Genomic DNA, 144,179 nt, shown 5'->3' on the forward strand with positions numbered 1-144,179 from the left:
GAATTAACAGAACACTAAGCAGTTTCTCAAGAAGCTTCTTTGCAGATTTCATCTGAGGATATTTCCTTTTTCACCATAGCCCTCTATGGACTTCCAAATATCACTTTGCCAATTCCACAAGAACTGTCTTAGCGAAAGGCTTCTTGAGTGGAAAGCTGTAACTCTGTGAGATCATTTCACGGAACACAAAGAAGTATCTCAGAAAGCTTCTTTCTCTTTGTTATCGGAGGATATTTCCTTTGGCCCTATAGTCTTCAAAGGGATCCGAAATATCTGTTCTCAGATTACACAGAAATAAGGCTAGCAAAGAGATGCACGAAATACAGATGTAACTCTGTCAGATGAATTAACAGAACACTAAGCAGTTTCTCAGAAAGCTTCTTTCCAGATTTCATCTGAGGATATTTCCTTTTTCACCATAGCCTTCTATGGGCTTCCAAATATCACTTTGCCTATTCCACAAGAACTGTCTTAGCGAAAGGCTTCTTGAGGGGAAAGCTGTAACTCTGTGAGATGATTTCACAGAACACAAAGAAGTTTCTCAGTAAGCTTCTTTCTCTTTGTTATCGGAGGATATTTCCTTTGGCCCTATAGTCTTCAAAGGGATCCGAAATATCTGTTCTCAGATTCCACAGAAATAAGGCTAGCAAAGAGATCCACGAAATACAGATGTAACTCTGTGAGATGAATTAACAGAACACTAAGCAGTTTCTCAGAAAGCTTCTTTCCAGATTTCATCTGAGGATATTTCCTTTTTCACCATAGCCCTCTATGGGCTTCAAATATCACTTTGCCAATTCCACAAGAACTGTCTTAGCGAAAAGCTTCTTGAGGGGAAAGCTGTAACTCTGTGAGATGATTTCAGAGAACACAAAGAAGTTTCTCAGAAAGCTTCTTTCTCTTTGTTATCGGAGGATATTTCCTTTGGCCCTATAGTCTTCAAAGGGATCAGAAATATCTGTTCTCAGATTCCACAGAAATAAGGCTAGCAAAGAGATCCACGAAATACAGATGTAACTCTGTGAGATGAATTAACAGAACACTAAGCAGTTTCTCAGAAAGCATCTTTCCAGATTTCATCTGAGGATATTTCCTTTTTCACAATAGCCCTCTATGGGCTTCCAAATATCACTTTGCCAATTCCACAAGAACTGTCTTAGCGAAAGGCTTCTTGAGGGGAAAGCTGTAACTCTGTGAGATGATTTCACAGAACACAAAGAAGTTTCTCAGAAAGCTTCTTTCTCTTTGTCATCGGAGGATATTTCCTTTGGCCCTATAGTCTTCAAAGGGATCCGAAATATCTGTTCTCAGATTCCAAAGAAATAAGGCTAGCAAAGAGATCTACGAAATACAGATGTAACTCTGTGAGATGAATTAACAGAACACTAAGCAGTTTCTCAGAAAGCTTCTTTCCAGATTTCATCTGAGGATATTTCCTTTTTCACCATAGCCCTCTATGGGCTTCCAAATATCACTTTGCCAATTCCACAAGATCTGTCTTATCGAAAGGCTTCTTGTGGGGAAAGCTGTAACTCTGTGAGATGATTTCACAGAACACAAAGAAGTTTCTCAGAAACCTTCTTTCTGTTTGTTATCGGAGGATATTTCCTTTGGCCCTATAGTATTCAAAGGGATCCGAAATATCTGTTCTCAATTTCCACAGAAATAAGGCTAGCAAAGAGATCCACGAAATACAGATGTAACTCTGTGAGTGGAAGTCACACATCACAGAGCAGTTTCTCAGAAAGCTTCTTTCCAGATTTCATCTGAGGATATTTCCTTTTTCACCATAGCTCTCTATGGGCTTCCAAATATCACTTTGCCAATTCCACAAGAACTGTCTTAGCGAAAGGCTTCTTGAGGGAAAAGCTGTAACTCTGTGAGATGATTTCACAGATCACAAAGAAGTTTCTCAGAAAGCTTCTTTCTGTTTGTTATCGGAGGATATTTCCTTTGGCCCTATAGTCTTCAAAGGGATCCGAAATATCTCTTCTCAGATTCCACAGAAATAAGGCTAGCAAAGAGATGCACGAAATACAGATGTAACTCTGTGAGATGAATTAACAGAACACTAAGGAGTTTCTCAGAAAGCTTCTTTCCAGATTTCATCTGAGGATATTTCCTTTTTCACCATAGCCCTCTATGGGCTTCCAAATATCACTTTGCCAATTCCACAAGAACTGTCTTAGCCAAAGGCTTCTAGAGGGAAAAGCTGTAACTCTGTGACATGATTTCACAGAACACAAAGAAGTTTCTCAGAAAGCTTCTTTCTCTTTGTTATCGGAGGATATTTCCTTTGGCCCTATAGTCTTCAAAGGGATCAGAAATATCTCTTCTCAGATTCCTCAGAAATAAGTCTAGCAAAGAGATGCATGAAATACAGATGTAACTCTGTGAGATGAATTAACAGAACACTAAGCAGTTTCTCAGAAACCTTCTTTCCAGATTTCATCTGAGGATATTTCCTTTTTCATTATAGCCCTCTAAGGGCTTCCAAATATCACTTTGCCAATTCCACAAGAACTGTCTTAGCGAAAGGCTTCATGAGGGGAAAGCTGTAACTCCGTGAGATGATTTCACAGAACACAAAGAAGTTTCTCAGAAAGCTTCTTTCTCTTTGTTATCGGAGGATATTTCCTTTGGCGCTATAGTCTTCAAAGGGATCCGAAATATCTGTTCTCAGATTCCACAGAAATAAGGCTAGCAAAGAGATCCACGAAATACAGTTGTAACTCTGTGAGTGGAAGTCACACATCACAGAGAAGTTTCTCAGAAAGCTTCTTTCCAGATTTCATCTGAGGATATTTCCTTTTTCACCATAGCCCTCTATGGGCTTCCAAATATCACTTTCCCAATTCCACAAGAACTGTCTTAGCGAAAGGCTTCTTGAGGGGAAAGCTGTAACTCTGTGAGATGATTTCACAGAACACAAAGAAGTTTCTCAGAAAGCTTCTTTCTGTTTGTTATCGGAGGATATTTCCTTTGACCCTATAGTCTTCAAAGGGATCCGAAATATCTGTTCTCAGATTCCACAGAAATAAGGCTAGCAAAGAGATCCACGAAATACAGATGTAACTCTGTGAGATGAATTAACAGAACACTAAGCAGTTTCTCAGAAAGCTTCTTTCCAGATTTCATCTGAGGATATTTCCTTTTTCACAATAGCCCTCTATGGGCTTCCAAATATCACTTTGCCAATTCCACAAGAACTGTATTAGCGAAAGGCTTCTTCAGGGGAAAGCTGTAACTCTGTGAGATGATTTCACAGAACACAAAGAAGTTTCTCAGTAAGCTTCTTTCTCTTTGTTATCGGAGGATATTTCCTTTGGCCCTATAGACTTCAAAGGGATCCGAAATATCTGTTCTCAGATTCCAAAGAAATAAGGCTAGCAAAGAGATCCACGAAATACAGACGTAACTCTGTGAGATGAATTAACAGAACACTAAGCAGTTTCTCAGAAAGCTTCTTTCCAAATTTCATCTGAGGATATTTCCTTTTTCACCATAGCCCTCTATGGGCTTCCAAATATCACTTTGCCAATTCCACAAGAACTGTCTTAGAGAAAGGCTTCTTGAGGGGAAAGCTGTAACTCTGTGAGATGATTTCACAGAACACAAAGAGGTTTCTCAGTAAGCTTCTTTCTCTTTGTTATCGGAGGATATTTCCTTTGGACCTATAGTCTTAAAAGGGATCCGAAATATCTGTTCTCAGATTCCACAGAAATAAGGCTAGCAAAGAGATGCACGAAATACAGATGTAACTCTGTGAGATGAATTAACAGAACACTAAGCAGTTTCTCAGAAAGCTTCTTTCCAGATTTCATCTGAGGATATTTCCTTTTTCACCATAGCCCTCTATGGGCTTCCAAATATCACTTTGCCAATTCCACAAGAACTGTCTTAGTCAAAGGCTTCTTTAGTGGAAAGGTGCAACTCTGTGAGATGATTTCACTGAACACAAAGAAGTTTCTCAGAAAGCTTCTTTCTCTTTGTTATCGGAGGATATTTCCTTTGGCCCTATAGTCTTCAAAGGGATCAGAAGAATCTGTTCTCAGATTCCAAAGAAATAAGGCTAGCAAAGAGTTCCACGAAATACAGATATAACTCTGTGAGTGAAAGTCACACATCACAGAGCAGTTTCTCAGAAATCTTCTTTCCAGATTTCATCTGAGGATATTTCCTTTTTCACCATAGCCCTCTATGGGCTTCCAAATATCACTATGCCAATTCCACAAGAACTGTCTTAGTGAAAGGCTTCTTGAGGGGAAAGCTGTAACTCTGTGAGATGATTTCACAGAACACAAAGAAGTTTCTCAGTAAGCTTCTTTCTCTTTGTTATCGGAGGATATTTCCTTTGGCCCTATAGTCTTCAAAGGGATCCGAAATATCTGTTCTCAGATTCCACAGAAATAAGGCTAGCAAAGAGATGCACGAAATACAGATGTAACTCTGTGAGTGGAAGTCACACATCACAGAGCAGTTTCTCAGAAAGCTTCTTTCCAGATTTCATCTGAGGATATTTCCTTTTTCACCATAGCCATCTATGGGCTTCCAAATATCACTTTGCCAATTGCACAAGATCTGTCTTAGCGAAAGGCTTCTTGAGGGGAAAGCTGTAACTCTGTGAGATGATTTCACAGAACACAAAGAAGTTTCTCAGAAAGCTTCTTTCTGTTTGTTATCGGAGGATATTTCCTTTGGCCCTATAGTCTTCAAAGGGATCCGAAATATCTCTTCTCAGATTCCACAGAAATAAGGCTAGCAAAGAGATGCACGAAATACAGATGTAACTCTGTGAGATGAATTAACAGAACACTAAGCAGTTTCTCAGAAAGCTTCTTTCCAGATTTCATCTGAGGATATTTCCTTTTTCACCATAGCCCTCTAAGGGCTTCCAAATATCACTTTGCCAATTCCACAAGAACTGTCTTAGCGAAAGGCTTCTTGAGGGGAAAGCTGTAACTCTGTGAGATGATTTCACAGAATACAAAGAAGTTTCTCAGAAAGTTTCTTTCTCTTTGTTATCGGAGGATATTTCCTTTGGCCCTATAGTCTTCAAAGGGATCCGAAATATCTGTTCTCAGATTCCACAGAAATAAGGCTAGCAAAGAGATCCACGAAATACAGATGTAACTCTGTGAGATGAATTAACAGAACACTAAGCAGTTTCTCAGAAAGCTTCTTTCCAGATTTCATCTGTGGATATTTCCTTTTTCACCATAGCCCTCTATGGGCTTCCAAATATCACTTTGCCAATTCCACAAGAACTGTCTTAGCGAAAGGCTTCTTGAGGTGAAAGCTGTAACTCTGTGAGATGATTTCACAGAACACAAAGAAGTTTCTCACAAAGCATCTTTCTGTTTGTTATCGGAGGATATTTCCTTTGGCCCTGTAGTCTTCAAAGGGATCCGAAATATCTGTTCTCAGATTCCACAGAAATAAGGCTAGCAAAGAGATGCACGACATACAGATGTAACTCTGTGAGATGAATTAACAGAACACTAAGCAGTTTCTCAGAAAGCTTCTTTCCAGATTTCATCTGAGGATATTTCCTTTTTCACTATACCCCTCTATGGGCTTCCAAATATCACTTTGCCAATTCCACAAGAACTGTCTTAGCGAAAGGCTTCTTGAGGGAAAAGCTGTAACTCTGTGAGATGATTTCACAGATCACAAAGAAGTTTCTCTGAAAGCTTCTTTCTCTTTGTTATCGGAGGATATTTCCTTTGGCCCTATAGTCTTCAAAGGGATCCGAAATATCTGTTCTCAATTTCCACAGAAATAAGGCTAGCAAAGAGATCCACGAAATACAGATGTAACTCTGTGAGTGGAAGTCACACATCACAGAGCAGTTTCTCAGAAAGCTTCTTTCCAGATTTCATCTGAGGATATTTCCTTTTTCACCATAGCCATCTATGGGCTTCCAAATATCACTTTGCCAATTGCACAAGATCTGTCTTAGCGAAAGGCTTCTTGAGGGGAAAGCTGTAACTCTGTGAGATGATTTCACAGAACACAAAGAAGTTTCTCAGAAAGCTTCTTTCTGTTTGTTATCGGAGGATATTTCCTTTGGCCCTATAGTCTTCAAAGGGATCCGAAATATCTCTTCTCAGATTCCACAGAAATAAGGCTAGCAAAGAGATGCACGAAATACAGATGTAACTCTGTGAGATGAATTAACAGAACACTAAGCAGTTTCTCAGAAAGCTTCTTTCCAGATTTCATCTGAGGATATTTCCTTTTTCACCATAGCCCTCTATGGGCTTCCAAATATCACTTTGCCAATTCCACAAGAACTGTCTTAGCCAAAGGCTTCTAGAGGGAAAAGCTGTAACTCTGTGAGATGATTTCACAGAACACAAAGAAGTTTCTCAGAAAGCTTCTTTCTCTTTGTTATCGGAGGATATTTCCTTTGGCCCTATAGTCTTCAATGGGATCCGAAATATCTGTTCTCAGATTCCACAGAAATAAGGCTAGCAAAGAGTTCCACGAAATACAGATGTAACTCTGGGATTGGAAGTCACACATCACAGAGCAGTTTCTCAGAAATCTTCTTTCCAGATTTCATCTGAGGATATTTCCTTTTTCACCATAGCCCTCTATGGGCTTCCAAATATCACTATGCCAATTCCACAAGAACTGTCTTAGTGAAAGGCTTCTTGAGGGGAAAGCTGTAACTCTGTGAGATGATTTCACAGAACACAAAGAAGTTTCTCAGTAAGCTTCTTTCTGTTTGTTATCGGAGGATATTTCCTTTGGCCCTATAGTCTTCAAAGGGATCCGAAATATCTGTTCTCAGATTCCACAGAAATAAGGCTAGCAAAGAGATGCACGAAATACAGATGTAACTCTGTGAGATGAATTAACAGAACACTAAGCAGTTTCTCAGAAAGCTTCTTTCCAGATTTCATCTGAGGATATTTCCTTTTTCACCATAGCCCTCTATGGGCTTCCAAATATCACTTTGCCAATTCCACAAGAACTGTCTTAGCGAAAGGCTTCTTGAGGGGAAAGCTGTATCTCTGTGAGATGATTTCACAGAATACAAAGAAGTTTCTCAGAAAGTTTCTTTCTCTTTGTTATCGGAGGATATTTCCTTTGGCCCTATAGTCTTCAAAGGGATCCGAAATATCTGTTCTCAATTTCCACAGAAATAAGGCTAGCAAAGAGATCCACGAAATACAGATGTAACTCTGTGAGTGGAAGTCACACATCACAGAGCAGTTTCTCAGAAAGCTTCTTTCCAGATTTCATCTGAGGATATTTCCTTTTTCACCATAGCCATCTATGGGCTTCCAAATATCACTTTGCCAATTCCACAAGATCTGTCTTAGCGAAAGGCTTCTTGAGGGGAAAGCTGTAACTCTGTGAGATGATTTCACAGAACACAAAGAAGTTTCTCAGAAAGCTTCTTTCTGTTTGTTATCGGAGGATATTTCCTTTGGCCCTATAGTCTTCAAAGGGATTCGAAATATCTCTTCTCAGATTTCACAGAAATAAGGCTAGCAAAGAGATGCACGAAATACAAATGTAACTCTGTGAGATGAATTAACAGAACACTAAGCAGTTTCTCAGAAAGCTTCTTTCCAGATTTCATCTGAGGATATTTCCTTTTTCACCATAGCCCTCTATGGGCTTCCAAATATCACTTTGCCAATTCCACAAGAACTGTCTTAGCGAAAGGCTTCTTGAGGGGAAAGCTGTATCTCTGTGAGATGATTTCACAGAATACAAAGAAGTTTCTCAGAAAGTTTCTTTCTCTTTGTTATCGGAGGATATTTCCTTTGGCCCTATAGTCTTCAAAGGGATCCGAAATATCTGTTCTCAATTTCCACAGAAATAAGGCTAGCAAAGAGATCCACGAAATACAGATGTAACTCTGTGAGTGGAAGTCACACATCACAGAGCAGTTTCTCAGAAAGCTTCTTTCCAGATTTCATCTGAGGATATTTCCTTTTTCACCATAGCCATCTATGGGCTTCCAAATATCACTTTGCCAATTCCACAAGATCTGTCTTAGCGAAAGGCTTCTTGAGGGGAAAGCTGTAACTCTGTGAGATGATTTCACAGAACACAAAGAAGTTTCTCAGAAAGCTTCTTTCTGTTTGTTATCGGAGGATATTTCCTTTGGCCCTATAGTCTTCAAAGGGATTCGAAATATCTCTTCTCAGATTTCACAGAAATAAGGCTAGCAAAGAGATGCACGAAATACAAATGTAACTCTGTGAGATGAATTAACAGAACACTAAGCAGTTTCTCAGAAAGCTTCTTTCCAGATTTCATCTGAGGATATTTCCTTTTTCACCATAGCCCTCTATGGGCTTCCAAGTATCACTTTGCCAATTCCACAAGAACTGTCTTAGCCAAAGGCTTCTAGAGGGAAAAGCTGTAACTCTGTGAGATGATTTCACAGAACACAAAGAAGTTTCTCAGAAAGCTTCTTTCTCTTTGTTATCGGAGGATATTTCCTTTGGCCCTATAGTCTTCAAAGGGATCCGAAATATCTGTTCTCAGATTCCTCAGAAATAAGTCTAGCAAAGAGATGCACGAAACACAGATGTAACTCTGTGAGATGAATTAACAGAACACTAAGCAGTTTCTCAGAAACCTTCTTTCCAGATTTCATCTGAGGATATTTCCTTTTTCACAATAGCCCTCTATGGGCTTCCAAATATCACTTTGCCAATTCCACAAGAACTGTCTTAGCGAAAGGCTTCATGAGGGGAAAGCTGTAACTCTGTGAGATGATTTCACAGAACACAAAGCAGTTTCTTAGAAAGCTTCTTTCTCTTTGTTATCGGAGGATATTTCCTTTGGCGCTATAGCCTTCAAAGGGATCCGAAATAGCTGTTCTCAGATTCCACAGAAATAAGGCTAGCAAAGAGATCCACGAAATACAGATGTAACTCTGTGAGTGGAAGTCACACATCACAGAGAAGTGTCTCAGAAAGCTTCTTTCCAGATTTCATCTGAGGATATTTCCTTTTTCACCATAGCCCTCTATGGGCTTCCAAATATCACTTTCCCAATTCCACAAGAACTGTCTTAGCGAAAGGCTTCTTGAGGGGAAAGCAGTAACTCTGTGAGATGATTTAACAGAACACAAAGAAGTTTCTCAGAAAGCTTCTTTCTGTTTGTTATCGGAGGATATTTCCTTTGGCCCTATAGTCTTCAAAGGGATCCGAAATATCTGTTCTCAGATTCCACAGAAATAAGGCTAGCAAAGAGATCCACGAAATACAGATGTAACTCTGTGAGATGAATTAACAGAACACTAAGCAGTTTCTCAGAAAGCTTCTTTCCGGATTTCATCTGAGGATATTTCCTTTTTCACAATAGCCCTCTATGGGCTTCCAAATATCACTTTGCCAATTCCACAAGAACTGTCTTAGCGAAAGGCTTCTTGAGGGGAAAGCTGTAACTCTGTGAGATGATTTCACAGAACACAAAGAAGTTTCTCAGAAAGCTTCTTTCTCTTTGTTATCGGAGGATATTTCCTTTGGCCCTATAGTCTTCAAAGGGATCCGAAATATCTGTTCTCAGAATCCAAAGAAATAAGGCTAGCAGAGAGATCCACGAAATACAGATGTAACTCTGTGAGATGAATTAACAGAACACTAAGCAGTTTCTCAGAAAGCTTCTTTCCAGATTTCATCTGAGGATATTTCCTTTTTCACCATAGCCCTCTATGGGCTTCCAAATATCACTTTGCCAATTCCACAAGAACTGTCTTACCGAAAGGCTTCTTGAGGGGAAAGCTGTAACTCTGTGAGATGATTTCATGGAACACAAAGAAGTTTCTCAGAAAGCTTCTTTCTCTTTGTTATCGGAGGATATTTCCTTTGGCCCTATAGCCTTCAAAGGGATCAGAAGAATCTGTTCTCAGATTCCAAAGAAATAAGGCTAGCAAAGAGTTCCACGAAATACAGATGTAACTCTGGGATTGGAAGTCACACATCACAGAGCAGTTTCTCAGAAATCTTCTTTCCAGATTTCATCTGAGGATATTTCCTTTTTCACCATAGCCCTCTATGGGCTTCCAAATATCACTATGCCAATTCCACAAGAACTGTCTTAGTGAAAGGCTTCTTGAGGGGAAAGCTGTAACTCTGTGAGATGATTTCACAGAACACAAAGAAGTTTCTCAGTAAGCTTCTTTCTCTTTGTTATCGGAGGATATTTCCTTTGGCCCTATAGTCTTCAAAGGGATCCGAAATATCTGTTCTCAGATTCCACAGAAATAAGGCTAGCAAAGAGATGCACGAAATACAGATGTAACTCTGTGAGATGAACTAACAGAACACTAAGCAGTTTCTCAGAAAGCTTCTTTCCAGATTTCATCTGAGGATATTTCCTTTTTCACCATAGCCCTCTATGGGCTTCCAAATATCACTTTGCCAATTCCACAAGAACTGTCTTAGCGAAAGGCTTCTTGAGGGGAAAGCTGTAACTCTGTGAGATGATTTCACAGAACACAAAGAAGTTTCTCACAAAGCATCTTTCTGTTTGTTATCGGAGGATATTTCCTTTGGCCCTGTAGTCTTCAAAGGGATCCGAAATGTCTGTTCTCAGATTCCACAGAAATAAGGCTAGCAAAGAGATGCACGAAATACAGATGTAACTCTGTGAGATGAATTAACAGAACACTAAGCAGTTTCTCAGAAAGCTTCTTTCCAGATTTCATCTGAGGATATTTCCTTTTTCACCATAGCCATCTATGGCCTTCCAAATATCACTTTGCCAATTCCACAAGATCTGTCTTAGCGAAAGGCTTCTTGAGGGGAAAGCTGTAACTCTGTGAGATGATTTCACAGAACACAAAGAAGTTTCTCAGAAAGCTTCTTTCTGTTTGTTATCGGAGGGTATTTCCTTTGGCCCTATAGTCTTCAAAGGGATCCGAAATATCTCTTCTCAGATTCCACAGAAATAAGTCTAGCAAAGAGATCTACGAAATACAGATGTAACTCTGTGAGATGAATTAACAGAACACTAAGCAGTTTCTCAGAAAGCTTCTTTCCAGATTTCATCTGAGGATATTTCCTTTTTCACCATAGCCCTCTATGGGCTTCCAAATATCACTTTGCCAATTCCACAAGAACTGTCTTAGCCAAAGGCTTCTAGAGGGAAAAGCTGTAACTCTGTGACATGATTTCACAGAACCCAAAGAAGTTTCTCAGAAAGCTTCTTTCTCTTTGTTATCGGAGGATATTTCCTTTGGCCCTATAGTCTTCAAAGGGATCCGAAATATCTGTTCTCAGATTCCAAAGAAATAAGGCTAGCAAAGAGATCCACGAAATACAGATGTAACTCTGTGAGATGAATTAACAGAACACTAAGCAGTTTCTCAGAAAGCTTCTTTCCAGATTTCATCTGAGGATATTTCCTTTTTCACCATAGCCCTCTATGGGCTTCCAAATATCACTTTGCCAATTCCACAAGATCTGTCTTAGCGAAAGGCTTCTTGTGGGGAAAGCTGTAACTCTGTGAGATGATTTCACAGAACACAAAGAAGTTTCTCAGAAAGCGTCTTTCTGTTTGTTATCGGAGGATATTTCCTTTGGCCCTATAGTCTTCAAAGGGATCCGAAATATCTGTTCTCAATTTCCACAGAAATAAGGCTAGCAAAGAGATCCACGAAATACAGATGTAACTCTGTGAGTGAAAGTCACACATCACAGAGCAGTTTCTCAGAAAGCTTCTTTCCACATTTCATCTGTGGATATTTCCTTTTTCACCATAGCCATCTACGGGCTTCCAAATATCACTTTGCCAATTCCACAAGAACTGTCTTAGGGAAAGGCTTCTTGAGGGGAAAGCTGTAACTCTGTGAGATGGTTTCACAGAACACAAAGAAGTTTCTCACAAAGCATCTTTCTGTTTGTTATCGGAGGATATTTCCTTTGGCCCTGTAGTCTTCAAAGGGATCCGAAATATCTCTTCTCAGATTCCACAGAAATAAGGCTAGCAAAGAGATGCACGAAATACAGATGTAACTCTGTGAGATGAATTAACAGAACACTAAGCAGTTTCTCAGAAAGCTTCTTTCCAGATTTCACCTGAGGATATTTCCTTTTTCACCATAGCCCTCTATGGGCTTCCAAATATCACTTTGCCAATTCCACAAGAACTGTCTTAGCGAAAGGCTTCTTGAGGGAAAAGCTGTAACTCTGTGAGATGATTTCACAGATCACAAAGAAGTTTCTCTGAAAGCTTCTTTCTCTTTGTTATCGGAGGATATTTCCTTTGGCCCTATAGCCTTCAAAAGGATCAGAAGAATCTGTTCTCAGATTCCAAAGAAATAAGGCTAGCAAAGAGTTCCACGAAATACAGATGTAACTCTGGGATTGGAAGTCACACATCACAGAGCAGTTTCTCAGAAATCTTCTTTCCAGATTTCATCTGAGGATATTTCCTTTTTCACCATAGCCCTCTATGGGTTTCCAAATATCACTATGCCAATTCCACAAGAACTGTCTTAGTGAAAGGCTTCTTGAGGGGAAAGCTGTAACTCTGTGAGATGATTTCACAGAACACAAAGAAGTTTCTCAGTAAGCTTCTTTCTGTTTGTTATCGGAGGATATTTCCTTGGGCCCTATAGTCTTCAAAGGGATCCGAAATATCTGTTCTCAGATTCCACAGAAATAAGGCTAGCAAAGAGATGCACGAAATACAGATGTAACTCTGTGAGATGAATTAACAGAACACTAAGCAGTTTCTCAGAAAGCTTCTTTCCAGATTTCATCTGAGGATATTTCCTTTTTCACCATAGCCCTCTATGGGCTTCCAAATATCACTTTGCCAATTCCACAAGAACTGTCTTAGCGAAAGGCTTCTTGAGGGGAAAGCTGTAACTCTGTGAGATGATTTCACAGAATACAAAGAAGTTTCTCAGAAAGTTTCTTTCTCTTTGTTATCGGAGGATATTTCCTTTGGCCCTATAGTCTTCAAAGGGATCCGAAATATCTGTTCTCAGATTTCACAGAAATAAGGCTAGCAAAGAGATCCACGAAATACAGATGTAACTCTGTGAGATGAATTAACAGAACACTAAGCAGTTTCTCAGAAAGCTTCTTTCCAAATTTCATCTGAGGATATTTCCTTTTTCACCATAGCCCTCTATGGGCTTCCAAATATCACTTTGCCAATTCCACAAGAACTGTCTTAGAGAAAGGCTTCTTGAGGGGAAAGCTGTAACTCTGTGAGATGATTTCACAGAACACAAAGAGGTTTCTCAGTAAGCTTCTTTCTCTTTGTTATCGGAGGATATTTCCTTTGGACCTATAGTCTTAAAAGGGATCCGAAATATCTGTTCTCAGATTCCACAGAAATAAGGCTAGCAAAGAGATGCACGAAATACAGATGTAACTCTGTGAGATGAATTAACAGAACACTAAGCAGTTTATCAGAAATCTTCTTTCCAGATTTCATCTGAGGATATTTCCTTTTTCACCATAGCCCTCTATGGGCTTCCAAATATCACTTTGCCAATTCCACAAGAACTGTCTTAGTGAAAGGCTTCTTTAGTGGAAAGGTGCAACTCTGTGAGATGATTTCACGGAACACAAAGAAGTTTCTCAGAAAGCTTCTTTCTCTTTGTTATCGGAGGATATTTCCTTTGGCCCTATAGTCTTCAAAGGGATCCGAAATATCTGTTCTCAATTTCCACAGAAATAAGGCTAGGAAAGAGATCCACGAAATACAGATGTAACTCTGTGAGTGAAAGTCACACATCACAGAGCAGTTTCTCAGAAAGCTTCTTTCCAGATTTCATCTGTGGATATTTCCTTTTTCACCATAGCCATCTATGGGCTTCCAAATATCACTTTGCTAATTCCACAAGAACTGTCTTAGGGAAAGGCTTCTTGAGGGGAAAGCTGTAACTCTGTGAGATGATTTCACAGAACACAAAGAAGTTTCTCACAAAGCATCTTTCTGTTTGTTATCGGAGGATATTTCCTTTGGCCCTGTAGTCTTCAAAGGGATCCGAAATATCTCTTCTCAGATTCCACAGAAATAAGGCTAGCAAAGAGATCCACGAAATACAGATGTAACTCTGTGAGATGAATTAACAGAACACTAAGCAGTTTCTCAGAAAGCTTCTTTCCAGATTTCATCTGAGGATATTTCCTTTTTCACCATAGCCCTCTATGGGCTTCCAAATATCACTTTGCCAATTCCACAAGAACTGTCTTAGCGAAAGGCTTCTTGAGGGAAAAGCTGTAACTCTGTGAGATGATTTCACAGATCACAAAGAAGTTTCTCTGAAAGCTTCTTTCTCTTTGTTATCGGAGGATATTTCCTTTGGCCCTATAGCCTTCAAAGGGATCAGAAGAATCTGTTCTCAGATTCCAAAGAAATAAGGCTAGCAAAGAGTTCCACGAAATACAGATGTAACTCTGGGATTGGAAGTCACACATCACAGAGCAGTTTCTCAGAAATCTTCTTTCCAGATTTCATCTGAGGATATTTCCTTTTTCACCGTAGCCCTCTATGGGCTTCCAAATATCACTATGCCAATTCCACAAGAACTGTCTTAGTGAAAGGCTTCTTGAGGGGAAAGCTGTAACTCTGTGAGATGATTTCACAGAACACAAAGAAGTTTCTCAGTAAGCTTCTTTCTGTTTGTTATCGGAGGATATTTCCTTTGGCCCTATAGTCTTCAAAGGGATCCGAAATATCTGTTCTCAGATTCCACAGAAATAAGGCTAGCAAAGAGATGCACGAAATACAGATGTAACTCTGTGAGATGAACTAACAGAACACTAAGCAGTTTCTCAGAAAGCTTCTTTCCAGATTTCATCTGAGGATATTTCCTTTTTCACCATAGCCCTCTATGGGCTTCCAAATATCACTTTGCCAATTCCACAAGAACTGTCTTAGCGAAAGGCTTCTTGAGGGGAAAGCTGTAACTCTGTGAGATGATTTCACAGAACACAAAGAAGTTTCTCACAAAGCATCTTTCTGTTTGTTATCGGAGGATATTTCCTTTGGCCCTGTAGTCTTCAAAGGGATCCGAAATCTCTGTTCTCAGATTCCACAGAAATAAGGCTAGCAAAGAGATGCACGAAATACAGATGTAACTCTGTGAGATGAATTAACAGAACACTAAGCAGTTTCTCAGAAAGCTTCTTTCCAGATTTCATCTGAGGATATTTCCTTTTTCACCATAGCCATCTATGGCCTTCCAAATATCACTTTGCCAATTCCACAAGATCTGTCTTAGCGAAAGGCTTCTTGAGGGGAAAGCTGTAACTCTGTGAGATGATTTCACACAACACAAAGAAGTTTCTCAGAAAGCTTCTTTCTGTTTGTTATCGGAGGGTATTTCCTTTGGCCCTATAGTCTTCAAAGGGATCCGAAATATCTCTTCTCAGATTCCACAGAAATAAGGCTAGCAAAGAGATCTACGAAATACAGATGTAACTCTGTGAGATGAATTAAAAGAACACTAAGCAGTTTCTCAGAAAGCTTCTTTCCAGATTTCGTCTGAGGATATTTCCTTTTTCACCATAGCCCTCTATGGGCTTCCAAATATCACTTTGCCAATTCCACAAGAACTGTCTTAGCCAAAGGCTTCTAGAGGGAAAAGCTGTAACTCTGTGACATGATTTCACAGAACCCAAAGAAGTTTCTCAGAAAGCTTCTTTCTCTTTGTTATCGGAGGATATTTCCTTTGGCCCTATAGTCTTCAAAGGGATCCGAAATATCTGTTCTCAGATTCCAAAGAAATAAGGCTAGCAAAGAGATCCACGAAATACAGATGTAACTCTGTGAGATGAATTAACAGAACACTAAGCAGTTTCTCAGAAAGCTTCTTTCCAGATTTCATCTGAGGATATTTCCTTTTTCACCATAGCCCTCTATGGGCTTCCAAATATCACTTTGCCAATTCCACAAGATCTGTCTTAGCGAAAGGCTTCTTGTGGGGAAAGCTGTAACTCTGTGAGATGATTTCACAGAACACAAAGAAGTTTCTCAGAAAGCGTCTTTCTGTTTGTTATCGGAGGATATTTCCTTTGGCCCTATAGTCTTCAAAGGGATCCGAAATATCTGTTCTCAATTTCCACAGAAATAAGGCTAGCAAAGAGATCCACGAAATACAGATGTAACTCTGTGAGTGAAAGTCACACATCACAGAGCAGTTTCTCAGAAAGCTTCTTTCCACATTTCATCTGTGGATATTTCCTTTTTCACCATAGCCATCTACGGGCTTCCAAATATCACTTTGCCAATTCCACAAGAACTGTCTTAGGGAAAGGCTTCTTGAGGGGAAAGCTGTAACTCTGTGAGATGGTTTCACAGAACACAAAGAAGTTTCTCACAAAGCATCTTTCTGTTTGTTATCGGAGGATATTTCCTTTGGCCCTGTAGTCTTCAAAGGGATCCGAAATATCTCTTCTCAGATTCCACAGAAATAAGGCTAGCAAAGAGATGCACGAAATACAGATGTAACTCTGTGAGATGAATTAACAGAACACTAAGCAGTTTCTCAGAAAGCTTCTTTCCAGATTTCATCTGAGGATATTTCCTTTTTCACCATAGCCCTCTATGGGCTTCCAAATATCACTTTGCCAATTCCACAAGAACTGTCTTAGCGAAAGGCTTCTTGAGGGAAAAGCTGTAACTCTGTGAGATGATTTCACAGATCACAAAGAAGTTTCTCTGAAAGCTTCTTTCTCTTTGTTATCGGAGGATATTTCCTTTGGCCCTATAGTCGTCAAAGGGATCCGAAATATCTGTTCTCAGATTCCACATAAATAAGGCTAGCAAAGAGTTCCACGAAATACAGATGTAACTCTGGGATTGGAAGTCACACATCACAGAGCAGTTTCTCAGAAATCTTCTTTCCAGATTTCATCTGAGGATATTTCCTTTTTCACCATAGCCCTCTATGGGTTTCCAAATATCACTATGCCAATTCCACAAGAACTGTCTTAGTGAAAGGCTTCTTGAGGGGAAAGCTGTAACTCTGTGAGATGATTTCACAGAACACAAAGAAGTTTCTCAGTAAGCTTCTTTCTGTTTGTTATCAGAGGATATTTCCTTGGGCCCTATAGTCTTCAAAGGGATCCGAAATATCTGTTCTCAGATTCCACAGAAATAAGGCTAGCAAAGAGATGCACGAAATACATATGTAACTCTGTGAGGTGAATTAACAGAACACTAAGCAGTTTCTCAGAAAGCTTCTTTCCAGATTTCATCTGAGGATATTTCCTTTTTCACCATAGCCCTCTATGGGCTTCCAAATATCACTTTGCCAATTCCACAAGAACTGTCTTAGCGAAAGGCTTCTTGAGGGGAAAGCTGTAACTCTGTGAGATGATTTCACAGAATACAAAGAAGTTTCTCAGAAAGTTTCTTTCTCTTTGTTATCGGAGGATATTTCCTTTGGCCCTATAGTCTTCAAAGGGATCCGAAATATCTGTTCTCAGATTCCACAGAAATAAGGCTAGCAAAGAGATCCACGAAATACAGATGTAACTCTGTGAGATGAATTAACAGAACACTAAGCAGTTTCTCAGAAAGCTTCTTTCCAGATTTCATCTGTGGATATTTCCTTTTTCACCATAGCCCTCTATGGGCTTTCAAATATCACTTTGCCAATTCCACAAGAACTGTCTTAGCGAAAGGCTTCTTGAGGTGAAAGCTGTAACTCTGTGAGATGATTTCACAGAACACAAAGAAGTTTCTCACAAAGCATCTTTCTGTTTGTTATCGGAGGATATTTCCTTTGGCCCTGTAGTCTTCAAAGGGATCCGAAATATCTGTTCTCAGATTCCACAGAAATAAGGCTAGCAAAGAGATGCACGACATACAGATGTAACTCTGTGAGATGAATTAACAGAACACTAAGCAGTTTCTCAGAAAGCTTCTTTCCAGATTTCATCTGAGGATATTTCCTTTTTCACTATAGCCCTCTATGGGCTTCCAAATATCACTTTGCCAATTCCACAAGAACTGTCTTAGCGAAAGGCTTCTTGAGGGAAAAGCTGTAACTCTGTGAGATGATTTCACAGATCACAAAGAAGTTTCTCTGAAAGCTTCTTTCTCTTTGTTATCGGAGGATATTTCCTTTGGCCCTATAGTCTTCAAAGGGATCCGAAATATCTGTTCTCAGATTCCACAGAAATAAGGCTAGCAAAGAGTTCCACGAAATACAGATGTAACTCTGGGATTGGAAGTCACACATCACAGAGCAGTTTCTCAGAAATCTTCTTTCCAGATTTCATCTGAGGATATTTCCTTTTTCACCATAGCACTCTATGGGCTTCCAAATATCACTATGCCAATTCCACAAGAACTGTCTTAGTGAAAGGCTTCTTGAGGGGAAAGCTGTAACTCTGTGAGATGATTTCACAGAACACAAAGAAGTTTCTCAGTAAGCTTCTTTCTCTTTGTTATCGGAGGATATTTCCTTTGGCCCTATAGTCTTCAAAGGGATCCGAAATATCTGTTCTCAGATTCCACAGAAATAAGGCTAGCAAAGAGATGCACGAAATACAGATGTAACTCTGTGAGATGAACTAACAGAACACTAAGCAGTTTCTCAGAAAGCTTCTTTCCAGATTTCATCTGAGGATATTTCCTTTTTCACCATAGCCCTCTATGGGCTTCCAAATATCACTTTGCCAATTCCACAAGAACTGTCTTAGCGAAAGGCTTCTTGAGGGGAAAGCTGTAACTCTGTGAGATGATTTCACAGAACACAAAGAAGTTTCTCACAAAGCATCTTTCTGTTTGTTATCGGAGGATATTTCCTTTGGCCCTGTAGTCTTCAAAGGGATCCGAAATGTCTGTTCTCAGATTCCACAGAAATAAGGCTAGCAAAGAGATGCACGAAATACAGATGTAACTCTGTGAGATGAATTAACAGAACACTAAGCAGTTTCTCAGAAAGCTTCTTTCCAGATTTCATCTGAGGATATTTCCTTTTTCACCATAGCCATCTATGGCCTTCCAAATATCACTTTGCCAATTCCACAAGATCTGTCTTAGCGAAAGGCTTCTTGAGGGGAAAGCTGTAACTCTGTGAGATGATTTCACAGAACACAAAGAAGTTTCTCAGAAAGCTTCTTTCTGTTTGTTATCGGAGGGTATTTCCTTTGGCCCTATAGTCTTCAAAGGGATCCGAAATATCTCTTCTCAGATTCCACAGAAATAAGTCTAGCAAAGAGATCTACGAAATACAGATGTAACTCTGTGAGATGAATTAACAGAACACTAAGCAGTTTCTCAGAAAGCTTCTTTCCAGATTTCATCTGAGGATATTTCCTTTTTCACCATAGCCCTCTATGGGCTTCCAAATATCACTTTGCCAATTCCACAAGAACTGTCTTAGCCAAAGGCTTCTAGAGGGAAAAGCTGTAACTCTGTGACATGATTTCACAGAACCCAAAGAAGTTTCTCAGAAAGCTTCTTTCTCTTTGTTATCGGAGGATATTTCCTTTGGCCCTATAGTCTTCAAAGGGATCCGAAATATCTGTTCTCAGATTCCAAAGAAATAAGGCTAGCAAAGAGATCCACGAAATACAGATGTAACTCTGTGAGATGAATTAACAGAACACTAAGCAGTTTCTCAGAAAGCTTCTTTCCAGATTTCATCTGAGGATATTTCCTTTTTCACCATAGCCCTCTATGGGCTTCCAAATATCACTTTGCCAATTCCACAAGATCTGTCTTAGCGAAAGGCTTCTTGTGGGGAAAGCTGTAACTCTGTGAGATGATTTCACAGAACACAAAGAAGTTTCTCAGAAAGCGTCTTTCTGTTTGTTATCGGAGGATATTTCCTTTGGCCCTATAGTCTTCAAAGGGATCCGAAATATCTGTTCTCAATTTCCACAGAAATAAGGCTAGCAAAGAGATCCACGAAATACAGATGTAACTCTGTGAGTGAAAGTCACACATCACAGAGCAGTTTCTCAGAAAGCTTCTTTCCACATTTCATCTGTGGATATTTCCTTTTTCACCATAGCCATCTACGGGCTTCCAAATATCACTTTGCCAATTCCACAAGAACTGTCTTAGGGAAAGGCTTCTTGAGGGGAAAGCTGTAACTCTGTGAGATGGTTTCACAGAACACAAAGAAGTTTCTCACAAAGCATCTTTCTGTTTGTTATCGGAGGATATTTCCTTTGGCCCTGTAGTCTTCAAAGGGATCCGAAATATCTCTTCTCAGATTCCACAGAAATAAGGCTAGCAAAGAGATGCACGAAATACAGATGTAACTCTGTGAGATGAATTAACAGAACACTAAGCAGTTTCTCAGAAAGCTTCTTTCCAGATTTCACCTGAGGATATTTCCTTTTTCACCATAGCCCTCTATGGGCTTCCAAATATCACTTTGCCAATTCCACAAGAACTGTCTTAGCGAAAGGCTTCTTGAGGGAAAAGCTGTAACTCTGTGAGATGATTTCACAGATCACAAAGAAGTTTCTCTGAAAGCTTCTTTCTCTTTGTTATCGGAGGATATTTCCTTTGGCCCTATAGCCTTCAAAAGGATCAGAAGAATCTGTTCTCAGATTCCAAAGAAATAAGGCTAGCAAAGAGTTCCACGAAATACAGATGTAACTCTGGGATTGGAAGTCACACATCACAGAGCAGTTTCTCAGAAATCTTCTTTCCAGATTTCATCTGAGGATATTTCCTTTTTCACCATAGCCCTCTATGGGTTTCCAAATATCACTATGCCAATTCCACAAGAACTGTCTTAGTGAAAGGCTTCTTGAGGGGAAAGCTGTAACTCTGTGAGATGATTTCACAGAACACAAAGAAGTTTCTCAGTAAGCTTCTTTCTGTTTGTTATCGGAGGATATTTCCTTGGGCCCTATAGTCTTCAAAGGGATCCGAAATATCTGTTCTCAGATTCCACAGAAATAAGGCTAGCAAAGAGATGCACGAAATACAGATGTAACTCTGTGAGATGAATTAACAGAACACTAAGCAGTTTCTCAGAAAGCTTCTTTCCAGATTTCATCTGAGGATATTTCCTTTTTCACCATAGCCCTCTATGGGCTTCCAAATATCACTTTGCCAATTCCACAAGAACTGTCTTAGCGAAAGGCTTCTTGAGGGGAAAGCTGTAACTCTGTGAGATGATTTCACAGAATACAAAGAAGTTTCTCAGAAAGTTTCTTTCTCTTTGTTATCGGAGGATATTTCCTTTGGCCCTATAGTCTTCAAAGGGATCCGAAATATCTGTTCTCAGATTTCACAGAAATAAGGCTAGCAAAGAGATCCACGAAATACAGATGTAACTCTGTGAGATGAATTAACAGAACACTAAGCAGTTTCTCAGAAAGCTTCTTTCCAAATTTCATCTGAGGATATTTCCTTTTTCACCATAGCCCTCTATGGGCTTCCAAATATCACTTTGCCAATTCCACAAGAACTGTCTTAGAGAAAGGCTTCTTGAGGGGAAAGCTGTAACTCTGTGAGATGATTTCACAGAACACAAAGAGGTTTCTCAGTAAGCTTCTTTCTCTTTGTTATCGGAGGATATTTCCTTTGGACCTATAGTCTTAAAAGGGATCCGAAATATCTGTTCTCAGATTCCACAGAAATAAGGCTAGCAAAGAGATGCACGAAATACAGATGTAACTCTGTGAGATGAATTAACAGAACACTAAGCAGTTTATCAGAAATCTTCTTTCCAGATTTCATCTGAGGATATTTCCTTTTTCACCATAGCCCTCTATGGGCTTCCAAATATCACTTTGCCAATTCCACAAGAACTGTCTTAGTGAAAGGCTTCTTTAGTGGAAAGGTGCAACTCTGTGAGATGATTTCACGGAACACAAAGAAGTTTCTCAGAAAGCTTCTTTCTCTTTGTTATCGGAGGATATTTCCTTTGGCCCTATAGTCTTCAAAGGGATCCGAAATATCTGTTCTCAATTTCCACAGAAATAAGGCTAGGAAAGAGATCCACGAAATACAGATGTAACTCTGTGAGTGAAAGTCACACATCACAGAGCAGTTTCTCAGAAAGCTTCTTTCCAGATTTCATCTGTGGATATTTCCTTTTTCACCATAGCCATCTATGGGCTTCCAAATATCACTTTGCTAATTCCACAAGAACTGTCTTAGGGAAAGGCTTCTTGAGGGGAAAGCTGTAACTCTGTGAGATGATTTCACAGAACACAAAGAAGTTTCTCACAAAGCATCTTTCTGTTTGTTATCGGAGGATATTTCCTTTGGCCCTGTAGTCTTCAAAGGGATCCGAAATATCTCTTCTCAGATTCCACAGAAATAAGGCTAGCAAAGAGATCCACGAAATACAGATGTAACTCTGTGAGATGAATTAACAGAACACTAAGCAGTTTCTCAGAAAGCTTCTTTCCAGATTTCATCTGAGGATATTTCCTTTTTCACCATAGCCCTCTATGGGCTTCCAAATATCACTTTGCCAATTCCACAAGAACTGTCTTAGCGAAAGGCTTCTTGAGGGAAAAGCTGTAACTCTGTGAGATGATTTCACAGATCACAAAGAAGTTTCTCTGAAAGCTTCTTTCTCTTTGTTATCGGAGGATATTTCCTTTGGCCCTATAGCCTTCAAAGGGATCAGAAGAATCTGTTCTCAGATTCCAAAGAAATAAGGCTAGCAAAGAGTTCCACGAAATACAGATGTAACTCTGGGATTGGAAGTCACACATCACAGAGTAGTTTCTCAGAAATCTTCTTTCCAGATTTCATCTGAGGATATTTCCTTTTTCACCGTAGCCCTCTATGGGCTTCCAAATATCACTATGCCAATTCCACAAGAACTGTCTTAGTGAAAGGCTTCTTGAGGGGAAAGCTGTAACTCTGTGAGATGATTTCACAGAACACAAAGAAGTTTCTCAGTAAGCTTCTTTCTGTTTGTTATCGGAGGATATTTCCTTTGGCCCTATAGTCTTCAAAGGGATCCGAAATATCTGTTCTCAGATTCCACAGAAATAAGGCTAGCAAAGAGATGCACGAAATACAGATGTAACTCTGTGAGATGAACTAACAGAACACTAAGCAGTTTCTCAGAAAGCTTCTTTCCAGATTTCATCTGAGGATATTTCCTTTTTCACCATAGCCCTCTATGGGCTTCCAAATATCACTTTGCCAATTCCACAAGAACTGTCTTAGCGAAAGGCTTCTTGAGGGGAAAGCTGTAACTCTGTGAGATGATTTCACAGAACACAAAGAAGTTTCTCACAAAGCATCTTTCTGTTTGTTATCGGAGGATATTTCCTTTGGCCCTGTAGTCTTCAAAGGGATCCGAAATCTCTGTTCTCAGATTCCACAGAAATAAGGCTAGCAAAGAGATGCACGAAATACAGATGTAACTCTGTGAGATGAATTAACAGAACACTAAGCAGTTTCTCAGAAAGCTTCTTTCCAGATTTCATCTGAGGATATTTCCTTTTTCACCATAGCCATCTATGGCCTTCCAAATATCACTTTGCCAATTCCACAAGATCTGTCTTAGCGAAAGGCTTCTTGAGGGGAAAGCTGTAACTCTGTGAGATGATTTCACACAACACAAAGAAGTTTCTCAGAAAGCTTCTTTCTGTTTGTTATCGGAGGGTATTTCCTTTGGCCCTATAGTCTTCAAAGGGATCCGAAATATCTCTTCTCAGATTCCACAGAAATAAGGCTAGCAAAGAGATCTACGAAATACAGATGTAACTCTGTGAGATGAATTAAAAGAACACTAAGCAGTTTCTCAGAAAGCTTCTTTCCAGATTTCGTCTGAGGATATTTCCTTTTTCACCATAGCCCTCTATGGGCTTCCAAATATCACTTTGCCAATTCCACAAGAACTGTCTTAGCCAAAGGCTTCTAGAGGGAAAAGCTGTAACTCTGTGACATGATTTCACAGAACCCAAAGAAGTTTCTCAGAAAGCTTCTTTCTCTTTGTTATCGGAGGATATTTCCTTTGGCCCTATAGTCTTCAAAGGGATCCGAAATATCTGTTCTCAGATTCCAAAGAAATAAGGCTAGCAAAGAGATCCACGAAATACAGATGTAACTCTGTGAGATGAATTAACAGAACACTAAGCAGTTTCTCAGAAAGCTTCTTTCCAGATTTCATCTGAGGATATTTCCTTTTTCACCATAGCCCTCTATGGGCTTCCAAATATCACTTTGCCAATTCCACAAGATCTGTCTTAGCGAAAGGCTTCTTGTGGGGAAAGCTGTAACTCTGTGAGATGATTTCACAGAACACAAAGAAGTTTCTCAGAAAGCGTCTTTCTGTTTGTTATCGGAGGATATTTCCTTTGGCCCTATAGTCTTCAAAGGGATCCGAAATATCTGTTCTCAATTTCCACAGAAATAAGGCTAGCAAAGAGATCCACGAAATACAGATGTAACTCTGTGAGTGAAAGTCACACATCACAGAGCAGTTTCTCAGAAAGCTTCTTTCCACATTTCATCTGTGGATATTTCCTTTTTCACCATAGCCATCTACGGGCTTCCAAATATCACTTTGCCAATTCCACAAGAACTGTCTTAGGGAAAGGCTTCTTGAGGGGAAAGCTGTAACTCTGTGAGATGGTTTCACAGAACACAAAGAAGTTTCTCACAAAGCATCTTTCTGTTTGTTATCGGAGGATATTTCCTTTGGCCCTGTAGTCTTCAAAGGGATCCGAAATATCTCTTCTCAGATTCCACAGAAATAAGGCTAGCAAAGAGATGCACGAAATACAGATGTAACTCTGTGAGATGAATTAACAGAACACTAAGCAGTTTCTCAGAAAGCTTCTTTCCAGATTTCATCTGAGGATATTTCCTTTTTCACCATAGCCCTCTATGGGCTTCCAAATATCACTTTGCCAATTCCACAAGAACTGTCTTAGCGAAAGGCTTCTTGAGGGAAAAGCTGTAACTCTGTGAGATGATTTCACAGATCACAAAGAAGTTTCTCTGAAAGCTTCTTTCTCTTTGTTATCGGAGGATATTTCCTTTGGCCCTATAGTCGTCAAAGGGATCCGAAATATCTGTTCTCAGATTCCACATAAATAAGGCTAGCAAAGAGTTCCACGAAATACAGATGTAACTCTGGGATTGGAAGTCACACATCACAGAGCAGTTTCTCAGAAATCTTCTTTCCAGATTTCATCTGAGGATATTTCCTTTTTCACCATAGCCCTCTATGGGTTTCCAAATATCACTATGCCAATTCCACAAGAACTGTCTTAGTGAAAGGCTTCTTGAGGGGAAAGCTGTAACTCTGTGAGATGATTTCACAGAACACAAAGAAGTTTCTCAGTAAGCTTCTTTCTGTTTGTTATCAGAGGATATTTCCTTGGGCCCTATAGTCTTCAAAGGGATCCGAAATATCTGTTCTCAGATTCCACAGAAATAAGGCTAGCAAAGAGATGCACGAAATACATATGTAACTCTGTGAGGTGAATTAACAGAACACTAAGCAGTTTCTCAGAAAGCTTCTTTCCAGATTTCATCTGAGGATATTTCCTTTTTCACCATAGCCCTCTATGGGCTTCCAAATATCACTTTGCCAATTCCACAAGAACTGTCTTAGCGAAAGGCTTCTTGAGGGGAAAGCTGTAACTCTGTGAGATGATTTCACAGAATACAAAGAAGTTTCTCAGAAAGTTTCTTTCTCTTTGTTATCGGAGGATATTTCCTTTGGCCCTATAGTCTTCAAAGGGATCCGAAATATCTGTTCTCAGATTCCACAGAAATAAGGCTAGCAAAGAGATCCACGAAATACAGATGTAACTCTGTGAGATGAATTAACAGAACACTAAGCAGTTTCTCAGAAAGCTTCTTTCCAGATTTCATCTGTGGATATTTCCTTTTTCACCATAGCCCTCTATGGGCTTTCAAATATCACTTTGCCAATTCCACAAGAACTGTCTTAGCGAAAGGCTTCTTGAGGTGAAAGCTGTAACTCTGTGAGATGATTTCACAGAACACAAAGAAGTTTCTCACAAAGCATCTTTCTGTTTGTTATCGGAGGATATTTCCTTTGGCCCTGTAGTCTTCAAAGGGATCCGAAATATCTGTTCTCAGATTCCACAGAAATAAGGCTAGCAAAGAGATGCACGACATACAGATGTAACTCTGTGAGATGAATTAACAGAACACTAAGCAGTTTCTCAGAAAGCTTCTTTCCAGATTTCATCTGAGGATATTTCCTTTTTCACTATAGCCCTCTATGGGCTTCCAAATATCACTTTGCCAATTCCACAAGAACTGTCTTAGCGAAAGGCTTCTTGAGGGAAAAGCTGTAACTCTGTGAGATGATTTCACAGATCACAAAGAAGTTTCTCTGAAAGCTTCTTTCTCTTTGTTATCGGAGGATATTTCCTTTGGCCCTATAGTCTTCAAAGGGATCCGAAATATCTGTTCTCAGATTCCACAGAAATAAGGCTAGCAAAGAGTTCCACGAAATACAGATGTAACTCTGGGATTGGAAGTCACACATCACAGAGCAGTTTCTCAGAAATCTTCTTTCCAGATTTCATCTGAGGATATTTCCTTTTTCACCATAGCACTCTATGGGCTTCCAAATATCACTATGCCAATTCCACAAGAACTGTCTTAGTGAAAGGCTTCTTGAGGGGAAAGCTGTAACTCTGTGAGATGATTTCACAGAACACAAAGAAGTTTCTCAGTAAGCTTCTTTCTGTTTGTTATCAGAGGATATTTCCTTGGGCCCTATAGTCTTCAAAGGGATCCGAAATATCTGTTCTCAGATTCCACAGAAATAAGGCTAGCAAAGAGATGCACGAAATACAGATGTAACTCTGTGAGATGAATTAACAGAACACTAAGCAGTTTCTCAGAAAGCTTCTTTCCAGATTTCATCTGAGGATATTTCCTTTTTCACCATAGCCCTCTATGGGCTTCCAAATATCACTTTGCCAATTCCACAAGAACTGTCTTAGCGAAAGGCTTCTTGAGGGGAAAGCTGTAACTCTGTGAGATGATTTCACAGAATACAAAGAAGTTTCTCAGAAAGTTTCTTTCTCTTTGTTATCGGAGGATATTTCCTTTGGCCCTATAGTCTTCAAAGGGATCCGAAATATCTGTTCTCAGATTCCACAGAAATAAGGCTAGCAAAGAGATCCACGAAATACAGATGTAACTCTGTGAGATGAATTAACAGAACACTAAGCAGTTTCTCAGAAAGCTTCTTTCCAGATTTCATCTGTGGATATTTCCTTTTTCACCATAGCCCTCTATGGGCTTTCAAATATCACTTTGCCAATTCCACAAGAACTGTCTTAGCGAAAGGCTTCTTGAGGTGAAAGCTGTAACTCTGTGAGATGATTTCACAGAACACAAAGAAGTTTCTCACAAAGCATCTTTCTGTTTGTTATCGGAGGATATTTCCTTTGGCCCTGTAGTCTTCAAAGGGATCCGAAATATCTGTTCTCAGATTCCACAGAAATAAGGCTAGCAAAGAGATGCACGACATACAGATGTAACTCTGTGAGATGAATTAACAGAACACTAAGCAGTTTCTCAGAAAGCTTCTTTCCAGATTTCATCTGAGGATATTTCCTTTTTCACTATAGCCCTCTATGGGCTTCCAAATATCACTTTGCCAATTCCACAAGAACTGTCTTAGCGAAAGGCTTCTTGAGGGAAAAGCTGTAACTCTGTGAGATGATTTCACAGATCACAAAGAAGTTTCTCTGAAAGCTTCTTTCTCTTTGTTATCGGAGGATATTTCCTTTGGCCCTATAGTCTTCAAAGGGATCCGAAATATCTGTTCTCAATTTCCACAGAAATAAGGCTAGCAAAGAGATCCACGAAATACAGATGTAACTCTGTGAGTGGAAGTCACACATCAAAGAGCAGTTTCTCAGAAAGCTTCTTTCCAGATTTCATCTGAGGATATTTCCTTTTTCACCATAGCCATCTATGGGCTTCCAAATATCACTTTGCCAATTGCACAAGATCTGTCTTAGCGAAAGGCTTCTTGAGGGGAAAGCTGTAACTCTGTGAGATGATTTCACAGAACACAAAGAAGTTTCTCAGAAAGCTTCTTTCTGTTTGTTATCGGAGGATATTTCCTTTGGCCCTATAGTCTTCAAAGGGATCCGAAATATCTCTTCTCAGATTCCACAGAAATAAGGCTAGCAAAGAGATGCACGAAATACAGATGTAACTCTGTGAGATGAATTAACAGAACACTAAGCAGTTTCTCAGAAAGCTTCTTTCCAGATTTCATCTGAGGATATTTCCTTTTTCACCATAGCCCTCTATGGGCTTCCAAATATCACTTTGCCAATTCCACAAGAACTGTCTTAGCCAAAGGCTTCTAGAGGGAAAAGCTGTAACTCTGTGAGATGATTTCACAGAACACAAAGAAGTTTCTCAGAAAGCTTCTTTCTCTTTGTTATCGGAGGATATTTCCTTTGGCCCTATAGTCTTCAAAGGGATCCGAAATATCTGTTCTCAGATTCCACAGAAATAAGGCTAGCAAAGAGTTCCACGAAATACAGATGTAACTCTGGGATTGGAAGTCACACATCACAGAGCAGTTTCTCAGAAATCTTCTTTCCAGATTTCATCTGAGGATATTTCCTTTTTCACCATAGCCCTCTATGGGCTTCCAAATATCACTATGCCAATTCCACAAGAACTGTCTTAGTGAAAGGCTTCTTGAGGGGAAAGCTGTAACTCTGTGAGATGATTTCACAGAACACAAAGAAGTTTCTCAGTAAGCTTCTTTCTGTTTGTTATCGGAGGATATTTCCTTTGGCCCTATAGTCTTCAAAGGGATCCGAAATATCTGTTCTCAGATTCCACAGAAATAAGGCTAGCAAAGAGATGCACGAAATACAGATGTAACTCTGTGAGATGAATTAACAGAACACTAAGCAGTTTCTCAGAAAGCTTCTTTCCAGATTTCATCTGAGGATATTTCCTTTTTCACCATAGCCCTCTATGGGCTTCCAAATATCACTTTGCCAATTCCACAAGAACTGTCTTAGCGAAAGGCTTCTTGAGGGAAAAGCTGTAACTCTGTGAGATGATTTCACAGATCACAAAGAAGTTTCTCTGAAAGCTTCTTTCTCTTTGTTATCGGAGGATATTTCCTTTGGCCCTATAGCCTTCAAAGGGATCAGAAGAATCTGTTCTCAGATTCCAAAGAAATAAGGCTAGCAAAGAGTTCCACGAAATACAGATGTAACTCTGGGATTGGAAGTCACACATCACAGAGCAGTTTCTCAGAAATCTTCTTTCCAGATTTCATCTGAGGATATTTCCTTTTTCACCGTAGCCCTCTATGGGCTTCCAAATATCACTATGCCAATTCCACAAGAACTGTCTTAGTGAAAGGCTTCTTGAGGGGAAAGCTGTAACTCTGTGAGATGATTTCACAGAACACAAAGAAGTTTCTCAGTAAGCTTCTTTCTCTTTGTTATCGGAGGATATTTCCTTTGGCCCTATAGTCTTCAAAGGGATCCGAAATATCTGTTCTCAGATTCCACAGAAATAAGGCTAGCAAAGAGATGCACGAAATACAGATGTAACTCTGTGAGATGAACTAACAGAACACTAAGCAGTTTCTCAGAAAGCTTCTTTCCAGATTTCATCTGAGGATATTTCCTTTTTCACCATAGCCCTCTATGGGCTTCCAAATATCACTTTGCCAATTCCACAAGAACTGTCTTAGCGAAAGGCTTCTTGAGGGGAAAGCTGTAACTCTGTGAGATGATTTCACAGAACACAAAGAAGTTTCTCACAAAGCATCTTTCTGTTTGTTATCGGAGGATATTTCCTTTGGCCCTGTAGTCTTCAAAGGGATCCGAAATCTCTGTTCTCAGATTCCACAGAAATAAGGCTAGCAAAGAGATGCACGAAATACAGATGTAACTCTGTGAGATGAATTAACAGAACACTAAGCAGTTTCTCAGAAAGCTTCTTTCCAGATTTCATCTGAGGATATTTCCTTTTTCACCATAGCCATCTATGGCCTTCCAAATATCACTTTGCCAATTCCACAAGATCTGTCTTAGCGAAAGGCTTCTTGAGGGGAAAGCTGTAACTCTGTGAGATGATTTCACACAACACAAAGAAGTTTCTCAGAAAGCTTCTTTCTGTTTGTTATCGGAGGGTATTTCCTTTGGCCCTATAGTCTTCAAAGGGATCCGAAATATCTCTTCTCAGATTCCACAGAAATAAGGCTAGCAAAGAGATCTACGAAATACAGATGTAACTCTGTGAGATGAATTAAAAGAACACTAAGCAGTTTCTCAGAAAGCTTCTTTCCAGATTTCGTCTGAGGATATTTCCTTTTTCACCATAGCCCTCTATGGGCTTCCAAATATCACTTTGCCAATTCCACAAGAACTGTCTTAGCCAAAGGCTTCTAGAGGGAAAAGCTGTAACTCTGTGACATGATTTCACAGAACCCAAAGAAGTTTCTCAGAAAGCTTCTTTCTCTTTGTTATCGGAGGATATTTCCTTTGGCCCTATAGTCTTCAAAGGGATCCGAAATATCTGTTCTCAGATTCCAAAGAAATAAGGCTAGCAAAGAGATCCACGAAATACAGATGTAACTCTGTGAGATGAATTAACAGAACACTAAGCAGTTTCTCAGAAAGCTTCTTTCCAGATTTCATCTGAGGATATTTCCTTTTTCACCATAGCCCTCTATGGGCTTCCAAATATCACTTTGCCAATTCCACAAGATCTGTCTTAGCGAAAGGCTTCTTGTGGGGAAAGCTGTAACTCTGTGAGATGATTTCACAGAACACAAAGAAGTTTCTCAGAAAGCGTCTTTCTGTTTGTTATCGGAGGATATTTCCTTTGGCCCTATAGTCTTCAAAGGGATCCGAAATATCTGTTCTCAATTTCCACAGAAATAAGGCTAGCAAAGAGATCCACGAAATACAGATGTAACTCTGTGAGTGAAAGTCACACATCACAGAGCAGTTTCTCAGAAAGCTTCTTTCCACATTTCATCTGTGGATATTTCCTTTTTCACCATAGCCATCTACGGGCTTCCAAATATCACTTTGCCAATTCCACAAGAACTGTCTTAGGGAAAGGCTTCTTGAGGGGAAAGCTGTAACTCTGTGAGATGGTTTCACAGAACACAAAGAAGTTTCTCACAAAGCATCTTTCTGTTTGTTATCGGAGGATATTTCCTTTGGCCCTGTAGTCTTCAAAGGGATCCGAAATATCTCTTCTCAGATTCCACAGAAATAAGGCTAGCAAAGAGATGCACGAAATACAGATGTAACTCTGTGAGATGAATTAACAGAACACTAAGCAGTTTCTCAGAAAGCTTCTTTCCAGATTTCATCTGAGGATATTTCCTTTTTCACCATAGCCCTCTATGGGCTTCCAAATATCACTTTGCCAATTCCACAAGAACTGTCTTAGCGAAAGGCTTCTTGAGGGAAAAGCTGTAACTCTGTGAGATGATTTCACAGATCACAAAGAAGTTTCTCTGAAAGCTTCTTTCTCTTTGTTATCGGAGGATATTTCCTTTGGCCCTATAGTCGTCAAAGGGATCCGAAATATCTGTTCTCAGATTCCACATAAATAAGGCTAGCAAAGAGTTCCACGAAATACAGATGTAACTCTGGGATTGGAAGTCACACATCACAGAGCAGTTTCTCAGAAATCTTCTTTCCAGATTTCATCTGAGGATATTTCCTTTTTCACCATAGCCCTCTATGGGTTTCCAAATATCACTATGCCAATTCCACAAGAACTGTCTTAGTGAAAGGCTTCTTGAGGGGAAAGCTGTAACTCTGTGAGATGATTTCACAGAACACAAAGAAGTTTCTCAGTAAGCTTCTTTCTGTTTGTTATCAGAGGATATTTCCTTGGGCCCTATAGTCTTCAAAGGGATCCGAAATATCTGTTCTCAGATTCCACAGAAATAAGGCTAGCAAAGAGATGCACGAAATACATATGTAACTCTGTGAGGTGAATTAACAGAACACTAAGCAGTTTCTCAGAAAGCTTCTTTCCAGATTTCATCTGAGGATATTTCCTTTTTCACCATAGCCCTCTATGGGCTTCCAAATATCACTTTGCCAATTCCACAAGAACTGTCTTAGCGAAAGGCTTCTTGAGGGGAAAGCTGTAACTCTGTGAGATGATTTCACAGAATACAAAGAAGTTTCTCAGAAAGTTTCTTTCTCTTTGTTATCGGAGGATATTTCCTTTGGCCCTATAGTCTTCAAAGGGATCCGAAATATCTGTTCTCAGATTCCACAGAAATAAGGCTAGCAAAGAGATCCACGAAATACAGATGTAACTCTGTGAGATGAATTAACAGAACACTAAGCAGTTTCTCAGAAAGCTTCTTTCCAGATTTCATCTGTGGATATTTCCTTTTTCACCATAGCCCTCTATGGGCTTTCAAATATCACTTTGCCAATTCCACAAGAACTGTCTTAGCGAAAGGCTTCTTGAGGTGAAAGCTGTAACTCTGTGAGATGATTTCACAGAACACAAAGAAGTTTCTCACAAAGCATCTTTCTGTTTGTTATCGGAGGATATTTCCTTTGGCCCTGTAGTCTTCAAAGGGATCCGAAATATCTGTTCTCAGATTCCACAGAAATAAGGCTAGCAAAGAGATGCACGACATACAGATGTAACTCTGTGAGATGAATTAACAGAACACTAAGCAGTTTCTCAGAAAGCTTCTTTCCAGATTTCATCTGAGGATATTTCCTTTTTCACTATAGCCCTCTATGGGCTTCCAAATATCACTTTGCCAATTCCACAAGAACTGTCTTAGCGAAAGGCTTCTTGAGGGAAAAGCTGTAACTCTGTGAGATGATTTCACAGATCACAAAGAAGTTTCTCTGAAAGCTTCTTTCTCTTTGTTATCGGAGGATATTTCCTTTGGCCCTATAGTCTTCAAAGGGATCCGAAATATCTGTTCTCAGATTCCACAGAAATAAGGCTAGCAAAGAGTTCCACGAAATACAGATGTAACTCTGGGATTGGAAGTCACACATCACAGAGCAGTTTCTCAGAAATCTTCTTTCCAGATTTCATCTGAGGATATTTCCTTTTTCACCATAGCCCTCTATGGGCTTCCAAATATCACTATGCCAATTCCACAAGAACTGTCTTAGTGAAAGGCTTCTTGAGGGGAAAGCTGTAACTCTGTGAGATGATTTCACAGAACACAAAGAAGTTTCTCAGTAAGCTTCTTTCTGTTTGTTATCAGAGGATATTTCCTTGGGCCCTATAGTCTTCAAAGGGATCCGAAATATCTGTTCTCAGATTCCACAGAAATAAGGCTAGCAAAGAGATGCACGAAATACATATGTAACTCTGTGAGATGAATTAACAGAACACTAAGCAGTTTCTCAGAAAGCTTCTTTCCAGATTTCATCTGAGGATATTTCCTTTTTCACCATAGCCCTCTATGGGCTTCCAAATATCACTTTGCCAATTCCACAAGAACTGTCTTAGCGAAAGGCTTCTTGAGGGGAAAGCTGTAACTCTGTGAGATGATTTCACAGAATACAAAGAAGTTTCTCAGAAAGTTTCTTTCTCTTTGTTATCGGAGGATATTTCCTTTGGCCCTATAGTCTTCAAAGGGATCCGAAATATCTGTTCTCAGATTCCACAGAAATAAGGCTAGCAAAGAGATCCACGAAATACAGATGTAACTCTGTGAGATGAATTAACAGAACACTAAGCAGTTTCTCAGAAAGCTTCTTTCCAGATTTCATCTGTGGATATTTCCTTTTTCACCATAGCCCTCTATGGGCTTTCAAATATCACTTTGCCAATTCCACAAGAACTGTCTTAGCGAAAGGCTTCTTGAGGTGAAAGCTGTAACTCTGTGAGATGATTTCACAGAACACAAAGAAGTTTCTCACAAAGCATCTTTCTGTTTGTTATCGGAGGATATTTCCTTTGGCCCTGTAGTCTTCAAAGGGATCCGAAATATCTGTTCTCAGATTCCACAGAAATAAGGCTAGCAAAGAGATGCACGACATACAGATGTAACTCTGTGAGATGAATTAACAGAACACTAAGCAGTTTCTCAGAAAGCTTCTTTCCAGATTTCATCTGAGGATATTTCCTTTTTCACTATAGCCCTCTATGGGCTTCCAAATATCACTTTGCCAATTCCACAAGAACTGTCTTAGCGAAAGGCTTCTTGAGGGAAAAGCTGTAACTCTGTGAGATGATTTCACAGATCACAAAGAAGTTTCTCTGAAAGCTTCTTTCTCTTTGTTATCGGAGGATATTTCCTTTGGCCCTATAGTCTTCAAAGGGATCCGAAATATCTGTTCTCAATTTCCACAGAAATAAGGCTAGCAAAGAGATCCACGAAATACAGATGTAACTCTGTGAGTGGAAGTCACACATCAAAGAGCAGTTTCTCAGAAAGCTTCTTTCCAGATTTCATCTGAGGATATTTCCTTTTTCACCATAGCCATCTATGGGCTTCCAAATATCACTTTGCCAATTGCACAAGATCTGTCTTAGCGAAAGGCTTCTTGAGGGGAAAGCTGTAACTCTGTGAGATGATTTCACAGAACACAAAGAAGTTTCTCAGAAAGCTTCTTTCTGTTTGTTATCGGAGGATATTTCCTTTGGCCCTATAGTCTTCAAAGGGATCCGAAATATCTCTTCTCAGATTCCACAGAAATAAGGCTAGCAAAGAGATGCACGAAATACAGATGTAACTCTGTGAGATGAATTAACAGAACACTAAGCAGTTTCTCAGAAAGCTTCTTTCCAGATTTCATCTGAGGATATTTCCTTTTTCACCATAGCCCTCTATGGGCTTCCAAATATCACTTTGCCAATTCCACAAGAACTGTCTTAGCCAAAGGCTTCTAGAGGGAAAAGCTGTAACTCTGTGAGATGATTTCACAGAACACAAAGAAGTTTCTCAGAAAGCTTCTTTCTCTTTGTTATCGGAGGATATTTCCTTTGGCCCTATAGTCTTCAAAGGGATCCGAAATATCTGTTCTCAGATTCCACAGAAATAAGGCTAGCAAAGAGTTCCACGAAATACAGATGTAACTCTGGGATTGGAAGTCACACATCACAGAGCAGTTTCTCAGAAATCTTCTTTCCAGATTTCATCTGAGGATATTTCCTTTTTCACCATAGCCCTCTATGGGCTTCCAAATATCACTATGCCAATTCCACAAGAACTGTCTTAGTGAAAGGCTTCTTGAGGGGAAAGCTGTAACTCTGTGAGATGATTTCACAGAACACAAAGAAGTTTCTCAGTAAGCTTCTTTCTGTTTGTTATCGGAGGATATTTCCTTTGGCCCTATAGTCTTCAAAGGGATCCGAAATATCTGTTCTCAGATTCCACAGAAATAAGGCTAGCAAAGAGATGCACGAAATACAGATGTAACTCTGTGAGATGAATTAACAGAACACTAAGCAGTTTCTCAGAAAGCTTCTTTCCAGATTTCATCTGAGGATATTTCCTTTTTCACCATAGCCCTCTATGGGCTTCCAAATATCACTTTGCCAATTCCACAAGAACTGTCTTAGCGAAAGGCTTCTCGAGGGGAAAGCTGTAACTCTGTGAGATGATTTCACAGAATACAAAGAAGTTTCTCAGAAAGTTTCTTTCTCTTTGTTATCGGAGGATATTTCCTTTGGCCCTATAGTCTTCAAAGGGATCCGAAATATCTGTTCTCAATTTCCACAGAAATAAGGCTAGCAAAGAGATCCACGAAATACAGATGTAACTCTGTGAGTGGAAGTCACACATCACAGAGCAGTTTCTCAGAAAGCTTCTTTCCAGATTTCATCTGAGGATATTTCCTTTTTCACCGTAGCCATCTATGGGCTTCCAAATATCACTTTGCCAATTCCACAAGATCTGTCTTAGCGAAAGGCTTCTTGAGGGGAAAGCTGTAACTCTGTGAGATGATTTCACAGAACACAAAGAAGTTTCTCAGAAAGCTTCTTTCTGTTTGTTATCGGAGGATATTTCCTTTGGCCCTATAGTCTTCAAAGGGATTCGAAATATCTCTTCTCAGATTTCACAGAAATAAGGCTAGCAAAGAGATGCACGAAATACAAATGTAACTCTGTGAGATGAATTAACAGAACACTAAGCAGTTTCTCAGAAAGCTTCTTTCCAGATTTCATCTGAGGATATTTCCTTTTTCACCATAGCCCTCTATGGGCTTCCAAATATCACTTTGCCAATTCCACAAGATCTGTCTTAGCGAAAGGCTTCTTGTGGGGAAAGCTGTAACTCTGTGAGATGATTTCACAGAACACAAAGAAGTTTCTCAGAAAGCGTCTTTCTGTTTGTTATCGGAGGATATTTCCTTTGGCCCTATAGTCTTCAAAGGGATCCGAAATATCTGTTCTCAATTTCCACAGAAATAAGGCTAGCAAAGAGATCCACGAAATACAGATGTAACTCTGTGAGTGAAAGTCACACATCACAGAGCAGTTTCTCAGAAAGCTTCTTTCCACATTTCATCTGTGGATATTTCCTTTTTCACCATAGCCATCTACGGGCTTCCAAATATCACTTTGCCAATTCCACAAGAACTGTCTTAGGGAAAGGCTTCTTGAGGGGAAAGCTGTAACTCTGTGAGATGGTTTCACAGAACACAAAGAAGTTTCTCACAAAGCATCTTTCTGTTTGTTATCGGAGGATATTTCCTTTGGCCCTGTAGTCTTCAAAGGGATCCGAAATATCTCTTCTCAGATTCCACAGAAATAAGGCTAGCAAAGAGATGCACGAAATACAGATGTAACTCTGTGAGATGAATTAACAGAACACTAAGCAGTTTCTCAGAAAGCTTCTTTCCAGATTTCATCTGAGGATATTTCCTTTTTCACCATAGCCCTCTATGGGCTTCCAAATATCACTTTGCCAATTCCACAAGAACTGTCTTAGCGAAAGGCTTCTTGAGGGAAAAGCTGTAACTCTGTGAGATGATTTCACAGATCACAAAGAAGTTTCTCTGAAAGCTTCTTTCTCTTTGTTATCGGAGGATATTTCCTTTGGCCCTATAGTCGTCAAAGGGATCCGAAATATCTGTTCTCAGATTCCACATAAATAAGGCTAGCAAAGAGTTCCACGAAATACAGATGTAACTCTGGGATTGGAAGTCACACATCACAGAGCAGTTTCTCAGAAATCTTCTTTCCAGATTTCATCTGAGGATATTTCCTTTTTCACCATAGCCCTCTATGGGTTTCCAAATATCACTATGCCAATTCCACAAGAACTGTCTTAGTGAAAGGCTTCTTGAGGGGAAAGCTGTAACTCTGTGAGATGATTTCACAGAACACAAAGAAGTTTCTCAGTAAGCTTCTTTCTGTTTGTTATCAGAGGATATTTCCTTGGGCCCTATAGTCTTCAAAGGGATCCGAAATATCTGTTCTCAGATTCCACAGAAATAAGGCTAGCAAAGAGATCCACGAAATACAGATGTAACTCTGTGAGATGAATTAACAGAACACTAAGCAGTTTCTCAGAAAGCTTCTTTCCAGATTTCATCTGTGGATATTTCCTTTTTCACCATAGCCCTCTATGGGCTTTCAAATATCACTTTGCCAATTCCACAAGAACTGTCTTAGCGAAAGGCTTCTTGAGGTGAAAGCTGTAACTCTGTGAGATGATTTCACAGAACACAAAGAAGTTTCTCACAAAGCATCTTTCTGTTTGTTATCGGAGGATATTTCCTTTGGCCCTGTAGTCTTCAAAGGGATCCGAAATATCTGTTCTCAGATTCCACAGAAATAAGGCTAGCAAAGAGATGCACGACATACAGATGTAACTCTGTGAGATGAATTAACAGAACACTAAGCAGTTTCTCAGAAAGCTTCTTTCCAGATTTCATCTGAGGATATTTCCTTTTTCACTATAGCCCTCTATGGGCTTCCAAATATCACTTTGCCAATTCCACAAGAACTGTCTTAGCGAAAGGCTTCTTGAGGGAAAAGCTGTAACTCTGTGAGATGATTTCACAGATCACAAAGAAGTTTCTCTGAAAGCTTCTTTCTCTTTGTTATCGGAGGATATTTCCTTTGGCCCTATAGTCTTCAAAGGGATCCGAAATATCTGTTCTCAGATTCCACAGAAATAAGGCTAGCAAAGAGTTCCACGAAATACAGATGTAACTCTGGGATTGGAAGTCACACATCACAGAGCAGTTTCTCAGAAATCTTCTTTCCAGATTTCATCTGAGGATATTTCCTTTTTCACCATAGCCCTCTATGGGCTTCCAAATATCACTATGCCAATTCCACAAGAACTGTCTTAGTGAAAGGCTTCTTGAGGGGAAAGCTGTAACTCTGTGAGATGATTTCACAGAACACAAAGAAGTTTCTCAGTAAGCTTCTTTCTGTTTGTTATCAGAGGATATTTCCTTGGGCCCTATAGTCTTCAAAGGGATCCGAAATATCTGTTCTCAGATTCCACAGAAATAAGGCTAGCAAAGAGATGCACGAAATACATATGTAACTCTGTGAGATGAATTAACAGAACACTAAGCAGTTTCTCAGAAAGCTTCTTTCCAGATTTCATCTGAGGATATTTCCTTTTTCACCATAGCCCTCTATGGGCTTCCAAATATCACTTTGCCAATTCCACAAGAACTGTCTTAGCGAAAGGCTTCTTGAGGGGAAAGCTGTAACTCTGTGAGATGATTTCACAGAATACAAAGAAGTTTCTCAGAAAGTTTCTTTCTCTTTGTTATCGGAGGATATTTCCTTTGGCCCTATAGTCTTCAAAGGGATCCGAAATATCTGTTCTCAGATTCCACAGAAATAAGGCTAGCAAAGAGATCCACGAAATACAGATGTAACTCTGTGAGATGAATTAACAGAACACTAAGCAGTTTCTCAGAAAGCTTCTTTCCAGATTTCATCTGTGGATATTTCCTTTTTCACCATAGCCCTCTATGGGCTTTCAAATATCACTTTGCCAATTCCACAAGAACTGTCTTAGCGAAAGGCTTCTTGAGGTGAAAGCTGTAACTCTGTGAGATGATTTCACAGAACACAAAGAAGTTTCTCACAAAGCATCTTTCTGTTTGTTATCGGAGGATATTTCCTTTGGCCCTGTAGTCTTCAAAGGGATCCGAAATATCTGTTCTCAGATTCCACAGAAATAAGGCTAGCAAAGAGATGCACGACATACAGATGTAACTCTGTGAGATGAATTAACAGAACACTAAGCAGTTTCTCAGAAAGCTTCTTTCCAGATTTCATCTGAGGATATTTCCTTTTTCACTATAGCCCTCTATGGGCTTCCAAATATCACTTTGCCAATTCCACAAGAACTGTCTTAGCGAAAGGCTTCTTGAGGGAAAAGCTGTAACTCTGTGAGATGATTTCACAGATCACAAAGAAGTTTCTCTGAAAGCTTCTTTCTCTTTGTTATCGGAGGATATTTCCTTTGGCCCTATAGTCTTCAAAGGGATCCGAAATATCTGTTCTCAATTTCCACAGAAATAAGGCTAGCAAAGAGATCCACGAAATACAGATGTAACTCTGTGAGTGGAAGTCACACATCAAAGAGCAGTTTCTCAGAAAGCTTCTTTCCAGATTTCATCTGAGGATATTTCCTTTTTCACCATAGCCATCTATGGGCTTCCAAATATCACTTTGCCAATTGCACAAGATCTGTCTTAGCGAAAGGCTTCTTGAGGGGAAAGCTGTAACTCTGTGAGATGATTTCACAGAACACAAAGAAGTTTCTCAGAAAGCTTCTTTCTGTTTGTTATCGGAGGATATTTCCTTTGGCCCTATAGTCTTCAAAGGGATCCGAAATATCTCTTCTCAGATTCCACAGAAATAAGGCTAGCAAAGAGATGCACGAAATACAGATGTAACTCTGTGAGATGAATTAACAGAACACTAAGCAGTTTCTCAGAAAGCTTCTTTCCAGATTTCATCTGAGGATATTTCCTTTTTCACCATAGCCCTCTATGGGCTTCCAAATATCACTTTGCCAATTCCACAAGAACTGTCTTAGCCAAAGGCTTCTAGAGGGAAAAGCTGTAACTCTGTGAGATGATTTCACAGAACACAAAGAAGTTTCTCAGAAAGCTTCTTTCTCTTTGTTATCGGAGGATATTTCCTTTGGCCCTATAGTCTTCAAAGGGATCCGAAATATCTGTTCTCAGATTCCACAGAAATAAGGCTAGCAAAGAGTTCCACGAAATACAGATGTAACTCTGGGATTGGAAGTCACACATCACAGAGCAGTTTCTCAGAAATCTTCTTTCCAGATTTCATCTGAGGATATTTCCTTTTTCACCATAGCCCTCTATGGGCTTCCAAATATCACTATGCCAATTCCACAAGAACTGTCTTAGTGAAAGGCTTCTTGAGGGGAAAGCTGTAACTCTGTGAGATGATTTCACAGAACACAAAGAAGTTTCTCAGTAAGCTTCTTTCTGTTTGTTATCGGAGGATATTTCCTTTGGCCCTATAGTCTTCAAAGGGATCCGAAATATCTGTTCTCAGATTCCACAGAAATAAGGCTAGCAAAGAGATGCACGAAATACAGATGTAACTCTGTGAGATGAATTAACAGAACACTAAGCAGTTTCTCAGAAAGCTTCTTTCCAGATTTCATCTGAGGATATTTCCTTTTTCACCATAGCCCTCTATGGGCTTCCAAATATCACTTTGCCAATTCCACAAGAACTGTCTTAGCGAAAGGCTTCTCGAGGGGAAAGCTGTAACTCTGTGAGATGATTTCACAGAATACAAAGAAGTTTCTCAGAAAGTTTCTTTCTCTTTGTTATCGGAGGATATTTCCTTTGGCCCTATAGTCTTCAAAGGGATCCGAAATATCTGTTCTCAATTTCCACAGAAATAAGGCTAGCAAAGAGATCCACGAAATACAGATGTAACTCTGTGAGTGGAAGTCACACATCACAGAGCAGTTTCTCAGAAAGCTTCTTTCCAGATTTCATCTGAGGATATTTCCTTTTTCACCGTAGCCATCTATGGGCTTCCAAATATCACTTTGCCAATTCCACAAGATCTGTCTTAGCGAAAGGCTTCTTGAGGGGAAAGCTGTAACTCTGTGAGATGATTTCACAGAACACAAAGAAGTTTCTCAGAAAGCTTCTTTCTGTTTGTTATCGGAGGATATTTCCTTTGGCCCTATAGTCTTCAAAGGGATTCGAAATATCTCTTCTCAGATTTCACAGAAATAAGGCTAGCAAAGCGATGCACGAAATACAAATGTAACTCTGTGAGATGAATTAACAGAACACTAAGCAGTTTCTCAGAAAGCTTCTTTCCAGATTTCATCTGAGGATATTTCCTTTTTCACCATAGCCCTCTATGGGCTTCCAAATATCACTTTGCCAATTCCACAAGAACTGTCTTAGCCAAAGGCTTCTAGAGGGAAAAGCTGTAACTCTGTGAGATGATTTCACAGAACACAAAGAAGTTTCTCAGAAAGCTTCTTTCTCTTTGTTATCGGAGGATATTTCCTTTGGCCCTATAGTCTTCAAAGGGATCCGAAATATCTGTTCTCAGATTCCTCAGAATAAGTCTAGCAAAGAGATGCACGAAACACAGATGTAACTCTGTGAGATGAATTAACAGAACACTAAGCAGTTTCTCAGAAACCTTCTTTCCAGATTTCATCTGAGGATATTTCCTTTTTCACAATAGCCCTCTATGGGCTTCCAAATATCACTTTGCCAATTCCACAAGAACTGTCTTAGCGAAAGGCTTCATGAGGGGAAAGCTGTAACTCTGTGAGATGATTTCACAGAACACAAAGCAGTTTCTTAGAAAGCTTCTTTCTCTTTGTTATCGGAGGATATTTCCTTTGGCGCTATAGCCTTCAAAGGGATCCGAAATATCTGTTCTCAGATTCCACAGAAATAAGGCTAGCAAAGAGATCCACGAAATACAGATGTAACTCTGTGAGTGGAAGTCACACATCACAGAGAAGTGTCTCAGAAAGCTTCTTTCCAGATTTCATCTGAGGATATTTCCTTTTTCACAATAGCCCTCTATGGGCTTCCAAATATCACTTTCCCAATTCCACAAGAACTGTCTTAGCGAAAGGCTTCTTGAGGGGAAAGCTGTAACTCTGTGAGATGATTTCACAGAACACAAAGAAGTTTCTCAGAAAGCTTCTTTCTGTTTGTTATCGGAGGATATTTCCTTTGGCCCTATAGTCTTCAAAGGGATCCGAAATATCTGTTCTCAGAATCCTAAGAAATAAGGCTAGCAGAGAGATCCACGAAATACAGATGTAACTCTGTGAGATGAATTAACAGAACACTAAGCAGTTTCTCAGAAAGCTTCTTTCCAGATTTCATCTGAGGATATTTCCTTTTTCACCATAGCCCTCTATGGGCTTCCAAATATCACTTTGCCAATTCCACAAGAACTGTCTTACCGAAAGGCTTCTTGAGGGGAAAGCTGTAACTCTGTGAGATGATTTCATGGAACACAAAGAAGTTTCTCAGAAAGCTTCTTTCTCTTTGTTATCGGAGGATATTTCCTTTGGCCCTATAGTCTTCAAAGGGATCCGAAATATCTGTTCTCAGATTCCACAGAAATAAGGCTTGCAAAGAGATCCACGAAATACAGATGTAACTCTGTGAGATGAATTAACAGAACACTAAGCAGTTTCTCAGAAAGCTTCTTTCCAGATTTCATCTGAGGATATTTCCTTTTTCACCATAGCCCTCTAAGGGCTTCCAAATATCACTTTGCCAATTCCACAAGAACTGTCTTAGCCAAAGGCTTCTAGAGGGAAAAGCTGTAACTCTGTGACATGATTTCACAGAACCCAAAGAAGTTTCTCAGAAAGCTTCTTTCTCTTTGTTATCGGAGGATATTTCCTTTGGCCCTATAGTCTTTAAAGGGATCCGAAATATCTGTTCTCAGATTCCAAAGAAATAAGGCTAGCAAAGAGATGCACGAAATACAGATGTAACTCTGTGAGATGAATTAACAGAACACTAAGCAGTTTCTCAGAAAGCTTCTTTCCAGATTTCATCTGAGGATATTTCCTTTTTCACCATAGCCCTCTATGGGCTTCCAAATATCACTTTGCCAATTCCACAAGATCTGTCTTAGCGAAAGGCTTCTTGTGGGGAAAGCTGTAACTCTGTGAGATGATTTCACAGAACACAAAGAAGTTTCTCAGAAAGCGTCTTTCTGTTTGTTATCGGAGGATATTTCCTTTGGCCCTATAGTCTTCAAAGGGATCCGAAATATCTGTTCTCAATTTCCACAGAAATAAGGCTAGCAAAGAGATCCACGAAATACAGATGTAACTCTGTGAGTGAAAGTCACACATCACAGAGCAGTTTCTCAGAAAGCTTCTTTCCACATTTCATCTGTGGATATTTCCTTTTTCACCATAGCCATCTACGGGCTTCCAAATATCACTTTGCCAATTCCACAAGAACTGTCTTAGGGAAAGGCTTCTTGAGGGGAAAGCTGTAACTCTGTGAGATGGTTTCACAGAACACAAAGAAGTTTCTCAGAAAGCTTCTTTCTCTTTGTTATCGGAGGATATTTCCTTTGGCCCTGTAGTCTTCAAAGGGATCCGAAATATCTCTTCTCAGATTCCACAGAAATAAGGCTAGCAAAGAGATGCACGAAATACAGATGTAACTCTGTGAGATGAATTAACAGAACACTAAGCAGTTTCTCAGAAAGCTTCTTTCCAGATTTCATCTGAGGATATTTCCTTTTTCACCATAGCCCTCTATGGGCTTCCAAATATCACTTTGCCAATTCCACAAGAACTGTCTTAGCGAAAGGCTTCTTGAGGGAAAAGCTGTAACTCTGTGAGATGATTTCACAGATCACAAAGAAGTTTCTCTGAAAGCTTCTTTCTCTTTGTTATCGGAGGATATTTCCTTTGGCCCTATAGCCTTCAAAGGGATCAGAAGAATCTGTTCTCAGATTCCAAAGAAATAAGGCTAGCAAAGAGTTCCACGAAATACAGATGTAACTCTGGGATTGGAAGTCACACATCACAGAGCAGTTTCTCAGAAATCTTCTTTCCAGATTTCATCTGAGGATATTTCCTTTTTCACCATAGCCCTCTATGGGTTTCCAAATATCACTATGCCAATTCCACAAGAACTGTCTTAGTGAAAGGCTTCTTGAGGGGAAAGCTGTAACTCTGTGAGATGATTTCACAGAACACAAAGAAGTTTCTCAGTAAGCTTCTTTCTGTTTGTTATCGGAGGATATTTCCTTGGGCCCTATAGTCTTCAAAGGGATCCGAAATATCTGTTCTCAGATTCCACAGAAATAAGGCTAGCAAAGAGATGCACGAAATACAGATGTAACTCTGTGAGATGAATTAACAGAACACTAAGCAGTTTCTCAGAAAGCTTCTTTCCAGATTTCATCTGAGGATATTTCCTTTTTCACCATAGCCCTCTATGGGCTTCCAAATATCACTTTGCCAATTCCACAAGAACTGTCTTAGCGAAAGGCTTCTTGAGGGGAAAGCTGTAACTCTGTGAGATGATTTCACAGAATACAAAGAAGTTTCTCAGAAAGTTTCTTTCTCTTTGTTATCGGAGGATATTTCCTTTGGCCCTATAGTCTTCAAAGGGATCCGAAATATCTGTTCTCAGATTCCACAGAAATAAGGCTAGCAAAGAGATCCACGAAATACAGATGTAACTCTGTGAGATGAATTAACAGAACACTAAGCAGTTTCTCAGAAAGCTTCTTTCCAGATTTCATCTGTGGATATTTCCTTTTTCACCATAGCCCTCTATGGGCTTCCAAATATCACTTTGCCAATTCCACAAGAACTGTCTTAGCGAAAGGCTTCTTGAGGTGAAAGCTGTAACTCTGTGAGATGATTTCACAGAACACAAAGAAGTTTCTCACAAAGCATCTTTCTGTTTGTTATCGGAGGATATTTCCTTTGGCCCTGTAGTCTTCAAAGGGATCCGAAATATCTGTTCTCAGATTCCACAGAAATAAGGCTAGCAAAGAGATGCACGACATACAGATGTAACTCTGTGAGATGAATTAACAGAACACTAAGCAGTTTCTCAGAAAGCTTCTTTCCAGATTTCATCTGAGGATATTTCCTTTTTCACTATAGCCCTCTATGGGCTTCCAAATATCACTTTGCCAATTCCACAAGAACTGTCTTAGCGAAAGGCTTCTTGAAGGAAAAGCTGTAACTCTGTGAGATGATTTCACAGATCACAAAGAAGTTTCTCTGAAAGCTTCTTTCTCTTTGTTATCGGAGGATATTTCCTTTGGCCCTATAGTCTTCAAAGGGATCCGAAATATCTGTTCTCAATTTCCACAGAAATAAGGCTAGCAAAGAGATCCACGAAATACAGATGTAACTCTGTGAGTGGAATTCACACATCACATAGCAGTTTCTCAGAAAGCTTCTTTCCAGATTTCATCTGAGGATATTTCCTTTTTCACCATAGCCATCTATGGGCTTCCAAATATCACTTTGCCAATTCCACAAGATCTGCCTTAGCGAAAGGCTTCTTGAGGGGAAAGCTGTAACTCTGTGAGATGATTTCACAGAACACAAAGAAGTTTCTCAGAAAGCTTCTTTCTGTTTGTTATCGGAGGATATTTCCTTTGGCCCTATAGTCTTCAAAGGGATCAGAAATATCTCTTCTCAGATTCCACAGAAATAAGGCTAGCAAAGAGATGCACGAAATACAGATGTAACTCTGTGAGATGAATTAACAGAACACTAAGCAGTTTCTCAGAAAGCTTCTTTCCAGATTTCATCTGAGGATATTTCCTTTTTCACCGTAGCCCTCTATGGGCTTCCAAATATCACTTTGCCAATTCCACAAGAACTGTCTTAGCCAAAGGCTTCTAGAGGGAAAAGCTGTAACTCTGTGAGATGATTTCACAGAACACAAAGAAGTTTCTCAGAAAGCTTCTTTCTCTTTGTTATCGGAGGATATTTCCTTTGGCCCTATAGTCTTCAAAGGGATCCGAAATATCTGTTCTCAGATTCCTCAGAAATAAGTCTAGCAAAGAGATCCACGAAATACAGATGTAACTCTGTGAGATGAATTAACAGAACACTAAGCAGTTTCTCAGAAACCTTCTTTCCAGATTTCATCTGAGGATATTTCCTTTTTCACAATAGCCCTCTATGGGCTTCCAAATATCACTTTGCCAATTCCACAAGAACTGTCTTAGCGAAAGGCTTCATGAGGGGAAAACTGTAACTCTGTGAGATGATTTCACAGAACACAAAGAAGTTTCTCAGAAAGCTTCTTTCTCTTTGTTATCGGAGGATATTTCCTTTGGCGCTATAGCCTTCAAAGGGATCCGAAATATCTGTTCTCAGATTCCACAGAAATAAGGCTAGCAAAGAGATCCACGAAATACAGTTGTAACTCTGTGAGTGGAAGTCACACATCACAGAGAAGTGTCTCAGAAAGCTTCTTTCCAGATTTCATCTGAGGATATTTCCTTTTTCACCATAGCCCTCTATGGGCTTCCAAATATCACTTTGCCAATTCCACAAGAACTGTCTTACCGAAAGGCTTCTTGAGGGGAAAGCTGTAACTCTGTGAGATGATTTCACAGAACACAAAGAAGTTTCTCAGAAAGCTTCTTTCTCTTTGTTATCGGAGGATATTTCCTTTGGCCCTATAGTCTTCAAAGGGATCCGAAATATCTCGTCTCAGATTCCACAGAAATAAGGCTAGCAAAGAGATCCACGAAATACCGATGTAACTCTGTGAGATGAATTAACAGAACACTAAGCAGTTTCTCAGAAAGCTTCTTTCCAGATTTCATCTGAGGATATTTCCTTTTTCACAATAGCCCTCTATGGGCTTCCAAATATCACTTTGCCAATTCCACAAGAACTGTCTTACCGAAAGGCTTCTTGAGGGGAAAGCTGTAACTCTGTGAGATGATTTCATGGAACACAAAGAAGTTTCTCAGAAAGCTTCTTTCTCTTTGTTATCGGAGGATATTTCCTTTGGCCCTATAGCCTTCAAAGGGATCAGAAGAATCTGTTCTCAGATTCCAAAGAAATAAGGCTAGCAAAGAGTTCCACGAAATACAGATGTAACTCTGGGATTGGAAGTCACACATCACAGAGCAGTTTCTCAGAAATCTTCTTTCCAGATTTCATCTGAGAATATTTCCTTTTTCACCATAGCCCTCTATGGGCTTCCAAATATCACTATGCCAATTCCACAAGAACGGTCTTAGTGAAAGGCTTCTTGAGGGGAAAGCTGTAACTCTGTGAGATGATTTCACAGAACACAAAGAAGTTTCTCTGTAAGCTTCTTTCTGTTTGTTATCGGAGGATATTTCCTTTGGCCCTATAGTCTTCAAAGGGATCCGAAATATCTGTTCTCAGATTCCACAGAAATAAGGCTAGCAAAGAGATGCACGAAATACAGATGTAACTCTGTGAGATGAATTAACAGAACACTAAGCAGTTTCTCAGAAAGCTTCTTTCCAGATTTCATCTGAGGATATTTCCTTTTTCACCATAGCCCTCTATGGGCTTCCAAATATCACTTTGCCAATTCCACAAGAACTGTCTTAGCGAAAGGCTTCTTGAGGGGAAAGCTGTAACTCTGTGAGATGATTTCACAGAATACAAAGAAGTTTCTCAGAAAGTTTCTTTCTCTTTGTTATCGGAGGATATTTCCTTTGGCCCTATAGTCTTCAAAGGGATCCGAAATATCTGTTCTCAATTTCCACAGAAATAAGGCTAGCAAAGAGATCCACGAAATACAGATGTAACTCTGTGAGTGGAAGTCACACATCACAGAGCAGTTTCTCAGAAAGCTTCTTTCCAGATTTCATCTGAGGATATTTCCTTTTTCACCATAGCCATCTATGGGCTTCCAAATATCACTTTGCCAATTCCACAAGATCTGTCTTAGCGAAAGGCTTCTTGAGGGGAAAGCTGTAACTCTGTGAGATGATTTCACAGAACACAAAGAAGTTTCTCAGAAAGCTTCTTTCTGTTTGTTATCGGAGGATATTTCCTTTGGCCCTATAGTCTTCAAAGGGATCCGAAATATCTCTTCTCAGATTTCACAGAAATAAGGCTAGCAAAGAGATGCACGAAATACAGATGTAACTCTGTGAGATGAATTAACAGAACACTAAGCAGTTTCTCAGAAAGCTTCTTTCCAGATTTCATCTGAGGATATTTCCTTTTTCACCATAGCCCTCTATGGGCTTCCAAATATCACTTTGCCAATTCCACAAGAACTGTCTTAGCCAAAGGCTTCTAGAGGGAAAAGCTGTAACTCTGTGAGATGATTTCACAGAACACAAAGAAGTTTCTCAGAAAGCTTCTTTCTCTTTGTTATCGGAGGATATTTCCTTTGGCCCTATAGTCTTCAAAGGGATCCGAAATATCTGTTCTCAGATTCCTCAGAAATAAGTCTAGCAAAGAGATGCACGAAACACAGATTTAACTCTGTGAGATGAATTAACAGAACCCTAAGCAGTTTCTCAGAAACCTTCTTTCCAGATTTCGTCTGAGGATATTTCCTTTTTCACAATAGCCCTCTATGGGCTTCCAAATATCACTTTGCCAATTCCACAAGAACTGTCTTAGCGAAAGGCTTCATGAGGGGAAAGCTGTAACTCTCTGAGATGATTTCACAGAACACAAAGCAGTTTCTCAGAAAGCTTCTTTCTCTTTGTTATCGGAGGATATTTCCTTTGGCGCTATAGCCTTCAAAGGGATCCGAAATATCTGTTCTCAGATTCCACAGAAATAAGGCTAGCAAAGAGATCCACGAAATACAGTTGTAACTCTGTGAGTGGAAGTCACACATCACAGAGAAGTGTCTCAGAAAGCTTCTTTCCAGATTTCATCTGAGGATATTTCCTTTTTCACCATAGCCCTCTATGGGCTTCCAAATATCACTTTCCCAATTCCACAAGAACTGTCTTAGCGAAAGGCTTCTTGAGGGGAAAGCAGTAACTCTGTGAGATGATTTCACAGAACACAAAGAAGTTTCTCAGAAAGCTTCTTTCTGTTTGTTATCGGAGGATATTTCCTTTGGCCCTATAGTCTTCAAAGGGATCCGAAATATCTGTTCTCAGATTCCACAGAAATAAGGCTAGCAAAGAGATCCACGAAATACAGATGTAACTCTGTGAGATGAATTAACAGAACACTAAGCAGTTTCTCAGAAAGCTTCTTTCCAGATTTCATCTGAGGATATTTCCTTTTTCACCATAGCCCTCTATGGGCTTCCAAATATTACTTTGCCAATTCCACAAGAACTGTTTTAGCGAAAGGCTTCTAGAGGGGAAAGCTGTAACTCTGTGAGATGATTTCACAGAACACAAAGAAGTTTCTCAGTAAGCTTCTTTCTCTTTGTTATCGGAGGATATTTCCCTTGGCCCTATAGTCTTCAAAGGGATCCGAAATATCTGTTCTCAGATTCCACACAAATAAGGCTAGCAAAGAGATGCACGAAATACAGATGTAACTCTGTGAGATGAATTAACAGAACACTAAGCAGTTTCTCAGAAAGCTTCTTTCCAGATTTCATCTGAGGATATTTCCTTTTTCACCATAGCCCTCTATCGGCTTCCAAATATCACTTTGCCAATTCCACAAGAACTGTCTTAGAGAAAGGCTTCTTGAGGGGAAAGCTGTAACTCTGTGAGATGATTTCACAGAACACATAGAGGTTTCTCAGTAAGCTTCTTTCTCTTTGTTATCGGAGGATATTTCCTTTGGACCTATAGTCTAAAAAGGGATCCGAAATATCTGTTCTCAGACTCCACAGAGATAAGGCTAGCAAAGAGATGCAAGAAATACAGATGTAACTCTGTGAGATGAATTAACAGAACACTAAGCAGTTTCTCAGAAAGCTTCTTTCCAGATTTCATCTGAGGATATTTCCTTTTTCACCATAGCCCACTATGGGCTTCCAATATCACTTTGCCAATTCCACAAGAACTGTCTTAGCCAAAGGCTTCTTTAGTGGAAAGGTGTAACTCTGTGAGATGATTTCACGGAACACAAAGAAGTTTCTCAGAAAGCTTCTTTCTGTTTGTTATCGGAGGATATTTCCTTTGGCCCTATAGTCTTCAAAGGGATCCGAAATATCTGTTCTCAGATTCCACAGAGATAAGGCTAGCAAAGAGATCCACGAAATACAGATGTAACTCTGTGAGATGAATTAACAGAACACTAAGCAGTTTCTCAGAAAGCTTCTTTCCAGATTTCATCTGAGGATATTTCCTTTTTCACCGTAGCCCTCTATGGGCTTCCAAATATCACTTTGCCAATTCCACAAGAACTGTCTTAGCGAAAGGCTTCTTGAGTGGAAAGCTGTAACTCTGTGAGATGATTTCACGGAACACAAAGAAGGATCTCAGAAAGCTTCTTTCTCTTTGTTATCGGAGGATATTTCCTTTGACCCTATAGTCTTCAAAGGGATCCGAAATATCTGTTCTCAGATTCCACAGAAATAAGGCTAGCAAAGAGATCCACGAAATACAGATGTAACTCTGTGAGTGGAAGTCACACATCACAGAGCAGTTTCTCAGAAAGCTTCTTCCCAGATTTCATCGGAGGATATTTCCTTTTTCACCATAGCCCTCTATGGGCTTCCAAATATCACTTTGCCAATTCCACAAGAACTGTCTTACCGAAAGGCTTCTTCAGGGGAAAGCTGTAACTCTGTGAGATGATTTCATGGAACACAAAGAAGTTTCTAAGAAAGCTTCTTTCTCTTTGTTATCGGAGGATATTTCCTTTGGCCCTATAGTCTTCAAAGGGATCCGAAATATCTGTTCTCAGATTCCACAGAAATAAGGCTAGCAAAGAGATCCACGAAATACAGATGTAACTCTGTGAGATGAATTAACAGAACACTAAGCAGTTTCTCAGAAAGCTTCTTTCCAGATTTCATCTGAGGATATTTCCTTTTTCACCATAGCCCTCCATGGGCTTCCAAATATCACTTTGCCAATTCCACAAGAACTGTCTTAGCGAAAGGCTTCTTGAGTGGAAAGCTGTAACTCTGTGAGATGATTTCACGGAACACAAAGAAGGATCTCAGAAAGCTTCTTTCTGTTTGTTATCGGAGGATATTTCCTTAGGCCCTATAGTCTTCAAAGGGATCCGAAATATCTGTTCTCAGATTCCACAGAAATAAGGCTAGCAAAGAGATCCACGAAATACAGATGTAACTCTGTGAGTGGAAGAAACACATCACAGAGCAGTTTCTCAGAAAGCTTCTTTCCAGATTTCATCTGAGGATATTTCCTTTTTCACCATAGCCCTCTATGGGCTTCCAAATATCACTTTGCCAATTCCACAAGAACTGTCTTAGCGAAAGGCTTCTTGAGGGGAAAGCTGTAACTCTGTGAGATGATTTCATAGAACACAAAGAAGTTTCTCAGAAAGCTTCTTTCTGTTTGTTATCGGAGGATATTTCCTTTGGCCCTACAGTCTTCAAAGGGATCCGAAATATCTGTTCTCAGATTCCACAGAAATAAGGCTAGCAAAGAGATCCACGAAATACAGATGTAACTCTGTGAGATGAATTAACAGAACACTAAGCAGTTTCTCAGAAAGCTTCTTTCCAGATTTCATCTGAGGATATTTCCTTTTTCACCATAGCCCTCTATGGGCTTCCAAATATCTCTTTGCCAATTCCACAAGATCTGTCTTAGCGAAAGGCTTCTTGTGGGGAAAGCTGTAACTCTGTGAGATGATTTCACAGAACACAAAGAAGTTTCTCAGAAAGCTTCTTTCTGTTTGTTATCGGAGGATATTTCCTTAGGCCCTATAGTCTTCAAAGGGATCCGAAATATCTGTTCTCAATTTCCACAGAAATAAGGCTAGCAAAGAGATCCACGAAATACAGATGTAACTCTGTGAGTGAAAGTCACACATCACAGAGCAGTTTCTCAGAAAGCTTCTTTCCAGATTTCATCTGAGGATATTTCCTTTTTCACCATAGCCCTCTATGGGCTTCCAAATACCACTTTGCCAATTCCACAAGAACTGTCTTAGCGTAAGGCTTCTCGAGGGGAAAGCTGTAACTCTGTGAGGTGATTTCACAGAACACAAAGAAGTTTCTCAGTAAGCTTCTTTCTCTTTGTTATCGGAGGATATTTCCTTTGGCCCTATAGTCTTCAAAGGGATCCGAAATATCTGTTCTCAGATTCCACAGAAATAAGGCTAGCAAAGAGATGCACGAAATACAGATGTAACTCTGTGAGATGAATTAACAGAACACTAAGCAGTTTCTCAGAAAGCTTCTTTCCAGATTTCATCTGAGATTATTTCCTTTTTCACCATAGCCCTCTATGGGCTTCCAAATATCACTTTGCCAATTCCACAAGAACTGTCTTAGCGAAAGGCTTCTTGAGGGGAAAGCTGTAACTCTGTGAGATGATTTCACAGAATACAAAGAAGTTTCTCAGAAAGTTTCTTTCTCTTTGTTATCGGAGGATATTTCCTTTGGCCCTATAGTCTTCAAAGGGATCCGAAATATCTGTTCTCAGATTCCACAGAAATAAGGCTAGCAAAGAGATCCACGAAATACAGATGTAGCTCTGTGAGATGAATTAACAGAACACTAAACAGTTTCTCAGAAAGCTTCTTTCCAGATTTCATCTGAGGATATTTCCTTTTTCACCATAGCCCTCTATGGGCTTCCAAATATCACTTTGCCAATTCCACAAGAACTGTCTTAGCGAAAGGCTTCTTGAGGGGAAAGCTGTAACTCTGTGAGATGATTTCACAGAACACAAAGAAGTTTCTCACAAAGCATCTTTCTGTTTCTTATCGGAGGATATTTCCTTTGGCCCTGTATTCTTCAAAGGGATCCGAAATATCTCTTCTCAGATTCCACAGAAATAAGGCTAGCAAAGAGATGCACGAAATACAGATGTAACTCTGTGAGATGAATTAACAGAACACTAAGCAGTTTCTCAGAAAGCTTCTTTCCAGATTTCATCTGAGGATATTTCCTTTTTCACCATAGCCCTCTATGGGCTTCCAAATATCACTTTGCCAATTCCACAAGAACTGTCTTAGGGAAAGGCTTCTTGAGGGAAAAGCTGTAACTCTGTGAGATGATTTCACAGATCACAAAGAAGTTTATCTGATAGCTTCTTTCTCTTTGTTATCGGAGGATATTTCCTTTGGCCCTATAGCCTTCAAAGGGATCAGAAATATCTGTTCTCAGATTCCAAAGAAATAAGGCTAGCAAAGAGATCCACGAAATACAGATGTAACTCTGGGAGTGGAAGTCACACATCACAGAGCAGTTTCTCAGAAATCTTCTTTCCAAATTTCATCTGAGGATACATCCTTTTTCACCATAGCCCTCTATGGGCTTCCAAATATCACTATGCCAATTCCACAAGAACTGTCTTAGTGAAAGGCTTCTTGAGGGGAAAGCTGTAACTCTGAGAGATGATTTCACAGAACACAAAGAAGATTCTCAGTAACCTTCTTTCTCTTTGTTATCGGAGGATATTTCCTTTGGCCCTATAGTCTTCAAAGGGATCCGAAATATCTGTTCTCAGATTCCACAGAAATAAGGCTAGCAAAGAGATGCACGAAATACAGATGTAATTCTGTGAGATGAATTAACAGAACACTAAGCAGTTTCTCAGAAAGTTTCTTTCCAGATTTCATCTGAGGATATTTCCTTTTTCACCATAGCCCTCTATGGGCTTCCAAATATCACTTTGCCAATTCCACAAGAACTGTCTTAGCGAAAGGCTTCTTGAGGGAAAAGATGTAACTCTGTGAGATGATTTCACAGATCACAAAGAAGTTTCTCTGAAAGCTTCTTTCTCTTTGTTATCAGAGGATATTTCCTTTGGCCCTATAGCCTTCAAAGGAATCAGAAATATCTGTTCTCAGATTCCAAAGAAACAAGGCTAGCAAAGAGATCCACGAAATACAGATGTAACTCTGTGAGTGGAAGTCACACATCACAGAGCAGTTTCTCAGAAAGCTTCTTTCCAGATTTCATCTGAGGATATTTCCTTTTTCACCATAGCCCTCTATGGGCTTCCAAATATCACTTTGCCAATTCCACAAGATCTGTCTTAGCGAAAGGCTTCTTGTGGGGAAAGCTGTAACTCTGTGAGATGATTTCACAGAACACAAAGAAGTTTCTCAGAAAGCTTCTTTCTGTTTGTTATCGGAGGATATTTCCTTTGGCCCTATAGACTTCAAAGGGATCCGAAATATCTGTTCTCAATTTCCACAGAAATAGGGCTAGCAAAGAGATCCACGAAATACAGATGTAACTCTGTGAGTGAAAGTCACACATCACAGAGCAGTTCCTCAGAAAGCTTCTTTCCAGATTTCATCTGAGGATATTTCCTTTTTCACAATAGCCCTCTATGGGCTTCCAAATATCACTTTGCCAATTCCACAAGAACTGTCTTAGCGAAAGGCTTCTCGAGGGGAAAGCTGTAACTCTGTGAGGTGATTTCACAGAACACAAAGAAGTTTCTCAGTAAGCTTCTTTCTCTTTGTTATCGGAGGATATTTCCTTTGGCCCTATAGTCTTCAAAGGGATCCGAAATATCTGTTCTCAGATTCCACAGAAATAAGGCTAGCAAAGAGATGCACGAAATACAGATGTAACTCTGTGAGATGAATTAACAGAACACTAAGCAGTTTCTCAGAAAGCTTCTTTCCAGATTTCATCTGAGATTATTTCCTTTTTCACCATAGCCCTCTATGGGCTTCCAAATATCACTTTGCCAATTCCACAAGAACTGTCTTAGCGAAAGGCTTCTTGAGGGGAAAGCTGTAACTCTGTGAGATGATTTCACAGAATACAAAGAAGTTTCTCAGAAAGTTTCTTTCTCTTTGTTATCGGAGGATATTTCCTTTGGCCCTATAGTCTTCAAAGGGATCCGAAATATCTGTTCTCAGATTCCACAGAAATAAGGCTAGCAAAGAGATCCACGAAATACAGATGTAGCTCTGTGAGATGAATTAACAGAACACTAAACAGTTTCTCAGAAAGCTTCTTTCCAGATTTCATCTGAGGATATTTCCTTTTTCACCATAGCCCTCTATGGGCTTCCAAATATCACTTTGCCAATTCCACAAGAACTGTCTTAGCGAAAGGCTTCTTGAGGGGAAAGCTGTAACTCTGTGAGATGATTTCACAGAACACAAAGAAGTTTCTCACAAAGCATCTTTCTGTTTCTTATCGGAGGATATTTCCTTTGGCCCTGTATTCTTCAAAGGGATCCGAAATATCTCTTCTCAGATTCCACAGAAATAAGGCTAGCAAAGAGATGCACGAAATACAGATGTAACTCTGTGAGATGAATTAACAGAACACTAAGCAGTTTCTCAGAAAGCTTCTTTCCAGATTTCATCTGAGGATATTTCCTTTTTCACCATAGCCCTCTATGGGCTTCCAAATATCACTTTGCCAATTCCACAAGAACTGTCTTAGGGAAAGGCTTCTTGAGGGAAAAGCTGTAACTCTGTGAGATGATTTCACAGATCACAAAGAAGTTTATCTGATAGCTTCTTTCTCTTTGTTATCGGAGGATATTTCCTTTGGCCCTATAGTCTTCAAAGGGATCCGAAATATCTGTTCTCAATTTCCACAGAAATAAGGCTAGCAAAGAGATCCACGAAATACAGATGTAACTCTGTGAGTGGAAGTCACACATCACAGAGCAGTTTCTCAGAAAGCTTCTTTCCAGATTTCATCTGAGGATATTTCCTTTTTCACCGTAGCCATCTATGGGCTTCCAAATATCACTTTGCCAATTCCACAAGATCTGTCTTAGCGAAAGGCTTCTTGAGGGGAAAGCTGTAACTCTGTGAGATGATTTCACAGAACACAAAGAAGTTTCTCAGAAAGCTTCTTTCTGTTTGTTATCGGAGGATATTTCCTTTGGCCCTATAGTCTTCAAAGGGATTCGAAATATCTCTTCTCAGATTTCACAGAAATAAGGCTAGCAAAGAGATGCACGAAATACAAATGTAACTCTGTGAGATGAATTAACAGAACACTAAGCAGTTTCTCAGAAAGCTTCTTTCCAGATTTCATCTGAGGATATTTCCTTTTTCACCATAGCCCTCTATGGGCTTCCAAATATCACTTTGCCAATTCCACAAGAACTGTCTTAGCCAAAGGCTTCTAGAGGGAAAAGCTGTAACTCTGTGAGATGATTTCACAGAACACAAAGAAGTTTCTCAGAAAGCTTCTTTCTCTTTGTTATCGGAGGATATTTCCTTTGGCCCTATAGTCTTCAAAGGGATCCGAAATATCTGTTCTCAGATTCCTCAGAATAAGTCTAGCAAAGAGATGCACGAAACACAGATGTAACTCTGTGAGATGAATTAACAGAACACTAAGCAGTTTCTCAGAAACCTTCTTTCCAGATTTCATCTGAGGATATTTCCTTTTTCACAATAGCCCTCTATGGGCTTCCAAATATCACTTTGCCAATTCCACAAGAACTGTCTTAGCGAAAGGCTTCATGAGGGGAAAGCTGTAACTCTGTGAGATGATTTCACAGAACACAAAGCAGTTTCTTAGAAAGCTTCTTTCTCTTTGTTATCGGAGGATATTTCCTTTGGCGCTATAGCCTTCAAAGGGATCCGAAATATCTGTTCTCAGATTCCACAGAAATAAGGCTAGCAAAGAGATCCACGAAATACAGATGTAACTCTGTGAGTGGAAGTCACACATCACAGAGAAGTGTCTCAGAAAGCTTCTTTCCAGATTTCATCTGAGGATATTTCCTTTTTCACAATAGCCCTCTATGGGCTTCCAAATATCACTTTCCCAATTCCACAAGAACTGTCTTAGCGAAAGGCTTCTTGAGGGGAAAGCTGTAACTCTGTGAGATGATTTCACAGAACACAAAGAAGTTTCTCAGAAAGCTTCTTTCTGTTTGTTATCGGAGGATATTTCCTTTGGCCCTATAGTCTTCAAAGGGATCCGAAATATCTGTTCTCAGAATCCTAAGAAATAAGGCTAGCAGAGAGATCCACGAAATACAGATGTAACTCTGTGAGATGAATTAACAGAACACTAAGCAGTTTCTCAGAAAGCTTCTTTCCAGATTTCATCTGAGGATATTTCCTTTTTCACCATAGCCCTCTATGGGCTTCCAAATATCACTTTGCCAATTCCACAAGAACTGTCTTACCGAAAGGCTTCTTGAGGGGAAAGCTGTAACTCTGTGAGATGATTTCATGGAACACAAAGAAGTTTCTCAGAAAGCTTCTTTCTCTTTGTTATCGGAGGATATTTCCTTTGGCCCTATAGTCTTCAAAGGGATCCGAAATATCTGTTCTCAGATTCCACAGAAATAAGGCTTGCAAAGAGATCCACGAAATACAGATGTAACTCTGTGAGATGAATTAACAGAACACTAAGCAGTTTCTCAGAAAGCTTCTTTCCAGATTTCATCTGAGGATATTTCCTTTTTCACCATAGCCCTCTAAGGGCTTCCAAATATCACTTTGCCAATTCCACAAGAACTGTCTTAGCCAAAGGCTTCTAGAGGGAAAAGCTGTAACTCTGTGACATGATTTCACAGAACCCAAAGAAGTTTCTCAGAAAGCTTCTTTCTCTTTGTTATCGGAGGATATTTCCTTTGGCCCTATAGTCTTTAAAGGGATCCGAAATATCTGTTCTCAGATTCCAAAGAAATAAGGCTAGCAAAGAGATGCACGAAATACAGATGTAACTCTGTGAGATGAATTAACAGAACACTAAGCAGTTTCTCAGAAAGCTTCTTTCCAGATTTCATCTGAGGATATTTCCTTTTTCACCATAGCCCTCTATGGGCTTCCAAATATCACTTTGCCAATTCCACAAGATCTGTCTTAGCGAAAGGCTTCTTGTGGGGAAAGCTGTAACTCTGTGAGATGATTTCACAGAACACAAAGAAGTTTCTCAGAAAGCGTCTTTCTGTTTGTTATCGGAGGATATTTCCTTTGGCCCTATAGTCTTCAAAGGGATCCGAAATATCTGTTCTCAATTTCCACAGAAATAAGGCTAGCAAAGAGATCCACGAAATACAGATGTAACTCTGTGAGTGAAAGTCACACATCACAGAGCAGTTTCTCAGAAAGCTTCTTTCCACATTTCATCTGTGGATATTTCCTTTTTCACCATAGCCATCTACGGGCTTCCAAATATCACTTTGCCAATTCCACAAGAACTGTCTTAGGGAAAGGCTTCTTGAGGGGAAAGCTGTAACTCTGTGAGATGGTTTCACAGAACACAAAGAAGTTTCTCAGAAAGCTTCTTTCTCTTTGTTATCGGAGGATATTTCCTTTGGCCCTGTAGTCTTCAAAGGGATCCGAAATATCTCTTCTCAGATTCCACAGAAATAAGGCTAGCAAAGAGATGCACGAAATACAGATGTAACTCTGTGAGATGAATTAACAGAACACTAAGCAGTTTCTCAGAAAGCTTCTTTCCAGATTTCATCTGAGGATATTTCCTTTTTCACCATAGCCCTCTATGGGCTTCCAAATATCACTTTGCCAATTCCACAAGAACTGTCTTAGCGAAAGGCTTCTTGAGGGAAAAGCTGTAACTCTGTGAGATGATTTCACAGATCACAAAGAAGTTTCTCTGAAAGCTTCTTTCTCTTTGTTATCGGAGGATATTTCCTTTGGCCCTATAGCCTTCAAAGGGATCAGAAGAATCTGTTCTCAGATTCCAAAGAAATAAGGCTAGCAAAGAGTTCCACGAAATACAGATGTAACTCTGGGATTGGAAGTCACACATCACAGAGCAGTTTCTCAGAAATCTTCTTTCCAGATTTCATCTGAGGATATTTCCTTTTTCACCATAGCCCTCTATGGGTTTCCAAATATCACTATGCCAATTCCACAAGAACTGTCTTAGTGAAAGGCTTCTTGAGGGGAAAGCTGTAACTCTGTGAGATGATTTCACAGAACACAAAGAAGTTTCTCAGTAAGCTTCTTTCTGTTTGTTATCGGAGGATATTTCCTTGGGCCCTATAGTCTTCAAAGGGATCCGAAATATCTGTTCTCAGATTCCACAGAAATAAGGCTAGCAAAGAGATGCACGAAATACAGATGTAACTCTGTGAGATGAATTAACAGAACACTAAGCAGTTTCTCAGAAAGCTTCTTTCCAGATTTCATCTGAGGATATTTCCTTTTTCACCATAGCCCTCTATGGGCTTCCAAATATCACTTTGCCAATTCCACAAGAACTGTCTTAGCGAAAGGCTTCTTGAGGGGAAAGCTGTAACTCTGTGAGATGATTTCACAGAATACAAAGAAGTTTCTCAGAAAGTTTCTTTCTCTTTGTTATCGGAGGATATTTCCTTTGGCCCTATAGTCTTCCAAGGGATCCGAAATATCTGTTCTCAGATTCCACAGAAATAAGGCTAGCAAAGAGATCCACGAAATACAGATGTAACTCTGTGAGATGAATTAACAGAACACTAAGCAGTTTCTCAGAAAGCTTCTTTCCAGATTTCATCTGTGGATATTTCCTTTTTCACCATAGCCCTCTATGGGCTTCCAAATATCACTTTGCCAATTCCACAAGAACTGTCTTAGCGAAAGGCTTCTTGAGGTGAAAGCTGTAACTCTGTGAGATGATTTCACAGAACACAAAGAAGTTTCTCACAAAGCATCTTTCTGTTTGTTATCGGAGGATATTTCCTTTGGCCCTGTAGTCTTCAAAGGGATCCGAAATATCTGTTCTCAGATTCCACAGAAATAAGGCTAGCAAAGACATGCACGACATACAGATGTAACTCTGTGAGATGAATTAACAGAACACTAAGCAGTTTCTCAGAAAGCTTCTTTCCAGATTTCATCTGAGGATATTTCCTTTTTCACTATAGCCCTCTATGGGCTTCCAAATATCACTTTGCCAATTCCACAAGAACTGTCTTAGCGAAAGGCTTCTTGAAGGAAAAGCTGTAACTCTGTGAGATGATTTCACAGATCACAAAGAAGTTTCTCTGAAAGCTTCTTTCTCTTTGTTATCGGAGGATATTTCCTTTGGCCCTATAGTCTTCAAAGGGATCCGAAATATCTGTTCTCAATTTCCACAGAAATAAGGCTAGCAAAGAGATCCACGAAATACAGATGTAACTCTGTGAGTGGAATTCACACATCACATAGCAGTTTCTCAGAAAGCTTCTTTCCAGATTTCATCTGAGGATATTTCCTTTTTCACCATAGCCATCTATGGGCTTCCAAATATCACTTTGCCAATTCCACAAGATCTGCCTTAGCGAAAGGCTTCTTGAGGGGAAAGCTGTAACTCTGTGAGATGATTTCACAGAACACAAAGAAGTTTCTCAGAAAGCTTCTTTCTGTTTGTTATCGGAGGATATTTCCTTTGGCCCTATAGTCTTCAAAGGGATCAGAAATATCTCTTCTCAGATTCCACAGAAATAAGGCTAGCAAAGAGATGCACGAAATACAGATGTAACTCTGTGAGATGAATTAACAGAACACTAAGCAGTTTCTCAGAAAGCTTCTTTCCAGATTTCATCTGAGGATATTTCCTTTTTCACCGTAGCCCTCTATGGGCTTCCAAATATCACTTTGCCAATTCCACAAGAACTGTCTTAGCCAAAGGCTTCTAGAGGGAAAAGCTGTAACTCTGTGAGATGATTTCACAGAACACAAAGAAGTTTCTCAGAAAGCTTCTTTCTCTTTGTTATCGGAGGATATTTCCTTTGGCCCTATAGTCTTCAAAGGGATCCGAAATATCTGTTCTCAGATTCCTCAGAAATAAGTCTAGCAAAGAGATCCACGAAATACAGATGTAACTCTGTGAGATGAATTAACAGAACACTAAGCAGTTTCTCAGAAACCTTCTTTCCAGATTTCATCTGAGGATATTTCCTTTTTCACAATAGCCCTCTATGGGCTTCCAAATATCACTTTGCCAATTCCACAAGAACTGTCTTAGCGAAAGGCTTCATGAGGGGAAAACTGTAACTCTGTGAGATGATTTCACAGAACACAAAGAAGTTTCTCAGAAAGCTTCTTTCTCTTTGTTATCGGAGGATATTTCCTTTGGCGCTATAGCCTTCAAAGGGATCCGAAATATCTGTTCTCAGATTCCACAGAAATAAGGCTAGCAAAGAGATCCACGAAATACAGTTGTAACTCTGTGAGTGGAAGTCACACATCACAGAGAAGTGTCTCAGAAAGCTTCTTTCCAGATTTCATCTGAGGATATTTCCTTTTTCACCATAGCCCTCTATGGGCTTCCAAATATCACTTTGCCAATTCCACAAGAACTGTCTTACCGAAAGGCTTCTTGAGGGGAAAGCTGTAACTCTGTGAGATGATTTCACAGAACACAAAGAAGTTTCTCAGAAAGCTTCTTTCTCTTTGTTATCGGAGGATATTTCCTTTGGCCCTATAGTCTTCAAAGGGATCCGAAATATCTCTTCTCAGATTCCACAGAAATAAGGCTAGCAAAGAGATCCACGAAATACCGATGTAACTCTGTGAGATGAATTAACAGAACACTAAGCAGTTTCTCAGAAAGCTTCTTTCCAGATTTCATCTGAGGATATTTCCTTTTTCACAATAGCCCTCTATGGGCTTCCAAATATCACTTTGCCAATTCCACAAGAACTGTCTTACCGAAAGGCTTCTTGAGGGGAAAGCTGTAACTCTGTGAGATGATTTCATGGAACACAAAGAAGTTTCTCAGAAAGCTTCTTTCTCTTTGTTATCGGAGGATATTTCCTTTGGCCCTATAGCCTTCAAAGGGATCAGAAGAATCTGTTCTCAGATTCCAAAGAAATAAGGCTAGCAAAGAGTTCCACGAAATACAGATGTAACTCTGGGATTGGAAGTCACACATCACAGAGCAGTTTCTCAGAAATCTTCTTTCCAGATTTCATCTGAGAATATTTCCTTTTTCACCATAGCCCTCTATGGGCTTCCAAATATCACTATGCCAATTCCACAAGAACGGTCTTAGTGAAAGGCTTCTTGAGGGGAAAGCTGTAACTCTGTGAGATGATTTCACAGAACACAAAGAAGTTTCTCTGTAAGCTTCTTTCTGTTTGTTATCGGAGGATATTTCCTTTGGCCCTATAGTCTTCAAAGGGATCCGAAATATCTGTTCTCAGATTCCACAGAAATAAGGCTAGCAAAGAGATGCACGAAATACAGATGTAACTCTGTGAGATGAATTAACAGAACACTAAGCAGTTTCTCAGAAAGCTTCTTTCCAGATTTCATCTGAGGATATTTCCTTTTTCACCATAGCCCTCTATGGGCTTCCAAATATCACTTTGCCAATTCCACAAGAACTGTCTTAGCGAAAGGCTTCTTGAGGGGAAAGCTGTAACTCTGTGAGATGATTTCACAGAATACAAAGAAGTTTCTCAGAAAGTTTCTTTCTCTTTGTTATCGGAGGATATTTCCTTTGGCCCTATAGTCTTCAAAGGGATCCGAAATATCTGTTCTCAATTTCCACAGAAATAAGGCTAGCAAAGAGATCCACGAAATACAGATGTAACTCTGTGAGTGGAAGTCACACATCACAGAGCAGTTTCTCAGAAAGCTTCTTTCCAGATTTCATCTGAGGATATTTCCTTTTTCACCATAGCCATCTATGGGCTTCCAAATATCACTTTGCCAATTCCACAAGATCTGTCTTAGCGAAAGGCTTCTTGAGGGGAAAGCTGTAACTCTGTGAGATGATTTCACAGAACACAAAGAAGTTTCTCAGAAAGCTTCTTTCTGTTTGTTATCGGAGGATATTTCCTTTGGCCCTATAGTCTTCAAAGGGATCCGAAATATCTCTTCTCAGATTTCACAGAAATAAGGCTAGCAAAGAGATGCACGAAATACAGATGTAACTCTGTGAGATGAATTAACAGAACACTAAGCAGTTTCTCAGAAAGCTTCTTTCCAGATTTCATCTGAGGATATTTCCTTTTTCACCATAGCCCTCTATGGGCTTCCAAATATCACTTTGCCAATTCCACAAGAACTGTCTTAGCCAAAGGCTTCTAGAGGGAAAAGCTGTAACTCTGTGAGATGATTTCACAGAACACAAAGAAGTTTCTCAGAAAGCTTCTTTCTCTTTGTTATCGGAGGATATTTCCTTTGGCCCTATAGTCTTCAAAGGGATCCGAAATATCTGTTCTCAGATTCCTCAGAAATAAGTCTAGCAAAGAGATGCACGAAACACAGATTTAACTCTGTGAGATGAATTAACAGAACCCTAAGCAGTTTCTCAGAAACCTTCTTTCCAGATTTCGTCTGAGGATATTTCCTTTTTCACAATAGCCCTCTATGGGCTTCCAAATATCACTTTGCCAATTCCACAAGAACTGTCTTAGCGAAAGGCTTCATGAGGGGAAAGCTGTAACTCTCTGAGATGATTTCACAGAACACAAAGCAGTTTCTCAGAAAGCTTCTTTCTCTTTGTTATCGGAGGATATTTCCTTTGGCGCTATAGCCTTCAAAGGGATCCGAAATATCTGTTCTCAGATTCCACAGAAATAAGGCTAGCAAAGAGATCCACGAAATACAGTTGTAACTCTGTGAGTGGAAGTCACACATCACAGAGAAGTGTCTCAGAAAGCTTCTTTCCAGATTTCATCTGAGGATATTTCCTTTTTCACCATAGCCCTCTATGGGCTTCCAAATATCACTTTCCCAATTCCACAAGAACTGTCTTAGCGAAAGGCTTCTTGAGGGGAAAGCAGTAACTCTGTGAGATGATTTCACAGAACACAAAGAAGTTTCTCAGAAAGCTTCTTTCTGTTTGTTATCGGAGGATATTTCCTTTGGCCCTATAGTCTTCAAAGGGATCCGAAATATCTGTTCTCAGATTCCACAGAAATAAGGCTAGCAAAGAGATCCACGAAATACAGATGTAACTCTGTGAGATGAATTAACAGAACACTAAGCAGTTTCTCAGAAAGCTTCTTTCCAGATTTCATCTGAGGATATTTCCTTTTTCACCATAGCCCTCTATGGGCTTCCAAATATTACTTTGCCAATTCCACAAGAACTGTTTTAGCGAAAGGCTTCTAGAGGGGAAAGCTGTAACTCTGTGAGATGATTTCACAGAACACAAAGAAGTTTCTCAGTAAGCTTCTTTCTCTTTGTTATCGGAGGATATTTCCCTTGGCCCTATAGTCTTCAAAGGGATCCGAAATATCTGTTCTCAGATTCCACACAAATAAGGCTAGCAAAGAGATGCACGAAATACAGATGTAACTCTGTGAGATGAATTAACAGAACACTAAGCAGTTTCTCAGAAAGCTTCTTTCCAGATTTCATCTGAGGATATTTCCTTTTTCACCATAGCCCTCTATCGGCTTCCAAATATCACTTTGCCAATTCCACAAGAACTGTCTTAGAGAAAGGCTTCTTGAGGGGAAAGCTGTAACTCTGTGAGATGATTTCACAGAACACATAGAGGTTTCTCAGTAAGCTTCTTTCTCTTTGTTATCGGAGGATATTTCCTTTGGACCTATAGTCTAAAAAGGGATCCGAAATATCTGTTCTCAGACTCCACAGAGATAAGGCTAGCAAAGAGATGCACGAAATACAGATGTAACTCTGTGAGATGAATTAACAGAACACTAAGCAGTTTCTCAGAAAGCTTCTTTCCAGATTTCATCTGAGGATATTTCCTTTTTCACCATAGCCCACTATGGGCTTCCAATATCACTTTGCCAATTCCACAAGAACTGTCTTAGCCAAAGGCTTCTTTAGTGGAAAGGTGTAACTCTGTGAGATGATTTCACGGAACACAAAGAAGTTTCTCAGAAAGCTTCTTTCTGTTTGTTATCGGAGGATATTTCCTTTGGCCCTATAGTCTTCAAAGGGATCCGAAATATCTGTTCTCAGATTCCACAGAGATAAGGCTAGCAAAGAGATCCACGAAATACAGATGTAACTCTGTGAGATGAATTAACAGAACACTAAGCAGTTTCTCAGAAAGCTTCTTTCCAGATTTCATCTGAGGATATTTCCTTTTTCACCGTAGCCCTCTATGGGCTTCCAAATATCACTTTGCCAATTCCACAAGAACTGTCTTAGCGAAAGGCTTCTTGAGTGGAAAGCTGTAACTCTGTGAGATGATTTCACGGAACACAAAGAAGGATCTCAGAAAGCTTCTTTCTCTTTGTTATCGGAGGATATTTCCTTTGACCCTATAGTCTTCAAAGGGATCCGAAATATCTGTTCTCAGATTCCACAGAAATAAGGCTAGCAAAGAGATCCACGAAATACAGATGTAACTCTGTGAGTGGAAGTCACACATCACAGAGCAGTTTCTCAGAAAGCTTCTTCCCAGATTTCATCGGAGGATATTTCCTTTTTCACCATAGCCCTCTATGGGCTTCCAAATATCACTTTGCCAATTCCACAAGAACTGTCTTACCGAAAGGCTTCTTCAGGGGAAAGCTGTAACTCTGTGAGATGATTTCATGGAACACAAAGAAGTTTCTAAGAAAGCTTCTTTCTCTTTGTTATCGGAGGATATTTCCTTTGGCCCTATAGTCTTCAAAGGGATCCGAAATATCTGTTCTCAGATTCCACAGAAATAAGGCTAGCAAAGAGATCCACGAAATACAGATGTAACTCTGTGAGATGAATTAACAGAACACTAAGCAGTTTCTCAGAAAGCTTCTTTCCAGATTTCATCTGAGGATATTTCCTTTTTCACCATAGCCCTCCATGGGCTTCCAAATATCACTTTGCCAATTCCACAAGAACTGTCTTAGCGAAAGGCTTCTTGAGTGGAAAGCTGTAACTCTGTGAGATGATTTCACGGAACACAAAGAAGGATCTCAGAAAGCTTCTTTCTGTTTGTTATCGGAGGATATTTCCTTAGGCCCTATAGTCTTCAAAGGGATCCGAAATATCTGTTCTCAGATTCCACAGAAATAAGGCTAGCAAAGAGATCCACGAAATACAGATGTAACTCTGTGAGTGGAAGAAACACATCACAGAGCAGTTTCTCAGAAAGCTTCTTTCCAGATTTCATCTGAGGATATTTCCTTTTTCACCATAGCCCTCTATGGGCTTCCAAATATCACTTTGCCAATTCCACAAGAACTGTCTTAGCGAAAGGCTTCTTGAGGGGAAAGCTGTAACTCTGTGAGATGATTTCATAGAACACAAAGAAGTTTCTCAGAAAGCTTCTTTCTGTTTGTTATCGGAGGATATTTCCTTTGGCCCTACAGTCTTCAAAGGGATCCGAAATATCTGTTCTCAGATTCCACAGAAATAAGGCTAGCAAAGAGATCCACGAAATACAGATGTAACTCTGTGAGATGAATTAACAGAACACTAAGCAGTTTCTCAGAAAGCTTCTTTCCAGATTTCATCTGAGGATATTTCCTTTTTCACCATAGCCCTCTATGGGCTTCCAAATATCTCTTTGCCAATTCCACAAGATCTGTCTTAGCGAAAGGCTTCTTGTGGGGAAAGCTGTAACTCTGTGAGATGATTTCACAGAACACAAAGAAGTTTCTCAGAAAGCTTCTTTCTGTTTGTTATCGGAGGATATTTCCTTAGGCCCTATAGTCTTCAAAGGGATCCGAAATATCTGTTCTCAATTTCCACAGAAATAAGGCTAGCAAAGAGATCCACGAAATACAGATGTAACTCTGTGAGTGAAAGTCACACATCACAGAGCAGTTTCTCAGAAAGCTTCTTTCCAGATTTCATCTGAGGATATTTCCTTTTTCACCATAGCCCTCTATGGGCTTCCAAATACCACTTTGCCAATTCCACAAGAACTGTCTTAGCGTAAGGCTTCTCGAGGGGAAAGCTGTAACTCTGTGAGGTGATTTCACAGAACACAAAGAAGTTTCTCAGTAAGCTTCTTTCTCTTTGTTATCGGAGGATATTTCCTTTGGCCCTATAGTCTTCAAAGGGATCCGAAATATCTGTTCTCAGATTCCACAGAAATAAGGCTAGCAAAGAGATGCACGAAATACAGATGTAACTCTGTGAGATGAATTAACAGAACACTAAGCAGTTTCTCAGAAAGCTTCTTTCCAGATTTCATCTGAGATTATTTCCTTTTTCACCATAGCCCTCTATGGGCTTCCAAATATCACTTTGCCAATTCCACAAGAACTGTCTTAGCGAAAGGCTTCTTGAGGGGAAAGCTGTAACTCTGTGAGATGATTTCACAGAATACAAAGAAGTTTCTCAGAAAGTTTCTTTCTCTTTGTTATCGGAGGATATTTCCTTTGGCCCTATAGTCTTCAAAGGGATCCGAAATATCTGTTCTCAGATTCCACAGAAATAAGGCTAGCAAAGAGATCCACGAAATACAGATGTAGCTCTGTGAGATGAATTAACAGAACACTAAACAGTTTCTCAGAAAGCTTCTTTCCAGATTTCATCTGAGGATATTTCCTTTTTCACCATAGCCCTCTATGGGCTTCCAAATATCACTTTGCCAATTCCACAAGAACTGTCTTAGCGAAAGGCTTCTTGAGGGGAAAGCTGTAACTCTGTGAGATGATTTCACAGAACACAAAGAAGTTTCTCACAAAGCATCTTTCTGTTTCTTATCGGAGGATATTTCCTTTGGCCCTGTATTCTTCAAAGGGATCCGAAATATCTCTTCTCAGATTCCACAGAAATAAGGCTAGCAAAGAGATGCACGAAATACAGATGTAACTCTGTGAGATGAATTAACAGAACACTAAGCAGTTTCTCAGAAAGCTTCTTTCCAGATTTCATCTGAGGATATTTCCTTTTTCACCATAGCCCTCTATGGGCTTCCAAATATCACTTTGCCAATTCCACAAGAACTGTCTTAGGGAAAGGCTTCTTGAGGGAAAAGCTGTAACTCTGTGAGATGATTTCACAGATCACAAAGAAGTTTATCTGATAGCTTCTTTCTCTTTGTTATCGGAGGATATTTCCTTTGGCCCTATAGCCTTCAAAGGGATCAGAAATATCTGTTCTCAGATTCCAAAGAAATAAGGCTAGCAAAGAGATCCACGAAATACAGATGTAACTCTGGGAGTGGAAGTCACACATCACAGAGCAGTTTCTCAGAAATCTTCTTTCCAAATTTCATCTGAGGATACATCCTTTTTCACCATAGCCCTCTATGGGCTTCCAAATATCACTATGCCAATTCCACAAGAACTGTCTTAGTGAAAGGCTTCTTGAGGGGAAAGCTGTAACTCTGAGAGATGATTTCACAGAACACAAAGAAGATTCTCAGTAACCTTCTTTCTCTTTGTTATCGGAGGATATTTCCTTTGGCCCTATAGTCTTCAAAGGGATCCGAAATATCTGTTCTCAGATTCCACAGAAATAAGGCTAGCAAAGAGATGCACGAAATACAGATGTAATTCTGTGAGATGAATTAACAGAACACTAAGCAGTTTCTCAGAAAGTTTCTTTCCAGATTTCATCTGAGGATATTTCCTTTTTCACCATAGCCCTCTATGGGCTTCCAAATATCACTTTGCCAATTCCACAAGAACTGTCTTAGCGAAAGGCTTCTTGAGGGAAAAGATGTAACTCTGTGAGATGATTTCACAGATCACAAAGAAGTTTCTCTGAAAGCTTCTTTCTCTTTGTTATCAGAGGATATTTCCTTTGGCCCTATAGCCTTCAAAGGAATCAGAAATATCTGTTCTCAGATTCCAAAGAAACAAGGCTAGCAAAGAGATCCACGAAATACAGATGTAACTCTGTGAGTGGAAGTCACACATCACAGAGCAGTTTCTCAGAAAGCTTCTTTCCAGATTTCATCTGAGGATATTTCCTTTTTCACCATAGCCCTCTATGGGCTTCCAAATATCACTTTGCCAATTCCACAAGATCTGTCTTAGCGAAAGGCTTCTTGTGGGGAAAGCTGTAACTCTGTGAGATGATTTCACAGAACACAAAGAAGTTTCTCAGAAAGCTTCTTTCTGTTTGTTATCGGAGGATATTTCCTTTGGCCCTATAGACTTCAAAGGGATCCGAAATATCTGTTCTCAATTTCCACAGAAATAGGGCTAGCAAAGAGATCCACGAAATACAGATGTAACTCTGTGAGTGAAAGTCACACATCACAGAGCATTTCCTCAGAAAGCTTCTTTCCAGATTTCATCTGAGGATATTTCCTTTTTCACAATAGCCCTCTATGGGCTTCCAAATATCACTTTGCCAATTCCACAAGAACTGTCTTAGCGAAAGGCTTCTCGAGGGGAAAGCTGTAACTCTGTGAGGTGATTTCACAGAACACAAAGAAGTTTCTCTGTAAGCTTCTTTCTCTTTGTTATCGGAGGATATTTCCTTTGGCCCTATAGTCTTCAAAGGGATCCGAAATATCTGTTCTCAGATTCCACAGAAATAAGGCTAGCAAAGAGATGCACGAAATACAGATGTAACTCTGTGAGATGAATTAACAGAACACTAAGCAGTTTCTCAGAAAGCTTCTTTCCAGATTTCATCTGAGATTATTTCCTTTTTCACCATAGCCCTCTATGGGCTTCCAAATATCACTTTGCCAATTCCACAAGAACTGTCTTAGCGAAAGGCTTCTTGAGGGGAAAGCTGTAACTCTGTGAGATGATTTCACAGAATACAAAGAAGTTTCTCAGAAAGTTTCTTTCTCTTTGTTATCGGAGGATATTTCCTTTGGCCCTATAGTCTTCAAAGGGATCCGAAATATCTGTTCTCAGATTCCACAGAAATAAGGCTAGCAAAGAGATCCACGAAATACAGATGTAGCTCTGTGAGATGAATTAACAGAACACTAAACAGTTTCTCAGAAAGCTTCTTTCCAGATTTCATCTGAGGATATTTCCTTTTTCACCATAGCCCTCTATGGGCTTCCAAATATCACTTTGCCAATTCCACAAGAACTGTCTTAGCGAAAGGCTTCTTGAGGGGAAAGCTGTAACTCTGTGAGATGATTTCACAGAACACAAAGAAGTTTCTCACAAAGCATCTTTCTGTTTCTTATCGGAGGATATTTCCTTTGGCCCTGTATTCTTCAAAGGGATCCGAAATATCTCTTCTCAGATTCCACAGAAATAAGGCTAGCAAAGAGATGCACGAAATACAGATGTAACTCTGTGAGATGAATTAACAGAACACTAAGCAGTTTCTCAGAAAGCTTCTTTCCAGATTTCATCTGAGGATATTTCCTTTTTCACCATAGCCCTCTATGGGCTTCCAAATATCACTTTGCCAATTCCACAAGAACTGTCTTAGGGAAAGGCTTCTTGAGGGAAAAGCTGTAACTCTGTGAGATGATTTCACAGATCACAAAGAAGTTTATCTGATAGCTTCTTTCTCTTTGTTATCGGAGGATATTTCCTTTGGCCCTATAGCCTTCAAAGGGATCAGAAATATCTGTTCTCAGATTCCAAAGAAATAAGGCTAGCAAAGAGATCCACGAAATACAGATGTAACTCTGGGAGTGGAAGTCACACATCACAGAGCAGTTTCTCAGAAATCTTCTTTCCAAATTTCATCTGAGGATACATCCTTTTTCACCATAGCCCTCTATGGGCTTCCAAATATCACTATGCCAATTCCACAAGAACTGTCTTAGTGAAAGGCTTCTTGAGGGGAAAGCTGTAACTCTGAGAGATGATTTCACAGAACACAAAGAAGATTCTCAGTAACCTTCTTTCTCTTTGTTATCGGAGGATATTTCCTTTGGCCCTATAGTCTTCAAAGGGATCCGAAATATCTGTTCTCAGATTCCACAGAAATAAGGCTAGCAAAGAGATGCACGAAATACAGATGTAATTCTGTGAGATGAATTAACAGAACACTAAGCAGTTTCTCAGAAAGTTTCTTTCCAGATTTCATCTGAGGATATTTCCTTTTTCACCATAGCCCTCTATGGGCTTCCAAATATCACTTTGCCAATTCCACAAGAACTGTCTTAGCGAAAGGCTTCTTGAGGGAAAAGATGTAACTCTGTGAGATGATTTCACAGATCACAAAGAAGTTTCTCTGAAAGCTTCTTTCTCTTTGTTATCAGAGGATATTTCCTTTGGCCCTATAGCCTTCAAAGGAATCAGAAATATCTGTTCTCAGATTCCAAAGAAACAAGGCTAGCAAAGAGATCCACGAAATACAGATGTAACTCTGTGAGTGGAAGTCACACATCACAGAGCAGTTTCTCAGAAAGCTTCTTTCCAGATTTCATCTGAGGATATTTCCTTTTTCACCATAGCCCTCTATGGGCTTCCAAATATCACTTTGCCAATTCCACAAGATCTGTCTTAGCGAAAGGCTTCTTGTGGGGAAAGCTGTAACTCTGTGAGATGATTTCACAGAACACAAAGAAGTTTCTCAGAAAGCTTCTTTCGGTTTGTTATCGGAGGATATTTCCTTTGGCCCTATAGACTTCAAAGGGATCCGAAATATCTGTTCTCAATTTCCACAGAAATAGGGCTAGCAAAGAGATCCACGAAATACAGATGTAACTCTGTGAGTGAAAGTCACACATCACAGAGCAGTTCCTCAGAAAGCTTCTTTCCAGATTTCATCTGAGGATATTTCCTTTTTCACAATAGCCCTCTATGGGCTTCCAAATATCACTTTGCCAATTCCACAAGAACTGTCTTAGCGAAAGGCTTCTCGAGGGGAAAGCTGTAACTCTGTGAGATGATTTCACAGAACACAAAGAAGTTTCTCAGTAAGCTTCTTTCTCTTTGTTATCCGAGGATATTTCCTTTGGCCCTATAGTCTTCAAAGGGATCCGAAATATCTGTTCTCAGATTCCACAGAAATAAGGCTAGCAAAGAGATGCACGAAATACAGATGTAACTCTGTGAGATGAATTAACAGTACACTAAGCAGTTTCTCAGAAAGCTTCTTTCCAGATTTCATCTGAGGATATTTCCTTTTTCACCATAGCCCTCTATGGGCTTCCAAATATCACTTTGCCAATTCCACAAGAACTGTCTTAGCGAAAGGCTTCTTGAGGGTAAAGCTGTAACTCTGTGAGATGATTTCACAGAATACAAAGAAGTTTCTCAGAAAGTTTCTTTCTCTTTGTTATCGGAGGATATTTCCTTTGGCCCTATAGTCTTCAAAGGGATCCGAAATATCTGTTCTCAGATTCCACAGAAATAAGGCTAGCAAAGAGATCCACGAAATACAGATGTAACTCTGTGAGATGAATTAACAGAACACTAAACAGTTTCTCAGAAAGCTTCTTTCCAGATTTCATCTGAGGATATTTCCTTTTTCACCGTAGCCCTCTATGGGCTTCCAAATATCACTTTGCCAATTCCACAAGAACTCTCTTAGCGAAAGGCTTCTTGAGGGGAAAGCTGTAACTCTGTGAGATGATTTCACAGAACACAAAGAAGTTTCTCACAAAGCATCTTTCTGTTTCTTATCGGAGGATATTTCCTTTGGCCCTGTATTCTTCAAAGGGATCCGAAATATCTCTTCTCAGATTCCACAGAAATAAGGCTAGCAAAGAGATGCACGAAATACAGATGTAACTCTGTGAGATGAATTAACAGAACACTAAGCAGTTTCTCAGAAAGCTTCTTTCCAGATTTCATCTGAGGATATTTCCTTTTTCACCATAGCCCTCTATGGGCTTCCAAATATCACTTTGCCAATTCCACAAGAACTGTCTTAGGGAAAGGCTTCTTGAGGGAAAAGCTGTAACTCTGTGAGATGATTTCACAGATCACAAAGAAGTTTATCTGATAGCTTCTTTCTCTTTGTTATCGGAGGATATTTCCTTTGGCCCTATAGCCTTCAAAGGGATCAGAAATATCTGTTCTCAGATTCCAAAGAAATAAGGCTAGCAAAGAGATCCACGAAATACAGATGTAACTCTGGGAGTGGAAGTCACACATCACAGAGCAGTTTCTCAGAAATCTTCTTTCCAGATTTCATCTGAGGATATATCCTTTTTCACCATAGCCCTCTATGGGCTTCCAAATATCACTATGCCAATTCCACAAGAACTGTCTTAGTGAAAGGCTTCTTGAGGGGAAAGCTGTAACTCTGAGAGATGATTTCACAGAACACAAAGAAGTTTCTCAGTAAGCTTCTTTCTCTTTGTTATCGGAGGATATTTCCTTTGGCCCTATAGTCTTCAAAGGGATCCGAAATATCTGTTCTCAGATTCCACAGAAATAAGGCTAGCAAAGAGATGCACGAAATACAGATGTAATTCTGTGAGATGAATTAACAGAACACTAAGCAGTTTCTCAGAAAGTTTCTTTCCAGATTTCATCTGAGGATATTTCCTTTTTCACCATAGCCCTCTATGGGCTTCCAAATATCACTTTGCCAATTCCACAAGAACTGTCTTAGCGAAAGGCTTCTTGAGGGAAAAGCTGTAACTCTGTGAGATGATTTCACAGATCACAAAGAAGTTTCTCTGAAAGCTTCTTTCTCTTTGTTATCAGAGGATATTTCCTTTGGCCCAATAGCCTTCAAAGGAATCAGAAATATCTGTTCTCAGATTCCAAAGAAATAAGGCTAGCAAAGAGATCCACGAAATACACATGTAACTCTGGGAGTGGAAGTCACACATCACAGAGCAGTTTCTCAGAAATCTTCTTTCCAGATTTCATCGGAGGATATTTCCTTTTTCACCATAGCCCTCTATGGGCTTCCAAATATCACTTTGCCAATTCCACAAGATCTGTCTTAGCGAAAGGCTTCTTGAGGGGAAAGCTGTAACTCTGTGAGATGATTTCATAGAACACAAAGAAGTTTCTCAGAAAGCTTCTTTCTGTTTGTTATCGGAGGATATTTCCTTTGGCCCTATAGTCTTCAAAGGGATCCGAAATATCTCTTCTCAGATTCCACAGAAATAAGGCTAGCAAAGAGATGCACGAAATACAGATGTAACTCTGTGAGATGAATTAACAGAACACTAAGCAGTTTCTCAGAAAGCTTCTTTCCAGATTTCATCTGAGGATATTTCCTTTTTCACCATAGCCCTCTATGGGCTTCCAAATATCACTTTGCCAATTCCACAAGAACTGTCTTAGCCAAAGGCTTCTTGAGGGAAAAGCTGTAACTCTGTGAGATGATTTCACAGAACACAAAGAAGTTTCTCAGAAAGCTTCTTTCTCTTTGTTATCGGAGGATATTTCCTTTGGCCCTATAGTCTTCAAAGGGATCCGAAATATCTGTTCTCAGATTCCTCAGAAATAAGTCTAGCAAAGAGATGCACGAAATACAGATGTAACTCTGTGAGATGAATTAACAGAACACTAAGCAGTTTCTCAGAAAGCTTCTTTCCAGATTTCATCTGATGATATTTCCTTTTTCACCATAGCCCTCTATGGACTTCCAAATATCACTTTGCCAATTCCACAAGAACTGTCTTAGCGAAAGGCTTCTTGAGGGGAAAGCTGTAACTCTGTGAGATGATTTCACAGAACACAAAGAAGTTTCTCAGAAAGCTTCTTTCTCTTTGTTATCGGAGGATATTTCCTTTGGCCCTATAGTCTTCAAAGGGATCCGAAATATCTGTTCTCAGATTCCACAGAAATAAGGCTAGCAAAGAGATGCACGAAATACAGATGTAACTCTGTGAGATGAATTAACAGAACACTAAGCAGTTTCTCAGAAAGCTTCTTTCCAGGTTTCATCTGAGGATACTTCCTTTTTCACCATAGCCCTCTATGGGCTTCCAAATATCACTTTGCCAATTTCACAAGAACTGTCTTAGAGAAAGGCTGCTTGAGGGGAAAGCTGTAACTCTGTGAGATGATTTCACAGAACACAAAGAAGTTTCTCAGTAAGCTTCTTTCTCTTTGTTATCGGGGGATATTTCCTTTGGCCCTGTAGTCTTCAAAGGGATCCGAAATATCTGTTCTCAGATTCCACAGAAATAAGGCTAGCAAAGAGATCCACGAAATACAGATGTAACTCTGTGAGGTGAATTAAGAGAACACTAAGCAGTTTCTCAGAAAGCTTCTTTCCAGATTTCATCTGAGTATATTTCCTTTTTCACCATAGCCCTCTATGGGCTTCCAAATATCACTTTGCGAATTCCACAAGAACTGTCTTAGCGAAGGGCTTCTTGAGGGGAAAGCTGTAACTCTGTGAGATGATTTCACAGATCACAAAGAAGTTTCTCAGTAAGCTTCTTTCTCTTTTTTATCGGAGGATATTTCCTTTGGCCCTATAGTCTTCAAAGGGATCAGAAATATCTGTTCTCAGATTCCAAAGAAATAAGGCTAGCAAAGAGATCCACGAAATACAGATGTAACTCTGGGAGTGGAAGTCACACATCACAGAGCAGTTTCTCAGAAAGGTTCTTTCCAGATTTCATCTGCGGATATTTCCTTTTTCACCATAGCCCTCTAGGGGCTTCCAAATATCACTTTGCCAATTCCTCAAGAACTGTCTTAGCGAATGGCTTCTAGAGGGGAAAGCTGTAACTCTGTGAGATGATTTCACAGAACACAAAGAAGTTTATCAGAAAGCTTCTTTCCCATTGTTATCGGAGGATATTTCCTTTGGCCCCATAGTCTTCAAAGGGATCCGAAATATCTGTTCTCAGATTCCAAAGAAATAAGGCTAGCAAAGAGATGCACGAAATACAGATGTAACTCTGTGAGATGAATTAACAGAACACTAAGCAGTTTCTCAGAAAGCTTCTTTCCAGATTTCATCTGAGGATATTTCCTTCTTCACCATAGCCCTCTATGGGCTTCCAAATATCACTTGGCCAATTCCACAAGAACTGTCTTAGCGAAAGGCTTCTTGAGGGAAAAGATGTAACTCTGTGAGATGATTTCACAGATCACAAAGAAGTTTCTCTGAAAGCTTCTTTCTCTTTGTTATCAGAGGATATTTCCTTTGGCCCTATTGCCTTCAAAGGAATCAGAAATATCTGTTCTCAGATTCCAAAGAAATAAGGCTAGCAAAGAGATCCACGAAATACAGAGGTAACTCTGTGAGTGGAAGTCACACATCACAGAGCAGTTTCTCAGAAATCTTCTTTCCAGATTTCATCTGAGGATATTTCCTTTTTCACCATAGCCCTCTATGGGCTTCCAAATATCACTTTGCCAATTCCACAAGATCTGTCTTAGCGAAAGGCTTCTTGAGGGGAAAGCTGTAACTCTGTGAGATGATTTCATAGAACACAAAGAAGTTTCTCAGAAAGCTTCTTTCTGTTTGTTATCGGAGGATATTTCCTTTGGCCCTATAGTCTTCAAAGGGATCCGAAATATCTCTTCTCAGATTCCACAGAAATAAGGCTAGCAAAGAGATGCACGAAATACAGATGTAACTCTGTGAGATGAATTAACAGAACACTAAGCAGTTTCTCAGAAAGCTTCTTTCCAGATTTCATCTGAGGATATTTCCTTTTTCACCATAGCCCTCTATGGGCTTCCAAATATCACTTTGCCAATTCCACAAGAACTGTCTTAGCCAAAGGCTTCTTGAGGGAAAAGCTGTAACTCTGTGAGATGATTTCACAGAACACAAAGAAGTTTCTCAGAAAGCTTCTTTCTCTTTGTTATCGGAGGATATTTCCTTTGGCCCTATAGTCTTCAAAGGGATCCGAAATATCTGTTCTCAGATTCCTCAGAAATAAGTCTAGCAAAGAGATGCACGAAATACAGATGTAACTCTGTGAGATGAATTAACAGAACACTAAGCAGTTTCTCAGAAAGCTTCTTTCCAGATTTCATCTGAGGATATTTCCTTTTTCACCATAGCCCTCTATGGGCTTCCAAATATCACTTTGCCAATTCCACAAGAACTCTCTTAGCGAAAGGCTTCTTGAGGGGAAAGCTGTAACTCTGTGAGATGATTTCACAGAACACAAAGAAGTTTCTCACAAAGCATCTTTCTGTTTCTTATCGGAGGATATTTCCTTTGGCCCTGTATTCTTCAAAGGGATCCGAAATATCTCTTCTCAGATTCCACAGAAATAAGGCTAGCAAAGAGATGCACGAAATACAGATGTAACTCTGTGAGATGAATTAACAGAACACTAAGCAGTTTCTCAGAAAGCTTCTTTCCAGATTTCATCTGAGGATATTTCCTTTTTCACCATAGCCCTCTATGGGCTTCCAAATATCACTTTGCCAATTCCACAAGAAGTGTCTTAGGGAAAGGCTTCTTGAGGGAAAAGCTGTAACTCTGTGAGATGATTTCACAGATCACAAAGAAGTTTATCTGATAGCTTCTTTCTCTTTGTTATCGGAGGATATTTCCTTTGGCCCTATAGCCTTCAAAGGGATCAGAAATATCTGTTCTCAGATTCCAAAGAAATAAGGCTAGCAAAGAGATCCACGAAATACAGATGTAACTCTGGGAGTGGAAGTCACACATCACAGAGCAGTTTCTCAGAAATCTTCTTTCCAGATTTCATCTGAGGATATATCCTTTTTCACCATAGCCCTCTATGGGCTTCCAAATATCACTATGCCAATTCCACAAGAACTGTCTTAGTGAAAGGCTTCTTGAGGGGAAAGCTGTAACTCTGAGAGATGATTTCACAGAACACAAAGAAGTTTCTCAGTAAGCTTCTTTCTCTTTGTTATCGGAGGATATTTCCTTTGGCCCTATAGTCTTCAAAGGGATCCGAAATATCTGTTCTCAGATTCCACAGAAATAAGGCTAGCAAAGAGATGCACGAAATACAGATGTAATTCTGTGAGATGAATTAACAGAACACTAAGCAGTTTCTCAGAAAGTTTCTTTCCAGATTTCATCTGAGGATATTTCCTTTTTCCCCATAGCCCTCTATGGGCTTCCAAATATCACTTTGCCAATTCCACAAGAACTGTCTTAGCGAAAGGCTTCTTGAGGGAAAAGCTGTAACTCTGTGAGATGATTTCACAGATCACAAAGAAGTTTCTCTGAAAGCTTCTTTCTCTTTGTTATCAGAGGATATTTCCTTTGGCCCTATAGCCTTCAAAGGAATCAGAAATATCTGTTCTCAGATTCCAAAGAAATAAGGCTAGCAAAGAGATCCACGAAATACACATGTAACTCTGGGAGTGGAAGTAACACATCACAGAGCAGTTTCTCAGAAATCTTCTTTCCAGATTTCATCGGAGGATATTTCCTTTTTCACCATAGCCCTCTATGGGCTTCCAAATATCACTTTGCCAATTCCACAAGATCTGTCTTAGCGAAAGGCTTCTTGAGGGGAAAGCTGTAACTCTGTGAGATGATTTCACAGAACACAAAGAAGTTTCTCAGAAAGCTTCTTTCTGTTTGTTATCGGAGGATATTTCCTTTGGCCCTATAGTCTTCAAAGGGATCCGAAATATCTCTTCTCAGATTCCACAGAAATAAGGCTAGCAAAGAGATGCACGAAATACAGATGTAACTCTGTGAGATGAATTAACAGAACACTAAGCAGTTTCTCAGAAAGCTTCTTTCCAGATTTCATCTGAGGATATTTCCTTTTTCACCATAGCCCTCTATGGGCTTCCAAATATCACTTTGCCAATTCCACAAGAACTGTCTTAGCCAAAGGCTTCTTGAAGGAAAAGCTGTAACTCTGTGAGATGATTTCACAGAACACAAAGAAGTTTCTCAGAAAGCTTCTTTCTCTTTGTTATCGGAGGATATTTCCTTTGGCCCTATAGTCTTCAAAGGGATCCGAAATATCTGTTCTCAGATTCCTCAGAAATAAGTCTAGCAAAGAGATGCACGAAATACAGATGTAACTCTGTGAGATGAATTAACAGAACACTAAGCAGTTTCTCAGAAAGCTTCTTTCCAGATTTCATCTGAGGATATTTCCTTTTTCACCAAGCCCTCTATGGGCTTCCAAATATCACTTTGCCAATTCCACAGGAACTGTCTTAGCGAAAGGCTTCTTGAGGGGAAAGCTGTAACTCTGTGAGATGATTTCACAGAACACAAAGAAGTTTCTCAGAAAGCTTCTTTCTCTTTGTTATCGGAGGATATTTCCTTTGGCCCTATAGTCTTCAAAGGGATCCGAAATATCTGTTCTCAGATTCCACAGAAATAAGGCTAGCAAAGAGATGCACGAAATACAGATGTAACTCTGTGAGATGAATTAACAGAACACTAAGCAGTTTCTCAGAAAGCTTCTTTCCAGGTTTCATCTGAGGATACTTCCTTTTTCACCATAGCCCTCTATGGGCTTCCAAATATCACTTTGCCAATTTCACAAGAACTGTCTTAGAGAAAGGCTGCTTGAGGGGAAAGCTGTAACTCTGTGAGATGATTTCACAGAACACAAAGAAGTTTCTCAGTAAGCTTCTTTCTCTTTGTTATCGGGGGATATTTCCTTTGGCCCTGTAGTCTTCAAAGGGATCCGAAATATCTGTTCTCAGATTCCACAGAAATAAGGCTAGCAAAGAGATCCATGAAATACAGATGTAACTCTGTGAGGTGAATTAAGAGAACACTAAGCAGTTTCTCAGAAAGCTTCTTTCCAGATTTCATCTGAGTATATTTCCTTTTTCACCATAGCCCTCTATGGGCTTCCAAATATCACTTTGCGAATTCCACAAGAACTGTCTTAGCGAAGGGCTTCTTGAGGGGAAAGCTGTAACTCTGTGAGATGATTTCACAGATCACAAAGAAGTTTCTCAGTAAGCTTCTTTCTCTTTTTTATCGGAGGATATTTCCTTTGGCCCTATAGTCTTCAAAGGGATCAGAAATATCTGTTCTCAGATTCCAAAGAAATAAGGCTAGCAAAGAGATCCACGAAATACAGATGTAACTCTGGGAGTGGAAGTCACACATCACAGAGCAGTTTCTCAGAAAGGTTCTTTCCAGATTTCATCTGCGGATATTTCCTTTTTCACCATAGCCCTCTAGGGGCTTCCAAATATCACTTTGCCAATTCCTCAAGAACTGTCTTAGCGAATGGCTTCTAGAGGGGAAAGCTGTAACTCTGTGAGATGATTTCACAGAACACAAAGAAGTTTATCAGAAAGCTTCTTTCTCATTGTTATCGGAGGATATTTCCTTTGGCCCCATAGTCTTCAAAGGGATCCGAAATATCTGTTCTCAGATTCCAAAGAAATAAGGCTAGCAAAGAGATGCACGAAATACAGATGTAACTCTGTGAGATGAATTAACAGAGCACTAAGCAGTTTCTCAGAAAGCTTCTTTCCAGATTTCATCTGAGGATATTTCCTTCTTCACCATAGCCCTCTATGGGCTTCCAAATATCACTTGGCCAATTCCACAAGAACTGTCTTAGCGAAAGGCTTCTTGAGGGGAGAGCTCTAACTCTGTGAGATTATTTCACAGAACACAAAGAAGTTTCTCAGAAAGCTTCTTTCTGTTTGTTATCGGAGGATATTTCCTTTGGCCCTATAGACTTCAAAGGGATGCGAAATATCTGTTCTCAGATTCCACAGAAATAAGGCTAGCAAAGAGATCCACGAAATACAGATGTAACTCCGTGAGATGATTTAACAGAACACTAAGCAGTTTCTCAGAAAGCTTCTTTCCAGATTTCATCTGACGATATTTCCTTTTTCACCATAGCCTTCTATGGGCTTCCAAATATCATTTTGCCAATGCCACAAGAACTGTCTTAGCGAATGGGTTCTTAGGTGGAAAGGTGTAACTCTGTGAGATGATTTCACGGTACACAAAGAAGTTTCTCAGAAAGCTTCTTTCTCTTTGTTATCGGAGGATATTTCCTTTGGCCCTATAGTCTTCAAAGGGATCCGAAATATCTGTTCTCAGATTCCACAGAAATAAGTCTAGCAAAGAGATGCACGAAATACAGATGTAACTCTGTGAGATGAATTAACAGAACACTAAGCAGTTTCTCAGAAAGCTTCTTTCCAGATTTCATCTGAGGATATTTCCTTTTTCACCATAGCCCTCTATGGGCTTCCAAATATCACTTTGCCAATTCCACAAGAACTGTCTTAGCGAAAGGCTTCTTGAGGGTAAAGCTGTAACTCTGTGAGATGATTTCACAGAATACAAAGAAGTTTCTCAGAAAGTTTCTTTCTCTTTGTTATCGGAGGATATTTCCTTTGGCCCTATAGTCTTCAAAGGGATCCGAAATATCTGTTCTCAGATTCCACAGAAATAAGGCTAGCAAAGAGATCCACGAAATACAGATGTAACTCTGTGAGATGAATTAACAGAACACTAAACAGTTTCTCAGAAAGCTTCTTTCCAGATTTCATGTGAGTATATTTCCTTTTTCACCATAGCCCTCTATGGGCTTCCAAATATCACTTTGCCAATTCCACAAGAACTCTCTTAGCGAAAGGCTTCTTGAGGGGAAAGCTGTAACTCTGTGAGATGATTTCACAGAACACAAAGAAGTTTCTCACAAAGCATCTTTCTGTTTCTTATCGGAGGATATTTCCTTTGGCCCTGTATTCTTCAAAGGGATCCGAAATATCTCTTCTCAGATTCCACAGAAATAAGGCTAGCAAAGAGATGCACGAAATACAGATGTAACTCTGTGAGATGAATTAACAGAACACTAAGCAGTTTCTCAGAAAGCTTCTTTCCAGATTTCATCTGAGGATATTTCCTTTTTCACCATAGCCCTCTATGGGCTTCCAAATATCACTTTGCCAATTCCACAAGAACTGTCTTAGGGAAAGGCTTCTTGAGGGAAAAGCTGTAACTCTGTGAGATGATTTCACAGATCACAAAGAAGTTTATCTGATAGCTTCTTTCTCTTTGTTATCGGAGGATATTTCCTTTGGCCCTATAGCCTTCAAAGGGATCAGAAATATCTGTTCTCAGATTCCAAAGAAATAAGGCTAGCAAAGAGATCCACGAAATACAGATGTAACTCTGGGAGTGGAAGTCACACATCACAGAGCAGTTTCTCAGAAATCTTCTTTCCAGATTTCATCTGAGGATATATCCTTTTTCACCATAGCCCTCTATGGGCTTCCAAATATCACTATGCCAATTCCACAAGAACTGTCTTAGTGAAAGGCTTCTTGAGGGGAAAGCTGTAACTCTGAGAGATGATTTCACAGAACACAAAGAAGTTTCTCAGTAAGCTTCTTTCTCTTTGTTATCGGAGGATATTTCCTTTGGCCCTATAGTCTTCAAAGGGATCCGAAATATCTGTTCTCAGATTCCACAGAAATAAGGCTAGCAAAGAGATGCACGAAATACAGATGTAATTCTGTGAGATGAATTAACAGAACACTAAGCAGTTTCTCAGAAAGTTTCTTTCCAGATTTCATCTGAGGATATTTCCTTTTTCACCATAGCCCTCTATGGGCTTCCAAATATCACTTTGCCAATTCCACAAGAACTGTCTTAGCGAAAGGCTTCTTGAGGGAAAAGCTGTAACTCTGTGAGATGATTTCACAGATCACAAAGAAGTTTCTCTGAAAGCTTCTTTCTCTTTGTTATCAGAGGATATTTCCTTTGGCCCTATAGCCTTCAAAGGAATCAGAAATATCTGTTCTCAGATTCCAAAGAAATAAGGCTAGCAAAGAGATCCACGAAATACACATGTAACTCTGAGAGTGGAAGTCACACATCACAGAGCAGTTTCTCAGAAATCTTCTTTCCAGATTTCATCGGAGGATATTTCCTTTTTCACCATAGCCCTCTATGGGCTTCCAAATATCACTTTGCCAATTCCACAAGATCTGTCTTAGCGAAAGGCTTCTTGAGGGGAAAGCTGTAACTCTGTGAGATGATTTCATAGAACACAAAGAAGTTTCTCAGAAAGCTTCTTTCTGTTTGTTATCGGAGGATATTTCCTTTGGCCCTATAGTCTTCAAAGGGATCCGAAATATCTCTTCTCAGATTCCACAGAAATAAGGCTAGCAAAGAGATGCACGAAATACAGATGTAACTCTGTGAGATGAATTAACAGAACACTAAGCAGTTTCTCAGAAAGCTTCTTTCCAGATTTCATCTGAGGATATTTCCTTTTTCACCATAGCCCTCTATGGGCTTCCAAATATCACTTTGCCAATTCCACAAGAACTGTCTTAGCCAAAGGCTTCTTGAGGGAAAAGCTGTAACTCTGTGAGATGATTTCACAGAACACAAAGAAGTTTCTCAGAAAGCTTCTTTCTCTTTGTTATCGGAGGATATTTCCTTTGGCCCTATAGTCTTCAAAGGGATCCGAAATATCTGTTCTCAGATTCCTCAGAAATAAGTCTAGCAAAGAGATGCACGAAATACAGATGTAACTCTGTGAGATGAATTAACAGAACACTAAGCAGTTTCTCAGAAAGCTTCTTTCCAGATTTCATCTGAGGATATTTCCTTTTTCACCATAGCCCTCTATGGGCTTCCAAATATCACTTTGCCAATTCCACAAGAACTCTCTTAGCGAAAGGCTTCTTGAGGGGAAAGCTGTAACTCTGTGAGATGATTTCACAGAACACAAAGAAGTTTCTCACAAAGCATCTTTCTGTTTCTTATCGGAGGATATTTCCTTTGGCCCTGTATTCTTCAAAGGGATCCGAAATATCTCTTCTCAGATTCCACAGAAATAAGGCTAGCAAAGAGATGCACGAAATACAGATGTAACTCTGTGAGATGAATTAACAGAACACTAAGCAGTTTCTCAGAAAGCTTCTTTCCAGATTTCATCTGAGGATATTTCCTTTTTCACCATAGCCCTCTATGGGCTTCCAAATATCACTTTGCCAATTCCACAAGAACTGTCTTAGGGAAAGGCTTCTTGAGGGAAAAGCTGTAACTCTGTGAGATGATTTCACAGATCACAAAGAAGTTTATCTGATAGCTTCTTTCTCTTTGTTATCGGAGGATATTTCCTTTGGCCCTATAGCCTTCAAAGGGATCAGAAATATCTGTTCTCAGATTCCAAAGAAATAAGGCTAGCAAAGAGATCCACGAAATACAGATGTAACTCTGGGAGTGGAAGTCACACATCACAGAGCAGTTTCTCAGAAATCTTCTTTCCAGATTTCATCTGAGGATATATCCTTTTTCACCATAGCCCTCTATGGGCTTCCAAATATCACTATGCCAATTCCACAAGAACTGTCTTAGTGAAAGGCTTCTTGAGGGGAAAGCTGTAACTCTGAGAGATGATTTCACAGAACACAAAGAAGTTTCTCAGTAAGCTTCTTTCTCTTTGTTATCGGAGGATATTTCCTTTGGCCCTATAGTCTTCAAAGGGATCCGAAATATCTGTTCTCAGATTCCACAGAAATAAGGCTAGCAAAGAGATGCACGAAATACAGATGTAATTCTGTGAGATGAATTAACAGAACACTAAGCAGTTTCTCAGAAAGTTTCTTTCCAGATTTCATCTGAGGATATTTCCTTTTTCACCATAGCCCTCTATGGGCTTCCAAATATCACTTTGCCAATTCCACAAGAACTGTCTTAGCGAAAGGCTTCTTGAGGGAAAAGCTGTAACTCTGTGAGATGATTTCACAGATCACAAAGAAGTTTCTCTGAAAGCTTCTTTCTCTTTGTTATCAGAGGATATTTCCTTTGGCCCAATAGCCTTCAAAGGAATCAGAAATATCTGTTCTCAGATTCCAAAGAAATAAGGCTAGCAAAGAGATCCACGAAATACACATGTAACTCTGGGAGTGGAAGTCACACATCACAGAGCAGTTTCTCAGAAATCTTCTTTCCAGATTTCATCGGAGGATATTTCCTTTTTCACCATAGCCCTCTATGGGCTTCCAAATATCACTTTGCCAATTCCACAAGATCTGTCTTAGCGAAAGGCTTCTTGAGGGGAAAGCTGTAACTCTGTGAGATGATTTCATAGAACACAAAGAAGTTTCTCAGAAAGCTTCTTTCTGTTTGTTATCGGAGGATATTTCCTTTGGCCCTATAGTCTTCAAAGGGATCCGAAATATCTCTTCTCAGATTCCACAGAAATAAGGCTAGCAAAGAGATGCACGAAATACAGATGTAACTCTGTGAGATGAATTAACAGAACACTAAGCAGTTTCTCAGAAAGCTTCTTTCCAGATTTCATCTGAGGATATTTCCTTTTTCACCATAGCCCTCTATGGGCTTCCAAATATCACTTTGCCAATTCCACAAGAACTGTCTTAGCCAAAGGCTTCTTGAGGGAAAAGCTGTAACTCTGTGAGATGATTTCACAGAACACAAAGAAGTTTCTCAGAAAGCTTTTTTCTCTTTGTTATCGGAGGATATTTCCTTTGGCCCTATAGTCTTCAAAGGGATCCGAAATATCTGTTCTCAGATTCCTCAGAAATAAGTCTAGCAAAGAGATGCACGAAATACAGATGTAACTCTGTGAGATGAATTAACAGAACACTAAGCAGTTTCTCAGAAAGCTTCTTTCCAGATTTCATCTGAGGATATTTCCTTTTTCACCATAGCCCTCTATGGGCTTCCAAATATCACTTTGCCAATTCCACAAGAACTGTCTTAGCGAAAGGCTTCTTGAGGAGAAAGCTGTACCTCTGTGAGATGATTTCACAGAACACAAAGAAGTTTCTCAGAAAGCTTCTTTCTCTTTGTTATCGGAGGATATTTCCTTTGGCCCTATAGTCTTCAAAGGGATCCGAAATATCTGTTCTCAGATTCCACAGAAATAAGGCTAGCAAAGAGATGCACGAAATACAGATGTAACTCTGTGAGATGAATTAACAGAACACTAAGCAGTTTCTCAGAAAGCTTCTTTCCAGGTTTCATCTGAGGATACTTCCTTTTTCACCATAGCCCTCTATGGGCTTCCAAATATCACTTTGCCAATTTCACAAGAACTGTCTTAGAGAAAGGCTGCTTGAGGGGAAAGCTGTAACTCTGTGAGATGATTTCACAGAACACAAAGAAGTTTCTCAGTAAGCTTCTTTCTCTTTGTTATCAGGGGATATTTCCTTTGGCCCTGTAGTCTTCAAAGGGATCCGAAATATCTGTTCTCAGATTCCACAGAAATAAGGCTAGCAAAGAGATCCACGAAATACAGATGTAACTCTGTGAGGTGAATTAAGAGAACACTAAGCAGTTTCTCAGAAAGCTTCTTTCCAGATTTCATCTGAGTATATTTCCTTTTTCACCATAGCCCTCTATGGGCTTCCAAATATCACTTTGCGAATTCCACAAGAACTGTCTTAGCGAAGGGCTTCTTGAGGGGAAAGCTGTAACTCTGTGAGATGATTTCACAGATCACAAAGAAGTTTCTCAGTAAGCTTCTTTCTCTTTTTTATCGGAGGATATTTCCTTTGGCCCTATAGTCTTCAAAGGGATCAGAAATATCTGTTCTCAGATTCCAAAGAAATAAGGCTAGCAAAGAGATCCACGAAATACAGATGTAACTCTGGGAGTGGAAGTCACACATCACAGAGCAGTTTCTCAGAAAGGTTCTTTCCAGATTTCATCTGCGGATATTTCCTTTTTCACCATAGCCCTCTAGGGGCTTCCAAATATCACTTTGCCAATTCCTCAAGAACTGTCTTAGCGAATGGCTTCTAGAGGGGAAAGCTGTAACTCTGTGAGATGATTTCACAGAACACAAAGAAGTTTATCAGAAAGCTTCTTTCTCATTGTTATCGGAGGATATTTCCTTTGGCCCCATAGTCTTCAAAGGGATCCGAAATATCTGTTCTCAGATTCCAAAGAAATAAGGCTAGCAAAGAGATGCACGAAATACAGATGTAACTCTGTGAGATGAATTAACAGAGCACTAAGCAGTTTCTCAGAAAGCTTCTTTCCAGATTTCATCTGAGGATATTTCCTTCTTCACCATAGCCCTCTATGGGCTTCCAAATATCACTTGGCCAATTCCACAAGAACTGTCTTAGCGAAAGGCTTCTTGAGGGGAGAGCTCTAACTCTGTGAGATTATTTCACAGAACACAAAGAAGTTTCTCAGAAAGCTTCTTTCTGTTTGTTATCGGAGGATATTTCCTTTGGCCCTATAGACTTCAAAGGGATGCGAAATATCTGTTCTCAGATTCCACAGAAATAAGGCTAGCAAAGAGATCCACGAAATACAGATGTAACTCCGTGAGATGATTTAACAGAACACTAAGCAGTTTGTCAGAAAGCTTCTTTCCAGATTTCATCTGACGATATTTCCTTTTTCACCATAGCCTTCTATGGGCTTCCAAATATCATTTTGCCAATGCCACAAGAACTGTCTTAGCGAATGGGTTCTTAGGTGGAAAGGTGTAACTCTGTGAGATGATTTCACGGTACACAAAGAAGTTTCTCAGAAAGCTTCTTTCTCTTTGTTATCGGAGGATATTTCCTTTGGCCCTATAGTCTTCAAAGGGATCCGAAATATCTGTTCTCAGATTCCACAGAAATAAGGCTAGCAAAGAGATGCACGAAATACAGATGTAACTCTGTGAGATGAATTAACAGAACACTAAGCAGTTTCTCAGAAAGCTTCTTTCCAGATTTCATCTGAGGATATTTCCTTTCTCACCATAGCCCTCTATGGGCTTTCAAATATCACTTTGCCAATTCCACAAGAACTGTCTTAGCGAAAGGCTTCTTGAGTGGAAAGCTGTAACTCTGTGAGATCATTTCAGGGACCACAAAGAAGTATCTCAGAAAGCTTCTTTCTCTTTGTTATTGGAGGATATTTCTTTTGGCCCTATAGTCTTCAAAGGGATCCGAAATATCTGTTCTCAATTTCCACAGAAATAAGGCTAGCAAAGAGATCCACGAAATACAGATGTAACTCTATGAGTGGAAGTCACACATCACAGAGCAGTTTCTCAGAAAGCTTCTTTCCAGATTTCATCTGAGGATATTTCCTTTTTCACCATAGCCCTCTATGGGCTTCCAAATATCACTTTGCCAATTCCACAAGAACTGTCTTAGCGAAAGGCTTCTGGAGGGGAAAGCTGTAACTCTGTGAGATGATTTCACAATACACAAAGAAGTTTCTCAGTAAGATTCTTTCTCTTTGTTATCGGAGGATATTTCCTTTGGCCCTGTAGTCTTCAAAGGTATCCGAAATATCTGTTCTCAGATTCCACAGAAATAAGGCTGGCAAAGAGATGCACGAAATACAGATGTAACTCTGTGAGATGAATTAACAGAACACTAAGCAGTTTCTCAGAAAGCTTCTTTGCAGATTTCGTCTCAGAATATTTCCTTTTTGACCATAGCCCTCTAGGGGCTTCCAAATATCACTTTGCCAATTCTAAAAAAACTGTCTTAGCGAAAGGCTTCTTGAGGGGAAAGCTGTAACTCTGTGAGATGATTTCACAGAACACAAAGAAGTTTCTCAGAAAGCTTCTTTCTCTTTGTAATCGGAGGACATTTCCTTTGGCCCTATAGTCTTCAAAGGGATCCGAAATATCTGTTGTCAGATTCCAAAGAAATAAGGCTAGCAAAGAGATGCACGAAATACAGATGTAACTCTGTGAGATGAATTAACAGAACACTAAGCAGTTTCTCAGAAAGCTTCTTTCCAGATTTCATCTGAGGATATTTCCTTTTTCACCATAGCCCTCTAAGGGCTTCCAAATATCACTTTGCCAATTCCACAAGAACTGTCTTAGAGAAAGGCTTCTTGAGGGGAAAGCTGTAACTCTGTGAGATGATTTCACAGAACACAAAGAAGTTTTTCAGAAAGCTTCTTTCTGTTTGTTTTCGGAGGATATCTCCTTTGGCCCTATAGTCTTCTAAGGGATACGAAATATCTCTTCTCAGATTCCACAGAAATAAGGCTAGCAAAGAGATCCACGAAATACAGATGTAACTCTGTGAGATGAATTAACAGAACACTAAGCAGTTTCTCAGAAAGGTTCTTTCCAGATTTAATCTGAGTATATTTCCTTTTTCACCATAGCCCTCTAAGGGCTTCCAAATATCACTTTGCGAATTCCACAAGAACTGTCTTAGCGAAAGGCTTCTTGAGGGGAAAGCTGTAACTCTGTGAGATGATTTCACAGATCACAAAGAAGTTTCTCTGAAAGCTTCTTTCTCTTTGTTATCGGAGGATATTTCCTTTGGCCCTAAAGTCTTCAAAGGGATCCGAAATATCTGTTCTCAGATTCCACAGAAATAAGGTTAGCAAAGAGATTCACGAAATACAGATGTAACTCTGTGAGTGGAAGTCACACATCACAGAGCAGTTTCTCAGAAAGCTTCTTTCCCGATTTCATCTGAGGATATTTCCTTTTTCACCATAGCCCTCTATGGGCTTCCAAATATCACTTTGCCAATTCCACAAGAACTGTCTTAGCGAAAGGTTTCTCGAGTGGAAAGCTGTAACTCTGTGAGATGATTTCACGGAACACAAAGAAGTATCTCAGAAAGCTTCTTTCTCTTTGTTATCGGAGGATATTTCCTTTGGCCCTGTAGTCTTCAAAGGGATCGGAAATATCTGTTCTCAGATTCCAAAGAAATAAGGCTAGCAAAGAGATCCACGAAATACAGATGTAACTCTGTGAGATGAATTAACAGAACACTAAGCAGTTTCTCAGAAAGCTTCTTTCCAGATTTCATCTGAGGATATTTCCTTTTTCACCATAGCCCTCTATGGGCTTCCAAATATCACTTTGCCAATTTCACAAGAACTGTCTTAGCGAAAGCATTCTTGAGGGGAAAGCTGTAACTCTGTGAGATGATTTCACAGAACACAAAGAAGTTTCTCAGAAAGCTTCTTTCTGTTTGTTATCGGAGGATATTTCCTTTGGCCCTATAGTCTTCAAAGGGATCCGAAATATCTGTTCTCAGATTCCACAGAAATAAGGCTAGCAAAGAGATCCACGAAATACAGATGTAACTCTGTGAGATGAATTAACAGAACACTAAGCAGTTTCTCAGAAAGCTTCTTTCCAGATTTCCTCTGAGGATATTTCCTTTTTCACAATAGCCCTCTATGGGCTTCCAAATATCACTTTGCCAATTCCACAAGAACTGTCTTAGCGAAAGGCTTCTTGAGGGGAAAGCTGTAACTCTGTGAGATGATTTCACAGAACACAAAGAAGTTTCTCAGAAAGCTTCTTTCTCTTTGTTATCGGAGGATATTTCCTTTGGCCCTATAGTCTTCAAAGGGATCCGAAATATCTGTTCTCAGATTCCAAAGAAATAAGGCTAGCAAAGAGATCCACGAAATACAGATGTAACTCTGTGAGATGAATTAACAGAACACTAAGCAGTTTCTCAGAAAGCTTCTTTCCAGATTTCATGTGAGGATATTTCCTTTTTCACCATAGCCCTCTATGGGCTTCCAAATATCACTTTGCCAATTCCACAAGATCTGTCTTAGCGAAAGGCTTCTTGAGGGGAAAGCTGTAACTCTGTGAGATGATTTCACAGAACACAAAGAAGTTTCTCAGAAAGCTTCTTTCTGTTCGTTATCAGAGGATATTTCATTTGGCACTGTAGTCTTCAAAGGGATCCGAAATATCTCTTCTCAGATTCCACAGAAATAAGGCTAGCAAAGAGATGCACGAAATACAGATGTAACTCTGTGAGATGAATTAACAGAACACTAAGCAGTTTCTCAGAAAGCTTCTTTCCAGATTTCATCTGAGGATATTTCCTTTTTCACCATAGCCCTCTATGGGCTTCCAAATATCACTTTGCCAATTCCACAAGAACTGTCTTAGCGAAAGGCTTCTTGAGGGAAAAGCTGTAACTCTGTGAGATGATTTCACAGAACACAAAGAAGTTTCTCAGAAAGCTTCTTTCTCTTTGTTATCGGAGGATATTTCCTTTGGCCCTATAGTCTTCAAAGGGATCCGAAATATCTGTTCTCAGATTCCACAGAAATAAGTCTAGCAAAGAGATGCACGAAATACAGATGTAACTCTGTGAGACGAATTAACAGAACACTAAGCAGTTTCTCAGAAAGATTCTTTCCAGGTTTCATCTGAGGATATTTCCTTTTTCACCATAGCCCTCTATGGGCTTCCAAATATCACTTTGCCAATTCCACAAGAACTGTCTTAGCGAAAGGCTTCTTGAGGGGAAAGCTGTAACTCTGTGAGATGATTTCACAGAACACAAAGAAGTTTCTCAGAAAGCTTCTTTCTGTTTGTTATCGGAGGATATTTCCTTTGGCCCTATAGTCTTCAAAGGGATCCGAAATATCTGTTGTCAGATTCCACAGAAATAAGGCTAGCAAAGAGATCCACGAAATACAGATGTAACTCCGTGAGATGAATTAACAAAACACTAAGCAGTTTCTCAGAAAGCTTCTTTCCATATTTCATGTGACGATATTTCCTTTTTCACCATAGCCCTCTATGGGCTTCCAAATATCATTTTGCCAATTCCACAAGAACTGTCTTAGCGAAAGGGTTCTTAGGTGGAAAGGTGTAACTCTGTGAGATGATTTCACGGAACACAAAGAAGTTTCTCAGAAAGCTTCTTTCTCTTTGTTATCGGAGGATATTTCCTTTGGCCCTATAGTCTTCAAAGGGATCCGAAATATCTGTTCTCAGATACCACAGAAATAAGGCTAGCAAAGAGGTCCACGAAATACAGATGTAACTCTGTGAGATGAATTAACAGAACACTAAGCAGTTTCTCAGAAAGCTTCTTTCCAGATTTCATCTGAGGATATTTCCTTTTTCACCATAGCCCTCTATGGGCTTCCAAATATCACTTTGCCAATTCCACAAGAACTGTCTTAGCGAAAGGCTTCTTGAGGGGAAAGCTGTAACTCTGTGAGATGATTTCACAGATCACAAAGAAGTTTCTCTGAAAGCTTCTTACTCTTTGTTATCGGAGGATATTTCCTTTGGCCCTATAGTCTTCAAAGGGATCAGAAATATCTGTTCTCAGATTCCAAAGAAATAAGCCTAGCAAAGAGAACCACGAAATACAGATGTAACTCTGGGAGTGGAAGTCACACATCACGGAGCAGTTTCTCAGAAAGCTTCTTTCCAGATTTCATGTGAGGATATTTCCTTTTTCACCATAGCCCTCTATGGGCTTCCAAATATCACTTTGCCAATTCCACAAGAACTGTCTTAGCGAAAGGCTTCTTGAGTGGAAAGGTGTAACTCTGTGAGATGATTTCAGGGAACACAAAGAAGTATCTCAGAAAGCTTCTTTCTCTTTGTTATCGGAGGATATTTCCTTTGGCCCTATAGTCTTCAAAGGGATCCGAAATATCTGTTCTCAGATTCCACAGAAATAAGGCTAGCAAAGAGATCCAAGAAATACAGCTGTAACTCTGTGAGATGAATTAACAGAACACTAAGCAGTTTCTCAGAAAGCTTCTTTCCAGATTTCATCTGAGGATATTTCCTTTTTCACCATAGCCCTCTATGGGCTTCCAAATATCACTTTGCCAATTCCACAAGAACTGTCTTAGCGAAAGGCTTCTTGAGTGGAAAGCTGTAACTCTGTGAGATCATTTCACGGAACACAAAGAAGTATCTCAGAAAGCTTCTTTCTCTTTGTTATCGGAGGATATTTCCTTTGGCCCTAAAGTCTTCAAAGGGATCCGAAGTATCTGTTCTCAGATTCCACAGAAATAAGGTTACCAAAGAGATTCACGAAATACAGATGTAACTCTGTGAGATGAATTAACAGAACACTAAGCAGTTTCTCAGAAAGCTTCTTTCCAGATTTCATCTGAGGATATTTCCTTTTTCACCATAGCCCTCTATGGGCTTCCAAATATCACTTTGCCAATTCCACAAGAACTGTCTTAGCGAAAGGCTTCTTGAGGAGAAAGCTGTACCTCTGTGAGATGATTTCACAGAACACAAAGAAGTTTATCAGAAAGCTTCTTTCTCATTGTTATCGGAGGATATTTCCTTTGGCCCCATAGTCTACAAAGGGATCCGAAATATCTGTTCTCAGATTCCAAAGAAATAAGGCTAGCAAAGAGATGCACGAAATACAGATGTAACTCTGTGAGATGAATTAACAGAGCACTAAGCAGTTTCTCAGAAAGCTTCTTTCCAGATTTCATCTGAGGATATTTCCTTCTTCACCATAGCCCTCTATGGGCTTCCAAATATCACTTGGCCAATTCCACAAGAACTGTCTTAGCGAAAGGCTTCTTGAGGGGAGAGCTCTAACTCTGTGAGATTATTTCACAGAACACAAAGAAGTTTCTCAGAAAGCTTCTTTCTGTTTGTTATCGGAGGATATTTCCTTTGGCCCTATAGACTTCAAAGGGATGCGAAATATCTGTTCTCAGATTCCACAGAAATAAGGCTAGCAAAGAGATCCACGAAATACAGATGTAACTCCGTGAGATGATTTAACAGAACACTAAGCAGTTTCTCAGAAAGCTTCTTTCCAGATTTCATCTGACGATATTTCCTTTTTCACCATAGCCTTCTATGGGCTTCCAAATATCATTTTGCCAATGCCACAAGAACTGTCTTAGCGAATGGGTTCTTAGGTGGAAAGGTGTAACTCTGTGAGATGATTTCACGGTACACAAAGAAGTTTCTCAGAAAGCTTCTTTCTCTTTGTTATCGGAGGATATTTCCTTTGGCCCTATAGTCTTCAAAGGGATCCGAAATATCTGTTCTCAGATTCCACAGAAATAAGGCTAGCAAAGAGATGCACGAAATACAGATGTAACTCTGTGAGATGAATTAACAGAACACTAAGCAGTTTCTCAGAAAGCTTCTTTCCAGATTTCATCTGAGGATATTTCCTTTTTCACCATAGCCCTCTATGGGCTTTCAAATATCACTTTGCCAATTCCACAAGAACTGTCTTAGCGAAAGGCTTCTTGAGTGGAAAGCTGTAACTCTGTGAGATCATTTCAGGGACCACAAAGAAGTATCTCAGAAAGCTTCTTTCTCTTTGTTATTGGAGGATATTTCTTTTGGCCCTATAGTCTTCAAAGGGATCCGAAATATCTGTTCTCAATTTCCACAGAAATAAGGCTAGCAAAGAGATCCACGAAATACAGATGTAACTCTGTGAGTGGAAGTCACACATCACAGAGCAGTTTCTCAGAAAGCTTCTTTCCAGATTTCATCTGAGGATATTTCCTTTTTCACCATAGCCCTCTATGGGCTTCCAAATATCACTTTGCCAATTCCACAAGAACTGTCTTAGCGAAAGGCTTCTGGAGGGGAAAGCTGTAACTCTGTGAGATGATTTCACAATACACAAAGAAGTTTCTCAGTAAGATTCTTTCTCTTTGTTATCGGAGGATATTTCCTTTGGCCCTGTAGTCTTCAAAGGTATCCGAAATATCTGTTCTCAGATTCCACAGAAATAAGGCTGGCAAAGAGATGCACGAAATACAGATGTAACTCTGTGAGATGAATTAACAGAACACTAAGCAGTTTCTCAGAAAGCTTCTTTGCAGATTTCGTCTCAGAATATTTCCTTTTTGACCATAGCCCTCTAGGGGCTTCCAAATATCACTTTGCCAATTCTAAAAAAACTGTCTTAGCGAAAGGCTTCTTGAGGGGAAAGCTGTAACTCTGTGAGATGATTTCACAGAACACAAAGAAGTTTCTCAGAAAGCTTCTTTCTCTTTGTAATCGGAGGACATTTCCTTTGGCCCTATAGTCTTCAAAGGGATCCGAAATATCTGTTGTCAGATTCCAAAGAAATAAGGCTAGCAAAGAGATGCACGAAATACAGATGTAACTCTGTGAGATGAATTAACAGAACACTAAGCAGTTTCTCAGAAAGCTTCTTTCCAGATTTCATCTGAGGATATTTCCTTTTTCACCATAGCCCTCTAAGGGCTTCCAAATATCACTTTGCCAATTCCACAAGAACTGTCTTAGAGAAAGGCTTCTTGAGGGGAAAGCTGTAACTCTGTGAGATGATTTCACAGAACACAAAGAAGTTTTTCAGAAAGCTTCTTTCTGTTTGTTTTCGGAGGATATCTCCTTTGGCCCTATAGTCTTCTAAGGGATACGAAATATCTCTTCTCAGATTCCACAGAAATAAGGCTAGCAAAGAGATCCACGAAATACAGATGTAACTCTGTGAGATGAATTAACAGAACACTAAGCAGTTTCTCAGAAAGGTTCTTTCCAGATTTAATCTGAGTATATTTCCTTTTTCACCATAGCCCTCTAAGGGCTTCCAAATATCACTTTGCGAATTCCACAAGAACTGTCTTAGCGAAAGGCTTCTTGAGGGGAAAGCTGTAACTCTGTGAGATGATTTCACAGATCACAAAGAAGTTTCTCTGAAAGCTTCTTTCTCTTTGTTATCGGAGGATATTTCCTTTGGCCCTAAAGTCTTCAAAGGGATCCGAAATATCTGTTCTCAGATTCCACAGAAATAAGGTTAGCAAAGAGATTCACGAAATACAGATGTAACTCTGTGAGTGGAAGTCACACATCACAGAGCAGTTTCTCAGAAAGCTTCTTTCCCGATTTCATCTGAGGATATTTCCTTTTTCACCATAGCCCTCTATGGGCTTCCAAATATCACTTTGCCAATTCCACAAGAACTGTCTTAGCGAAAGGCTTCTCGAGTGGAAAGCTGTAACTCTGTGAGATGATTTCACGGAACACAAAGAAGTATCTCAGAAAGCTTCTTTCTCTTTGTTATCGGAGGATATTTCCTTTGGCCCTGTAGTCTTCAAAGGGATCGGAAATATCTGTTCTCAGATTCCAAAGAAATAAGGCTAGCAAAGAGATCCACGAAATACAGATGTAACTCTGTGAGATGAATTAACAGAACACTAAGCAGTTTCTCAGAAAGCTTCTTTCCAGATTTCATCTGAGGATATTTCCTTTTTCACCATAGCCCTCTATGGGCTTCCAAATATCACTTTGCCAATTTCACAAGAACTGTCTTAGCGAAAGCATTCTTGAGGGGAAAGCTGTAACTCTGTGAGATGATTTCACAGAACACAAAGAAGTTTCTCAGAAAGCTTCTTTCTGTTTGTTATCGGAGGATATTTCCTTTGGCCCTATAGTCTTCAAAGGGATCCGAAATATCTGTTCTCAGATTCCACAGAAATAAGGCTAGCAAAGAGATCCACGAAATACAGATGTAACTCTGTGAGATGAATTAACAGAACACTAAGCAGTTTCTCAGAAAGCTTCTTTCCAGATTTCCTCTGAGGATATTTCCTTTTTCACAATAGCCCTCTATGGGCTTCCAAATATCACTTTGCCAATTCCACAAGAACTGTCTTAGCGAAAGGCTTCTTGAGGGGAAAGCTGTAACTCTGTGAGATGATTTCACAGAACACAAAGAAGTTTCTCAGAAAGCTTCTTTCTCTTTGTTATCGGAGGATATTTCCTTTGGCCCTATAGTCTTCAAAGGGATCCGAAATATCTGTTCTCAGATTCCAAAGAAATAAGGCTAGCAAAGAGATCCACGAAATACAGATGTAACTCTGTGAGATGAATTAACAGAACACTAAGCAGTTTCTCAGAAAGCTTCTTTCCAGATTTCATGTGAGGATATTTCCTTTTTCACCATAGCCCTCTATGGGCTTCCAAATATCACTTTGCCAATTCCACAAGATCTGTCTTAGCGAAAGGCTTCTTGAGGGGAAAGCTGTAACTCTGTGAGATGATTTCACAGAACACAAAGAAGTTTCTCAGAAAGCTTCTTTCTGTTCGTTATCAGAGGATATTTCATTTGGCACTGTAGTCTTCAAAGGGATCCGAAATATCTCTTCTCAGATTCCACAGAAATAAGGCTAGCAAAGAGATGCACGAAATACAGATGTAACTCTGTGAGATGAATTAACAGAACACTAAGCAGTTTCTCAGAAAGCTTCTTTCCAGATTTCATCTGAGGATATTTCCTTTTTCACCATAGCCCTCTATGGGCTTCCAAATATCACTTTGCCAATTCCACAAGAACTGTCTTAGCGAAAGGCTTCTTGAGGGAAAAGCTGTAACTCTGTGAGATGATTTCACAGAACACAAAGAAGTTTCTCAGAAAGCTTCTTTCTCTTTGTTATCGGAGGATATTTCCTTTGGCCCTATAGTCTTCAAAGGGATCCGAAATATCTGTTCTCAGATTCCACAGAAATAAGTCTAGCAAAGAGATGCACGAAATACAGATGTAACTCTGTGAGACGAATTAACAGAACACTAAGCAGTTTCTCAGAAAGATTCTTTCCAGGTTTCATCTGAGGATATTTCCTTTTTCACCATAGCCCTCTATGGGCTTCCAAATATCACTTTGCCAATTCCACAAGAACTGTCTTAGCGAAAGGCTTCTTGAGGGGAAAGCTGTAACTCTGTGAGATGATTTCACAGAACACAAAGAAGTTTCTCAGAAAGCTTCTTTCTGTTTGTTATCGGAGGATATTTCCTTTGGCCCTATAGTCTTCAAAGGGATCCGAAATATCTGTTGTCAGATTCCACAGAAATAAGGCTAGCAAAGAGATCCACGAAATACAGATGTAACTCCGTGAGATGAATTAACAAAACACTAAGCAGTTTCTCAGAAAGCTTCTTTCCATATTTCATGTGACGATATTTCCTTTTTCACCATAGCCCTCTATGGGCTTCCAAATATCATTTTGCCAATTCCACAAGAACTGTCTTAGCGAAAGGGTTCTTAGGTGGAAAGGTGTAACTCTGTGAGATGATTTCACGGAACACAAAGAAGTTTCTCAGAAAGCTTCTTTCTCTTTGTTATCGGAGGATATTTCCTTTGGCCCTATAGTCTTCAAAGGGATCCGAAATATCTGTTCTCAGATACCACAGAAATAAGGCTAGCAAAGAGGTCCACGAAATACAGATGTAACTCTGTGAGATGAATTAACAGAACACTAAGCAGTTTCTCAGAAAGCTTCTTTCCAGATTTCATCTGAGGATATTTCCTTTTTCACCATAGCCCTCTATGGGCTTCCAAATATCACTTTGCCAATTCCACAAGAACTGTCTTAGCGAAAGGCTTCTTGAGGGGAAAGCTGTAACTCTGTGAGATGATTTCACAGATCACAAAGAAGTTTCTCTGAAAGCTTCTTACTCTTTGTTATCGGAGGATATTTCCTTTGGCCCTATAGTCTTCAAAGGGATCAGAAATATCTGTTCTCAGATTCCAAAGAAATAAGCCTAGCAAAGAGAACCACGAAATACAGATGTAACTCTGGGAGTGGAAGTCACACATCACGGAGCAGTTTCTCAGAAAGCTTCTTTCCAGATTTCATGTGAGGATATTTCCTTTTTCACCATAGCCCTCTATGGGCTTCCAAATATCACTTTGCCAATTCCACAAGAACTGTCTTAGCGAAAGGCTTCTTGAGTGGAAAGGTGTAACTCTGTGAGATGATTTCAGGGAACACAAAGAAGTATCTCAGAAAGCTTCTTTCTCTTTGTTATCGGAGGATATTTCCTTTGGCCCTATAGTCTTCAAAGGGATCCGAAATATCTGTTCTCAGATTCCACAGAAATAAGGCTAGCAAAGAGATCCAAGAAATACAGCTGTAACTCTGTGAGATGAATTAACAGAACACTAAGCAGTTTCTCAGAAAGCTTCTTTCCAGATTTCATCTGAGGATATTTCCTTTTTCACCATAGCCCTCTATGGGCTTCCAAATATCACTTTGCCAATTCCACAAGAACTGTCTTAGCGAAAGGCTTCTTGAGTGGAAAGCTGTAACTCTGTGAGATCATTTCACGGAACACAAAGAAGTATCTCAGAAAGCTTCTTTCTCTTTGTTATCGGAGGATATTTCCTTTGGCCCTAAAGTCTTCAAAGGGATCCGAAGTATCTGTTCTCAGATTCCACAGAAATAAGGTTACCAAAGAGATTCACGAAATACAGATGTAACTCTGTGAGATGAATTAACAGAACACTAAGCAGTTTCTCAGAAAGCTTCTTTCCAGATTTCATCTGAGGATATTTCCTTTTTCACCATAGCCCTCTATGGGCTTCCAAATATCACTTTGCCAATTCCACAAGAACTGTCTTAGCGAAAGGCTTCTGGAGGGGAAAGCTGTAACTCTGTGAGATGATTTCACAATACACAAAGAAGTTTCTCAGTAAGATTCTTTCTCTTTGTTATCGGAGGATATTTCCTTTGGCCCTGTAGTCTTCAAAGGTATCCGAAATATCTGTTCTCAGATTCCACAGAAATAAGGCTGGCAAAGAGATGCACGAAATACAGATGTAACTCTGTGAGATGAATTAACAGAACACTAAGCAGTTTCTCAGAAAGCTTCTTTGCAGATTTCGTCTCAGAATATTTCCTTTTTGACCATAGCCCTCTAGGGGCTTCCAAATATCACTTTGCCAATTCTAAAAAAACTGTCTTAGCGAAAGGCTTCTTGAGGGGAAAGCTGTAACTCTGTGAGATGATTTCACAGAACACAAAGAAGTTTCTCAGAAAGCTTCTTTCTCTTTGTAATCGGAGGACATTTCCTTTGGCCCTATAGTCTTCAAAGGGATCCGAAATATCTGTTGTCAGATTCCAAAGAAATAAGGCTAGCAAAGAGATGCACGAAATACAGATGTAACTCTGTGAGATGAATTAACAGAACACTAAGCAGTTTCTCAGAAAGCTTCTTTCCAGATTTCATCTGAGGATATTTCCTTTTTCACCATAGCCCTCTAAGGGCTTCCAAATATCACTTTGCCAATTCCACAAGAACTGTCTTAGAGAAAGGCTTCTTGAGGGGAAAGCTGTAACTCTGTGAGATGATTTCACAGAACACAAAGAAGTTTTTCAGAAAGCTTCTTTCTGTTTGTTTTCGGAGGATATCTCCTTTGGCCCTATAGTCTTCTAAGGGATACGAAATATCTCTTCTCAGATTCCACAGAAATAAGGCTAGCAAAGAGATCCACGAAATACAGATGTAACTCTGTGAGATGAATTAACAGAACACTAAGCAGTTTCTCAGAAAGGTTCTTTCCAGATTTAATCTGAGTATATTTCCTTTTTCACCATAGCCCTCTAAGGGCTTCCAAATATCACTTTGCGAATTCCACAAGAACTGTCTTAGCGAAAGGCTTCTTGAGGGGAAAGCTGTAACTCTGTGAGATGATTTCACAGATCACAAAGAAGTTTCTCTGAAAGCTTCTTTCTCTTTGTTATCGGAGGATATTTCCTTTGGCCCTAAAGTCTTCAAAGGGATCCGAAATATCTGTTCTCAGATTCCACAGAAATAAGGTTAGCAAAGAGATTCACGAAATACAGATGTAACTCTGTGAGTGGAAGTCACACATCACAGAGCAGTTTCTCAGAAAGCTTCTTTCCCGATTTCATCTGAGGATATTTCCTTTTTCACCATAGCCCTCTATGGGCTTCCAAATATCACTTTGCCAATTCCACAAGAACTGTCTTAGCGAAAGGCTTCTCGAGTGGAAAGCTGTAACTCTGTGAGATGATTTCACGGAACACAAAGAAGTATCTCAGAAAGCTTCTTTCTCTTTGTTATCGGAGGATATTTCCTTTGGCCCTGTAGTCTTCAAAGGGATCGGAAATATCTGTTCTCAGATTCCAAAGAAATAAGGCTAGCAAAGAGATCCACGAAATACAGATGTAACTCTGTGAGATGAATTAACAGAACACTAAGCAGTTTCTCAGAAAGCTTCTTTCCAGATTTCATCTGAGGATATTTCCTTTTTCACCATAGCCCTCTATGGGCTTCCAAATATCACTTTGCCAATTTCACAAGAACTGTCTTAGCGAAAGCATTCTTGAGGGGAAAGCTGTAACTCTGTGAGATGATTTCACAGAACACAAAGAAGTTTCTCAGAAAGCTTCTTTCTGTTTGTTATCGGAGGATATTTCCTTTGGCCCTATAGTCTTCAAAGGGATCCGAAATATCTGTTCTCAGATTCCACAGAAATAAGGCTAGCAAAGAGATCCACGAAATACAGATGTAACTCTGTGAGATGAATTAACAGAACACTAAGCAGTTTCTCAGAAAGCTTCTTTCCAGATTTCCTCTGAGGATATTTCCTTTTTCACAATAGCCCTCTATGGGCTTCCAAATATCACTTTGCCAATTCCACAAGAACTGTCTTAGCGAAAGGCTTCTTGAGGGGAAAGCTGTAACTCTGTGAGATGATTTCACAGAACACAAAGAAGTTTCTCAGAAAGCTTCTTTCTCTTTGTTATCGGAGGATATTTCCTTTGGCCCTATAGTCTTCAAAGGGATCCGAAATATCTGTTCTCAGATTCCAAAGAAATAAGGCTAGCAAAGAGATCCACGAAATACAGATGTAACTCTGTGAGATGAATTAACAGAACACTAAGCAGTTTCTCAGAAAGCTTCTTTCCAGATTTCATGTGAGGATATTTCCTTTTTCACCATAGCCCTCTATGGGCTTCCAAATATCACTTTGCCAATTCCACAAGATCTGTCTTAGCGAAAGGCTTCTTGAGGGGAAAGCTGTAACTCTGTGAGATGATTTCACAGAACACAAAGAAGTTTCTCAGAAAGCTTCTTTCTGTTCGTTATCAGAGGATATTTCATTTGGCACTGTAGTCTTCAAAGGGATCCGAAATATCTCTTCTCAGATTCCACAGAAATAAGGCTAGCAAAGAGATGCACGAAATACAGATGTAACTCTGTGAGATGAATTAACAGAACACTAAGCAGTTTCTCAGAAAGCTTCTTTCCAGATTTCATCTGAGGATATTTCCTTTTTCACCATAGCCCTCTATGGGCTTCCAAATATCACTTTGCCAATTCCACAAGAACTGTCTTAGCGAAAGGCTTCTTGAGGGAAAAGCTGTAACTCTGTGAGATGATTTCACAGAACACAAAGAAGTTTCTCAGAAAGCTTCTTTCTCTTTGTTATCGGAGGATATTTCCTTTGGCCCTATAGTCTTCAAAGGGATCCGAAATATCTGTTCTCAGATTCCACAGAAATAAGTCTAGCAAAGAGATGCACGAAATACAGATGTAACTCTGTGAGACGAATTAACAGAACACTAAGCAGTTTCTCAGAAAGATTCTTTCCAGGTTTCATCTGAGGATATTTCCTTTTTCACCATAGCCCTCTATGGGCTTCCAAATATCACTTTGCCAATTCCACAAGAACTGTCTTAGCGAAAGGCTTCTTGAGGGGAAAGCTGTAACTCTGTGAGATGATTTCACAGAACACAAAGAAGTTTCTCAGAAAGCTTCTTTCTGTTTGTTATCGGAGGATATTTCCTTTGGCCCTATAGTCTTCAAAGGGATCCGAAATATCTGTTGTCAGATTCCACAGAAATAAGGCTAGCAAAGAGATCCACGAAATACAGATGTAACTCCGTGAGATGAATTAACAAAACACTAAGCAGTTTCTCAGAAAGCTTCTTTCCATATTTCATGTGACGATATTTCCTTTTTCACCATAGCCCTCTATGGGCTTCCAAATATCATTTTGCCAATTCCACAAGAACTGTCTTAGCGAAAGGGTTCTTAGGTGGAAAGGTGTAACTCTGTGAGATGATTTCACGGAACACAAAGAAGTTTCTCAGAAAGCTTCTTTCTCTTTGTTATCGGAGGATATTTCCTTTGGCCCTATAGTCTTCAAAGGGATCCGAAATATCTGTTCTCAGATACCACAGAAATAAGCCTAGCAAAGAGGTCCACGAAATACAGATGTAACTCTGTGAGATGAATTAACAGAACACTAAGCAGTTTCTCAGAAAGCTTCTTTCCAGATTTCATCTGAGGATATTTCCTTTTTCACCATAGCCCTCTATGGGCTTCCAAATATCACTTTGCCAATTCCACAAGAACTGTCTTAGCGAAAGGCTTCTTGAGGGGAAAGCTGTAACTCTGTGAGATGATTTCACAGATCACAAAGAAGTTTCTCTGAAAGCTTCTTACTCTTTGTTATCGGAGGATATTTCCTTTGGCCCTATAGTCTTCAAAGGGATCAGAAATATCTGTTCTCAGATTCCAAAGAAATAAGCCTAGCAAAGAGAACCACGAAATACAGATGTAACTCTGGGAGTGGAAGTCACACATCACGGAGCAGTTTCTCAGAAAGCTTCTTTCCAGATTTCATGTGAGGATATTTCCTTTTTCACCATAGCCCTCTATGGGCTTCCAAATATCACTTTGCCAATTCCACAAGAACTGTCTTAGCGAAAGGCTTCTTGAGTGGAAAGGTGTAACTCTGTGAGATGATTTCAGGGAACACAAAGAAGTATCTCAGAAAGCTTCTTTCTCTTTGTTATCGGAGGATATTTCCTTTGGCCCTATAGTCTTCAAAGGGATCCGAAATATCTGTTCTCAGATTCCACAGAAATAAGGCTAGCAAAGAGATCCAAGAAATACAGCTGTAACTCTGTGAGATGAATTAACAGAACACTAAGCAGTTTCTCAGAAAGCTTCTTTCCAGATTTCATCTGAGGATATTTCCTTTTTCACCATAGCCCTCTATGGGCTTCCAAATATCACTTTGCCAATTCCACAAGAACTGTCTTAGCGAAAGGCTTCTTGAGTGGAAAGCTGTAACTCTGTGAGATCATTTCACGGAACACAAAGAAGTATCTCAGAAAGCTTCTTTCTCTTTGTTATCGGAGGATATTTCCTTTGGCCCTAAAGTCTTCAAAGGGATCCGAAGTATCTGTTCTCAGATTCCACAGAAATAAGGTTACCAAAGAGATTCACGAAATACAGATGTAACTCTGTGAGATGAATTAACAGAACACTAAGCAGTTTCTCAGAAAGCTTCTTTCCAGATTTCATCTGAGGATATTTCCTTTTTCACCATAGCCCTCTATGGGCTTCCAAATATCACTTTGCCAATTCCACAAGATCTGTCTTAGCGAAAGGCTTCTTGAGGAGAAAGCTGTACCTCTGTGAGATGATTTCACAGAACACAAAGAAGTTTCTCAGAAAGCTTCTTTCTCTTTGTTATCGGAGGATATTTCCTTTGGCCCTATAGTCTTCAAAGGGATCCGAAATATCTGTTCTCAGATTCCACAGAAATAAGGCTAGCAAAGAGATGCACGAAATACAGATGTAACTCTGTGAGATGAATTAACAGAACACTAAGCAGTTTCTCAGAAAGCTTCTTTCCAGGTTTCATCTGAGGATACTTCCTTTTTCACCATAGCCCTCTATGGGCTTCCAAATATCACTTTGCCAATTTCACAAGAACTGTCTTAGAGAAAGGCTGCTTGAGGGGAAAGCTGTAACTCTGTGAGATGATTTCACAGAACACAAAGAAGTTTCTCAGTAAGCTTCTTTCTCTTTGTTATCAGGGGATATTTCCTTTGGCCCTGTAGTCTTCAAAGGGATCCGAAATATCTGTTCTCAGATTCCACAGAAATAAGGCTAGCAAAGAGATCCACGAAATACAGATGTAACTCTGTGAGGTGAATTAAGAGAACACTAAGCAGTTTCTCAGAAAGCTTCTTTCCAGATTTCATCTGAGTATATTTCCTTTTTCACCATAGCCCTCTATGGGCTTCCAAATATCACTTTGCGAATTCCACAAGAACTGTCTTAGCGAAGGGCTTCTTGAGGGGAAAGCTGTAACTCTGTGAGATGATTTCACAGATCACAAAGAAGTTTCTCAGTAAGCTTCTTTCTCTTTTTTATCGGAAGATATTTCCTTTGGCCCTATAGTCTTCAAAGGGATCAGAAATATCTGTTCTCAGATTCCAAAGAAATAAGGCTAGCAAAGAGATCCACGAAATACAGATGTAACTCTGGGAGTGGAAGTCACACATCACAGAGCAGTTTCTCAGAAAGGTTCTTTCCAGATTTCATCTGCGGATATTTCCTTTTTCACCATAGCCCTCTAGGGGCTTCCAAATATCACTTTGCCAATTCCTCAAGAACTGTCTTAGCGAATGGCTTCTAGAGGGGAAAGCTGTAACTCTGTGAGATGATTTCACAGAACACAAAGAAGTTTATCAGAAAGCTTCTTTCTCATTGTTATCGGAGGATATTTCCTTTGGCCCCATAGTCTTCAAAGGGATCCGAAATATCTGTTCTCAGATTCCAAAGAAATAAGGCTAGCAAAGAGATGCACGAAATACAGATGTAACTCTGTGAGATGAATTAACAGAGCACTAAGCAGTTTCTCAGAAAGCTTCTTTCCAGATTTCATCTGAGGATATTTCCTTCTTCACCATAGCCCTCTATGGGCTTCCAAATATCACTTGGCCAATTCCACAAGAACTGTCTTAGCGAAAGGCTTCTTGAGGGGAGAGCTCTAACTCTGTGAGATTATTTCACAGAACACAAAGAAGTTTCTCAGAAAGCTTCTTTCTGTTTGTTATCGGAGGATATTTCCTTTGGCCCTATAGACTTCAAAGGGATGCGAAATATCTGTTCTCAGATTCCACAGAAATAAGGCTAGCAAAGAGATCCACGAAATACAGATGTAACTCCGTGAGATGATTTAACAGAACACTAAGCAGTTTCTCAGAAAGCTTCTTTCCAGATTTCATCTGACGATATTTCCTTTTTCACCATAGCCTTCTATGGGCTTCCAAATATCATTTTGCCAATGCCACAAGAACTGTCTTAGCGAATGGGTTCTTAGGTGGAAAGGTGTAACTCTGTGAGATGATTTCACGGTACACAAAGAAGTTTCTCAGAAAGCTTCTTTCTCTTTGTTATCGGAGGATATTTCCTTTGGCCCTATAGTCTTCAAAGGGATCCGAAATATCTGTTCTCAGATTCCACAGAAATAAGGCTAGCAAAGAGATGCACGAAATACAGATGTAACTCTGTGAGATGAATTAACAGAACACTAAGCAGTTTCTCAGAAAGCTTCTTTCCAGATTTCATCTGAGGATATTTCCTTTTTCACCATAGCCCTCTATGGGCTTTCAAATATCACTTTGCCAATTCCACAAGAACTGTCTTAGCGAAAGGCTTCTTGAGTGGAAAGCTGTAACTCTGTGAGATCATTTCAGGGACCACAAAGAAGTATCTCAGAAAGCTTCTTTCTCTTTGTTATTGGAGGATATTTCTTTTGGCCCTATAGTCTTCAAAGGGATCCGAAATATCTGTTCTCAATTTCCACAGAAATAAGGCTAGCAAAGAGATCCACGAAATACAGATGTAACTCTGTGAGTGGAAGTCACACATCACAGAGCAGTTTCTCAGAAAGCTTCTTTCCAGATTTCATCTGAGGATATTTCCTTTTTCACCATAGCCCTCTATGGGCTTCCAAATATCACTTTGCCAATTCCACAAGAACTGTCTTAGCGAAAGGCTTCTGGAGGGGAAAGCTGTAACTCTGTGAGATGATTTCACAATACACAAAGAAGTTTCTCAGTAAGATTCTTTCTCTTTGTTATCGGAGGATATTTCCTTTGGCCCTGTAGTCTTCAAAGGTATCCGAAATATCTGTTCTCAGATTCCACAGAAATAAGGCTGGCAAAGAGATGCACGAAATACAGATGTAACTCTGTGAGATGAATTAACAGAACACTAAGCAGTTTCTCAGAAAGCTTCTTTGCAGATTTCGTCTCAGAATATTTCCTTTTTGACCATAGCCCTCTAGGGGCTTCCAAATATCACTTTGCCAATTCTAAAAAAACTGTCTTAGCGAAAGGCTTCTTGAGGGGAAAGCTGTAACTCTGTGAGATGATTTCACAGAACACAAAGAAGTTTCTCAGAAAGCTTCTTTCTCTTTGTAATCGGAGGACATTTCCTTTGGCCCTATAGTCTTCAAAGGGATCCGAAATATCTGTTGTCAGATTCCAAAGAAATAAGGCTAGCAAAGAGATGCACGAAATACAGATGTAACTCTGTGAGATGAATTAACAGAACACTAAGCAGTTTCTCAGAAAGCTTCTTTCCAGATTTCATCTGAGGATATTTCCTTTTTCACCATAGCCCTCTATGGGCTTCCAAATATCACTTTGCCAATTCCACAAGAACTGTCTTAGAGAAAGGCTTCTTGAGGGGAAAGCTGTAACTCTGTGAGATGATTTCACAGAACACAAAGAAGTTTTTCAGAAAGCTTCCTTCTGTTTGTTTTCGGAGGATATCTCCTTTGGCCCTATAGTCTTCTAAGGGATACGAAATATCTCTTCTCAGATTCCACAGAAATAAGGCTAGCAAAGAGATCCACGAAATACAGATGTAACTCTGTGAGATGAATTAACAGAACACTAAGCAGTTTCTCAGAAAGGTTCTTTCCAGATTTAATCTGAGTATATTTCCTTTTTCACCATAGCCCTCTAAGGGCTTCCAAATATCACTTTGCGAATTCCACAAGAACTGTCTTAGCGAAAGGCTTCTTGAGGGGAAAGCTGTAACTCTGTGAGATGATTTCACAGATCACAAAGAAGTTTCTCTGAAAGCTTCTTTCTCTTTGTTATCGGAGGATATTTCCTTTGGCCCTAAAGTCTTCAAAGGGATCCGAAATATCTGTTCTCAGATTCCACAGAAATAAGGTTAGCAAAGAGATTCACGAAATACAGATGTAACTCTGTGAGTGGAAGTCACACATCACAGAGCAGTTTCTCAGAAAGCTTCTTTCCCGATTTCATCTGAGGATATTTCCTTTTTCACCATAGCCCTCTATGGGCTTCCAAATATCACTTTGCCAATTCCACAAGAACTGTCTTAGCGAAAGGCTTCTCGAGTGGAAAGCTGTAACTCTGTGAGATGATTTCACGGAACACAAAGAAGTATCTCAGAAAGCTTCTTTCTCTTTGTTATCGGAGGATATTTCCTTTGGCCCTGTAGTCTTCAAAGGGATCGGAAATATCTGTTCTCAGATTCCAAAGAAATAAGGCTAGCAAAGAGATCCACGAAATACAGATGTAACTCTGTGAGATGAATTAACAGAACACTAAGCAGTTTCTCAGAAAGCTTCTTTCCAGATTTCATCTGAGGATATTTCCTTTTTCACCATAGCCCTCTATGGGCTTCCAAATATCACTTTGCCAATTTCACAAGAACTGTCTTAGCGAAAGCATTCTTGAGGGGAAAGCTGTAACTCTGTGAGATGATTTCACAGAACACAAAGAAGTTTCTCAGAAAGCTTCTTTCTGTTTGTTATCGGAGGATATTTCCTTTGGCCCTATAGTCTTCAAAGGGATCCGAAATATCTGTTCTCAGATTCCACAGAAATAAGGCTAGCAAAGAGATCCACGAAATACAGATGTAACTCTGTGAGATGAATTAACAGAACACTAAGCAGTTTCTCAGAAAGCTTCTTTCCAGATTTCCTCTGAGGATATTTCCTTTTTCACAATAGCCCTCTATGGGCTTCCAAATATCACTTTGCCAATTCCACAAGAACTGTCTTAGCGAAAGGCTTCTTGAGGGGAAAGCTGTAACTCTGTGAGATGATTTCACAGAACACAAAGAAGTTTCTCAGAAAGCTTCTTTCTCTTTGTTATCGGAGGATATTTCCTTTGGCCCTATAGTCTTCAAAGGGATCCGAAATATCTGTTCTCAGATTCCAAAGAAATAAGGCTAGCAAAGAGATCCACGAAATACAGATGTAACTCTGTGAGATGAATTAACAGAACACTAAGCAGTTTCTCAGAAAGCTTCTTTCCAGATTTCATGTGAGGATATTTCCTTTTTCACCATAGCCCTCTATGGGCTTCCAAATATCACTTTGCCAATTCCACAAGATCTGTCTTAGCGAAAGGCTTCTTGAGGGGAAAGCTGTAACTCTGTGAGATGATTTCACAGAACACAAAGAAGTTTCTCAGAAAGCTTCTTTCTGTTCGTTATCAGAGGATATTTCATTTGGCACTGTAGTCTTCAAAGGGATCCGAAATATCTCTTCTCAGATTCCACAGAAATAAGGCTAGCAAAGAGATGCACGAAATACAGATGTAACTCTGTGAGATGAATTAACAGAACACTAAGCAGTTTCTCAGAAAGCTTCTTTCCAGATTTCATCTGAGGATATTTCCTTTTTCACCATAGCCCTCTATGGGCTTCCAAATATCACTTTGCCAATTCCACAAGAACTGTCTTAGCGAAAGGCTTCTTGAGGGAAAAGCTGTAACTCTGTGAGATGATTTCACAGAACACAAAGAAGTTTCTCAGAAAGCTTCTTTCTCTTTGTTATCGGAGGATATTTCCTTTGGCCCTATAGTCTTCAAAGGGATCCGAAATATCTGTTCTCAGATTCCACAGAAATAAGTCTAGCAAAGAGATGCACGAAATACAGATGTAACTCTGTGAGACGAATTAACAGAACACTAAGCAGTTTCTCAGAAAGATTCTTTCCAGGTTTCATCTGAGGATATTTCCTTTTTCACCATAGCCCTCTATGGGCTTCCAAATATCACTTTGCCAATTCCACAAGAACTGTCTTAGCGAAAGGCTTCTTGAGGGGAAAGCTGTAACTCTGTGAGATGATTTCACAGAACACAAAGAAGTTTCTCAGAAAGCTTCTTTCTGTTTGTTATCGGAGGATATTTCCTTTGGCCCTATAGTCTTCAAAGGGATCCGAAATATTTGTTGTCAGATTCCACAGAAATAAGGCTAGCAAAGAGATCCACGAAATACAGATGTAACTCCGTGAGATGAATTAACAAAACACTAAGCAGTTTCTCAGAAAGCTTCTTTCCATATTTCATGTGACGATATTTCCTTTTTCACCATAGCCCTCTATGGGCTTCCAAATATCATTTTGCCAATTCCACAAGAACTGTCTTAGCGAAAGGGTTCTTAGGTGGAAAGGTGTAACTCTGTGAGATGATTTCACGGAACACAAAGAAGTTTCTCAGAAAGCTTCTTTCTCTTTGTTATCGGAGGATATTTCCTTTGGCCCTATAGTCTTCAAAGGGATCCGAAATATCTGTTCTCAGATACCACAGAAATAAGGCTAGCAAAGAGGTCCACGAAATACAGATGTAACTCTGTGAGATGAATTAACAGAACACTAAGCAGTTTCTCAGAAAGCTTCTTTCCAGATTTCATCTGAGGATATTTCCTTTTTCACCATAGCCCTCTATGGGCTTCCAAATATCACTTTGCCAATTCCACAAGAACTGTCTTAGCGAAAGGCTTCTTGAGGGGAAAGCTGTAACTCTGTGAGATGATTTCACAGATCACAAAGAAGTTTCTCTGAAAGCTTCTTACTCTTTGTTATCGGAGGATATTTCCTTTGGCCCTATAGTCTTCAAAGGGATCAGAAATATCTGTTCTCAGATTCCAAAGAAATAAGCCTAGCAAAGAGAACCACGAAATACAGATGTAACTCTGGGAGTGGAAGTCACACATCACGGAGCAGTTACTCAGAAAGCTTCTTTCCAGATTTCATGTGAGGATATTTCCTTTTTCACCATAGCCCTCTATGGGCTTCCAAATATCACTTTGCCAATTCCACAAGAACTGTCTTAGCGAAAGGCTTCTTGAGTGGAAAGGTGTAACTCTGTGAGATGATTTCAGGGAACACAAAGAAGTATCTCAGAAAGCTTCTTTCTCTTTGTTATCGGAGGATATTTCCTTTGGCCCTATAGTCTTCAAAGGGATCCGAAATATCTGTTCTCAGATTCCACAGAAATAAGGCTAGCAAAGAGATCCAAGAAATACAGCTGTAACTCTGTGAGATGAATTAACAGAACACTAAGCAGTTTCTCAGAAAGCTTCTTTCCAGATTTCATCTGAGGATATTTCCTTTTTCACCATAGCCCTCTATGGGCTTCCAAATATCACTTTGCCAATTCCACAAGAACTGTCTTAGCGAAAGGCTTCTTGAGTGGAAAGCTGTAACTCTGTGAGATCATTTCACGGAACACAAAGAAGTATCTCAGAAAGCTTCTTTCTCTTTGTTATCGGAGGATATTTCCTTTGGCCCTAAAGTCTTCAAAGGGATCCGAAGTATCTGTTCTCAGATTCCACAGAAATAAGGTTACCAAAGAGATTCACGAAATACAGATGTAACTCTGTGAGTGGAAGTCACACATCACAGAGCAGTTTCTCAGAAAGCTTCTTTCCAGATTTCATCTGAGGATATTTCCTTTTTCACCTTAGCCCTCTATGGGCTTCCAAATATCACTTTGCCAATTCCACAAGAACTGTCTGAGCGAATGGCTTCTTGAGGGGAAAGCTGTAACTCTGTGAGATGATTTCACAGAACACAAAGAAGTTTCTCAGTAAGCTTCTTTCTCTTTGTTATCGGAGGATATTTCCTTTGGCCCTATAGTCTTCAAAGGGATCAGAAATATCTGTTCTCAGATTCCACAGAAATAAGGCTTGCAAAGAGATCCACGAAATACAGATGTAACTCTGTGAGATGAATTAACAGAACACTAAGCAGTTTCTCAGAAAGCTTCTTTCCAGATTACATCTGAGGATATTTCCTTTTTCACCATAGCCCTCTATGGGCTTCCAAATATCACTTTGCGAATTCCACAAGAACTGTCTTAGCGAAAGGCTTCTTGAGGGGAAAGCTGTAACTCTGTGAGATGATTTCACAGAACACAAAGAAGTTTCTCAGAAAGCTTCTTTCTCTTTGTTATCGGAGGATATTTCCTTTGGCCCTATAGTCTTCAAAGGGATCCGAAATATCTCTTCTCAGATTCCACAGAAATAAGGCTAGCAAAGAGATTCAGGAAATACAGATGTAACTCTGTGAGATGAATTAACAGAACACTAAGCAGTTTCTCAGAAAGCTTCTTTCCAGATTTCAACTGAGGATATTTCCTTTTTCTCTATAGCCCTCTATGGGCTTCCAAATATCACTTTGCCAATTCCGCAAGAACTGTCTTAGCGAAAGGCTTCTTGAGGGGAAAGCTGTAACTCTGTGAGATGATTTCACAGAACACAAAGAAGTTTCCAGAAAGCTTCTTTCTCTTTGTTATCGGAGGATATTTCCTTTGGCCCTATAGTCTTCAAAGGGATCCGAAATATCTGTTCTCAGATTCCACAGAAATAAGTCTAGCAAAGAGATGCACGAAATACAGATGTAACTCTGTGAGATGAATTAACAGAACACTAAGCAGTTTCTCAGAAAGCTTCTTTCCAGGTTTCATCTGAGGATATTTCCTTTTTCACCATAGCCCTCTATGGGCTTCCAAATATCACTTGGCCAATTCCACAAGAACTGTCTTAGCGAAAGGCTTTTTGAGGGGAAAGCTCTAACTCTGTGAGATAATTTCACAGAACACAAAGAAGTTTCTCACAAAGCTTCTTTCTGTTTGTTATCAGAGGATATTTCCTTTGGCCCTATAGTCTTCAAAGGGATCCGAAATATCTCTTCTCAGATTCCACAGAAATAAGGCTAGCAAAGAGATTCAGGAAATACAGATGTAACTCTGTGAGATGAATTAACAGAACACTAAGCAGTTTCTCAGAAAGCTTCTTTCCAGATTTCAACTGAGGATATTTCCTTTTTCTCTATAGCCCTCTATGGGCTTCCAAATATCACTTTGCCAATTCCGCAAGAACTGTCTTAGCGAAAGGCTTCTTGAGGGGAAAGCTGTAACTCTGTGAGATGATTTCACAGAACACAAAGAAGTTTCCAGAAAGCTTCTTTCTCTTTGTTATCGGAGGATATTTCCTTTGGCCCTATAGTCTTCAAAGGGATCCGAAATATCTGTTCTCAGATTCCACAGAAATAAGTCTAGCAAAGAGATGCACGAAATACAGATGTAACTCTGTGAGATGAATTAACAGAACACTAAGCAGTTTCTCAGAAAGCTTCTTTCCAGGTTTCATCTGAGGATATTTCCTTTTTCACCATAGCCCTCTATGGGCTTCCAAATATCACTTGGCCAATTCCACAAGAACTGTCTTAGCGAAAGGCTTTTTGAGGGGAAAGCTCTAACTCTGTGAGATAATTTCACAGAACACAAAGAAGTTTCTCACAAAGCTTCTTTCTGTTTGTTATCAGAGGATATTTCCTTTGGCCCTATAGTCTTCAAAGGGATCCGAAATATCTGTTCTCAGATTCCACAGAAATAAGGCTAGCAAAGAGATCCATGAAATACAGATGTAACTCCGTGAGATGAATTAACAGAACACTAAGCAGTTTCTCAGAAAGCTTCTTTCCATATTTCATGTGACGATATTTCCTTTTTCACCATAGCCCTCTATGAGCTTCCAAATATCATTTTGCCAATTCCACAAGAACTGTCTTAGCGAAAGGGTTCTTAGGTGGAAAGGTGTAACTCTGTGAGATGATTTCACGGAACACAAAGAAATTTCTCAGAAAGCTTCTTTCTCTTTGTTATCGGAGGATATTTCCTTTGGCCCTATAGTCTTCAAAGGGATCCGAAATATCTGTTCTCAGATTCCACAGAAAAAAGGCTAGCAAAGAAATCCACGAAATACAGATGTAACTCTGTGAGATGAATTAACAGAACACTAAGCAGTTTCTCAGAAAGCTTCTTTCCAGATTTCATCTGAGGATATTTCCTTTTTCACCATAGCCCTCTATGGGCTTCCAAATAACACTTTGCCAATTCCACAAGAACTGTCTTAGCGAAAGGCTTCTTGAGTGGAAAGCTGTAACTCTGTGAGATCATTTCAGGGAACACAAAGAAGTATCTCAGAAAGCTTCTTTCTCTTTGTTATCGGAGGATATTTCCTTTGGCCCTATAGTCTTCAAAGGGATCCGAAATATTGGTTCTCAATTTCCACAGAAATAAGGCTAGAAAAGAGATCCACGAAATACAGATGTAACTCTGTGAGTGGAAGTCACACATCACAGAGCAGTTTCTCAGAAAGCTTCTTTCCAGATTTCATCTGAGGATATTTCCTTTTTCACCATAGCCCTCTATGGGCTTCCAAATATCACTTTGCCAATTCCACAAGAACTGTCTTAGCGAAAGGCTTCTTGAGGGAAAAGCTGTAACTCTGTGAGATGATTTCAGAGAACACAAAGAAGTTTCTCAGTAAGCTTCTTTCTCTTTGTTTTCGGAGGATATTTCCTTTGGCCCTGTAGTCTTCAAAGGTATCCGAAATATCTGTTCTCAGATTCCACAGAAATAAGGCTAGCAAAGAGATGCACGAAATACAGATGTAACTCTGTGAGATGAGTTAACAGAACACTAAGCAGTTTCTCAGAAAGCTTCTTTCCAGATTTCATCTCAGGATATTTCCTTTTTGACCATAGCCCTTTAGGGGCTTCCAAATATCACTTTGCCAATTCTAAAAAAACTGTCTTAGCGAAAGGCTTCTTGAGGGGAAAGCTGTAACTCTGTGAGATGATTTCACAGAACACAAAGAAGTTTCTCAGAAAGCTTCTTTCTCTTTGTTATCGGAGGATATTTCCTTTGGCCCTATAGTCTTCAAAGGGATCCGAAATATCTGTTGTCAGATTCCAAAGAAATAAGGCTAGCAAAGAGATCCACGAAATACAGATATAACTCTGTGAGATGAATTAACAGAACACTAAGCAGTTTCTCAGAGAGCATCTTTCCAGATTTCATCTGAGGATATTTCCTTTTTCACCATAGCCCTCTATGGGCTTCCAAATATCACTTTGTCAATTCCACAAGAACTGTCTTAGCGAAAGGCTTCTGAGGGGAAAGCTGTAACTCTGTGAGATGATTTCACAGAACACAAAGAAGTTTGTCAGAAAGCTTCTTTCTGTTTGTTATCGGAGGATATCTCCTTTGGCCCTATAGTCTTCAAAGGGATCCGAAATATCTCTTCTCAGATTCCACAGAAATAAGGCTAGCAAAGAGATCCACGAAATACAGATGTAACTCTGTGAGATGAATTAACAGAACACTAAGCAGTTTCTCAGAAATCTTCTTTCCAGATTTCATCTGAGTATATTTCCTTTTTCACCATAGCCCTCTAAGGGCTTCCAAATATCACTTTGCGAATTCCACAAGAACTGTCTTAGCGAAAGGCTTCCTGAGGGGAAAGCTGTAACTCTGTGAGATGATTTCACAAAACACAAAGAAGTCTCTCAGAAAGCTTCTTTCTCTTTGTTATCGGAGGATATTTCCTTTGGCCCTATAGTCTTCAAAGGGATCCGAAATATCTGTTCTCAGATTCCACAGAAATAAGGCTAGCAAAGAGATGCACGAAATACAGATGTAACTCTGTGAGATGAATTAACAGAACACTAAGCAGTTTCTCAGAAAGCTTCTTTCCAGATTTCATCTGAGGATATTTCCTTTTTCACAATAGCCCTCTATGGGCTTCCAAATATCACGTTGCGAATTCCACAAGAACTGTCTTATCGAAAGGCTTCTTGAGGGGAAAGCTGTAACTCAGTGAGATGATTTCACAGATCACATACAAGTTTCCCAGAAAGCTTCTTTCTCTTTGTTATCGGAGGATATTTCCTTTGGCCCTATAGTCTTCAAAGGGATCCGAAATATCTGTTCTCATATTCCACAGAAATAAGTCTAGCAAAGAGTTCCACGAAATACAGATGTAACTCTGTGAGTGGAAGTCAGACATGACAGAGCAGTTTCTCAGAAAGCTTCTTTCCAGATTTCATCTGAGGATATTTCCTTTTTCACCATAGCCCTCTATGGGCTTCCAAATATCACTTTGCCAATTCCACAAGAACTGTTTTAGCGAAAGGCTTCTTTAGTGGAAAGGTGTAACTCTGTGAGATGATTTCACGGAACACAAAGAAGTTTCTCAGAAAGCTTCTTTCTCTTTGTTATCGGAGGATATTTCCTTTGGCCCTATAGTCTTCAAAGGGATCCGAAATATCTGTTCTCAGATTCCAAAGAAATAAGGCTAGCAAAGAGATCCACGAAATACAGATGTAACTCTGTGAGATGAATTAACAGAACACTAAGCAGTTTCTCAGAAAGCTTCTTTCCAGATTTCTTCTGAGGATATTTCCTTTTTCACCATAGCCCTCTAGGGGCTTCCAAATATCACGTTGCGAATTCCACAAGACCTGTCTTAGCGAAAGTCCTCTTGAGGGGAAAGCTGTAAGTCAGTGAGATGATTTCACAGATAACAAACAAGTTTCCCAGAAAGCTTCTTTCTCTTTGTTATCGGAGGATATTTCCTTTGGCCCTATAGTCTTCAAAGGGATCCGAAATATCTGTTCTCATATTCCACAGAAATAAGTCTAGCAAAGAGATCCACGAAATACAGTGTAACTCTGTGAGTGGAAGTCACACATGGCAGAGCAGTTTCTCAGAAAGATTCTTTCCAGATTTCATCTGAGGATATTTCCTTTTTCACCATAGCCCTCTATGGGCTTGCAAATATCACTTTGCCAACTCCACAAGTACTGTTTTAGCGAAAGGCTTCTTTAGTGGAAAGGTGTAACTCTGTGAGATGATTTCACGGAACACAAAGAAGTTTCTCAGAAAGCTTCTTTCTCTTTGTTATCGGAGGATATTTCCTTTGGCCCTATAGTCTTCAAAGTGATCCGAAATATCTGTTCTCAGTTTCCACAGAAATAAGGCTAGCAAAGAGATCCACGAAATACAGATGTAACTCTGTGAGATGAATTAACAGAACACTAAGCAGTTTCTCAGAAAGCTTCTTTCCAGATTTCATCTGAGGATATTTCCTTTTTCACCATAGCCCTCTATGGGCTTCCAAATATCACTTTGCCAATTCCACAAGAACTGTCTTAGCGAAAGGCTTCTTGAGGGGAAAGCTGTAACTCTGTGAGATGGTTTCACAGAACACAAAGAAGTTTCTCAGAAAGCTTCTTTCTCTTTGTTATCGGAGGATATTTCCTTTGGCCCTGTAGTCTTCAAAGGGATCCGAAATATCTGTTCTCAGATTCCACAGAAATAAGGCTAGCAAAGAGATCCACGAAATACAGATGTAACTCTGTGAGATGAATTAACAGAACACTAAGCAGTTTCTCAGAAAGCTTCTTTCCAGATTTCATCTGAGGATATTTCCTTTTTCACCATAGCCCTCTATGGGCTTCCAAATATCACTTTGCCAATTCCACAAGAACTGTCTTGGCGAAAGGCTTCTTGAGTGGAAAGCTGTAACTCTGTGAGATCATTTCACGGAACACAAAGAAGTATCTAAGAAACCTTCTTTCTCTTTGTTATCGGAGGATATTTCCTTTGGCCCTATAGTCTTCAAAGGGATCCGAAATATCTGTTCTCAGATTCCACAGAAATAAGGCTAGCAAAGAGATCCACGAAATACAGATGTAACTCTGTGAGATGAATTAACAGAACACTAAGCAGTTTCTCAGAAAGCTTCTTTCCAGATTTCATCTGAGGATATTTCCTTTTTCACCATAGCCCTCTATGGGCTTCCAAATATCACTTTGTCAATTCCACAAGAACTGTCTCAGCGAAAGGCTTCTTGAGGGGAAAGCTGTAACTCTGTGAGAAGATTTCACAGAACACAAAGAAGTTTCTCAGTAAGCTTCTTTCTCTTTGTTATCGGAGGATGTTTCCTTTGGCCCTATAGTCTTCAAAGGGATCCGAAATATCTGTTCTCAGATTCCACAGAAATAAGGCTAGCAAAGAGATCCACGAAATACAGATGTAACTCTGTGAGTGGAAGTAACACATGACAGAGCAGTTTCTCAGAAAGCTTCTTTCCAGATTTCATCTCAGGATATTTCCTTTTTCACCATAGCCCTCTATGGGCTTCCAAATATCACTTTGCCAATTCCACAAGAACTGTCTTAGCGAAAGGCTTCTTGAGTGGAAAGATGTAACTCTGTGAGATCATTTCACGGAACACAAAGAAATATCTCAGAAAGCTTCTTTCTCTTTGTTGTCGGAGGATATTTCCTTTGGCTCTATAGTCTTCAAAGGGATCCGAAATATCTGTTCTCAGATTCCACAGAAATAAGGCTAGCAAAGAGATCCACGAAATACAGATGTAACTCTGTGAGATGAATTAACAGAACACTAAGCAGTTTCTCAGAAAGCTTCTTTCCAGATTTCATCTGAGGATATTTCCTTCTTCACCATAGCCCTCTATGGTTTTCCAAATATCACTTTGCCAATTCCACAAGAACTGTCTTAGCGAAAGGCTTCTTGAGGGGAAAGCTGTAACTCTGAGATTATTTCACAGAACACAAAGAAGTTTCTCAGTAAGCTTCTTTCTCTTTGTTAACGGAGGATATTTCCTTTGGCCCTATAGTCTTCAAAGGGATCCGAAATATCTGTTCTCAGATTCCACAGAAATAAGGCTAGCAAAGAAATGCACGATATACAGATATAACTCTGTGAGATGAATTAACAGAACACTAAGCAGTTTCTCAGAAATCTTCTTTCCAGATTTCATCTGACGATATTTCCTTTTTCACCATAGCCCTCTAGGGGCTTCCGAATATCACTTTGCCAATTCCACAAGAACTGTCTTAGCGAAAGGTTTCTTGAGGGGAAAGCTGTAACTCTGTGAGATGATTTCACGGAACACAAAGAAGTTTCTCAGAAAGCTTCTTTCTCTTTGTTATCGGAGGATATTTCCTTTGGCCCTATAGTCTTCAAAGGGATCCGAAATATCTGTTCTCAGATTCCACAGAAATAAGGCTAGCAAAGAGATCCACGAAATACAGATGTAACTCTGTGAGATGAATTAACAGAACACTAAGCAGTTTCTCAGAAAGCTTCTTTCCAGATTTCATCTGAGGATATTTCCTTTTTCACCATAGCCCTCTATGGGCTTCCAAATATCACTTTGTCAATTCCACAAGAACTGTCTCAGCTAAAGGCTTCTTGAGGGGAAAGCTGTAACTCTGTGAGAAGATTTCACAGAACACAAAGAAGTTTCTCAGTAAGCTTCTTTCTCTTTGTTATCGGAGGATGTTTCCTTTGGCCCTATAGTCTTCAAAGGGATCCGAAATATCTGTTCTCAGATTCCACAGAAATAAGGCTAGCAAAGAGATCCACGAAATACAGATGTAACTCTGTGAGTGGAAGTAACACATGACAGAGCAGTTTCTCAGAAAGCTTCTTTCCAGATTTCATCTCAGGATATTTCCTTTTTCACCATAGCCCTCTATGGGCTTCCAAATATCACTTTGCCAATTCCACAAGAACTGTCTTAGCGAAAGGCTTCTTTAGTGGAAAGCTGTAACTCTGTGAGATCATTTCACGGAACACAAAGAAGTATCTCAGAAAGCTTCTTTCTCTTTGTTATCGGAGGATACTTCCTTTGGCCCTATAGTCGTCAAAGGGATCCGAAATATCTGTTCTCAGATTCCACAGAAAAAAGGCTAGCAAAGAGATCCACGAAATACAGATGTAACTCTGTGAGATGAATTAACAGAACACTAAGCAGTTTCTCAGAAAGCTTCTTTCCAGATTTCATCTGAGGATATTTCCTTTTTCACCATAGCCCTCTATGGGCTTCCAAATATCACTTTGCCAATTCCACAAGAACTGTCTTAGCGAAAGGCTTCTTGAGGGGAAAGATGTAACTCTGTGAGATGATTTCACAGAACACAAAGAAGTTTCTCAGTAAGCTTCTATCTCTTTGTTATCGGAGGATATTTCCTTTGGCCCTATAGTCTTCAAAGGGATCCGAAATATCTGTTCTCAGATTCCACAGAAATAAGGCTAGCAAAGAGATGCACGCAATACAGATGTAACTCTGTGAGATGAATTAACAGAACACTAAGCAGTTTCTCAGAAAGCTTCTTTCCAGATTTCATCTGAGGATATTTCCTTTTTCACCATAGCCCTCTATGGGCTTCCAAATATCACTTTGCCAATTCCACAAGAACTGTCTTAGCGAAAGGCTTCTTGAGGGGAAAGCTGTAACTCTGTGAGATGATTTCACAGATCACAAAGAAGTTTCTCAGAAAGCTTCTTTCTCTGTTATCGGAGGATATTTCCTTTGGCCCTATAGTCTTCAAAGGGATCCGAAATATCTGTTCTCAGATTCCAATGAAATAAGGCTAGCAAAGAGATCCACGAAATACAGATGTAACTCTGTGAGTGGAAGTCACACATCACAGAGCAGTTTCCAGAAAGCCTCTTTCCAGATTTCATCTGAGGATATTTCCTTTTTCAACATAGCCCTCTATGGGCTTCCAAATATCACTTTGCCAATTCCACAAGAACTGTCTTAGCGAAAGGCTTCTTGAGGGAAAGCTCTAACTCTGTGAGATGATTTCACAGAACAAAAATAAGTTTCTCAGTAAGCTTCTATCTCTTTCTTATCGGAGGATATTTCCTTTGGCCCTATAGTCTTCAAAGGGATCCGAAATATCTGTTCTCAGATTCCACAGAAATAAGGCTAGCAAAGAGTTGCACGAAATACAGATGTAATTCTGTGAGATGAATTAATAGAACACTAAGCAGTTTCTCAGAAAGCTTCTTTCCAGATTTCATCTGAGGATATTTCCTTTTTCACAATAGCCCTCTATGGGCTTCCAAATATCACTTTGCCAATTCCACAAGAACTGTCTTAGCGAAAGGCTTCTTGAGTGGAAAGCTGTAACTCTGTGAGATCATTTCACGGAACACAAAGAAGTATCTCAGAAAGCTTCTTTCTCTTTGTTATCGGAGGATATTTCCTTTGGCCCTGTAGTCTTCAAAGGGATCCGAAATATCTGTTCTCAGATTCCACAAAATAAGGCTAGCAAAGAGATCCACGAAATACAGATGTAACTCTGTGAGATGAATTAACAGAACACTAAGCAGTTTCTCCGAAATCTTCTTTCCAGATTTCATCTGAGGATATTTCCTTTTTCACCATAGCCCTCTAAGGGCTTCCAAATATCACTTTGCCATTTCCACAAGAACTGTCTTAGCGAAAGGCTTCTTGAGGGGAAAGCTGTAACTCTGTGAGATGATGTCAGAGAACACAAAGAAGTTTCTCAGAAAGCTTCTTTCTCTTTGTTATCGGAGGATATTTCCTTTGGCCCTCTAGCCTTCAAAGGGATCCGAAATATCTGTTCTCAGATTCCACAGAAATAAGGCAAGCAAAGAGATCAACGAAATACAGATGTAACTCCGTGAGATGAATTAACAGAACACTAAGCAGTTTCTCGGAAAGCTTCTTTCCAGATTTCATCTGAGGATATTTCCTTTTTCACCATAGCCCTCTATGGGCTTCCAAATATCACTTTGCCAATTCCACAAGAACTGTCTTAGCGAAAGGCTTCCTGAGTGGAAAGATGTAACTCTGTGAGATCATTTCACGGAACACAAAGAAATATCTCACAAAGCTTCTTTCTCTTTGTTGTCGGAGGATATTTCCTTTGGCCCTATAGTCTTCAAAGGGATCCGAAATATCTGTTCTCAGATTCCACAGAAATAAGGCTAGCAAAGAGATCCACGAAATACAGATGTAACTCTGTGAGATGAATTAACAGAACACTAAGCAGTTTCTCAGAAAGCTTCTTTCCAGATTTCATCTGAGGATATTTCCTTTTTCACCATAGCCCTCTATGGGCTTCCAAATATCACTTTGCCAATTCCACAAGAACTGTCTTAGCGAAAGGCTTCTTGAGGGGAAAGCTGTAACTCTGTGAGATTATTTCACAGAACACAAAGAAGTTTCTCAGTAAGCTTCTTTCTCTTTGTTAAGGGAGGATATTTCCTTTGGCCCTATAGTCTTCAAAGGGATCGGAAATATCTGTTCTCAGATTCCACAGAAATAAGGCTAGCAAAGAGATGCACGAAATACAGATGTAACTCTGTGAGATGAATTAACAGAACACTAAGCAGTTTCTCAGAAAGCTTCTTTCCAGATTTCATCTCAGGATATTTCCTTTTTCACCATAGCCCTCTATGGGCTTCCAAATATCACTTTGCCAATTCCACAAGAACTGTTTTAGCGAAAGGCTTCTTGAGGGGAAAGCTGTAACTCTGTGAGATGATTTCACAGATCAAAAAGAAGTTTCTCAGAAAGCTTCTTTCTATTTGTTATCGGAGGATATTTCCTTTGGCCCTATAGTCTTCAAAGGGATCCGAAATATCTGTTCTCAGATTCCACAGAAATAAGGCTAGCAAAGAGATCCACGAAATACAGATGTAACTCTGTGAGAGGAAGTCACACATCACAGAGCAGTTTCCAGAAAGCTTCTTTCCAGATTTCATCTGAGGATATTTCCTTTTTCACCATAGCCCTCTATGGGCTTCCAAATATCACTTTGCCAATTCCACAAGAACTGTCTTAGCGAAAGGCTTCTTGAGGGGAAAGCTCTAACTCTGTGAGATGATTTCACAGAACACAAAGAAGTTTCTCAGAAAGCTTCTTTCTCTTTGTTATCGGAGGATATTTCCTTTGGCCCTATAGTCTTCAAAGGGATCCGAAATATCTGTTCTCAGATTCCACAGAAATAAGGCTAGCAAAGAGATCCACGAAATACAGATGTAACTCTGTGTGATGAATTAACACAACACTAAGCAGTTTCTCAGAAAGCTTCTTTCCAGATTTCATCTGAGGATATTTCCTTTTTCACCATAGCCCTCAATGGGCTTCCAAATATCACTTTGACAATTCCACAAGAACTGTCTTAGCGAAAGGCTTCTTGAGGGGAAAGCTGTAACTCTGTGAGATGTTTTCACAGAAAACAAAGAAGTTTCTCAGTAAGCTTCTTTCTCTTTGTTATAGGAGGATATTTCCTTTGGCCCTATAGTCTTCAAAGGGATCCGAAATATCTGTTCTCAGATTCCACAGAAATAAGGCTAGCAAAGAGATGCACGAAATACAGATGTAACTCTGTGAGATGAATTAACAGAACACTAAGCAGTTTCTCAGAAAGCTTCTTTCCAGATTTCATCTGAGGATAATTCCTTTTTCACCATAGCCCTCTAGGGGCTTCCAAATATCACTCTGCCAATTCCACAAGAACTGTCTTAGCGAAAGGCTTCTTTAGTGGAAAGCTGTAACTCTGTGATATGATTTCACGGAACACAAAGAAGTATCTCAGAAAGCTTCTTTCTCGTTGTTATCGGAGGATATTTCCTTTGGCCCTATAGTCGTCAAAGGGATCCGAAATATCTGTTCTCAGATTCCACAGAAATAAGGCTAGCAAAGAGATCCACGAAATACAGATGTAACTCTGTGAGATGAATTAACAGAACACTAAGCAGTTTCTCAGAAAGCTTCTTTCCAGATTTCATCTGAGGATATTTCCTTTTTCAACATAGCCCTCTATGGGCTTCCAAATATTACTTTGCCAATTCCACAAGAACTGTTTTAGCGAAAGGCTTCTTGAGGGGAAAGCTGTAACTCTGTGAGATGATTTCGCAGATCACAAAGAAGTTTCTCAGAAAGCTTCTTTCTATTTGTTATTGGAGGATATTTCCTTTGGCCCTATAGTCTTCAAAGGGATCCGAAATATCTGTTCTCAGATTCCACAGAAATAAGGCTAGTAAAGAGATCCACGAAATACAGATGTAACTCTGTGAGTGGAAGTCACACATCACAGAGCAGTTTCTCAGAAAGCTTCTTTCCAGATTTCATCTGAGGATATTTCCTTTTTCACCATAGCCCTCTATGGGCTTCCAAATATCACTTTGCCAATTCCACAAGAACTGTCTTAGCGAAAGGCTTCTTGAGTGGAAAGCTGTAACTCTGTGAGATCATTTCACGGAACACAAAGAAGTATCTCAGAAAGCTTCTTTCTCTTTGTTATCGGAGGATACTTCCTTTGGCCCTATAGTCGTCAAAGGGATCCGAAATATCTGTTCTCAGATTCCACAGAAATAAGGCTAGCAAAGAGATCCACGAAATACAGATGTAACTCTGTGAGATGAATTAACAGAACACTAAGCAGTTTCTCAGAAAGCTTCTTTCCAGATTTCATCTGAGGATATTTCCTTTTTCACCATAGCCCTCTATGGGCTTCCAAATATCACTTTGCCAATTCCACAAGAACTGTCTTAGCGAAAGGCTTCTTGAGGGGAAAGCTGTAACTCTGTGAGATGATTTCACAGAACACAAAGAAGTTTCTCAGTAAGCTTCTTTCTCTTTGTTAAGGGAGGATATTTCCTTTGGCCCTATAGTCTTCAAAGGGATCCGAAATATCTGTTCTCAGATTCCACAGAAATAAGGCTAGCAAAGAGATGCACGAAATACAGATGTAACTCTGTGAGATGAATTAACAGAACACTAAGCAGTTTCTCAGAAAGCTTCTTTCCAGATTTCATCTCAGGATATTTCCTTTTTCACCATAGCCCTCTATGGGCTTCCAAATATCACTTTGCCAATTCCACAAGAACTGTTTTAGCGAAAGGCTTCTTGAGGGGAAAGCTGTAACTCTGTGAGATGATTTCACAGATCACAAAGAAGTTTCTCAGAAAGCTTCTTTCTATTTGTTATCGCAGGATATTTCCTTTGGCCCTATAGTCTTCAAAGGGATCCGAAATATTTGTTCTCAGATTCCACAGAAATAAGGCTAGCAAAGAGATCCACGAAATACAGATGTAACTCTGTGAGAGGAAGTCACACATCACAGAGCAGTTTCCAGAAAGCTTCTTTCCAGATTTCATCTGAGGATATTTCCTTTTTCACCATAGCCCTCTATGGGCTTCCAAATATCACTTTGCCAATTCCACAAGAACTGTCTTAGCGAAAGGCTTCTTGAGGGGAAAGCTCTAACTCTGTGAGATGATTTCACAGAACACAAAGAAGATACTCAGAAAGCTTCTTTCTCTTTGTTATCGGAGGATATTTCCTTTGGCCCTATAGTCTTCAAAGGGATCCGAAATATCTGTTCTCAGATTCCACAGAAATAAGGCTAGCAAAGAGATCCACGAAATACAGATGTAACTCTGTGAGATGAATTAACAGAACACGAAGCAGTTTCTCAGAAAGCTTCCTTCCAGATTTCATCTGAGGATAATTCCTTTTTCACCATAGCCCTCTACGGGCTTCCAAATATCACTTTGCCAATTCCACAAGAACTGTCTTAGCGAAAGGCTTCTTGAGGGGAAAGCTGTAACTCTGTGAGGTGATTTCACAGAACACAAAGAAGTTTCTCAGTAAGCTTCTTTCTCTATGTTATCGTAGGATATTTCCTTTGGCCCTCTAGTCTTCAAAGGGATCCGAAATATCTGTTCTCAGATTCCACAGAAATAAGGCTAGTAAAGAGATGCACGAAATACAGATGTAACTCTGTGAGATGAATTAACAGAACACTAAGCAGTTTCTCAGAAAGCTTCTTTCCAGATTTCATCTGAGGATATTTCCTTTTTCACCATAGCCCTCTATGGGCTTCCAAATATCACTTTGCCAACTCCACAAGAACTGTCTTAGCGAAAGGCTTCTTTAGTGGAAAGCTGTAACTCTGTGAGATCATTTCACGGAACACAAAGAAGTATCTCAGAAAGCTTCTTTCTCTTTGTTATCGGAGGATACTTCCTTTGGCCCTATAGTCGTCAAAGGGATCCGAAATATCTGTTCTCAGATTCCACAGAAATAAGGCTAGCAAAGAGATCCACGAAATACAGATGTAACTCTGTGAGATGAATTAACAGAACACTAAGCAGTTTCTCAGAAAGCTTCTTTCCAGATTTCATCTGAGGATATTTCCTTTTTCACCATAGCCCTCTATGGGCTTCCAAATATCACTTTGCCAATTCCACAAGAAGTGTCTTAGCGAAAGGCTTCTTGAGGGGAAAGCTGTAACTCTGTGAGATGATTTCACAGAACACAAAGAAGTTTCTCAGTAAGCTTCTATCTCTTTGTTATCGGAGGATATTTCCTTTGGCCCTATAGTCTTCAAAGGGATCCGAAATATCTGTTCTCAGATTCCACAGAAATAAGGCTAGCAAAGAGATGCACGCAATACAGATGTAACTCTGTGAGATGAATTAACAGAACACTAAGCAGTTTCTCAGAAAGCTTCTTTCCAGATTTCATCTGAGGATATTTCCTTTTTCACCATAGCCCTCTATGGGCTTCCAAATATCACTTTGCTAATTCCACAAGAACTGTCTTAGCGAAAGGCTTCTTGAGGGGAAAGCTGTAACTCTGTGAGATGATTTCAGAGAACACAAAGAAGTTTCTCAGAAAGCTTCTTTCTCTGTTATCGGAGGATATTTCCTTTGGCCCTATAGTCTTCAAAGGGATCCGAAATATCTGTTCTCAGATTCCAATGAAATAAGGCTAGCAAAGAGATCCACGAAATACAGATGTAACTCTGTGAGTGGAAGTCACACATCACAGAGCAGTTTCCAGAAAGCCTCTTTCCAGATTTCATCTGAGGATATTTCCTTTTTCAACATAGCCCTCTATGGGCTTCCAAATATCACTTTGCCAATTCCACAAGAACTGTCTTAGCGAAAGGCTTCTTGAGGGGAAAGCTCTAACTCTGTGAGATGATTTCACAGAACAAAAATAAGTTTCTCAGTAAGCTTCTATCTCTTTGTTATCGGAGGATATTTCCTTTGGCCCTATAGTCTTCAAAGGGATCCGAAATATCTGTTCTCAGATTCCACACAAATAAGGCTAGCAAAGAGTTGCACGAAATACAGATGTAATTCTGTGAGATGAATTAATAGAACACTAAGCAGTTTCTCAGAAAGCTTCTTTCCAGATTTCATCTGAGGATATTTCCTTTTTCACAATAGCCCTCTATGGGCTTCCAAATATCACTTTGCCAATTCCACAAGAACTGTCTTAGCGAAAGGCTTCTTGAGTGGAAAGCTGTAACTCTGTGAGATCATTTCACGGAACACAAAGAAGTATCTCAGAAAGCTTCTTTCTCTTTGTTATCGGAGGATATTTCCTTTGGCCCTATAGTCTTCAAAGCGATCCGAAATATCTGTTCTCAGATTCCACAAAATAAGGCTAGCAAAGAGATCCACGAAATACAGATGTAACTCTGTGAGATGAATTAACAGAACACTAAGCAGTTTCTCAGAAATCTTCTTTCCAGATTTCATCTGAGGATATTTCCTTTTTCACCATAGCCCTCTAAGGGCTTCCAAATATCACTTTGCCAATTCCACAAGAACTGTCTTAGCGAAAGGCTTCTTGAGGGGAAAGCTGTAACTCTGTGAGATGATGTCAGAGAACACAAAGAAGTTTCTCAGAAAGCTTCTTTCTCTTTGTTATCGGAGGATATTTCCTTTGGCCCTCTAGCCTTCAAAGGGATCCGAAATATCTGTTCTCAGATTCCACAGAAATAAGGCTAGCAAAGAGATCAACGAAATACAGATGTAACTCCGTGAGATGAATTAACAGAACACTAAGCAGTTTCTCGGAAAGCTTCTTTCCAGATTTCATCTGAGGATATTTCCTTTTTCACCATAGCCCTCTATGGGCTTCCAAATATCACTTTGCCAATTCCACAAGAACTGTCTTAGCGAAAGGCTTCCTGAGTGGAAAGATGTAACTCTGTGAGATCATTTCACGGAACACAAAGAAATATCTCACAAAGCTTCTTTCTCTTTGTTGTCGGAGGATATTTCCTTTGGCCCTATAGTCTTCAAAGGGATCCGAAATATCTGTTCTCAGATTCCACAGAAATAAGGCTAGCAAAGAGATCCACGAAATACAGATGTAACTCTGTGAGATGAATTAACAGAACACTAAGCAGTTTCTCAGAAAGCTTCTTTCCAGATTTCATCTGAGGATATTTCCTTTTTCACCATAGCCCTCTATGGGCTTCCAAATATCACTTTGCCAATTCCACAAGAACTGTCTTAGCGAAAGGCTTCTTGAGGGGAAAGCTGTAACTCTGTGAGATTATTTCACAGAACACAAAGAAGTTTCTCAGTAAGCTTCTTTCTCTTTGTTAAGGGAGGATATTTCCTTTGGCCCTATAGTCTTCAAAGGGATCCGAAATATCTGTTCTCAGATTCCACAGAAATAAGGCTAGCAAAGAGATGCACGAAATACAGATGTAACTCTGTGAGATGAATTAACAGAACACTAAGCAGTTTCTCAGAAAGCTTCTTTCCAGATTTCATCTCAGGATATTTCCTTTTTCACCATAGCCCTCTATGGGCTTCCAAATATCACTTTGCCAATTCCACAAGAACTGTTTTAGCGAAAGGCTTCTTGAGGGGAAAGCTGTAACTCTGTGAGATGATTTCACAGATCACAAAGAAGTTTCTCAGAAAGCTTCTTTCTCTTTGTTATCGGAGGATATTTCCTTTGGCCCTATAGTCTTCAAAGGGATCCGAAATATCTGTTCTCAGATTCCACAGAAATAAGGCTAGCAAAGAGATCCACGAAATACAGATGTAACTCTGTGAGAGGAAGTCACACATCACAGAGCAGTTTCCAGAAAGCTTCTTTCCAGATTTCATCTGAGGATATTTCCTTTTTCACCATAGCCCTCTATGGGCTTCCAAATATCACTTTGCCAATTCCACAAGAACTGTCTTAGCGAAAGGCTTCTTGAGGGGAAAGCTCTAACTCTGTGAGATGATTTCACAGAACACAAAGAAGTTTCTCAGAAAGCTTCTTTCTCTTTGTTATCGGAGGATATTTCCTTTGGCCCTATAGTCTTCAAAGGGATCCGAAATATCTGTTCTCAGATTCCACAGAAATAAGGCTAGCAAAGAGATCCACGAAATACAGATGTAACTCTGTGTGATGAATTAACACAACACTAAGCAGTTTCTCAGAAAGCTTCTTTCCAGATTTCATCTGAGGATATTTCCTTTTTCACCATAGCCCTCAATGGGCTTCCAAATATCACTTTGACAATTCCACAAGAACTGTCTTAGCGAAAGGCTTCTTGAGGGGAAAGCTGTAACTCTGTGAGATGATTTCACAGAAAACAAAGAAGTTTCTCAGTAAGCTTCTTTCTCTTTGTTATAGGAGGATATTTCCTTTGGCCCTATAGTCTTCAAAGGGATCCGAAATATCTGTTCTCAGATTCCACAGAAATAAGGCTAGCAAAGAGATGCACGAAATACAGATGTAACTCTGTGAGATGAATTAACAGAACACTAAGCAGTTTCTCAGAAAGCTTCTTTCCAGATTTCATCTGAGGATAATTCCTTTTTCACCATAGCCCTCTAGGGGCTTCCAAATATCACTCTGCCAATTCCACAAGAACTGTCTTAGCGAAAGGCTTCTTTAGTGGAAAGCTGTAACTCTGTGATATGATTTCACGGAACACAAAGAAGTATCTCAGAAAGCTTCTTTCTCGTTGTTATCGGAGGATATTTCCTTTGGCCCTATAGTCGTCAAAGGGATCCGAAATATCTGTTCTCAGATTCCACAGAAATAAGGCTAGCAAAGAGATCCACGAAATACAGATGTAACTCTGTGAGATGAATTAACAGAACACTAAGCAGTTTCTCAGAAAGCTTCTTTCCAGATTTCATCTGAGGATATTTCCTTTTTCAACATAGCCCTCTATGGGCTTCCAAATATTACTTTGCCAATTCCACAAGAACTGTTTTAGCGAAAGGCTTCTTGAGGGGAAAGCTGTAACTCTGTGAGATGATTTCGCAGATCACAAAGAAGTTTCTCAGAAAGCTTCTTTCTATTTGTTATTGGAGGATATTTCCTTTGGCCCTATAGTCTTCAAAGGGATCCGAAATATCTGTTCTCAGATTCCACAGAAATAAGGCTAGTAAAGAGATCCACGAACTACAGATGTAACTCTGTGAGTGGAAGTCACACATCACAGAGCAGTTTCTCAGAAAGCTTCTTTCCAGATTTCATCTGAGGATATTTCCTTTTTCACCATAGCCCTCTATGGGCTTCCAAATATCACTTTGCCAATTCCACAAGAACTGTCTTAGCGAAAGGCTTCTTGAGTGGAAAGCTGTAACTCTGTGAGATCATTTCAAGGAACACAAAGCAGTATCTCAGAAACCTTCTTTCTCTTTGTTATCGGAGGATATTTCCTTTGGCCCTATAGTCTTTAAAGGGATCCGAAATATCTGTTCTCAGATTCCACAGAAATAAGGCTAGCAAAGAGATCCACGAAATACAGATGTAACTCTGTGAGATGAATTAACAGAACACGAAGCAGTTTCTCAGAAAGCTTCTTTCCAGATTTCATCTGAGGATAATTCCTTTTTCACCATAGCCCTCTATGGGCTTCCAAATATCACTTTGCCAATTCCACAAGAACTGTCTTAGCGAAAGGCTTCTTGAGGGGAAAGCTGTAACTCTGTGAGGTGATTTCACAGAACACAAAGAAGTTTCTCAGTAAGCTTCTTTCTCTTTGTTATCGTAGGATATTTCCTTTGGCCCTCTAGTCTTCAAAGGGATCCGAAATATCTGTTCTCAGATTCCAATGAAATAAGGCTAGCAAAGAGATCCACGAAATACAGATGTAACTCTGTGAGTGGAAGTCACACATCACAGAGCAGTTTCCAGAAAGCCTCTTTCCAGATTTCATCTGAGGATATTTCCTTTTTCAACATAGCCCTCTATGGGCTTCCAAATATCACTTTGCCAATTCCACAAGAACTGTCTTAGCGAAAGGCTTCTTGAGGGGAAAGCTCTAACTCTGTGAGATGATTTCACAGAACAAAAATAAGTTTCTCAGTAAGCTTCTATCTCTTTGTTATCGGAGGATATTTCCTTTGGCCCTATAGTCTTCAAAGGGATCCGAAATATCTGTTCTCAGATTCCACAGAAATAAGGCTAGCAAAGAGTTGCACGAAATACTGATGTAATTCTGTGAGATGAATTAATAGAACACTAAGCAGTTTCTCAGAAAGCTTCTTTCCAGATTTCATCTGAGGATATTTCCTTTTTCACAATAGCCCTCTATGGGCTTCCAAATATCACTTTGCCAATTCCACAAGAACTGTCTTAGCGAAAGGCTTCTTGAGTGGAAAGCTGTAACTCTGTGAGATCATTTCACGGAACACAAAGAAGTATCTCAGAAAGCTTCTTTCTCTTTGTTATCGGAGGATATTTCCTTTGGCCCTATAGTCTTCAAAGCGATCCGAAATATCTGTTCTCAGATTCCACAAAATAAGGCTAGCAAAGAGATCCACGAAATACAGATGTAACTCTGTGAGATGAATTAACAGAACACTAAGCAGTTTCTCAGAAATCTTCTTTCCAGATTTCATCTGAGGATATTTCCTTTTTCACCATAGCCCTCTAAGGGCTTCCAAATATCACTTTGCCAATTCCACAAGAACTGTCTTAGCGAAAGGCTTCTTGAGGGGAAAGCTGTAACTCTGTGAGATGATGTCAGAGAACACAAAGAAGTTTCTCAGAAAGCTTCTTTCTCTTTGTTATCGGAGGATATTTCCTTTGGCCCTATAGTCTTCAAAGGGATCCGAAATATCTGTTCTCAGATTCCACAGAAATAAGGCTAGCAAAGAGATCCACGAAATACAGATGTAACTCTGTGAGAGGAAGTCACACATCACAGAGCAGTTTCCAGAAAGCTTCTTTCCAGATTTCATCTGAGGATATTTCCTTTTTCACCATAGCCCTCTATGGGCTTCCAAATATCACTTTGCCAATTCCACAAGAACTGTCTTAGCGAAAGGCTTCTTGAGGGGAAAGCTCTAACTCTGTGAGATGATTTCACAGAACACAAAGAAGATACTCAGAAAGCTTCTTTCTCTTTGTTATCGGAGGATATTTCCTTTGGCCCTATAGTCTTCAAAGGGATCCGAAATATCTGTTCTCAGATTCCACAGAAATAAGGCTAGCAAAGAGATCCACGAAATACAGATGTAACTCTGTGAGATGAATTAACAGAACACGAAGCAGTTTCTCAGAAAGCTTCCTTCCAGATTTCATCTGAGGATAATTCCTTTTTCACCATAGCCCTCTACGGGCTTCCAAATATCACTTTGCCAATTCCACAAGAACTGTCTTAGCGAAAGGCTTCTTGAGGGGAAAGCTGTAACTCTGTGAGGTGATTTCACAGAACACAAAGAAGTTTCTCAGTAAGCTTCTTTCTCTATGTTATCGTAGGATATTTCCTTTGGCCCTCTAGTCTTCAAAGGGATCCGAAATATCTGTTCTCAGATTCCACAGAAATAAGGCTAGTAAAGAGATGCACGAAATACAGATGTAACTCTGTGAGATGAATTAACAGAACACTAAGCAGTTTCTCAGAAAGCTTCTTTCCAGATTTCATCTGAGGATATTTCCTTTTTCACCATAGCCCTCTATGGGCTTCCAAATATCACTTTGCCAACTCCACAAGAACTGTCTTAGCGAAAGGCTTCTTTAGTGGAAAGCTGTAACTCTGTGAGATCATTTCACGGAACACAAAGAAGTATCTCAGAAAGCTTCTTTCTCTTTGTTATCGGAGGATACTTCCTTTGGCCCTATAGTCGTCAAAGGGATCCGAAATATCTGTTCTCAGATTCCACAGAAATAAGGCTAGCAAAGAGATCCACGAAATACAGATGTAACTCTGTGAGATGAATTAACAGAACACTAAGCAGTTTCTCAGAAAGCTTCTTTCCAGATTTCATCTGAGGATATTTCCTTTTTCACCATAGCCCTCTATGGGCTTCCAAATATCACTTTGCCAATTCCACAAGAAGTGTCTTAGCGAAAGGCTTCTTGAGGGGAAAGCTGTAACTCTGTGAGATGATTTCACAGAACACAAAGAAGTTTCTCAGTAAGCTTCTATCTCTTTGTTATCGGAGGATATTTCCTTTGGCCCTATAGTCTTCAAAGGGATCCGAAATATCTGTTCTCAGATTCCACAGAAATAAGGCTAGCAAAGAGATGCACGCAATACAGATGTAACTCTGTGAGATGAATTAACAGAACACTAAGCAGTTTCTCAGAAAGCTTCTTTCCAGATTTCATCTGAGGATATTTCCTTTTTCACCATAGCCCTCTATGGGCTTCCAAATATCACTTTGCTAATTCCACAAGAACTGTCTTAGCGAAAGGCTTCTTGAGGGGAAAGCTGTAACTCTGTGAGATGATTTCAGAGAACACAAAGAAGTTTCTCAGAAAGCTTCTTTCTCTGTTATCGGAGGATATTTCCTTTGGCCCTATAGTCTTCAAAGGGATCCGAAATATCTGTTCTCAGATTCCAATGAAATAAGGCTAGCAAAGAGATCCACGAAATACAGATGTAACTCTGTGAGTGGAAGTCACACATCACAGAGCAGTTTCCAGAAAGCCTCTTTCCAGATTTCATCTGAGGATATTTCCTTTTTCAACATAGCCCTCTATGGGCTTCCAAATATCACTTTGCCAATTCCACAAGAACTGTCTTAGCGAAAGGCTTCTTGAGGGGAAAGCTCTAACTCTGTGAGATGATTTCACAGAACAAAAATAAGTTTCTCAGTAAGCTTCTATCTCTTTGTTATCGGAGGATATTTCCTTTGGCCCTATAGTCTTCAAAGGGATCCGAAATATCTGTTCTCAGATTCCACAGAAATAAGGCTAGCAAAGAGTTGCACGAAATACAGATGTAATTCTGTGAGATGAATTAATAGAACACTAAGCAGTTTCTCAGAAAGCTTCTTTCCAGATTTCATCTGAGGATATTTCCTTTTTCACAATAGCCCTCTATGGGCTTCCAAATATCACTTTGCCAATTCCACAAGAACTGTCTTAGCGAAAGGCTTCTTGAGTGGAAAGCTGTAACTCTGTGAGATCATTTCACGGAACACAAAGAAGTATCTCAGAAAGCTTCTTTCTCTTTGTTATCGGAGGATATTTCCTTTGGCCCTATAGTCTTCAAAGCGATCCGAAATATCTGTTCTCAGATTCCACAAAATAAGGCTAGCAAAGAGATCCACGAAATACAGATGTAACTCTGTGAGATGAATTAACAGAACACTAAGCAGTTTCTCAGAAATCTTCTTTCCAGATTTCATCTGAGGATATTTCCTTTTTCACCATAGCCCTCTAAGGGCTTCCAAATATCACTTTGCCAATTCCACAAGAACTGTCTTAGCGAAAGGCTTCTTGAGGGGAAAGCTGTAACTCTGTGAGATGATGTCAGAGAACACAAAGAAGTTTCTCAGAAAGCTTCTTTCTCTTTGTTATCGGAGGATATTTCCTTTGGCCCTCTAGCCTTCAAAGGGATCCGAAATATCTGTTCTCAGATTCCACAGAAATAAGGCTAGCAAAGAGATCAACGAAATACAGATGTAACTCCGTGAGATGAATTAACAGAACACTAAGCAGTTTCTCGGAAAGCTTCTTTCCAGATTTCATCTGAGGATATTTCCTTTTTCACCATAGCCCTCTATGGGCTTCCAAATATCACTTTGCCAATTCCACAAGAACTGTCTTAGCGAAAGGCTTCCTGAGTGGAAAGATGTAACTCTGTGAGATCATTTCACGGAACACAAAGAAATATCTCACAAAGCTTCTTTCTCTTTGTTGTCGGAGGATATTTCCTTTGGCCCTATAGTCTTCAAAGGGATCCGAAATATCTGTTCTCAGATTCCACAGAAATAAGGCTAGCAAAGAGATCCACGAAATACAGATGTAACTCTGTGAGATGAATTAACAGAACACTAAGCAGTTTCTCAGAAAGCTTCTTTCCAGATTTCATCTGAGGATATTTCCTTTTTCACCATAGCCCTCTATGGGCTTCCAAATATCACTTTGCCAATTCCACAAGAACTGTCTTAGCGAAAGGCTTCTTGAGGGGAAAGCTGTAACTCTGTGAGATTACTTCACAGAACACAAAGAAGTTTCTCAGTAAGCTTCTTTCTCTTTGTTAAGGGAGGATATTTCCTTTGGCCCTATAGTCTTCAAAGGGATCCGAAATATCTGTTCTCAGATTCCACAGAAATAAGGCTAGCAAAGAGATGCACGAAATACAGATGTAACTCTGTGAGATGAATTAACAGAACACTAAGCAGTTTCTCAGAAAGCTTCTTTCCAGATTTCATCTCAGGATATTTCCTTTTTCACCATAGCCCTCTATGGGCTTCCAAATATCACTTTGCCAATTCCACAAGAACTGTTTTAGCGAAAGGCTTCTTGAGGGGAAAGCTGTAACTCTGTGAGATGATTTCACAGATCACAAAGAAGTTTCTCAGAAAGCTTCTTTCTCTTTGTTATCGGAGGATATTTCCTTTGGCCCTATAGTCTTCAAAGGGATCCGAAATATCTGTTCTCAGATTCCACAGAAATAAGGCTAGCAAAGAGATCCACGAAATACAGATGTAACTCTGTGAGAGGAAGTCACACATCACAGAGCAGTTTCCAGAAAGCTTCTTTCCAGATTTCATCTGAGGATATTTCCTTTTTCACCATAGCCCTCTATGGGCTTCCAAATATCACTTTGCCAATTCCACAAGAACTGTCTTAGCGAAAGGCTTCTTGAGGGGAAAGCTCTAACTCTGTGAGATGATTTCACAGAACACAAAGAAGTTTCTCAGAAAGCTTCTTTCTCTTTGTTATCGGAGGATATTTCCTTTGGCCCTATAGTCTTCAAAGGGATCCGAAATATCTGTTCTCAGATTCCACAGAAATAAGGCTAGCAAAGAGATCCACGAAATACAGATGTAACTCTGTGTGATGAATTAACACAACACTAAGCAGTTTCTCAGAAAGCTTCTTTCCAGATTTCATCTGAGGATATTTCCTTTTTCACCATAGCCCTCAATGGGCTTCCAAATATCACTTTGACAATTCCACAAGAACTGTCTTAGCGAAAGGCTTCTTGAGGGGAAAGCTGTAACTCTGTGAGATGATTTCACAGAAAACAAAGAAGTTTCTCAGTAAGCTTCTTTCTCTTTGTTATAGGAGGATATTTCCTTTGGCCCTATAGTCTTCAAAGGGATCCGAAATATCTGTTCTCAGATTCCACAGAAATAAGGCTAGCAAAGAGATGCACGAAATACAGATGTAACTCTGTGAGATGAATTAACAGAACACTAAGCAGTTTCTCAGAAAGCTTCTTTCCAGATTTCATCTGAGGATAATTCCTTTTTCACCATAGCCCTCTAGGGGCTTCCAAATATCACTCTGCCAATTCCACAAGAACTGTCTTAGCGAAAGGCTTCTTTAGTGGAAAGCTGTAACTCTGTGATATGATTTCACGGAACACAAAGAAGTATCTCAGAAAGCTTCTTTCTCGTTGTTATCGGAGGATATTTCCTTTGGCCCTATAGTCGTCAAAGGGATCCGAAATATCTGTTCTCAGATTCCACAGAAATAAGGCTAGCAAAGAGATCCACGAAATACAGATGTAACTCTGTGAGATGAATTAACAGAACACTAAGCAGTTTCTCAGAAAGCTTCTTTCCAGATTTCATCTGAGGATATTTCCTTTTTCAACATAGCCCTCTATGGGCTTCCAAATATTACTTTGCCAATTCCACAAGAACTGTTTTAGCGAAAGGCTTCTTGAGGGGAAAGCTGTAACTCTGTGAGATGATTTCGCAGATCACAAAGAAGTTTCTCAGAAAGCTTCTTTCTATTTGTTATTGGAGGATATTTCCTTTGGCCCTATAGTCTTCAAAGGGATCCGAAATATCTGTTCTCAGATTCCACAGAAATAAGGCTAGTAAAGAGATCCACGAACTACAAATGTAACTCTGTGAGTGGAAGTCACACATCACAGAGCAGTTTCTCAGAAAGCTTCTTTCCAGATTTCATCTGAGGATATTTCCTTTTTCACCATAGCCCTCTATGGGCTTCCAAATATCACTTTGCCAATTCCACAAGAACTGTCTTAGCGAAAGGCTTCTTGAGTGGAAAGCTGTAACTCTGTGAGATCATTTCAAGGAACACAAAGCAGTATCTCAGAAACCTTCTTTCTCTTTGTTATCGGAGGATATTTCCTTTGGCCCTATAGTCTTTAAAGGGATCCGAAATATCTGTTCTCAGATTCCACAGAAATAAGGCTAGCAAAGAGATCCACGAAATACAGATGTAACTCTGTGAGATGAATTAACAGAACACGAAGCAGTTTCTCAGAAAGCTTCTTTCCAGATTTCATCTGAGGATAATTCCTTTTTCACCATAGCCCTCTATGGGCTTCCAAATATCACTTTGCCAATTCCACAAGAACTGTCTTAGCGAAAGGCTTCTTGAGGGGAAAGCTGTAACTCTGTGAGGTGATTTCACAGAACACAAAGAAGTTTCTCAGTAAGCTTCTTTCTCTTTGTTATCGTAGGATATTTCCTTTGGCCCTCTAGTCTTCAAAGGGATCCGAAATATCTGTTCTCAGATTCCAATGAAATAAGGCTAGCAAAGAGATCCACGAAATACAGATGTAACTCTGTGAGTGGAAGTCACACATCACAGAGCAGTTTCCAGAAAGCCTCTTTCCAGATTTCATCTGAGGATATTTCCTTTTTCAACATAGCCCTCTATGGGCTTCCAAATATCACTTTGCCAATTCCACAAGAACTGTCTTAGCGAAAGGCTTCTTGAGGGGAAAGCTCTAACTCTGTGAGATGATTTCACAGAACAAAAATAAGTTTCTCAGTAAGCTTCTATCTCTTTGTTATCGGAGGATATTTCCTTTGGCCCTATAGTCTTCAAAGGGATCCGAAATATCTGTTCTCAGATTCCACAGAAATAAGGCTAGCAAAGAGTTGCACGAAATACTGATGTAATTCTGTGAGATGAATTAATAGAACACTAAGCAGTTTCTCAGAAAGCTTCTTTCCAGATTTCATCTGAGGATATTTCCTTTTTCACAATAGCCCTCTATGGGCTTCCAAATATCACTTTGCCAATTCCACAAGAACTGTCTTAGCGAAAGGCTTCTTGAGTGGAAAGCTGTAACTCTGTGAGATCATTTCACGGAACACAAAGAAGTATCTCAGAAAGCTTCTTTCTCTTTGTTATCGGAGGATATTTCCTTTGGCCCTATAGTCTTCAAAGCGATCCGAAATATCTGTTCTCAGATTCCACAAAATAAGGCTAGCAAAGAGATCCACGAAATACAGATGTAACTCTGTGAGATGAATTAACAGAACACTAAGCAGTTTCTCAGAAATCTTCTTTCCAGATTTCATCTGAGGATATTTCCTTTTTCACCATAGCCCTCTAAGGGCTTCCAAATATCACTTTGCCAATTCCACAAGAACTGTCTTAGCGAAAGGCTTCTTGAGGGGAAAGCTGTAACTCTGTGAGATGATGTCAGAGAACACAAAGAAGTTTCTCAGAAAGCTTCTTTCTCTTTGTTATCGGAGGATATTTCCTTTGGCCCTCTAGCCTTCAAAGGGATCCGAAATATCTGTTCTCAGATTCCACAGAAATAAGGCTAGCAAAGAGATCAACGAAATACAGATGTAACTCCGTGAGATGAATTAACAGAACACTAAGCAGTTTCTCGGAAAGCTTCTTTCCAGATTTCATCTGAGGATATTTCCTTTTTCACCATAGCCCTCTATGGGCTTCCAAATATCACTTTGCCAATTCCACAAGAACTGTCTTAGCGAAAGGCTTCCTGAGTGGAAAGCTGTAACTCTGTGAGATTATTTCACAGAACACAAAGAAGTTTCTCAGTAAGCTTCTTTCTCTTTGTTAAGGGAGGATATTTCCTTTGGCCCTATAGTCTTCAAAGGGATCCGAAATATCTGTTCTCAGATTCCACAGAAATAAGGCTAGCAAAGAGATGCACGAAATACAGATGTAACTCTGTGAGATGAATTAACAGAACACTAAGCAGTTTCTCAGAAAGCTTCTTTCCAGATTTCATCTCAGGATATTTCCTTTTTCACCATAGCCCTCTATGGGCTTCCAAATATCACTTTGCCAATTCCACAAGAACTGTTTTAGCGAAAGGCTTCTTGAGGGGAAAGCTGTAACTCTGTGAGATGATTTCACAGATCACAAAGAAGTTTCTCAGAAAGCTTCTTTCTATTTGTTATCGGAGGATATTTCCTTAGGCCCTATAGTCTTCAAAGGGATCCGAAATATCTGTTCTCAGATTCCACAGAAATAAGGATAGCAAAGAGATCCACGAAATACAGATGTAACTCTGTGAGAGGAAGTCACACATCACAGAGCAGTTTCCAGAAAGCTTCTTTCCAGATTTCATCTGAGGATATTTCCTTTTTCACCATAGCCCGCTATGGGCTTCCAAATATCACTTTGCCAATTCCACAAGAACTGTCTTAGCGAAAGGCTTCTTGAGGGGAAAGCTCTAACTCTGTGAGATGATTTCACAGAACACAAAGAAGTTTCTCAGAAAGCTTCTTTCTCTTTGTTATCGGAGGATATTTCCTTTGGCCCTATAGTCTTCAAAGGGATCCGAAATATCTGTTCTCAGATTCCACAGAAATAAGGCTAGCAAAGAGATCCACGAAATACAGATGTAACTCTGTGTGATGAATTAACACAACACTAAGCAGTTTCTCAGCAAGCTTCTTTCCAGATTTCATCTGAGGATATTTCCTTTTTCACCATAGCCCTCAATGGGCTTCCAAATATCACTTTGACAATTCCACAAGAACTGTCTTAGCGAAAGGCTTCTTGAGGGGAAAGCTGTAACTCTGTGAGATGATTTCACAGAAAACAAAGAAGTTTCTCAGTAAGCTTCTTTCTCTTTGTTATAGGAGGATATTTCCTTTGGCCCTATAGTCTTCAAAGGGATCCGAAATATCTGTTCTCAGATTCCACAGAAATAAGGCTAGCAAAGAGATGCACGAAATACAGATGTAACTCTGTGAGATGAATTAACAGAACACTAAGCAGTTTCTCAGAAAGCTTCTTTCCAGATTTCATCTGAGGATAATTCCTTTTTCACCATAGCCCTCTAGGGGCTTCCAAATATCACTCTGCCAATTCCACAAGAACTGTCTTAGCGAAAGGCTTCTTTAGTGGAAAGCTGTAACTCTGTGATATGATTTCACGGAACACAAAGAAGTATCTCAGAAAGCTTCTTTCTCGTTGTTATCGGAGGATATTTCCTTTGGCCCTATAGTCGTCAAAGGGATCCGAAATATCTGTTCTCAGATTCCACAGAAATAAGGCTAGCAAAGAGATCCACGAAATACAGATGTAACTCTGTGAGATGAATTAACAGAACACTAAGCAGTTTCTCAGAAAGCTTCTTTCCAGATTTCATCTGAGGATATTTCCTTTTTCAACATAGCCCTCTATGGGCTTCCAAATATTACTTTGCCAATTCCACAAGAACTGTTTTAGCGAAAGGCTTCTTGAGGGGAAAGCTGTAACTCTGTGAGATGATTTCGCAGATCACAAAGAAGTTTCTCAGAAAGCTTCTTTCTATTTGTTATTGGAGGATATTTCCTTTGGCCCTATAGTCTTCAAAGGGATCCGAAATATCTGTTCTCAGATTCCACAGAAATAAGGCTAGTAAAGAGATCCACGAAATACAGATGTAACTCTGTGAGTGGAAGTCACACATCACAGAGCAGTTTCTCAGAAAGCTTCTTTCCAGATTTCATCTGAGGATATTTCCTTTTTCACCATAGCCCTCTATGGGCTTCCAAATATCACTTTGCCAATTCCACAAGAACTGTCTTAGCGAAAGGCTTCTTGAGTGGAAAGCTGTAACTCTGTGAGATCATTTCAAGGAACACAAAGCAGTATCTCAGAAACCTTCTTTCTCTTTGTTATCGGAGGATATTTCCTTTGGCCCTATAGTCTTTAAAGGGATCCGAAATATCTGTTCTCAGATTCCACAGAAATAAGGCTAGCAAAGAGATCCACGAAATACAGATGTAACTCTGTGAGATGAATTAACAGAACACGAAGCAGTTTCTCAGAAAGCTTCTTTCCAGATTTCATCTGAGGATAATTCCTTTTTCACCATAGCCCTCTATGGGCTTCCAAATATCACTTTGCCAATTCCACAAGAACTGTCTTAGCGAAAGGCTTCTTGAGGGGAAAGCTGTAACTCTGTGAGGTGATTTCACAGAACACAAAGAAGTTTCTCAGTAAGCTTCTTTCTCTTTGTTATCGTAGGATATTTCCTTTGGCCCTCTAGTCTTCAAAGGGATCCGAAATATCTGTTCTCAGATTCCACAGAAATAAGGCTAGTAAAGAGATGCACGAAAGACAGATGTAACTCTGTGAGATGAATTAACAGAACACTAAGCAGTTTCTCAGAAAGCTTCTTTCCAGATTTCATCTGAGGATATTTCCTTTTTCACCATAGCCCTCTATGGGCTTCCAAATATCACTTTGCCAATTCCACAAGAACTGTCTTAGCGAAAGGCTTTTTTAGTGGAAAGCTGTAACTCTGTGAGATCATTTCACGGAACACAAAGAAGTATCTCAGAAAGCTTCTTTCTCTTTGTTATCGGAGGATACTTCCTTTGGCCCTATAGTTGTCAAAGGGATCCGAAATATCTGTTCTCAGATTCCACAGAAATAAGGCTAGCAAAGAGATCCACGAAATACAGATGTAACTCTGTGAGATGAATTAACAGAACACTAAGCAGTTTCTCAGAAAGCTTCTTTCCAGATTTCATCTGAGGATATTTCCTTTTTCACCATAGCCCTCTATGGGCTTCCAAATATCACTTTGCCAATTCCACAAGAACTGTCTTAGCGAAAGGCTTCTTGAGGGGAAAGCTGTAACTCTGTGAGATGATTTCACAGAACACAAAGAAGTTTCTCAGTAAGCTTCTATCTCTTTGTTATCGGAGGATATTTCCTTTGGCCCTATAGTCTTCAAAGGGATCCGAAATATCTGTTCTCAGATTCCACAGAAATAAGGCTAGCAAAGAGATGCACGCAATACAGATGTAACTCTGTGAGATGAATTAACAGAACACTAAGCAGTTTCTCAGAAAGCTTCTTTCCAGATTTCATCTGAGGATATTTCCTTTTTCACCATAGCCCTCTATGGGCTTCCAAATATCACTTTGCCAATTCCACAAGAACTGTCTTAGCGAAAGGCTTCTTGAGGGGAAAGCTGTAACTCTGTGAGATGATTTCAGAGAACACAAAGAAGTTTCTCAGAAAGCTTCTTTCTCTGTTATCGGAGGATATTTCCTTTGGCCCTATAGTCTTCAAAGGGATCCGAAATATCTGTTCTCAGATTCCAATGAAATAAGGCTAGCAAAGAGATCCACGAAATACAGATGTAACTCTGTGAGTGGAAGTCACACATCACAGAGCAGTTTCCAGAAAGCCTCTTTCCAGATTTCATCTGAGGATATTTCCTTTTTCAACATAGCCCTCTATGGGCTTCCAAATATCACTTTGCCAATTCCACAAGAACTGTCTTAGCGAAAGGCTTCTTGAGGGGAAAGCTCTAACTCTGTGAGATGATTTCACAGAACAGAAATAAGTTTCTCAGTAAGCTTCTATCTCTTTGTTATCGGAGGATATTTCCTTTGGCCCTATAGTCTTCAAAGGGATCCGAAATATCTGTTCTCAGATTCCACAGAAATAAGGCTAGCAAAGAGTTGCACGAAATACAGATGTAATTCTGTGAGATGAATTAATAGAACACTAAGCAGTTTCTCAGAAAGCTTCTTTCCAGATTTCATCTGAGGATATTTCCTTTTTCACAATAGCCCTCTACGGGCTTCCAAATATCACTTTGCCAATTCCACAAGAACTGTCTTAGCGAAAGGCTTCTTGAGTGGAAAGCTGTAACTCTGTGAGATCATTTCACGGAACACAAAGAAGTATCTCAGAAAGCTTCTTTCTCTTTGTTATCGGAGGATATTTCCTTTGGCCCTATAGTCTTCAAAGCGATCCGAAATATCTGTTCTCAGATTCCACAAAATAAGGCTAGCAAAGAGATCCACGAAATACAGATGTAACTCTGTGAGATGAATTAACAGAACACTAAGCAGTTTCTCAGAAATCTTCTTTCCAGATTTCATCTGAGGATATTTCCTTTTTCACCATAGCCCTCTAAGGGCTTCCAAATATCACTTTGCCAATTCCACAAGAACTGTCTTAGCGAAAGGCTTCTTGAGGGGAAAGCTGTAACTCTGTGAGATGATGTCAGAGAACACAAAGAAGTTTCTCAGAAAGCTTCTTTCTCTTTGTTATCGGAGGATATTTCCTTTGGCCCTCTAGCCTTCAAAGGGATCCGAAATATCTGTTCTCAGATTCCACAGAAATAAGGCTAGCAAAGAGATCAACGAAATAGAGATGTAACTCCGTGAGATGAATTAACAGAACACTAAGCAGTTTCTCGGAAAGCTTCTTTCCAGATTTCATCTGAGGATATTTCCTTTTTCACCATAGCCCTCTATGGGCTTCCAAATATCACTTTGCCAATTCCACAAGAACTGTCTTAGCGAAAGGCTTCCTGAGTGGAAAGATGTAACTCTGTGAGATCATTTCACGGAACACAAAGAAATATCTCACAAAGCTTCTTTCTCTTTGTTGTCGGAGGATATTTCCTTTGGCCCTATAGTCTTCAAAGGGATCCGAAATGTCTGTTCTCAGATTCCACAGAAATAAGGCTAGCAAAGAGATCCACGAAATACAGATGTAACTCTGTGAGAGGAAGTCACACATCACAGAGCAGTTTCCAGAAAGCTTCTTTCCAGATTTCATCTGAGGATATTTCCTTTTTCACCATAGCCCTCTATGGGCTTCCAAATATCACTTTGCCAATTCCACAAGAACTGTCTTAGCGAAAGGCTTCTTGAGGGGAAAGCTCTAACTCTGTGAGATGATTTCACAGAACACAAAGAAGTTTCTCAGAAAGCTTCTTTCTCTTTGTTATCGGAGGATATTTCCTTTGGCCCTATAGTCTTCAAAGGGATCCGAAATATCTGTTCTCAGATTCCACAGAAATAAGGCTCGCAAAGAGATCCACGAAATACAGATGTAACTCTGTGTGATGAATTAACACAACACTAAGCAGTTTCTCAGAAAGCTTCTTTCCAGATTTCATCTGAGGATATTTCCTTTTTCACCATAGCCCTCAATGGGCTTCCAAATATCACTTTGACGATTCCACAAGAACTGTCTTAGCGAAAGGCTTCTTGAGGGGAAAGCTGTAACTCTGTGAGATGATTTCACAGAAAACAAAGAAGTTTCTCAGTAAGCTTCTTTCTCTTTATTATAGGAGGATATTTCCTTTGGCCCTATAGTCTTCAAAGGGATCCGAAATATCTCTTCTCAGATTCCACAGAAATAAGGCTAGCAAAGAGATGCACGAAATACAGATGTAACTCTGTGAGATGAATTAACAGAACACTAAGCAGTTTCTCAGAAAGCTTCTTTCCAGATTTCATCTGAGGATAATTCCTTTTTCACCATAGCCCTCTAGGGGCTTCCAAATATCACTCTGCCAATTCCACAAGAACTGTCTTAGCGAAAGGCTTCTTTAGTGGAAAGCTGTAACTCTGTGATATGATTTCACGGAACACAAAGAAGTATCTCAGAAAGCTTCTTTCTCGTTGTTATCGGAGGATATTTCCTTTGGCCCTATAGTCGTCAAAGGGATCCGAAATATCTGTTCTCAGATTCCACATAAATAAGGCTAGCAAAGAGATCCACGAAATACAGATGTAACTCTGTGAGATGAATTAACAGAACACTAAGCAGTTTCTCAGAAAGCTTCTTTCCAGATTTCATCTGAGGATATTTCCTTTTTCAACATAGCCCTCTATGGGCTTCCAAATATTACTTTGCCAATTCCACAAGAACTGTTTTAGCGAAAGGCTTCTTGAGGGGAAAGCTGTAACTCTGTGAGATGATTTCGCAGATCACAAAGAAGTTTCTCAGAAAGCTTCTTTCTATTTGTTATTTAAGGATATTTCCTTTGGCCCTATAGTCTTCAAAGGGATCCGAAATGTCTGTTCTCAGATTCCACAGAAATAAGGCTAGTAAAGAGATCCACGAAATACAGATGTAACTCTGTGAGTGGAAGTCACACATCACAGAGCAGTTTCCAGAAAGCCTCTTTCCAGATTTCATCTGAGGATATTTCCTTTTTCACCATAGCCCTCTATGGGCTTCCAAATATCACTTTGCCAATTCCACAAGAACTGTCTTAGCGAAAGGCTTCTTGAGGGGAAAGCTCTA

Source organism: Macaca fascicularis, chromosome X (assembly GCF_037993035.2).
Source record: "Macaca fascicularis isolate 582-1 chromosome X, T2T-MFA8v1.1".
In the NCBI taxonomy this organism is placed as follows: domain Eukaryota; kingdom Metazoa; phylum Chordata; class Mammalia; order Primates; family Cercopithecidae; genus Macaca; species Macaca fascicularis.